The sequence below is a fragment of the Acomys minous genome (genome assembly GCF_964271855.1).
Source record: "Acomys minous genome assembly, chromosome: 2".
In the NCBI taxonomy this organism is placed as follows: domain Eukaryota; kingdom Metazoa; phylum Chordata; class Mammalia; order Rodentia; family Muridae; genus Acomys; species Acomys minous.
Window position 1 is genome coordinate 23,845,535 of NC_140484.1, and position 144,179 is coordinate 23,989,713.

Here is a 144,179-nt window from a genome sequence, read left to right on the forward strand (position 1 = left end):
CCATCCAGCTGTCAGGCCCCTGCCTCCAACTCTGCAAGACTTTCATTGCTCAGGTGCCTGCCACAACAGTCAGAACAGAGACCTCTAGATCAGAGGTCATAGCATCTACCTTTAATCCAGGCCACAAGCCAGAAGACTAAAGAGGAAACCAAATCAAGAAATACCCATCCAACAACAACAAACTCAGAAATCAGCACCTAGAGCTATAATCATCCCAAACACAGATGCCTAGACATCAGTGTAAGAACACAGTCAACAACAGCCAGGGCAATATGGCAGCACCAGGAAATCTGAGACACTGTGAAAAGACAGAATCTAAGAATAATAGGAATAGATGGAGGAGAATCCCAGCTCAAAAATCCCAGAAAATATATTTAACAAAATCAATAGAAGAAAACTGTCCTAACCTAAAGAAGGATGAGCCTATAAAGGTAAAAGAAACTTAAAGAACACCAAATAGATTGGACCATAAAGTCCCCATGCCACATAACAATCAAAACACTAGACATATAGAGTGAAGAAAGAATATTAAAAGCTACAAGGAAAAAGGCCAAGTAGCATATAAAGACAGACCCTATTAGAATTGCACCTGACTTCTCAATGGCTAAAAGCTAGAAGGGCCTAGACAGATTTCTTGCAGACTCTCAGAGACCACAGATGCCAGCCAAGCAAAACTTTCAATCACCATTGATGATGAAAACAAAATATTTCATGACAAAGTTAAATTTAAATAATTTCTAGCCACAAATCCCTCCATACAGAAAGTATTAGAAGGAAAACTCCAACCTAAGGAGGTTAACTACACCCAAAACAAAAAACAAAACACAACAAAACACAGCAAAAACCACACACAGGCAACAAATAATCTCACACCAGCGAAACACACACACAAAAGACAAACACACACAAATGCTTGCACAAGTGCTCATAGGTGCTACCACCACCACTAACCCAATGAATTAACAATCTTTGGTCATTAAAATCTCTCGGTATCAATGGACTCAATTATCCACTAAAAAGAAGAAACACAGCTCAACATCAAAGATAGAATTACCTTGGAGTAGAGGGTTGGAAAAAAAGTTTTACAAGCAGCAAGGAAGGAAGCTGGTGTAGCTTTTCTAATATCTAACAAAATGGACTTCTAACCAAAATTAATCAAAAGAGATGGAGAAGGACATTTCATACTCATCAAAGGGAAAATGAACCATGATGACGTTTTAGTTCTTAACATCTATGCCCCAAATGCAAGGGCACCCTCATTTTTTTTTTTTTGAGACAGGGTTTCCCTGTGTATTCTTGGCTGTCCTAGACTTGCTTTGTAGACCAGGCTGGCCTGGAACTCACAGTGATCTGTCTGCCTCTGCCTCCCAAGTGCTGGGATTAAAGGCGAGCGCCACCACACCCGGCTACACCCACATTTTTAAAAGAAACATTACTAAAACTTAAATCATACATCAAACCTCACATATTAATAGTGCGAGACTTCAGTAACGCGCTTGCATCAATGGACAGATCATCCAGACAAAAAAACTAAACAGAGAAATAATGGAGCTAACAGTAGTTGTAAATCAAATGGACCTATAGAACATTTCATCCAAACACAAAAGAATATGCACTCTTCTCAGCACCTCATGGAACCTTCTCAAAAACTGACCACATACTTGGTCACAAAACAAGTCTCAACAGATACAAGAAAATGGAAGTAACTCCCTGTATCCTACATGACCACTGCAAGATTAAAGCTGAATATCATCAACAACAACAGAAACAACAGACAACCAGCAAACTTATAGAAACTGAAAAACTCCCTACTGAATGACTTCAGGGCCAAGGAGGACATAAAGAAATTATAGAAATCTGAGAATTCAGTAAAAATGAATGTACAACATACTCAGACTTATAGGACACAATGAAAGTGGTGTGCTAAGAGGGGAGTTCTTAGCACCAAGAGCATAATGAAATTGGAGAGATCTCATACTCACTACTTAACAGCACACCTGAAAGCTTTAGAACAAAAAGAAACAAACACACCCAAGAGGAGTAGATGGCAGGAACTAATCAAACTGAAGGCCAAAATCAATAAAATAGATACAAATAGAAAAAAGACAGAGTAAATGAAACAAAGAGTTAGTGTTTTGAGAAAATCAGCAAGAGAGACAAACCTTTATCCAATCTAACCAAAACACACAGAGAATATCCAAATTAACAAAAATTTTCTTGTCTTTTCCAGACAAGTTGGTTTTTTGTTTTGTTTTTGAGATAGGGTTTCTTTGTGTAGCTCTGGATGTCCTAGACTTGCTTTGTAGACCAGGCTGGCCTTGAGCTCAGAGGTCTGCTTGTTTCTGCCTCCCTGAGTGCTGGGATTGCATTTTTATTAACAGTGATCGCACAAACGCTGTGGGTTAAGCTTGCTGTGATTGGTTCTATCCAACCTGAACCACTGAATTCTCATTCTATTTCTTAATTTTTATTTTAGTTTGTATTAAATTTGTATATTTATATGTGTGCACAGTGTATGTCCCGTGTGGAGGTCAGAGACAATCTGGGGAAACACATGCTGTCCTTTCACCTTGTGGGTCCTGCAATTTAAGGTGAGCAGGCTTGGAGGTAAACGGAAAATTATATTAAGGATAAAATCAAATAACATTCCAGTATCACTTACACAATCTTTTAATAAAATTGCCTTATTCTCCTACATACCAAGTATTATTAGGTAGAAACAAGAGGTCAGGCCTGAGAAAAATTAAGATTTTTAGGTTTTGTGACCATAACCAAATCTTTATTTTTTTTTGAGACAAGTTCTCTCCATATAGCTCCGGCTGTTCTGTAACTCCCTATGTAGACCAGGCTGGCCCCGAACTCCCTATGTAGACCAGGCCGGCCCTGAACTCCCTATGTAGACCAGGCAGAACTCACAGAAATCTGCCTGCCTCTGCCTCCCAAGTGCTGGGATTAAAGGCATGTACCACTACTTCCAGACATAATAAAATCTTATCATTTTTCTTTTGTAATCAGAAAGAGAACTCATTTTGCAATATTGTCAGTTTACTTTTTATTGTCAGAATATTGTAGGGTACCTTCAACATGTACTTAACCAAGAAACATGGAATCTTAGGTTATAAAACACCACTCCTGTTTAACCAGAAAGTATTATCTTTTGTATAATTTGGACCAGGAGAGTTAGCACAAGGAACATTCTTTTGGTTTCTTTCCAGGATCTTGCTGTGGAAAAACTGCACAGAATTCTGATTTTTTTTTGTTATATTTAAAGGTAAGTCTCTTATAATAATACGTGCCTCCTTTTAATATAGGTGGCTCATCTAGGTTTTTATTTAACTTTTATAGGCTGTGCAGTACTTATTTTAGGAGGAGATGATGGGGGTATTTCAAGAGGAGTGCCCTTGAGGAACTATAGAGAGTATCTTAGGCTAAAGAAGCCAAAAGTTCAGTCAGGTTTGAAAAGAATTAGTGTTGCTTGTTTATCTATTAATTCAGAGGACTGAAGATCATAGACACAACTAAATATTTGTTGTTATTCAATTCAATTCAATACCAAATTGAATATTTTCCATTAAAGTGTTTGTACAATTCTCATGTAAATAAGCAGAAATGTGGCAAGTGGGGAACAGCCCTTGCAATAGACTTCTGGTTTTTTTTTTTTTTTTTCCCTGTTGCTGGGGTCCATCACGGCTGTCCGGCAAATGAACACACCACCCACTGGGAAGACACAGACACAGCAATTGGATAAAATCTAGTCGCAGATTTTAAATTGCTTATTTAGTAAAAAAGTAAAATAAAACCCCTCTTTTCTAAGCCAGTCCTTTGGAAACATTACCAAGGACAGGTAAAAACCTTGCTTGCTTTAAGCAAGGCGTCAAGCATCAGTTGTTTCTAACGGCATTGAGTTTTGATCTGAGAAGTTTTAAAAACCTTTAATTTCAGCCAGCTTAGGTATAGCCATATCATCTCTAGCTTTTCACAAACTTTTTACAACATACGTAACCTTCAGGTTTCGACTTCATCGGTCTATTTCCAGTTTTGAAATAAACCTTTACCTTAGGACAAAATACTTTCTTATCAAAAGCCATTTCTTGTTTCTTTAGCCTTCTTTATAAAAAATAGATTTTATACCTATATAATCTTGATATCTCATTTTCTTATATGATTTTTTACGTTTTAATTTTCTTTATAAAATTTTTGAAGTGCTTCTTTTCTTCATAAAATAACTGTGTTCAAACAAGAACCCCCCCAAAATATCTGAAACACCAGAATATGTACATTGCATCTTAAATATCTGACAATTATAGATACAAGGAAAGCATGCTATCCAATTCTGGAAACATGTTTTTTTTTTCTTACCAACAAATGTAAATTACTTATTTGTAAAATATGCAGGTCTCACTGGAACAGGCACTGAGCCATAGCTCATGATAAAGTGAATATATTCATTTGGGTTTTCAAGGATACTAAGAACAGGATTAAAGCCTGTCATTTTTATTTTCTTTACACTTGAGTCACCTGTTGACATTTAAGAAGTACTTTACCAAAATGATTTTATCCTTCTTTAGACCAGAGGATGCGGAGGTAATTACTGTCCCTGATACACTGCAAAATAGAAATTATGGGTATAACACAGCAAAGCACATTAGGATCATCCCAGATGATTGTCTGGTTTTAAGATGGCTAAACAAGTTTTTAAAAGACCATCTGTGTTAATTTAAAATTTTTAGCATTATATCTTGGACTTGGCTAAGATAATAACCTTGAAAAACCAGTTTTTCAAAAGAAGAAATAGCATTAGCAATGTTTACACACACACACACACACACACACACACACACAAAGTTAGGGATATGCCAAGGATAGCATGAACTGAGGTTCTTTTAGAAAAATATATAAATGAAGGAGCCACAGATAATTTTTTAGTTAGATATTTTTAGGAATTTTAGGGGCAGATTGGGTTTTGTCCATGAAAACAAAAACAATCACACTACATAGAAGCACGAAGTATATTTCTTTGGAAAAGAAAGTAGAAACTTCATATGTGTATAATATATTTAAGGCCCAGGAAGCCTGGGTGGAAGGACGGAAGGCGAGGCCTGCTGTGAGGAATCAGGCTGTCCGATCAGCCTGCGGGAGACTCACCCAGCAGGAACGTACAGTGGGGATTCTTACACAGTGTGCGGCCTCTCTCCCCTCTGGATTTTATCCTGAAACAGCCCACAGCAACCCTTTTCTTTGGTACAGCTTAGTCCTGTCTAAACGGAGAGCAGGCTGGTGAAAGGTTAGATGAGAGTTGAGACAGCTAGATCTAGAATGTATTTTTAGTTCGTGCATAACTGCTAACATTTTAGTTTCCTATTCGGTATTTCCTTTAAACATAGATTTTAGTTTCTAGAGCTTAGATTAAATTTCCTGAGCTTTTATTAATATGTTTTTAATACATTTCTTTTCGTTACACATTTCTTGCCTTTTGTTTGTTTTTTCCTGTTTGTTTTTTTTTTTCTTTTTTTTCCCCCCGAGACAGGGTTTCTCTGTGTAGTCCTGGAACTTGCTCTGTAGACCAGGCTGGCCTCAAACTCAGAGCGATCCATCTGCCTCTGCCTCCCGAGTGCTGGGATTAAAGGTGTGAGGCACCACGCCCGGCATATTTACTAAATTCTTTATCATAGTCTGATGTGGTGATGCATGACCTCAGTCTTGGGAGGAGGATCAGGATTTCAGTGTCGTCTTTAGCTGCGTAGTGTTCATCTGCCTGTTGGCTATTCCCTCAGTCTCTAACAAAACTGCCCTTTGTGAACTTTGTAAACCATCAAGGCAGGAGAGTGGCCAGGCCCCTGCCTGAGGAGCTCCAGCAGCCAGGCGCCTCCTGAGACCTCTCTGCCGTAACAGTGTTTCCAGCCTCTGTAACTGTCATAAAGGTCATCTCCAACTCCTCAATAGGACCCACCCGTGCCAGATTATGCTAATTTTAGGTGAAAAGTCCGAACAAAAACCCACCAATCCCTGAGTTTCCCACAGAAACCCACTGTTGATGCTTGTTTTTAAACTATTTTATTTGGGGTATTGAAGACTTTACCCCTCCCTCCCACCAGACCTTTAAGCCTCGGTAAGAGAGAAAGAAGGTTAGGGGGAGAAGAGGGGCAGACCCGTTTACTTCTCCTGGGTGTTTAGAGCCATTGGGTTCTTTGGGAGGCAACACCAGTCTCTGTCAACAGCAAACACAGCAGGCAGTCTCCTCCAAGCAGCTGTGTTGAAACGTTCCTCTCCATCTGTCACATCACCAGTCTCTGGCCTCTCCAAACTGCACAGGCCCTTGTATTACCCTAGTAAATGACATGGATTTCCCGCCCCCTGGCTCCTCAACCAAATCCCAAGCTCTTAAAGCTGCAGCATGACATTGTTCAATTATGACATCATCAGATGGGATTTGTTCTTGTAGGCCAGTATAACATCCTTCACCAAGCAATTGATCTTTAACAACATTTCTCCCCCTTGCTATATTGTGTTGTTTTATTTTTGTGGCTTTGTGCCTCCACCACGAGTTGTAACTGCACGCTGACATCAATCCCTTCCAATCTTGGGGAATAAGTCTACTTTGCGCAGCCCAGTTACTTAATATTTGTTTAACGAATGAAGATTGCATTCCATAAGAACGAATAGACTCTTTAAAATGCTGTAAGGCTAACGTTTCTATTGGATGCCATGTTCTCTCAGCATGATTATCAGGCCTATGTTGCACAAAGGCTGGAAAGGCTGCTGGGGCCTGTGTAGCCCCAGGCAACTCCTCTGTAGGCACACTTGGCTCAAGATTAGCCTTTTGGTCTACACAGCTTCCTGTTCTTCCCTACTCCCTGGGGGGGGGGGCAGTGTTGGGGGGGGGGGCTGACTCCCGTTCCAGTCACTGGGTCTCAACACTTTTCCCCCGTTGTCAGCAGCGCTCTTTGCTTCCCGAGCACTTCAACCGCCATCCATAAGCTCTCTAGTTACACAGCCAACTCTGCACTCCTTTCCTAAAGGAGAGAGTTGAGTGACACTTGTAGTTTTTGTTTTTCATCCATTTTTTTTCCCTCAAACCCCTTCATTTCCACCGGTAGATTTTCTACACTTTGTAATTGTTCAGTCATTCTTCCAACCTTAAAAAAAAAAAAAAAATAGAATAGAGGAAGAAGACAAGGCAAAAACAAAATCCCATCTGGGGGCAACGAATGGGAGAAAACTTAAGTGGCAGCTGTCACTGCCATTTTGTTAACGCTGTAAAACAGTATTTTCATTCCTTTGTCATTTGCTGGCTCCTCTACACCATTAGAAACCCAGTTTCCCATTATGCCTAGTCTATTTTCATTGGTTTCTCGCCAACCACGTTGAGCGCCACCTGTAGACCCTTGTCTTTAAACTCTATTTTATTTGGGATATTGAAGCCTCTTTAAAAAACAGGCATCAAAAACCCACCAATCCCTGAGCAAGAAAACAATTCACCAATCCCCGAGCTTCCCCAAGCTCAGGACGTGAAACCCACCAATCCTCACCCTGGAAATCTTTGCCCTAGAAAGCTCCACCCACTAAGAAATCCTATATAAAGGTTGTGTCTGCACAGTTCCCTGCTGTCCTCTCCTAGGAGCAGGGGCAGCCAACCCTGGATTCGTCCCTCCACACCCTGGACCCTCTCATGGGAATTGCTGCCTCCTCTCTTTCCCTGGATGAAGACAAGAAGCATTGAAGGGAAGACTCAAAGAAGTAGAGTGGGGCTGAGGCTCCTGAGCACCTCAGTTCAGCCTCCCCTGAGAGCTGCAAGGCCTCTGCTGAGAAGGCCTCCTCTCAGAGCTGTGTGGTTCCTGGGCTCCTGAGTCTCAGAACATCCGAGCAGGAAGGCCAATATGGTTATGGGTGTTAATTGCCCCAGACTCCTCTCAGGGTACTGCAGTCTCTCTCCTCATAGCATTAGGGGAGAGAATTGAATAGCATTCTCAGTAAGGTCCATTATGACTTAGATGTCTGCTTTAATTGTGATAAAACATTTATTATCCTTGGAACGAGTTGGAAGTCTATGGTTGTACGAAACAAAAGCCCCACAGGTGTCCACAGGCTCTTGCTTTTCTGGTGAATGTAGCTATAATCAGTGTGTTTGGCAGATGCTGTTATGCTGACCCATACTCTTTCTAAGCATCTCCATCAACAGCACGCCACGTGACTCTGTTAGGCGGTCCTCTTCCCATATCCCAAGGTGTGGGTGCCTTTACCCCTTGATCTCAGGCTAAGGTTTTGACTGACTACTGTTCCTTTTGGTTGGATGAAACTGGGGGTGGGGGGTGGGGGTGTCAGAAGGAACCTCCATTTCCTCCCAGGCAGATTTGATAACTGAACTGTTCCCAAGCTGTAAAGCAGTTTAGTGGTGATTGCTGCAATGCAGTCAGCGAGGTCTTGGCAAGCATAGCCCAGCATCCAGCCTTGTGAAAACAAGGTGGGATTTAGGAAGCCTGTCTGCTGAGGGTGAAACTGGTAAGAACTCATCAGTCACTGATCACAGATCTATTTGCTTTTTTGTTCATGGAAGGCTTGCATAAGGGTTTAGTTAGGCCCCTGTGGGCATTCCTGCAAACTGCATGGTGTGTGTGTACAGCACCCAAGATGCTAATCACAGGGACCATATTTGGGGCCCTAGGAAAGGCCTGCTTTAGAATCTGATTGGTCCTTAGCTCTTTTGATTGTGTGGCGTTGGGAAATAGTCTTCATGTCTCTGTGACTCAGGAAGCAAATGCAGAGAGGGGCTAATCCTCACCTTGGAAGCCTGCTGGTGAGCATTCTGAGTTCTTAACAATTGTAATATTCATTCTATTAAATGAAGGAGTTGGTAGAATATTCCTGGGAAGCTACTGGATTTAGGGTGTGTTCATGGATGTGTTCAGTGTGTGTGTGTGTGTGTGTGTGTGTGTGTGTGTGTGTTTCTTGAGCATTTTAAAGTCAAATCCAATACAGCATATTTTTTGTACCCATAAATGCTCCAGTTTATACTTGTACCAGAAAGAAACTTAAACATTAAGATGAGAATTAAAAACCCACCTCTATCTAGGCAATACTATTATTATAAGCACATAACCAACAATTTCTAAGTGTCACTATACCATATTGCACCTCCCTCCCTTTTAAATTTAAGATCACTTTGTTGGTACTGAGCATTCCAGAAGGATGCCTGCATGTGTGCACATGTGTGCTCATACGCACAAAGACACACACACACACACACACACACACACACACACATACACACACACATACACACACACACACACACACACACACACACACACACACACACACACACACACACCTTAGACCCAATAGCTTCCCAGGAGTATTCTACCAAGCCCTCCATTTAATGGCCTCATTTTTCCTCCTGCAGGCTGGCAGAGGATGGTGGCATCACCACAGAGCTATGACTTGCACGTGAGTGAAGACTGTAGTGATTTCACAGCATCCTGTGAAATCCCCACCAGCGAGGTGGGACCTGGGGTGTTGCTCCACTGCCTGTCTTCTGCAGAGAAGGGAAAAAGACCCTTTGACACACATACACTCGCCAAGAGGTCATCACCACCAGGAAGCTCAACTACTCTTCACAGCTGCTTTTCAGATCAGAATTCAAAGTCCATGAAGTGTTTATATTTTACGTAATTCACTTTTAATCTGTGTTTGCGTTCTTAATCTCTGATCTAGTCTATGAATCATTTATCCTAGACATTTCGCTGTCTCCTCAATTTTCATGATTGCTCTCCGTGGGGTTGGCTTTTCCTCTATCCACTCTATGTCCTGGAAAATGGTCCACCAAATCCAAAATCGTGATACTATTGAACACGTTTCCAAAGCAATGCTGAGTTACTCCGAAGGCACATAGTGTCTGCTTGTTCTGTGGTTGGTGATAGATCAGTGGGATCAGGTATCGCCAACTCGATAGCACCATTTCTCAAAAACATTCAACCACCGAGGTTGCTCCCAGACCAATCACTATTAGTTAAATGGGGGGATTTCTGTGCATCTCCTTACATTTGTAAGGGTTTGCATTTTATGTACTATTTGTCTTTAGTACTGGAACTTAGTTTAGTGTGCTTGATCTGATGGTGGTGGGTAAGATGTAGGTTGACTGAAGAAAACTGCGGCTGTGTCTCCTGCTCCTCGGGCTGCCCTCTCCAGGTTTAGAATCCACGAAGGCTCAGTTGGGCTGTTCCTGCTATAGCAGAAACTCTACAATCAGGGCATCCTCCACATGTGTGCACTAAGGAAAAGTCTGCATCCTGCAAAAGACCTGATGTCATTATAATGACATGTGTGGTTGGACCTCACTTCCCTTCTTGTGGGGATCACGGGAAGGAATATTTTTAAAGGAAGAGCAAACCCACCATGATTTTGGAGTTTGAGAGAGGAAAAAAAGGTCACGTTATTCCATGAAACTGCCACCCACATCACAAATACTCATGAAAACTTGAAAATCCACATACCTAGTTGGGCCCCTATCATGGCGTTCTCTTTGGAGTGCTTGCTTTGCTTAGCTTGGTTAAATATACTTCTGCTTAAACGCTTATGTTGCTTGACTAAATTACTTTTCTTGGGAAGATAGCTGTAACACGCCTTTATGGAGTACCTTTTAATTTCCTTATATGGGTAACAGTAAAGTCAATGCCTTCTTTTTCCTTTATAAGCTCCCCATTTTCTTCCCCTGGATAATTTTAGCCAATATTATTCTCCCAACTTTTAAATCCTGTTTCTTAATGCTGGTTTTAAGTGTGTTATTATATTGTCACATGACATTAAAATTATCTTGTTTGAGCTTAGTTCATTATTTTCTTGTTTAAGTGACTTGATCTTTTCCCAAAATTGGCTTCCTAAAGAATCTTTGCTGTATCTTTAAAATCTGGTAGATTTACGAGGTTGACTGTAGTCTTCTGAGTCAGGTTTTCCTGGATGACTGTGTAGCCCCTCAATGTATATATTTAGTTTTATTATCCATGGTTTTGTCTTCCCAAAACCATGGGTAAAAATTTATTTCCTAGTCAAAGGAGACAGATAACTGTGTCCCTTCCTGCCTTCCCACATCATTCTCCACCTCCAAAACTTTCCTTTTCTTCTACCCTGATACCAGTGGCTTCCTGTAAATCTGGTTTTTCTCTATGATGGATAATTTAGTCATACTCTGCTACATCTCAAAACAAGATCAATTTCTTTTTGCTTAATTTCAGCATTTCTCTGCCTGTCCTTTTGCAGTCCTGAAGGATTTTCTGTTAACTCTCCATTACTTTTGTTACCCGAGACCCACCTTTTCATCTTTATTCCTCATCTTCCTTGACAACTTTGGATGTTTCCATTCAGAGACAAAGGGGCAGAGACTGTCTGTGACCTAAGCAATTCCCCACAGATCTGCTCACGCAGCTCTGTCCCCAGTTGTTCCCCTGGCCTGCATAGCTAACACCTGCATGTTTCCCCTGAGTGTTTACATTCGGGTGGTCGTTTCCTTTAAGGATCTTATGATGCCACAAGACAAAGTATGTAACCTAGGGACCAGCCCCTTGTCTGCTTGCTTTCAACCTTGTCTCCATCTACAGAGTCCTCAAAACCTTTCCCACAAGTGGAAAGCCCCAGTGACCTGACTCTTTCCCTGAGCTTTCTCACCTCTTATGCCAGTTCCTGACTTTTAAAAGTCTCAACCTTTGCTTCTGGAAGATAATTAACTTTTCTCCTTTTCATCTAGATTGGACCATACCCTACTTCCTTTCCTTATGCTGTATTTGCGCACGGTGCTCTAGATGTGCGCACGTGCGCGGTGGAGGGGTGCTGAGGATGAACAGAGACAGCGCAGGAGGAGAACTCATTAAACTGTCCAACATGCAGCATGAAAAGCACATCCAAGTTCCTAAGCACCCTTCCCTCTGCCTACCATCCAAAACTTCTCACTGGTCTTTGCTTTCCCAGGAATTCTAGCCCCTTCCAGTCTTGCTGGACACTGCCCCCAATCTTGCTAAGCTCCTCTCCATCTTGCTGGCCCCTCCCACGCTCCCTCCCCCTCCCTCCTTTCCCTTGCAACAATGCTGCCCATACTTGTGCTTCCTCTTTGGCCTCTTCCGGGAAGACCCACAGAAACCCCAGTGTTTCTGCCGAGTTAGGCCAAGGACCTGGTTCCTTAGCAGTGGTCTCTCTAGTGACTCTCTAGGAAGTGTGGTCACTGCCTCCCCCAATATTTCTCCACTCCTTCCTCCCATGTCTGTCTGCTTAGGGAGGACACCAGGGGCCTCTTTTCTAGCCCCTTCTATGCCTACACACTTAACTTTCGTCTGACTTCTAGCTGGAGTGTGGGGTTAGGGGGGGAGGAACACACTTGTATTGCTCACTGGTCTCCCTTCACCAGTGTCTGGCACAAAACCTTAAATAATCATGAGCTGAACTGAACAGCCACAAGACTACTACAACTGCTTGCTGGTGGCATAGGGGCAGTGCCTACAAACAACAACAACAACAACAACAACAACAACAACAACAACAAAACCCAGTAACTAAAAACTGGGATCCTCACTCTGTTGAGGAAATCAGTTATTCTGTGTAACAATCACACGCAGCTGTTGAGATTCATCCTCTAAAGGGGAGGGATGGGTGTTGTAGTCTGAGGCAGCCAGCTCTGTTTTCAGAATTATTCAGTTACATAGGAAAGCCCCCAGCTCCTGCTGATGAAGTGATTCCTGCAGAAAACTGGCTGTCTCCCGAGAGGAAGGAAGGTCTTCTTCCCAAAGATATGAAAGAATTCCCGAAATAGCAGCTTAATGTTGTACCACATATGGGATTTTCAAATTCACAGCTGGTTGGAAAACCATTACTGGCTCCAACCCATGTGAGTTACTGTCTCTGTGGCTTCAAGCACCCCTAATGTTAACTCCTGGTTGTCAAGGATTTTTTTCCTTCCTCCTCACATCTGCCCCTTCTTGTTCAATGCAGTATGTCTAGTGTGTGATTCCATGTAGGATGGAGGCTCACGGGTGCAGGGATGTAGCTCTGTCAGCAGAATGCTCACCTAGCATGCATGAAGTTTCCAGGTTTGGGCTCCAGAGATGGTAACGCATATCCATAATTCAAGCAGGGATAGAAAGGGTTTCAAGGTCATTTCCTTTTCACAGAGAATTTAAAGACAGCCTAATTTATCTTTCATTTCATTTTTAAAATTACATTTATTTAGTTTGTGCACACATGCATGTGTGCATATGTATGTGTGTGCCGTGTGTGTGTGTGTGTGTGTGTGTGTGTGTGTGTGTGTGTGTGTAGGTCAGATGACAACTTGACAGAAACTGGCTAACCTTCCACCATATGGAGTGTGTGTGTGCGTGTGTGTGTATGTGTGTGTGTGTGTGTGTGTGTGTGTAGGTCAGAAGACAACTTGACAGGAACTGGTTAACCTTCTACCATATGGAGACTTGGGATTAAACAAACTGAGGTCATCAGGCTTGGCAGCAAGTGCCTTTATCTACTGAGCCATCTGAGGAGCCCCTGGCTTTGTAAGATTTTGGCTTTAAAAATTACGGTTTTGGTATAAGTGTTTAGGCAAGATTAAAGTAACAATTTTTGCCTTGGACATTTTGTCTTGAAAAAAATCAAGACATTAATAAATATGTCTTGGGGGAAATAAGGATAAAGAGCTTGGGGAAACTTGTAGGAATAAATTTCTTCTTCGAAATTAATATGCATTATTAGCATAAAGCCTGATAATTCTTGCATCAAAGAAATCTTCCACAGGGACCATGAGAAGGGACAAAGGAAGTTTCGAGGCATGGCAGTGGGGAGATAACAGAGAGCATGTGGCCTGAAGAGAAAAGGGAGAATATGTGTGTGTGAATATGTGTGTGTGTGTGTGTGTGTGTGTGTGTGTGTGTGTGTGTGTAACAAAGTTTAAACAGGGCTGTGGGGCAGGGTGGTAAAAAAAAAATGAGGAATGTGGGTCAGCCAAAAACTAAGTTTGTATAAAAAAAAATCACAAGGAATCCTGCTACTTTGTAAGCTAGTTGAAATACAATTTAAATAGAGAGGCTTAGTCAATGAAGTGTCTGTTGCACAGATAGGAGGACCTGACTTCGGATCCCCAGCACACACACACGTAAAGCTGCATGTGGCAGTGCACAACTGTAACTCCAGTGCCGGAGGTTGGGGAAGCAGAGACACAAGGATTCCTAGAGCTCATTGGCTGGCCAGCCTTGTCAAATTGATGAGCTCTAGGTGCAGTGAGAATGGAGGTACTCTGTGTACGGGGGAAGATAAAGCTGCTTCTGGAAGCCATAAGGTAATTAAATGAAAATCCTGGTGCTAGGGGTGGGCTACCTCTCTGTGAGTCTCTGGTTAGGCCTCAGAGGCCCCTCAAACGATACAAGCTATTGCTATGTGCCATGTAGACTACTGGGAAGGGGTGTGGTCATTAAAAAAAATTCTTACTCAGTTGTGGGTCTTACATGCTATACTGCCAATCTGCCAGACAAGGCATACCCAACAGTACAGTGGTCACTAGACTGGGGGAGTTAGAAGTTTCAAGCCCTTCCCTAGAGGGGAATTCACATCTGGTGCTGCAAACCCATTCAAAAGCCTGTTGTTGGGGAAGCCATGGGAAGCCACGGTGGTTGTATTGCTAACTGGACATGCTGTGCTCATCAAAGTTGCCTTCAGGACATTTCTGTTAATGCTCAAACATTAGCTGTGCTGTCAGGTGTGCTTCGTGAAGTCACTTCTTGCAACAGGCAACTGTCAGTGTAGCTTCACAGCTCACCTAAGTGCTGAGAGTGACTGGCTAGCGCTCAGGCCTGATGAAAGCATCTATGTCATACCCCCCCCCCCCCCCCGAGGCTCAGGGAATGTCCAAGAAAGACTCTAAAGTCCAGTGAAAGAGACAGAGTGATGTGAAAGTCGGACTCATGGTTGCGTGCTTGAACTCTCAGTAAGCCATGACTAACTGCGCAAGACTGAGCCTGTCTGTGTGAGCATGGTGTCCCACGCCTTTAGCACTAGCATTCTAGAGGCACGTGCAGGCAGATCTCTGTGAGTTTGAGGCTAACCTGGTCTAGATGGTGAGTTCCAGGTCAGCTAGGGCTGCATAGCGAGACCCTGTCTCAGCCAATCAATCAAATGACTCGATGATTAGCCTGTCAGCACTCTGTCTTGGGAAGTGGAAAGAGTTCACAGGCCCACTTCTCCCTGAGGATCTATAGGCATTTGGTAATTGCTGGTGTCAGGGAGGGTGGGACCATTTTCTTCAATGGTGTGACTACTGATAAGTCTTGCCTTGCTCCTACAGATAATCCCTCATCTATGACCCTGCAAGTAACCTTGACTAAACTTACCGGGACACCAAAAACCAAACTAAACCAAGACATGAAAGTAGAAAGGGACTAGTTAAGAACGGGATCAGCAGGAGTGGGGGATGGGCAAGAGAAGGTAATGGAGAGTGAGTTCGATCAAAACACATTATACACATGGACGAACATGCCATAATGAAACTCACATTTAAGAATAAAAGAGTAACATTTTCAAATAGAAAAGAAAAAGAAATCAAGTGTTCAGGTTCTGGGGGCAGAGGTGGGGAAGTAACCAATGAAAAGAAAGAACTCTCATTTTCATTTAATTTGAGCATATACTGGATTGTTAGTGACTATTATTTCTACTGCTGCCGTCTCTTAAAAATTGCATTTATTTATTTATTCATTTACTTTGTGTGTATGTATAATATGTGTCGTGTGTGTGTGTGTGTGTGTGTGTGTGTGTGTGTGTGTGTGTGTGTAGTTCAGAGGGCATTTTAACAGAATCTGTGGGTTTTGAGTACAGAACTCAGGTGATCAGACTTTCTGGCAAAAACCTCTACCTGTTGAGCCATCTTGTCAACCCTCTGCTGTTCTTGTTAATTAACTGGGACTTTTAGGGCCTTGGTTTCTTCACCTATGAGGTGGTGACTTGGATGTGACTTTTATAATAATGCCATTCTGTAAATAGTGCCTGGAAGAAAGCAACTGCTACTAGCATCATTAAGCTATTCCCACCTTACAATGTTCTCTCCTTTAGAGATCTACAGTGAATGAAACACTGAAGTTTACACCAGCATTTCATCCTCATCCTGCTTGCCTCTGGGGCCACACTGAATGGTGGCAAGAAGCCCATCCCATAACTTCTCTGTGCCTGCACTGACGGAGGGGGAATGGGATGCTACTCCTTGAGGAACTGCATTTGTTTTGGGGTGCTCTCAAGTAGCTGGATCTGTTTTCACAAAGACAGACACCTTGGTGAAAGGAAATTGGAAGAGAAAGCTGTAAATTCCTTCTGCTTCACCCTCTCCTCACCAGTCCTGCTACCTCAGAGATAGCCTGGCATTTGGTGATTTTATTGGATTCTTTTTCCTACCTCCCTATACCAGCCCTGCTTCCCCCCCCCCCCAATAGGTGGGAGAGAAAAGTTAGAGGGAAAAGGAAGCATCAGTATTGTCAGACTACTTCCTGATGATTAGGGAGTTGAGTTCCTTGGGGGCAAATTTGATCTTCTCTGTTTGTTACCTCTAACCAGCAACCAGAAATCCAGCAAACAGCAACAAACAGCAACTAGCACCAACACCAGCAGCCTCTCCACCTCTCCTGGGTCCTTGATATTGATGATATACCTCTTGCAGAGTCCCCAGAATTCCAAATGTAAACTTGGAATTTCCTCAGCTGGCAAAATTACACCCCCTGACAGAGCACAAGACACATCATAATCAGCTGCTGTGGTCAATCTGAAGCAGCCCCATATCCTACACCTGGGATTGAACAAAAAGATAATCACGTAACATTTCTGTGTTTAAAAACACCAACCAAACAAAATTCTCACTACACCCAGGAGATGCAGGGGGCACTTTATTATATCAGGGATACAGCATTTGCAAACAAATACTCATGGCCTTATATCAAGCACGTTGGCTTAATTCTTGTATCAAAAGTTTGTCACAGACTCCAGTGGGATGGGAATAGGTCAGCGAGGGCACAAGCAAAGCTGAGCTTTGTGGTTCAGGCTAGGGCACAGGCTCTGTCTTCAGGCGTAAATGGAACTGGAGAGAATGCAAAAATCTGGCTTCAAAGGACCAAGGTGCTTGTCCATTTTTGCCCCACAATCTTTTTCTCCTCACCTGAAAATAGAGCTTGGATAGAACACCACATGCATATAGGTGTAAATTTTGTATTAGTTCCTAATGGTCAAAATAGGCATACTCTATGACTGTTAAGGACACAAACAATAGTGTTCATAGCATGTTATTTTTTTTTATAATAGCCCAGACTAGGAATTACTCGAATGTCAAATGGGTAATTGTTTGAGGTTCACAGTGAAATCAATGAGGAAGCCAAGAGGTATAGTACAAGCAAAGAATGGATTAATCTCTCAGACATAAGGCCAGGCCCTAAAAAGCACAAATACGAATCCTATATGATGCTATTTATATGAACATAGAAAATCTCAATTTAAGATTTTAGAAAGGACAGTAGCTATCTTTAATGTCTGCGTGTCTAGAAGGGCACAGGGGCACTCTAGGGGCATGCTCTGCTTCTAGATCTGAGTGTTGCTGTCTTAAACCTTATTAAAAATATATAAAGCAAGAGGTCTGGGGAGACAGCTCAGCAGTTTATAACACTGGCTGCTTTCCTATGTGGATTCAACCCACATGGCAGTTCACAGCCATGTGTATGTAACTCTGGTTCCAGGAGATCTTCCCCCTCTTCTGGCTCCCATGGGCACCAGGTACACATGTGGTACACACACACACACACACACACACACACACACACACACACACACATACATACACACACACACACACACACACACACACACACACACACACACACGCAAAACACTCATACACATACTTTTTAAAATTAAAATAATACATGCCAAATAGAGCATCCTGAGAACTTAGTGCAGGTGAAATAGTCTAATGGGACTTCGAGGACCAGAGTTCCACTCCTATCTCTTCATTGGCCATCTGTGGTGGTTTGAATGACAATAGCCCCCCATAGGTTCATGTGTCTGAAGCTTGGTCCCAAGTCAGTAAAACTGTTTGGGAAGGATCAGGAGGTGTGGCCTTATTGGAAGAGGAGGTGTTTCAACAGGGATGGGCTTTGATGTTTTAAAAGCTACTGCCCCAGCGCCGTGTCTATCTGTTTCCCATAGCGGTGATTATGGACTCACTCTCGAAAACCATAAGCCAGCTCTCACTAAAATGCATTCCCTTTTAAGAGCTGCCTTGGCCGTGGATTCTCTTCACAGTAATATAATGGTGACTAAGACACCATCCCATGCCCTGGAGCAAGTCAAGTTCCTTTTGTGTTTCACATCTAACACTCATAAAGTCCTTGAATGAGATGACAGGAAGTCTGACAGACTCTGCATCAGCCTTTACCCTGCAGCCTTTGAAAAACCCCTTGCCCTACACATCACCAGTCAAGACAGCCGCCTTCTTCGTCATTGACCCTAAACAACACAGGCCAGAAGACCCCAGCTGGACACCAAAAGCCTGTAGTCTTTACCACACTGGTAATACACTGGGACAATCTGTGAATTCAGCCTGACAGGGAAGCTGTGCAAATCTGATGGCGATTGCTCACACTGTGTCTATGACCGCTCAAAGGCAAGACCGCATGCAGTCCAGCTGGCAGAGTGATTGAACTAAAGTGTGTGGACTATTGAGGATGCCACTGACTACTCAAAGCTGAAACTGTCCATTGGGAAGGGAGCTGCAGACAAACAGATTGCAATGCCTGAAGGCCAATAGGCCAAGTGTTGACAGTGGTTATGCAAATGAATATCCACAGCATCTTAGCAAAACTGAGCAGAGGGGCCTCATGATGAAAGTCTTGTCTTCAGTTCCTGTGAGAGCCTTATCCTGCATCCCAGTGTAGACCATCTAAGTTTGGGCCGGAGAAGCCCAGGCTACCTGTGTTCCTGAGCTGGGACAGTTCCCAACCCTTGATGAGCGTCATGCCCGGTGTTAATCACGCTATCAGCTTATTCTGTTTAGTCCTCTCAATAGCCTTATTGGAGCCAGGCACGGTGGTGCATGCCAGCACTCCCAGCACTTCGGGGAGGCAGAAGCATGGATCTCTGTGAGTTCGAAGCCAGCCTGGTCTACAAAGTGAGTCCAGGACAGTCAAGGCTACACAGAGAAACCCTGCCTCCCCACAAAACGAAAACAAAATGAAACACAAAACAAAAAAGCCTTGTCGGCTATTCTGACAGCATAGGTGAGGAGAGGTGACGGTGTTTGGCCAGGTGTTCTGACAATGCCTGTCTCTTACTATAGTCACTTGTCTCAGAGTTTGCACTGTTGCTTTTCCCACGGGAGTGAAAAGAGTGTTTACTCAGCATCCCTGAAGAAGGCACTCAGCAAACTCAGAGTCCTCAGGTGTCCCACTGCCCTGAGCTGGGCACCATATCCTTACTTTGCAGGTGGGTTGATGGCCACAGGTGTTAGCATGATCCTGCCATATAGCAGGGAGCCGAAGGTTTAAACTTGGTTGAACCAATCCAAGAGCCTTTATTCTTTGCCCTTCTGTCTTCTGATCCCTTTGAGCCTTTGCTCGCAGAAATGACCACGCCCACCTCTCTACATGCTGTTGCATGCTCATGGCCACGAACTTCAAGTGAACTAGGGCATGCAGATCCCAGTTCTCCACCTGCTGGGCAGCTCTGAAAGGCTAGGACTGTGGGCATACTTCCTGTTTTCTATATCGCTAGGCCAAGGGAACAGAGTTAGCAACCCAAACACCAATTTAAAGATCAAGCATCAGTTATGCATTACATGAAAGCAGCATGGGGGGCACTGAGGGGAGCACTAGGGGGAGCACTAAAGGGAGTACCGAGGGGAATCACTTGGGGGAGAACTTGGGGGAGCATTGAGGGGAGCAAGGGGTCAGAAGCAGAGCAGGATGGGGGAGAAGAGCGAACAAGAGCACAGTACTATAAAAATGCTTTGATAAAGTCCATTACTCTGTAAGGTAACTTAAAAACAAATAAAAATATTACAGGGTGTTATTTGAGAGAACTAGAAAACTAGAGGACATTACTAAAATGATTTGGTGTGTGTGTGGGGGGGGGGGTTCCACAAGCTATGAAGTAGGTGTGGAGGTCTGTTCTCCACAAGTCCTTGCAGCAAGTGGGTGGGGGGGGTCAATGAAGGTCACTGGGTTTGGTGGCAAGTGCCTTCCCCCAATGAACCATCTTGCTGGTGCAAAAAACAAAACAAAACAAAACAAAACAAAAAAACCAACTATAGCACAAAGAGATGCTAACTTGATACACATCGAGGAATTACAGCAGAAAGTGTTCAAAGTCTTCGGTTTCTAAAACTTTGCGTTTCTATAAGAGCAGAAAACTTCCCACGTGCAGTAAAAAGACTCACAGAGGGTCCCAGGTGTTTCAGGCCTTTGTGGGCACCCTGGTGTGAGACGGCATGTGCTGTGCAAAGTTCACCTATGTGTTCAGAAGCAAGCCTGCCGTGGAATCATGGTATGCAACGTCTATGAGGGCTTCCACAAACACCTCAGACTCGGTACATATTTGATTTTGAATTTTTGGCCATTATGTCCCTCAGAAAAAAATCTTTAAATATTGTCAAAAATTTCAACCCCTCCCTCCCCTAATCAGTGACATGGTCCCCTATGGAGTAGTGACCCACAGTTTTAGAAGCTAGGTAATAGACATCTTGAATATTTTCTGTGATAAATTCAGACTACAAACATTAAAAACCCAGACTTCAAAAAAGAACAAAAGGGTCAGCCTCTAGCACTTCAAGTAGATGCTGGGTTTGATAGCCCCTCCCTCCAAGGACGGGCTCTGCCCAGCCCACTGGGATGCCCCAGGTGAACTAGCTGTGCAGGTTTCTGGGGGCTCCCTCTTCTCCTTCACATTATTCCCTTTTGTGCTCCTACCTAGAGTCCTGGTCGAGTTTAGCTCATGCTCCATTCCCTCCGTGAGGAGGTCCTCAAGCAGGTGAGAGGAAGACAGCAAGATAAGCAGGTAGTATGATGGTTTGAATTTGAATGCCTGGCACCAACTCATGCGTTGGAGGTTCAAATCCCACCCGATACAGTGTTTCGAGGTAGGGGCTCCAGGGAAGGGGTTGCCTCTTGAGGGCTCTGACTTCATCATGGATTAATTTGGTGATGGATTCATAACTTGGTTGTACCACTAAACGCTGGCACAAACTTGTAGCGGCACCCTTTGTTCCTGGTGTCTCCCTGTCTCTCTGCTTCCTGGATGCCACACGGAGAGCAGCTTTCTTCTACTATGCTCTTCTACCATGAAGTGTCTGCCTCACCACAGGCTTCAAAGCAACAGAGCCAGCTGGTTATGGACTGAAACTCTAAAACCACAAGCAATGAGAAGTGATGGACAGAGGAGGTGATGGCCTGACACCTCATGGCTGGTGACACAGAAAATCTGATGCTGCAAATGTTGTCATTCTCCTGAGAAGCCAACCAGAGAGTTTTGGACCTTAGTGGTTATGACACCACTGTTCTCCTTTGTGAGGTCCCTCATGAAGTCTCCAGTGCTCCTAGGAACTCACTAGTGACAACTTAATGACTTCTGGGCTCAGGCTTTGCTTATAAGTCTGTGCTCATCACATGGGCCCTCTGGGTGTCACCCAGAAGCATGGCTACACTGCTCACCAGAGTGGTGCTCCTCCCCCTCCTCTGATAGATGTCTTGTCCTAGTTGGTTGTATATATGATGGCCATAGCCACTCCAGTAGGGTTCAAGTAGAAAAGGCCCATCAGTGCCTACAGCCTCAGCACTGGCTGAGCTGCCGTTCTGGGCATCCTTTTGGTCTCTGGTGAGTCCCGGGGCAAGTGCTTGAATCTTCCTGTGTGGACTCCAGGCTTCTCTTCGTGTGTGTCCATGCATGGTGGGTGAGGAGACTACTCCTGGTGATTTTGGAAGATGCTCACACTTGTCTGCACTGATGCTCTCTCTCCCTGGGGTTCATAAGACATACCACCTTTTGTTGAAAGGATAGCTTGGTCGCATAAGGCTGTACTGAAGGCTAACACAGATGCTATGGCTTTGTAGTAGGAGAACCCAGTGGCCATCAATGTCCCAGGACAAAATGAAATGGGGCATGGGTGTGGCTGTTACGGTTCATCTGGCCTCTGGTGATTGCTCAGGAGCCTGGGTCAGAATCTTAGGGATGACAACCATGTTCTTTCCTTGGCCATGGGCAGCTGGGTAGAAGAAAAACACGGCTTTGGGAGTCCCACCATGGCTTCAGTGGCAGCCCTGTTGTTTACAGTTTGGTGACCCAGCTCTGGGCCTGAGGAAATGAGAGTGGGGGAGGGGCTTATTTGCCTTTCTCTTTGCAAAGGTCTGGATTCAGTCCTGAGAAATGGGAACTGTCCTATTTTCTTTTTTTAAAATGTACTGAGGGTTCCCCAAAGTAAACAAACACTGGTTACTAATTACCTGACCTACATTTCCCCTGACTGCAGTGGCAGGTGCCCTGCAAAGGAGGTTCTGAGAAACAGTGATGGGGGAGAAGCCTGATTTCTTCAGCAAAAGGCAGAGCTTAGACGAGTCCCCCAGTCTCAAACACAAACAACCACCATCCTATGTATGCAGACACCGTCTTCTCAGTATTACGTCTGCTATATCTGAGACTAGCAGAATCTCTGAAATTAATTTTTGCATACTTCAGATACCGTCTAATTAAAAGGCCACCACATGAATAATGGCTGGACTACTGTAGGAAAAGCTGTGGATAAACTGAAAAGACTCAGTATGGCGCTGTGAGCATTCCTTAGTAACTATGTCCATTGGATCTGCAGCAGGAATCAAAACACCTTTGGGTGCAACCATGACTCCCAAATATGTCCAGGTATTATTCTGTACATTCCGTGAATGTTACTTACATGGCAAGTGCAACTTTCTGAATGTAATTGAGTTTAGGATTTGAAGGAGACTCTGTCTTGGATTGTCTGGGTATTTCCAGCCTTAGTGAGAGGTTTTGAAGGTGAAGGAAGGGGCCATAAGGCAAGGAATGTGGGAAACTTTTAGGACCTAAAAAAGGAAAGGAATTCGGTTCTCTGCAGAGCTTCCAGCGGGAAGGCAGCCCTTTCGAGACCTCGATTTTAGCTCCGTAAGACACATTTTGCATTTATGATCTTCAGAGATGCCATGCCAGGAAATGGGGGCTGTTTTAAGCCCTTGTGGTAATTGATTAGGGTGGCAATAGGGCACTGATACACCTTCATTCATTGGTCTTGCATGCAGAAGATGTCCTTTGATTTGCTCTTCCCCAACCCAGATCTGTGATTCTTGATAACCAGGAACTAAGCCGGCACTCTTGGTACTGTCTTCTGGGTGAACTTGTCACCCTATAGGATCAAGAAGACAAGTGACAGGCTCACCCTCCTGACAGAGAGAGAGAGAGAGAGAGAGAGAGAGAGAGAGAGAGAGAGAGAGAGAGAGAGAGAGAACCTTAGGGTTCTTAGCAGTTGCCCCTCCATGGTTGACTAATGAAGGCTCTGGAAGTCACTTGCCTATGGCTAGGGACCGAGCATGGCTGAGATGGCCTTTGTTCCCATGCCAGAAGAAGTTTGTAAGGGGGAATGGTCTGGAACCTTCCACAGGGTCATCACCACATTCTGTGGGGAATCTTCTCTACCAGGATTCGCCTCTGGGCCTCAGTGCAGGTGGTGATGACAACAGAAGACAGGATCTCTGTTTAACATGTCTGCCCTTTACCAAATCAGACTGCAATGTGCCAAGTTCGCTGCTGAGGACCATCAGTGGGCAGGAGGGACCCTCATTCTGGTCCTCCTGCAGTTCCACATAACGAGGAGCTGGCCCAGGAAGCTCCTTGGGTGGTCAGGACTTGTGTATGTTTTGACTTTCCCAATGCTTTCCTAGGAGGGCCAACAGGGTGTGGGGGTGGGAGGATTGGCAGCTGTGTCCTAAGGCTTGACATGCAAAGAACTTCCCAAGTCATCCTTTGACCTCCAGAGTTTCAGAGATGAGGGTCAAAGCAGAAAAGTAGGTCACTTGGTACAAAGCAGGGCATTAATTTCAAAGTATCTAGAATTGTCTCTTGGGTCAAGAAAGGTCACAGGCTCTCAGCAACCATGGAGGTCTCTCCCCTTCTCAGCCTTAATCACTAGATGAGCACTAATGAGCTGGGCTTTGGCTGGAGTTATTCAGACACTAAAAAAAAAAAAATCTTAACAATAGAGCTGGAGATGAAAACTGTATTGATCTGGCAGGCCCTCACTGTCTGGGCACGCCACAGACAATATTGCCAAGTTTACGTTGACGATGCCCCTTGCTCTGCTCCATTAATCATTCTCATAAAGCAGAGGCAGTAAACACAGGTGTCTAGCTGGAGACCCAAATACCTTCTAGATCAGCAGTTCTCAGTCTTCCTGATGCTGTAACTGCTATAGTTGCTCTTGTTGTGGTGACCCTACCACCAACACACACCACAACATTATTTTGTTGTTACTTACTTCATAACCGTAATTTTGCTACTGTTATGAATTGTACTATAAATATCTGATATGCAGGATATGCGACCCCAAAAGAGGTTTCCACCCACAGATTGAGAGCTGCTGTAAAATCGTTGCATCTCCAAGTACAGTATACTTTTGTAAAATCAATTTTGGGGAGATGATTGAGATCTTGTAACCAAACTCTACTTTTCCTTTGACTTAAGTACACAGCTAGAGCACAGTTTGACTCTTTTTCACAGCCAGTGTGTTGCTCATGGGAGATGTGCATGGGTGCTTTCAAGGTGCCCTTCAAGGAAGTCTTGCTTAGATCTTGTCCTGCCCCTCCCTGGCTGCAGTACTCAGGAAAGGAGGCCCTACCCTTTGCCTGGGAAGTACAGTAGAGCTGGCACCGGTGGCATGGGTGAGCGAGAGCCAGCCCCAGGGGATGAGAGCAGGGGAGTTGGCCCCATCTCTCATCTGGCCAGTGCTAGAGAGCTGGCCCCCATGGTGTGAGTGCAGGAGAGCTGGTCCTGCCCCTTGCCCACTGATGCAGACAGGAGAGCTGTCCCTGCCCCTCACTGGGGCAGTGGTGGAGAGCTGGCCCTGGTGTTTTGCACACAGGGAAGCAGGTAGGCTGACCAACTCAGTTTCTCCACCCAGGCCCAGATCCAGGGCTTTGAGTTGGCTCACATCCAACATCTACCCCATCTATGATTTGCTGGTGCATATGAAGGTCTGGTCCTGTAACTCCAAAGCTGAAGGATCTCCATGACACAGGGCAACAACAGAATATTCAAGAGGAGTCCTGAGCCTCCAAACCAGACCAGTGACTCATTGCAATGAACATTTGCAAGTAAGTTGTTTGGGCAAAAGGTATAATGTATGACACACTGTAACACAGCAGCTTCCAGGGTGAGATTTTCGTTATTGTTGTTGTTTGCTTTATTTTTGTTTGTTTGGATTTTTTTTTCTTTTTCTTTTGGGGGCTGGGAGGCTGTAAAGGTGAAGAGTAGATATGATGAGATAGAAAGATGAGTGGGATCAGGGTGCATGATGTGAAAGTCACAAAGAATCAATTAAAAAGTTAAAAATAATAAAAAAAAGAAGTGCCCTCATAGGTGTGCAGTGTCAGCCAGCCTTGCCATGGTCTTCAGCTGTTGAGTGTCAGCTAGGAAACCTATGTCACAGCCTCCCAGGAGCTGCCTTAGTCTATTATCGCCTTCTTTGCACAACTTCATGTCTCTCCAGACCAATTGCAGCTTCTCCTTCCCGAGCACTGAGCCTGTGATCCCAAGGGACTGAGTTGGAAGTGTCATGCACTGTCTTGGGCTTGGCCTCTGAAATACCCTGGGTAGGTGCATTATACCTCCTCCTCTAGTTCCACGGATGTGGACGTCAGTGATGCTCTGAAGCATGTTAGGTCCATAGAAGGAGGAGGGAGCTGAAGATTAAGGAAGAACAGACGCTTTTCTAACCTGAGCATTTGCTAGCCTTCCAGAAGGCTAGCTCACTCTTACATGAGGTAGAAATGAGCTTGCATTATACACAGCCACTGAGTTTTGGCCGCATGTTTGCTAGTTCATCTGATCTACTCCGACTTGTCCCCTCATCTCACTCACCTCTTCAGGTACAAATGGAGGAGTTAGAGAAAGAGTGGTCATTGGCAGGTATGAGTGAACACTCAATCAAGTATTTACTATGGCTAGACTTAGGCTTACATTAGAGATTCTAGATCTGATGGTTAGGCAGAACAAAAATTTCTGGGGCAGCTTTCTTGTGTGGATATCTAAACACAATTAAAATGTAGTCCAATGCTACTAGATTATCAGTAAAAAAATAAAAAAATAAAAAAAAAAAGCAGCAGTTTCCCCCTTGCCAGGGATAACAAACTTAAAACAGATGGAAGGAAGACGCATGGTATATAGTTGTACATATTGCAAGTAGCTAAAGGGTAGGCGATCCTAGGTAGGCGAGGGATCGTAGACATATGTAGATAGGGAATGCATTGCTGTCTGACTGGGTGGCTGGTGGGAAGGACAGTTCAGTTGTCGCAGAAAGAGTTTCCTTTGCCTTAGAACAGTTTTGCTTTTCTTCAACTTTATCATGTTTAGAATTCATGTACTTAAACTCTGTCACCTAGTGGAGTGGAGGGAAGAGGGCACATTTAATGACTTTATTTCTCTAAGTTTTGGCATGCTCAAACATGGTTCTCTTACACTTTCATTGCAATGCAAGTTGGGTCAAGGTACAGTTTTTAATAGCTCTTTCTTTTGGAATTCTTTTTTTTTAAAAATCGTTTATTCGTGTATATCCTATATATCAGGTGCCCATGGGGAGGGACCAGAGGGAGTGTGATCCCTTGGAGCTGGAGTCACAGACTGTGAACTGCCCGACATGTGTGCTGGGAATGGAGCTTGTGTCCTCTGCAGGGGCAGCAGGCTGTCTGGACCACCGAGCCATCTCTCCAGCTCATCTCTTGAACCCTTAGCATGGCTTTATAAGTTGAGCATTGTTTGGGAGCATTGTAGCACATCATAAAGCAGTTCGTAGGAGCTAAGGTTGGACACGTTGGACTGAACAATGGAAAGCTTTTGATCACTGGCTGACATAGCTAGCTCTTGATTGCTGGCAACAGAGCCAGTTTTGAAGCTTTCTGAGCAACGCCGTGGTAGGTTCCACGAACAGACTTGAGATGGCTGTCACAGAGATCAGATTAGGGCTGGCACATGGGTTAGGTGGTCAAGGCCTGGACTAGGACAGCGGAGGTGCGAACAGATGCATAGTGGATGCAGAATTGCTAGGCCCTGGTAAGGTCACCAAAGGGACAGGAAAAAGGAGAAAGAACTATTAAATAGAACTAAGGTAAGTCTCTGGGGGAGACAGTGCCATTTATTTATACAGCCAGTGGAGAAGGAAAATGAGGGAGGGAGGGAGAGAGCGGGGGGTGGGGGGGTGGGGGGTGGGGGGGGGAGGGAGAGGAGTGGGGAGAGGAGAGACAGGTGTTAGTGGTGAGAGTGGTGAGGTTGGTAGGAAATTCAGATGAAGCTGCCCACTGGCTGTTGAGGCCTGGGAGTGGAGTTCAGAGACGATAGCTTTCTAGGCAGAGCAGAAGTCGGAGTCCTGAAGACGGATGGAGAAGCCCACCATGAGCTGCCTTCCAAAGGTAAATCCTTCCTCGTCTCCTGGAAGGTGTGAAAACAGCCCTTCAATCTCCCCTTTCTCCTAGTAAGTGGCGGAATTTCAGTGTCTGCAGCGTGGGAGATTGCCGGGGCCCACGTTCCCCTGCACTATGCAGATACATCTCATTTCTGCCCTGGCGCGATTTTCTTAGGTTCTCAACATTTTGTAGGTGTTCATGTGCTTCATCAACTACACTGCTTTTGTTTCTTACTTATTTATTGGTGATTTTTTGTTTCTCGGTTACCTCTTATTGAATGTTTAGCTTGCCGGTTGGATTATTTCGTTTTATCTTGTGGTTACTATGTTTCCCAGGAGGCAGGACATTGGTATCCCAAATGACAGTCCACAGCATCTCTACTGAAATAGCCTTGTAGGTAGTTATTGGCACAGACATACTTTCTCTGTGAGTCTAAAAGAATCTGTTAATCTGTTTCTCTTCATTCCAATGATGTTAATTACCACTCTTCTTTGAAGAGACGAGGAATAAAGGGAAGTAAATATGGAATTGCCTACATTGGACAGCCAGTGTCATAAAACTGACTGGAACCCACATTGACTGTTCCTGATCTGGCCTGCGGGAATATCTTAATCTACAGACAAAGTTACACAGTGATGAGGGATTGTGAAATGGACATTTGGAACCGGATGGATGTTAATTCAGGTTCCGTCTTGGCTCCTTGACAGCTTTGTGATAATGGGGCACATTTCTAGGCCTTTCTGAGTGTCAGAAAATAACGCTAATTTTGTGGTAATTTTTATTTCTAACGATCTACTGAAACATGAAGTTGCATATATACAGTGCGCTGGGGTTAGAGGGCATGAGTGGGTGGCCTGCCTCTGCCTCCTGAGTGCTGGGATTAAAGGCTTGCCCCTCCCCCCATCACCGCCCAGCTGGCCTGACTGTTTCTGACTTGGTGCTCAGGTCCCCGTGCTTGTGCAGCAAGCTCTCTCGCTCTTCTGCCACCTCTCCAGGACAAATGGCTGAAACAATTAAAACAAAAGATCTTTGGCCCAGGATGCTTCTTAGATCATCCCATTTGAAATTCAGCTGAGAAGGCACTTATGCCTTCTAAATATCTGTGAGTTGAGACAGATGCCAAGAGGCGTCAGTAAGATGGCAGAGACCAGGTTGCTGAAGTTGAATCTTTCTGGAAGATTTTGCTAAGTGTGATTTAGACCCCGGGTGCTTCTTTCATCATGAGCCACCGTCAGATGACCTTGAACTAGACAGTCTATAGTTTCTGCTGCCCAGAGAAATGAAACCTCTGGGATCTCCAGCACTCAGCTGGGCTTCTGGAGCTGAGAAATTAGTGATTAAGAAAAGACCAGTTGTTATAATGTCCTCGTTCCTGCCACAAACAGAATCTGCCTAAAAATGGGCTACTTAGATGCAGGCAGAGTCGACGGCCGCACTCTGCCAAGTCAGGGTAAGCAAGTCCTCAATAGTTCCTGCCCTGCAAACAAGTCTGGCAGAGATATTAGGCCAGAAAGCTGAAGATGAGGCTCCAACGATATAAAATGTTTTGGGTGACTGGTCAAGCAGTAAACTGTCTTAAGTCAATTTATACATTTTGGAAGCTGCTAACCCTCACTGCTGGTTCACTCAGGAATTTAAGTTTTATTCCTTCTCAAGTCTCTGAGGGGCATTGAAGACAAGATAGTGTAGTTTTATAACCAAGTTTAGCTGGTTAGGGGACAAAATCGTTTTAGATCAAGATAAAGAAGTTAAGCTATTAGAGTTGAGATAGGATAGATATTGAATCTCATTCAGAAATCTAGACCCAACAAGACAGGAAAGACACTTACTTCAAATGAAACGAATGCAGATGGCCAAGTCACTATGAATGTAACATGTATAGAACTCATTATTCTCATGATTGTCATATGGTTCTCCCTGCTGTATGTAGTTTGTCTTATACATGTGTAATAAAATTTAAAAAAGAAAAAAGAAAAAAAGAAAAGACCAGTCTCTTGCCCCTAGAGGCAGTGCAGATGTGGCTGCTGTGTCACATGTGTGTCAGTAGATGGCAGAGAGGAGAGAGGCTGTGTGTTCTGACCTATGAACATCTGAATGATTAGGAGCCTAACATTCCATGAAAAAAGTGAGCCTGAGGTGACCATCAGTGTGGCATCAGCCAGGCCCAGATGGGCTCCCAGGATGCAGAGCAACTCAGAGACTAGAAGAACCCACCTGGGACCAAGGCCCATGGGTGGGAGTGAGTCTGAGACTTACAATGCTCGCAAGGGGCCACTCAGGCAGGCTGGGAGAAGAGCAAGCCTGAGACAACCGGGTGCTAGGGGACCCAGACAGGAAGCCAGCCCGAGATGACCACCAGTTCGGAGTTGCTCAGGCCTGGGGGAGCAGACCATGCCTGGGATGACCCCTGGGATGACCTGCACAAGCAGGGAATAGCACTCCTGAGACCATTTGTGAGATGACTCCAGACACTCAGAGACTCTGGGCACCACTACAAGGAGCAGGTAAGTGGTGGAGAAATGGAAGCGAAAGAGGAACAGAAGGATGTGGGCACAGTGAAGAGAGGCAGAACTGGAGAGTTCAGTGTAGTGAGGAACAGCCTGATGTGAGTAGCTGGTGATGCCACCTGGGACCACAGTAGGGTCCTGGCCTGTGCTGACACTGGGGGCCACAGCCCTGCAGCAGCAGGGGTCTGTTACCACCAAAGGCCAGGTGGACATAAGGCTCGGCTACTGCCTGGGGACATGTTGATGTCTGAGGGCTGTGCAGAACTGGCCCCACCCCTCACCTGAGCATTATGGGAGAGCCAGTTCTGGGGGTATGAGAGCAGGCGAGCTGCCCCTCCCCCTGCCCAGTTGCCTTACTTTACTTGGGAAGGTGGGACACCACACATAGCAGGAGTTGCAGGTGAGCCACACTGAGGATATGAGGAGAGCTGGCCCTACCACTCACCTCGGAAGAGATACCCTCCTCCTCCCTTACCCCTCATCACCTGCTACAAGCGGTAGACCTAGCCTTGGGGTCTTGGGAACAGGAAAACTGTTCTTGCCCCTCTCACACCAGTTGCAGCACTCAGGAGAACAGGCCCTGTACCTCACCTGGGCAGCAGAGTAGAGCTGACTCTGGTGGCGAGGGTGTGGGTGAGCCAGCCCTGAAGGTGTGAGCATGAGAGAGCTGGCCCCACCCCACTTATCTGCTGTGTGGTGCCATGGGTGAGGGAGCTGGCCCTGTGGAGAGTGGGCCTGCATCTCACCTGAGTAGCATAATAGAGCTGGGCCCTGGATTGTGGAGGTTGCAGGTGATCTGGCCCCAGCCCTGAGGGCGTGAGTATGAGAAAGCCAGCCCTGCTTCTTGTCAGCTGTGTGGTGGCGTGGGTGAGGGTGGATCCCCTCTCCTACCTTTTGCCTTCACCAGCAGCAGTGGGTGGGAAAGCTGGCTTGGTGGGGTCCTGAGGACAGGAGAACTGTCCCTGCCTCTCACTTCTTGCATCTCTTGAGAGAACAGGCTCTGCATCTCATCTGGGCAGCACAGGAAAGCTAGCTCTGGCTATGGGCGTGGCAGGTAAGCCAGCCCCCCAGGGCGTGAATGTAGGAGAGCCTGCCCTGCCTCTTACCTGCTGGGTGATGGTGTGGATAAGGGAGACACACCCTCCTCCCCTCCTTCCTCCCTTGCCATCCATGGCAGGTGGGAGAGCTGGCCCTGAGGTCGTGAGAGAAGGAGAGCTGGCTTTGTCCCTCATCAGCTGAAACAAATGGGAGAGTGGGCAGCAGGGTTGCTGGTAAGCTGGCCCGAGGGCATGAGAGCAGGACAGCCAGCAGGCTGAACAGCTCAGATACCGATCAGGCCCAGATCCAGGGCTTTGAATTGGCCCACGCCAACATCTACCCTATGGAAGAATTACCCTATGGAGGGGCTGATCCTATAGATCCAAAACCCTAGGATCTCCATGACACAAGGCAACAACAGGATAACAGAGAGGACTTCCAGTGAGGATACGGTGTTGATAGAGTGACAGAAGCCCGAGGCTTCATATCAGTCATTGCAGTGGACATTTTGCAAGCAAGTGTGGACAAAATGGTATATTGTGGGTATACACTCTGACACACTACAGCTTCCACATGAGATTTTTTTTTCTGTTGGAGGGGAGGTTGCAAGGGTGGAGGGTAGTTACCAGGGGAGGGGAACTCAGTATATGAGAAGAGATTCCCCCTCCCCCACCCCCCAGTATGAGAGAGGGATGGCTGAGAAGCTGTGGCTTATGATGTCACCACATCGGCACCATCTTTCATCCTTTCCAGTTATATGCCGTAGGCCAGGCACTATGTGTCTCATGTGGTAACCCACTTCATCTTCCCCCAAGAGCTTCAGGGAGATTGGATAGTTCCATCTTACAAATTATTTCTCTTTCGCACTTGAGACAAAGGGGAATTAAGTCATCTGCCTCCAACTTGGAGCACTGTAGCCTTGAGGAGGGATGGCTACCTTTTTTTTTTTCTTCTAAGGTCATACAGTCACTGGCAGATCTAGGTTCAACCTGTAGCAGCATAGTAATTCAACACACGACTAGGACATCCACAGCCAGGGCTGGGGAGAAGGCTCGGTAGGCCAAGTGGTTGGTGTGCAAGCATGAAGACTGGAGATCGATTCCCAACAAACGTGTCAGAGTGCAGGTACAACTGTAACCCCTGTGCCGGGAGACAAGGGGGATCCTGTGGACTCCCTGGCCAGCCAGTCTACTGGAAGTGGTGAATTCCAGGTTCAGTAAGGGACTCACTCTGTCTCAAAAACAAGGTGGAGAGAAATAAAGGCAACCCTCATGGATGCTGTATATGTGTGCTTGTTCTGTGCCTCACTCTTCCCACAATCCCTAATAACTCCTGAAGGTTATGTACAAGGAATCAAACTCCTAATGTTAGCAGTAGATTTACTTGCATACTCCATAACATTTCTCTTAAGTTGAGGCAATGAGGGCAGGAAAGAAAAGGCCAAAGGAACGGTTCTAAGGAAGAACACAAGCATTAAGTGTCTATCTGCAGTTGGTAAAATGACCTCTGATGGCCACTTCTGGGTGAGCTCCATGGCTACTATGTATGTACTCATCTGATGAGACATCTTATCCACACGACCATTCAGATCCAGGATATACAGTTTCATACTAACAATATGTAAAGGCAGTTTCTGTACTGTGTGTCAACTACATAGCTCTTGACGCTGCATGTTTTAGTAATTTTCCTAATCACATTATCTTTTTTAAAATTTTTTTTATTAATTTATTCTTGTTACATCTCAATGGTTATCCCATCCCTTGTATCCTCCCATTCTTCCCTCCCTCCCATTTTCCCCTTATTCCCCTCCCCTATGACTGTGACTTAGGGGGATTACCTCCCCCTGTATATGCTCAGAGGGTATCAAGTCACTTCTTGGTAACCTGCTGTCCTTCCTCTGAGTGACACCAGGTTTCCCCCTCCAGGGGACATGGTCAAATATGAGGCACCAGAGTTCACTAATCACATTATCTTGTAAAGAGCAGTGTGGTTTTAAATCTATTGTTTTAATTAATTGTCCAGTGCTTAAAAAATGAACGGAAGCCTGACTGACTGTATAATTTTAATATTTGAAAATGTTTGTACACAAATTAACTCAATACAATACAGATTTATACAAAAGGACTGCTAAAAACTTATACAGAAAAAAAATAAATAATAGGTTTTTTTTAAAAAGGACAAGACATTTTATAAATACTAATAAATACTATGCAATGCTTTAATTTACTATGGTAGATAGAAAACTCAATAAATCATTAACAGGTTGTATATTTAAAAAGCTACATGAATCTTCTAGCTGATTAAATTAAAATGGTAACAGTAGTTGTTTTTACTTTTAAAATGAGGTATTATTACATTGTAAACAAAAAACAGCATAAATATATGACTTAGTAAGTAATGGTTATAAATTGCAACTTAATAAAAGACAAAAAAGTTCCCATTATTTATGGACTTTGTCACTTAAAATTTGGTTTGCTTGTGTCCTCATAGAAGTGACACAGCACTCAGTACACACACATCGCAGACATGCAGACAAGCCAGCACTACTTCCCTGGGTCTTCTCTAACAAACAAAAACTTTGTTTACATTTTACTTAAAACACTGAAGTCTGGTTTCATATATACGATTCTTTGTGCTTGTTAGTAGTACCCTACGTTAAAGATTGTACTTTCTAGTTCAAGCAGTGCAAGAGAGAAGCAGTTTTATTTGCATATGGATTAAAAACAATGTACAAACAAGACCAAATGTGCCTTCAGCTGTTTTAGGCTTTCTGAGATTTTATAGAAGAAATATCCTTTCAATATAGTCAAATGGAAAAGTAGTCATTTGCAGTCTCAAGCATCAAGGAATGGAGGTCGGGTTCTCTAACACACGTGCGCGGGCTTCAGAACTGTGCGCAAAGCTGGTGAGCTCCTGCACCCTTCAATTCTGCTGGTTGGGTGCAGGAGGCAGAGCAACAAGGAAGTGCCTAGCGCAGGGAAGATTTGGGCCACATATTATTTGCATGTGGATCATATGCTGGTACTAAATGCTGGTTTCATTCTTATTGCAAATATTAACTCCAGAGTTTTCTGAAGAAAGACTATCAAAGAATAAGAGAAGTCTTGAGATGGAAATGTTTGTAACATGCTAATAAAACTGCTTCGCTATAAATTAAAAATAAAACCCTGGGGCTTAAAAATGCAGTTTTTACATGCTACTTTATTAGAAATAGAAAACAAGGGTACTTTTGAATTTACTATATTTAGAATCCAGTGAAAAACAAACATTTTAGTCAAAATGTCGAACTTTCTTTTTTATACCAAGCTACATCATTTTGACACAAATGTTTTTTATTGTATTTCACTTTTGTCAAATATCTTATCCTACATTTTCCAAAAATTAGTGTTTCACGTAACTGGTGATCAAAAATGTAGATACAAGTTGTACATCAAAATATATAAAATGGCAGTTGTTTTGTGCTTGTGATTAAGTAACCAATGACTAGTTCTGTCTAATTTGTTCTATTGTCTTGATTTGTAAGAAGAAATGACCATTATACAAACATTACAGAATACTCAAGTAACCAATTTACTGCCAATGAGCATGCGGACTAACAATACTTAAAAGAATATAACCTCGAATCCAATTAGTCTGAAAATACTCTTGTACAATCATCTTTATTGATTTGTAAAAGCTGTATACACATCTAAAACCCTAAATTTACTTTGTAAAAATAAATCTTTAGCAATAAATGGCACTATCAAAATCCCATGATTCTTAGGCTGTTATGTGGTTATTTACATGCTTTTCAGCAACAGTTGAAAAGATCTTATAGGACCCCAAACCGATATATCAAAAGACCCTGTAAACGGCATTTGCAATTATACTGTGGTGTTTACCTCTGTATGAAAATATGGCTACATGCTTTATGGTAAAGATAATGTAGCTCTCTGCTTTGCTACAGTGTGCTGTAAGCACACATCTGCCACTGGGTTCCATCATGTCATAAATGCATTCTTTACTGAACTTGGCTTTCCCAGTGGGCACCTGTGACAAACTACATAAGGAAAACAACAAAATGCTATAAAACAACAAAATGCTATAAAAAAAAAAAGAGCGCTGGACTCAGACCTGTTTTTGCCATATGCTCTTTTCCTTACTCAATAAATTTCTGATATATTTTTAAAATCATGCCTTCATTACACAAAATTTGTATCTGAGTAAAAAAAAAAATCCTCATTATTTTAAAAGTGGTGAGCTCTGTGAAGTGTTTTGAAACAGAAACATGAAAATGTTAAAGGCACAGTAAGAGGGGAGTGAATGCTACATGTAAGATTCTGTATTTCAAGTCTTCTAGGTTACTCCAGTCCAAAGCCTTCCGCATTTGAGATCCCAATGATGAGTTTCTGTTTCAGATCTTTCTTACTCTTGTATGGGGGAAGGCAGAGTTGATTGAAGCAAGTGTGTGCCACAGGTAACCTAGGAAAAATAAGTTTTTAAGAGATACTAACTCTTAAAACAGACACAAAATTACTAAGAACTTTTAAAAACACCACATATATTCAGATCTATTTTACAGAAGTGACCCGCCACTTCGTTATTGGACAGGCATTTATTGAGTGCTTACGTACCAAGCGCATTCTAGGTAGCAGGAGAATGACTACAGACAGGACAGCTGAGAGGCCTGCCTTCCTTAAACTCTGATTTGAAAAGCATTTTGTTTAGAGTCAGACAGATCTGAATTTAAATACTGTTACCCTCACCAGGTGTGGGGCTTTGAATTGCCCAAATGTCTCTAAATCTTAGTTTCCTCATCCATATGGTAAACTATGATCACCTCCAGGAAAAGCATCAGATTGTGATCTATGCAAATACCTAGTGGATGGCATACTGTTAAAGTGCTGTCTTGACTGTCAGAAAGGTATGAAAAGCCATTTGGGGCCTGCTTTCAAAGCTGCCGTCCTCTGTGCACACGAAGCACTCAGTCTTTGGATCCTTCCGATCAGCTCTGCATCGTGCTACCTGCTGACACTGCTGTCTCTGCCCAGAGCATCTAGAGGCACTGCCGAGCCTCCTCTTGAGCATCACAATGGCTTTCAGCTAAGTCAGTGTGTAAAAGTGGAGAATTATCCAGAGAACACTTAAAAAGAGTTCTGTATGATCAGAATCTATACTGCAAGACCATATGGAAATGCTTACAAATACTAGGCCAGTTATCGTTTATGGGTCTCTGGGTTATACTAACACTAGCGCACATTCTGATATGCTTCATTTAAGTGCCAAGGCGACCTAAAAGCGGTTGTTATCCCCACTGTATGGATGAGGGAAGCCAGACATGGCAGTATTACAGACCAGTATTCAAAGCTACAGAGCTGGGAAAGAGCAAGCTTGAGTTTCAAACCCAGTCAGGTCTGACTTCAAAGCCATTTGCTGAGCTGTAAAGCACTGTTGCTCACATTCAGCAAACCCACCCATCCTCAGCAGTGTGCCTTACAGAAGGGATGAAAATTCCTAGTTCAGGTGCAATGCTGTCCTTGCGTTTTGAGGAACACTGTCACTGTACTGGACGGAAATGCAATGCATCTGTCAGAGTCAGAACTAAGCCATGCTAGCTCCTAAAATAACCTCTGAAGTAAAAATAATTGGAAACATTTATATGTTGCTTTTGTATTAAAATAGGTTACTCACATTACCGTTGAAATTGATCATACTTTTGTTGCGATAGTCAAAAAAATTCTGTTGAACAAATAAATATTCAAATGGAAAATCTTCTCTTGACATTTTCTCATTCTAGACCTTTTAATTATGACTCATATAGAAGTTTCTTAATTATATGTACATCTTCACTTATGTTTTAAAATACAATCCCTTTTTCCCTTTATTTTTGTGTGTGGTGTGTGCTCATGTGCACATGTGTGGTGGGTCACACACTCATATGCATGCACAGAGGCCAGAGGAAGATACTGGGTGTCTGTTCTATCACTGTCTGCCTTTATTTCGCTGAAACAGGGTCTCTGACTGAACCTAAAAGTTGTCTTGTCTTTGACGTGGCTAGCAAGCTCCAGTGACCCTCATGTGTCACCCCATCTTTACTCCACCTCAGGGGTTACAAGCTAATGTGGTCACATACCTGGCCTTTATAGAGGTGCTAGGGATCTGAACCCAGGTGTTTGTGATTGACCACAGAACAATATTCTGAGCCCTCAAATACAATTTCGACATCAGCTTAAATATTCATTCAAGAAACACATGTACTAACTGTCTTGAAGAGATAAACTATTTCAATAAAAGGTGGAACATAAAAAAAGAATTCATTGAAGGAATGATGACTTTTTGGTGTTACAGATGTCAACCTAAAAAAGGGCCATCATCATGAGAGGTAGGAAGCACATAAGATATGAAAAACAAATCAAAGGGATGGAGGAGGGCAGGCAAAGTGTGTTTTAAGGATGAAGTAAAATAGTGTAGTGGTGTAAACAGACACGATGGATTCCAGGGATGGACCTGATGAGGTACAATAAAGCTACCAATGCCAAACGTGGCGGCGCCAGATCAATGTCATGGAAATGGAGCTGTGTAGGAACCCAGACAGGAAAGAGGCTTTAACTCAGCTAGGAATGAGGTAAAAAGTAACAGGACCAGGGTGGTGGCAAATGGAAAAGCAAATTCCTAAACTGAAGGACTGAGCCAGGAGCTGTGATGACAGGATCCTGTGAGGCAGGATATGTGGGCAGAAGAGCAAGGGTGATCAGAAGGAAACATTAGCTGGGGAGTGGTGACAAATGCCTTTAGTCCCAGCACTCGGGAAGCAGAGTCTACTCACAGTAGGAGCCACAGAACACTGCAATAGGAATAAGGAGGACCAGCATCCATTGCACATGGACACTATTAGAAACTATTCAACACTGTGGTCTTTATCACTTCAGATACAGAGCATAAGACTTAACTGAAGGCCAGTCCTGGAAGCACTTAACAGTACTAACCCAGCAGTTACCTTGGCTCTTCCAATAGTTCATCTACTTCATTATTGAAGTCATTTACACAAAAGTGAGGGCTATACAACATGCTAGGTACTAAAAGAGACCACAAAGCAAATTCTCGACAGAGGCATGTAAGAAGCAGATGGAAAGGGATCACTGTCAGCACTGTCTCAACACTGCCAGGGGGCTTTCAGCCAGGCTCTTCCATTTGAAGGTCATGTAGACCCTGAAGAATTTACATGAAAATGATTTCAGACTGAAAGACTCTTTTGATTCTAAAGTTACTAATAAGTTATATATTAAAATAACATTAGTTGGGTAGTGGTGACACATGCCTTTAATCCCAACACTCGGGAAGCAGAGGCAAGTGGATCTCTAAGTTTGAGGTCAGCCTGGTCTACAGAGTGAGCTCCAGGACAGGCAGAGCTACACAGAGAAACCCTGTCTCAAAAAAACAAAACAAAACCAACCAACCAACCAACCAACCAACCAACCAACCAAATAAAGTTATAACCTAGAGTTTACCAGTTAGTAGAAGTTTCATTCTTCGAAATTTTAAAGTTCAAATCAGCCATCCCTCCCACAGGTACTCTGTCACTGCCTGTGGTAAAATGTAGCAACTTCTTCTGAAGTTCAAGAGGAAATCCAAGCACAACATCCCAAAAGTACCTACAGAAGGAAGTTCACACATAATGCAATCCTTAGAGATTCTAATAAAGTAAACTGAGAAAACGTCTCTGTTAATAATATAAAATAACATTTTATAAGATTATTTTTAATTATTCTAACAATGGATAACATAAAACATTTTTTTTGTCTCAATATAATCTAACAGCCTTATTTTTCAACACAGTGCCAGTAAAATGTTATTTATAAATTTAGCATCTTTGGGAAAAAAACTCTATACTTTGATAGAAAGTTATATAATTTTCTCTTAAGGGGATTGCTAAATGCATTCACATTTTAGTACTCTTATTTTTAGAAATAAATTAAGGCAGGGTAGGGCTGCAGAATATTTAACTAAGTGATGGAAGAATTCTAAGTTACACAAACAAGCAGGCTGCACCCTTCTGACTTCCTGGAGACACAGAGCCTGAACCCGACCGAGCGTACCGTATGGTTGCGTCAGTCTTCGCATAGCCGTCGTACTGAGTGCTCCTCTGCAGCGCATGCATATCCAGCTCAGGACTTCCACAAACCAGGATCTCAACCTCTTCTGGACGAAGCAGCTGTCAACAGTCATAAATGCCATAATTAAAGATGTCCCCTGGAGGGGGAGACCTGGTGGCACTCAGAGGAAGGACAGCAGGTTACCAAGAAGAGACTTGATACCCTATGAGCATATACAGGGGGAGGAAATCCCCCTCAGGAACTGTCATAGGGTAGGGGAATAAGGAGAAAATGGGAGGGAGGGAAGAATGGGAGGATACAAGGGATGGGATAACCATTGAGATGTAACAAGAATAAATTAATAAAAAATAAAAAAAGATAAAAAAAATAAAAAAATAAAAATGATGGTCCTAAGTGGAATTTGCACTGTTTTCATTGAAGAATCAAATCATAGAAATTATAACATTGTTTAGTAATTAAATGACTTTTTAGTTGAAGAAAATGCTTCCCATTTATATTTATATTGTGTAACAGTAATTCGTAGTTTGCTAGGAGACAACTGTGCATGACGCAAACTCCTCCTTCTCCAGGATGAGCAGAGAGCAGCTTGCGGCTCTGCCCGGCCTCCACTGCAGCACCTGTGGCTGCAGAGCTGGTGCGTGCCCGCTGCGCTGACCACCAGTCCCACCTGTTAGCTGAGTTACTTCTCACTTAACATTAGATCTGAGAAGCAACAATACCATGCCATTTAATTTTTATTTCCTTTTCTCCACCTTCCTACTACCAGAGAGTCATAAAACTTAGTTACAGCTCAACAGAACTTCTTTTTCAACGGTGCTTTCAGCAAACATGTTACAAAGGGCACTCGAAACTAGTGGTGCTCAACCTTCCTAATGCTGTGACCCTTTAATACAATTTCTCATGCTGAGGTGACCCACAATCATAAAAGTATTTTTGTTGCTACTTCATGGCTGTAAGTTTGCTGTTTTGAATTTTAAATATCTCATATGTAATAACCCTGTAAAAGGGTTATTCGGCTCCTAAAGGGGTCGCGACCCACAGGTTGAGAACCCCTGCTCTAAAACAAGTCAGAAAGAAAGCTATTTGTTCCTGCCCCCAAAGAAATGTTGACAGTCCATTTCTTTCTTTAAAAAAAAAAAAACCAACACAAATGAAAAGCTACTTGACTCTCTCTTGATAAATTAGAGGGGCACAGGAGAGGCATGACGGCACGTGCCTGTGTGTTAGAGGGGAAGGACTCGGACAGCAGTTACAATAGGACAGGGCAGAGCTCCTCGAGCCCCATGCTTTTGAAGATGACCTACAGACTCAGGGTTGCTGACAGACCCGTGAGCAGGCAGCAGCAGGGAACAGCGCGCTCCCACTCTCCCTGGAGCTAGGCACCAACTCTCCTGCTGAGCTCTGCTGCTGAGTCTCAGCGTCCACAGGCAGCTCAGAAAGCCCTAATTAAGGCAGAAGAGAGAAAGGTCTCAAATCTAGAGGACGGAGGCTGAAAGAGGAGCACTACTGCTATTTCTCACTCTACTTTTTAAAAGTAGAGAACATTTTTAATTTTAAAAGCTTACTCACCAAGATAGTTAAGGAATTATCTGTTATACCGTTACCGAACCTAGTTGAAAGCTTAAAATTTTAAACTCACCATTAGCGCATTTGAAGCACACACACTATGGAATCCACAGTAAAATGCAGCAAATTGCTTATAGATAGATTTGTTCAAAAGGAAGTCAGTATACAGCTGTACATACTCTGGAAAGCAATGTCACATCTGTTACATAGTCATAGTAAATAAAAAGTACTAATTCACTGCAATAAAAATGGCATCTAACTTACCTCTTCTATTCTGATTGGTAACTGGAATCTTATCACCCCCTGGTTTTAAGTTATAGGATTTAATTATTCCAAATTCTTCTTGAAAAACCTGATGGGCGATACCATGATATGTTTATTGGTATTGTTGATGTACACTGGGCTTCGGTGAATAGATTTTTAGAAGAATAGTTCTGCCCCTCCCTTAAAACACACAACTGCTAAAAGTGTAAACTTTTGTGACTTTTTTAAATTTACATTTTAAAAAATTTATTTTACATTAGTGTTTTGCCAGCATGTTTGTCTGTGTGAGGGTGTTAGGTCCCCTGGAATTGAAGTTACAGACAGTTGTGAGCTGCCATGTGGGTACTAGGTAGGAACTAAACCTGGGTCCTTTAGAAGAACAGTCAGTGCTCTTAACTACTGAGCCATCTCTCCAGCCCCAACTTTTGTGACTTTTAAGGTGTCACCCTGAGGTAAAAAGCAGGTCCATAATCCTTCCTGTTAAACACAGTTGCATACTTTAACAAAGCCCACAAAATTGTCCAGCAAGTGGGAGAGGTGGACGTGAGTGTTTGGTCTGACTGACTCCCTGTGTTGGAGCAATGCAAGAGTCTATCGGTAAAAAGCAAATCAGTCACGGAACATGCTAGTGCCTAGCGAGTGCCGTGCCCTGGATGGCTTCACTTCCGCATGCTTATCTGCGTGGGTCTGCGGCGCTGTCTCCAGTACTGCCCTGGCTTTGATTCCTTTCAGATTAGTTACCTGAGATAGGATCTTGCTGTACAGCCCAGGCCTCAAAACCACAACTGCCCTGCCTGAGCCTGGGCAATGCCAGGACCCCTGCTGCACTGCTACTCTTGGACTTACGAGCCTATATACATATTATTAATTTATTCATATACATCTCAAGTGCTATCCCATCCCTTGTATCCTCCCATTCCTCCCTCACGAGCTTTTTCTTAAGTGTTTAGCAACAAGTGTCATTTCATATGTAAGATGACAAGTAGCTGTATGCTCTCACCACTAAGTACCTGAAATGTTGAGTAGAAATCTTCTTCAACATTGCCTTCATATGATAAGAGTTCCTTTAATCCATGGGCCAATTCCTGAAAAACAAATGTGCGATCAGTCTTTTACAATCAACTAGCATTACTTCAGACAGTAAGGAGATAGACTGTAGGTCTCCTACCTGTGAGAATAAAGAGTAAACTCATGTTTTAAAACAAATATTTAAGATGTACTTTATAAGATTCATGATACTTGTTAATGATTTCTACCATCCATAACTTGGAAAACTGAAGTCCACGCTCGAGAGAATTATCCAGTTCATACTACAGAGCTCTAACTCTACGGCCCACTCTTAAGCAGGTATTATAGCTCCACTGTGACTTCCAGCGTAATTCCTGGCTCTCTGCCACATTAACATTTATGGATTTGTAGTGCTTCTAATTTTCAAATTATTTATATACACACACACACAAACACATGCATGCATATATACATATATTTATTAAATGTGGCACTATTTTCAATGCATGTTTAAGCCTTAGACATACAGTTCACCTATGTTAAGGGGCTTAAACATTTTAGTTATCATGTCTTCCTCTCCCATGAAAAGCATGAGCATGCTGGGAAAAATATTTTCTTATAATTTCAGTTACCTATGAACAAAAACTTAAAAGTATAACTGGCTTAATATTTCATTTTTTATCAAGCTTCATGAAAAATTACTCTTAACTTACTCTTAGTTTATATTACATTATTAGAAAAGATAAATAATGTCATGGGTTGGAATAATCTTATAAACTTTATATAATACATTTTCATAGTAAGTTTCCCTTTAAAAGCACAGAAACAAGGGCCTGAGAGGTGGCAGGGCGGGGGTGATTTTATCACAACTACTGTGACACGCGCAGTACCCATGACAACTATCTATCTGTAAGACAGACACGCTGCAGTGGCAGGAAACACAGACAACGTGGAAGTCTACCACCAGAAGGACGGAGAAGCAGGCCCAGAGCCTGACCAACACAACAATGGCTGCTTTCAACAAGGAACAACATCTCCAGTTCCATTTGCTGCTCCCCCTCCTGCAGGGGAAATGATTCTCTCTCCGTAGTCTCCGTGTCCTTCTCACCTGGCATGATGCCTGTACCTCACATGGGAGGGACTGCTATGATGCCAATGGTGGGCCCTTCTCCTGCGATGATGTCTGTGGAACCTGCTCTTGGAATGAGGCCACCCACAGGAGGCCACATAGCCATGGTGTTTGAACTTCCCATGATGCCTAAACTTCCCATGACGGTGCCCACTCACCCTAGTATGACTCAGCTGGACAGAGAGCAGCAAAGGGGCTCTTTATCAGTTTTGTATAATTGTTCTGTTTTGCCTGAAGATCATAGTGATGTGCCTGAGAGTTTTCTAGTGGTATGATAAGAAGACTTTTTCCTGTTCCTAGCTAAGAGAATAGTCCTGGATGGGAAAAGTGAGATGAAAAAAAAAAAAAAAAGTACTGTTTTCACTTGTACTGTGAAATGTGAAAATAAAATTGTCAGCTTTTTTTTTTTTTGAAAGCACATAATTTTATACAAATCTAGGCTGGTAGAGATTTGATATGCATATCACCATTAAAGAAATTTATTTTAAATTATGTTTATTTGTGTAAGTCTGTGTATGTGTATATGCACGTGTGTGCTGGTTTCTGTAGAGTCCAGTGGTATTGGATCCCCTGGAGCTAGAGTGACAGGTAGATGTCAGCTTCCTGAGATGGGCACCAGGAACTGAAGCTGAACTCTGTAAGTGCTCTGAACTGGCAAGCCATCTATCTAGCCCATAAAAGTTGTTTACAATTACTAGTTTAAAAACATCCTATTATCCACATAAGGACATTAGGTTTCAGAGAAGTTGAATAACTCACCCAAGTCCACAAAACCAGTAAGTGGTATGGTCTGTATTCAAATCAACACGCATCAGACTTAAACTCTGTTCTGTTCTGTAAGCGCTTAGGTACACTGCAAAATAGGTGACTATCTTAAGGGAGGGGAGCAAGAAGAGTTCTAAAAGGGAACCCCGGTTTAAAGTAAGAATAACCTTTATATGCTCCTAGGGTATCAAGTCTCTTCTTGGTAGCCTTCTATCCTTCCTCTGAGTGCCACCAGGTCTCCCCCTCCAGGGGACATGGTCAAATATGAGGCACCAGAGTACGTGTGAAAGTAGGGAAAAAGGGAGGGAGGGAAGAATGGGAGGATGCAAGGGATGGGATAACCATTGAGATGTAATAAGAATAAATTAATAAAAAAATTAAAAAAAGAATAACATTAGAAGAGTGCAAGTCGAGAGGCAATTAGCATAGCATCATAAGATGTCAGGAACATACTTACAGGCATAATCTGGCACAAGTCATCGATGGTAACGCTGCAGATGCCTACTGGTATGTTCTGATCACTAGGTACGATGGGAGGGCTCAGTAGTTTCTTGTAACAACAGGGAGGAAAACGAATATCCAAGGTGATGCTGTTATAGACAGCTAGTCCCATGAGCTATGCATACTAAATGTTAAGTATTAACGTAAAATCCAGGACCACAAATGGGTTTTGAATTATGCATTAGTCATCTTACATACTTCCTTCAGATCTAATGCTGACTTTCTAATTAGTCTAACACACCTTTCCTCTTTAATTTCCTTTTATTAACATACTATAATTCTTGATTAACAAAAATCATGGGAAAAGGTGTTCATTTGATAGGATTCGATGATTTCAGGCATTCCTATAAATTATTTAATATGTAAAAATTACTAAATTTAAGCATGTTTGTGGTTTTATAAGAAGTATCAAGAGCTTATTGACTGCAAAATACAGCACTAATTTTAGAAACTGCCATTTTTAGCTAAAGTTTAAATACGACTGTAAAGGAATTGGAATAAATAAGCATACGGATACCAAACGAGTGTTAATGAGATAAAGTCTAGGCAGACTCACATATAAAACACGAAGAGCTATAGTTCAGATGTTTTATTTATTTGTAAAATTTGTCTACTTACATAGCAGAGTGCAACTTATCCATTTGCTGAAAGAGGGGGTTTAGAGCAAATTTCCTAGTATTTAAAGGCCAGTTATTATATTAAAGTAACTTAAAAAGTTATTAATTTTATAGATTCAAAAGGAATCCAAAACACACAGGCCTAGGAGATTGCTGAAAATTGTCAACTGAATTTGCAAAGGCAAAATGAGGGCTGGAGACATGAGGAATAGCTCTACTGTTTTCTACGTGACTGTACAGGCTGACTAGTATGTGTGAGGAGACCAGTACTGCAAATATGCTCAAATATACTTACATAATCGACACAGTAGGAATAATAATGGTAATCATAATACTATAGTATTAAAATGTATAGTTATCTACTATGATGATAACTTCTAAACATTTTTCATTTAAAACATTTAAACGGTAAAATTCTAAAAGCGGGTTGTCCACTGTAAGGAAGCAGGCTAACAGGCTTGCGCTACAGAGGTCCTTTTCTGCACCGTAATCAACCTGCTCTAGTTGAACAGGGATGGAGGGGTTTGTCTCCATGCTTTGTGCTGCGGACAGTCTGAACACCTGCACTGTACTACGCTGTCTCTACTCAGTTCAGCATCCTTTCAGTACAGGCAGTCCTACTGTTGAGGCATCACTGCACTCATGCTCTTGGTGCAATCTTTACAGCATTTTATGATTATTTTTTGTGTTTTACTGCTTTGCTTCTTGTAAACACTATGACCTTACTGTATTTTTAAAATCTATATTAATATAGTAAAAATAGTATTAAAAACTGTAAAATACTAATAATCGCATGCATTTACTTTCAGACACCTTTGTTTAACCTGAAATATACGATAAGAGCATGCTGAGAACTCAGTAAAGGCCACCAATACTGGGAAAGAGAATGACTGGCAATCTGCTGCTTTCTAAATAGCACTATTTCAAGTGTAACAGCTAACTTTATAAAACATATCAGGAAACCAAAATATTAGAACTCTGAGCTATGACACAAGAACCATATGCATCAAGAAGCCCAAATAGGTCAAAATTAGTCAAAAGTACCAGAGAAGTCGGACACACTCAAGTGAGAAGTGTAAATGATGGAAAAACAGGAATCCACGGATGCTTCAGCCTTCTTGGATATTGTGGAATTTGACACCCTGGACTTTAGACATGACAATCTAAAAACCATCTCAAATTGGCCTGACTCTTTCAATATGTAGTTTTGTTTCTCACTACTTTTTCATTTACTCTTTCAACTTTCAAATACCTCCTCAGGATTTAATCAAAATGCAACACTGGCCTTGCACGGATGGATGCTCAGCATTTCCCCAAAGTCCCAGGGTGATCACTGCCTTGTAGCAAGTCAGTAACAGCGTGGCCTTGTATTCCTGTCATCCTCCTCCCAGCTAGAATTCCTACCTTCCCTGGAAAGAATACCACGTCTTTTCCGCCTTACAAATCCCACCACACTTATTTTATGCTAATCTTGATCTTAATGAAGTCACACACCCCTCAGGACTTGTATTAATGACATGCTGCACAGTATCTGAGAACACACTACCCGGCACTGATGCTCACCTATTTCTGTAAATGCAGAACTTCTCAAGATTTGCCCTCTTTTCCACACATCTCCAGCACTTGCTCATCTCTTTACTCTTACTTCACTTCCCACAGTATTTCTTATAATTTAAAAAGCTAATGTACAAGGCATCTCTTGAACCTCTCTTCGCTCTACCAACATAGGAATAAACTACACAACACACCTGAGCTAGAGGGGAGAGGATGGCAAATGGACTTATGGAATTACAAGAGTTGTAAAACAATTACGTACATTTAAAATATCTCCTTTTGCATTCACTTTTCAATTTTTTTAGGATTACCTCCTTCATGTCTCAGGACTTCAGGATACATTCAAAAGGCTAGATTTAATTCTTACAATTTCAATTTAGTGAACTGAGTAAACCGAGCACAAAATGCCAGAACAGACAATATTTTATTATAAATGGAATATACTCTACATGTTTTTTTGAGACAAGGCTTCTCTGTGTAGCCTTGGCTGTCCTAGGCTCACTTTGTAGTCCATGCTGGCCTCGAACTCACAGAGATCCATCTGCCTCTGCCTCCCAAGTGCTGGGATTAAAGGTGTGCACCACCACGCCTGGCTCTAGATTTTAAAAACTTAATTTTCTGATAGTTTTGGTATTTAAATAATCATTTTGAGATAAAAGAGAGACTTAAGACTGAGCTATTTTCTTTAATGTATTGAGACTATGGAGGTGTGATATTACATATTATACAGATTACAGACAATCTAATAAATTTAATAATTTTTACCTTTTTGAAACAACATTTTCTAAACTATAGATTAAAAAAACACACACACACACAAAACAAGAACCCTAGTGTAGTAGCACCTCCTAGTGGAAAGTTTAAAGGATACAATTCCAACCAATCGGAACTCAGAATAGTTATCACACTTAAAGCTGCTAAACCAATGGCAGTGGGAGTCCTTGTGGTATGTAAACATGCCTGCAGACAGGAAACACATTTTGTTCACTAAATGAGAAGCACAGGTAAAATACATATCACATCTATGAAAAGGAATTCACTCCAGCGAGGGCATTTTATTTTTTGGTATCCTTGAGTTGAGGATAAAAGGGATAAATTAATCAGATAACATCATAAAATATAGCTTATGAACAAAATAAATTTTGACCATTATCTGCATACTTCAATATACTTTTGCCAACCCTGTCTTTTATCACCAGAAAGGTTTTACATATGCATCTACGTTATCTATAATATGTGTGATATGTATGCCCTATAAAATATTGAAATTCTCCTTTGAAGGAAAATATTTAATCGATATGAAAAATTATGTAGGCAGTTTCTTTAAATGAAATTGAAAGCTTTTGCCCTTAAGAAATTACCTTATGAATTTCTATTTCTTTTTGTTTGTCTGTGGTTTGTGTGTGTGTATACAAGTTTGTGTGAACCTGTATGTTGACATGCCAGTCAGGTGTCTTCCTCAGTCAGAGTCCACCTTAGTTTTGAAAGAGCCTCAGCCTGAGTCTGGAGCTCACCCACTAGGCTAGACTGGCTGGCTTGGAAGCTCTCAGGATCTGCAGGTCTCTGTCTCCCCAGTGCTGCCAGTGCCTGGCTTTTTACATGGACGCTGGGAGCCTAAGTTGAGACCCTCACACTTACACAGCGAGCACTTTACTGACTGAACCATCTCCTGGGACCACAGACTTCTATTTCTTAAAATGACTCACTACTTAATGAAAGAGGCTTCACATACTAGTGTAGGGGAAAAACAACAAAAACAAAAAACCCAGAGGCTTGCTTTTAAATTCCGAATGTTCTTTATTTCAATGGCACATTTTCATGCATTTTGTTTATCCAAGAGATATTGGGTATTTCTGTACAAATTCTACAGAAATGAAAATGTCAGGGCAACTACTGAACTCTAACAAGACTAGAGACACAATGATCACAAACATAAAATACTCACCATAATCTGGATGGAAAATCTGTCGAATTAGAAGAAGGAACCATTCTTTGGTCAAGCCACCCATATCCAAACCAGCTTCCCCCACAAACGTGACTTTAAGCTTCTTCTTCAAGTCTGCTCTTTTCCGGGTTAACTATATGAAGAAGTTAAGTAGTAAGGGAGAATAAAGGGCAATAAGGGGGATTTATTTATTTTTTAATTTTAGAAACAATATTAGGCAGACTTTAGCTTATTTTTACTTCCACAAACATCCATCCATCCAATCTGCCAGACATTATAAGTGAGGTGCTATTATATTTATTTAATAGATTAGAAAAAAGAATTAAGGGATCAAATGACTTGATGAAGGTCACTACCCCCAAGAATCACAATGTATCCAAAATTTTAATTTAGAAGACTAAGTAGAAAATAACTTTTTATGGCCCTTTCTCTAAATTAAAAAAAAAAACTCACATAGATAACAAGGCCACTATCTCATCTTAACTACATGATGGTCTGACTGCAGCAGTGTACATGCAGGGAACACTGCAAACACATACATGAGTTTGTGTGCATCTGAATAGGTCCTATATACCCCTGTAGGTCAGACCTGTGAGTTTATAGATGAGCAGCCTGAGGTCTGGAGAATTAAAATAACTTGTTATGCACCTAACCAGTATGAGAGATGTGTGGGTCTACAATCCAGGTACACACTAAGAAACATGAATTACACATTGAAGTATTCCACATCAACTCTTCTGAGGAATTAACCAACTCTTAATAAATACGAGAATGATATAAAGTTCATTTATATGAAATTTATCTTTACCATATCAGAACTTATGAAAGTATACATAATGGCACATAGAAATATTAGCTTAATAAAATTTTAGTAGTAAGTCACATAGTTGAATTTATTTTAATCAATACCATTTTGCAATAAATTATACCTCATCAAGTGAGTCGCTAACCAGATGTGTCCTCCTTACTTTCATGTTTAGAAATAACATATTCATGTCAGGTCTTTGTCTTCTAGATACTTTATCCACCAGACTTTGCTAATTAAATAAGAAAGCAAACAATTTTCACTTTTACTTAAACTATAATTTCATTTAAAGGCTTAAAACACATTAGTTAAAATAACTTAATTCTTTTTATTCTATCTCTCATAAATCAATTACATACATTTTAGCTTGTGAAACATCTTATTATTACTTTATTTTTGGAACAATGACAGTCAGTGGGCACCAAATTCTTGATCAACTTTTACAGTGAGAAGGCTGCACTGCAATTTCTACAGGCCTCAGACCTTCACTAGCAAACTTTTCTGTATAATAAAAGGACATTTAAGCCAATGCATGCATTTCTAATGCTAAGCTCAAACTTAAGCTATTTTAGACACTGAATTTATTCTAAAAGAATAGTCTACTTATAGAAAGTAAAAAATTCATGTGTCTACAAGTTCAAAGACATTGGCAATGTTCAGATCTTTTATTCTAAAAGTCCTACTTTTGGGAATTTTAAAGGTTAGAAAAAAATATTCAGTAAGATGTTTATAAAACTATTATCCATAAAATCAAAGCTTAAAACTATCCTAAGTATATAGTTAATGGCATATAATGCAGCTACTAAAAATGAGTAGGAAAACCATGTAAACCATTCAAACAGGGATTAAAATTATATATATAAAACACTGTGTTGATTTTTAAGACTACCAAAAGAACATTTACCAAAATGTTAACAACAAATATGCTGGGTGATACAGATATAAAAGGCTTAAAAATACATTTTCAAATTTCTTCAAAATTCAAGCACTGAGTATATAAAAACCAACATATTAAAATGTACAAAATATATATAAATGTCATTTATAGCAACAAGTCAACATGCTTGTGTATTTACTTGTCTAGATAATGACTTTTAGACTATTTCATTGTCTTTGGTGACAATGAAAATGATTCTGTGCAAATTAGGATGAATATTTCAGACATCTATAGATGCCCCAAGTCTATAGTTGGAGATTACCTAAGATTCTGTAATTACTGTAATAAGTGCCGACTCATAGCCTCCTCCAGGCCTCCAATCTCCAATGTGAAGACCCTTAGTAGCTTTCTGCTTTTCTGGGCCGTCTTACCAAGGAAGTCTACATCCACGGACAGTGTCTATGTAACAGACCTTTCGTCTTATCCTTTCCTTCTTGTCTGCTGTTCCTGTTCTTGCCCCTAAGTAGCTGCCACATGTCAACACTAAATACACTTACCCTGGATGCTAATGGAGACAAGTTTAGTGGCCCTTTTCACTGGAAATGTGTATTTGCCATAAGACTGCTCCAAATGAAAGAGGCCAACAAAGGTAGGACTTTAGACAGTCTTATGGAACTTATTTATTTATTTACTTAATTTTGCAATTGCAGACTACAGTGTAAGCTATGTCAAAAGAGTCCCCAGCCACTAATTCATGGCAGTGAGAACAACCCTGATAGAATTAACAGTGCCGCCTGAGTCTTCAGTCTATTCCCCCACCCCACTTTCTGTAGAAGAATCATTACACAGAACGGCATCTGATGTGTTAAGCAGAGTGGTCGTGTACTGCTAGAGAAATCGAAATAAACTAGTCCCATTTACTTCATTTAAACTATAACCACACAGCCACAATGAAAAAAATACTTTAGAAAAAGGCACATGACAGAAATACAACTCAATCAAGATGTCAAGAAGATTGGCTATACAGATTAACCTTTGAGCCAGTATCTGATGCTAAATACACCATTTAATCTCATTCTTCAGCGGCAGCGTGGCCTTAGAATTCTCTTAGAAGCACAGACTATAAAATTTCTTCTAATATACTAATACTCAACGTGAGCTAATTTTTGGAGCCTATCAGGCACCAAAACCTTTGTCCTTCTCTGTGACAGAAAAAGAAAATACCCAAGAACTGAATAAACTATTCTTATTTTTATATTTTGAAATATCATAATTTATACTTTGTTTTTATACTCTTGGGAAGAATTTCTGTCTACTCTGTTTTCTTCCTATTTTAGGAAAACTACAGCCAACCTGTAGGTAGGCGCCTGAGATGCACAGGCGTGAGGGACAGCCGTGTGAGCTTCCTTCCTGTGCTTCAGTGGGAGGCAGTACTCAGGCCCAGAGGTAAACTTTACCTTGCTCTACAGTTTTCCTAAAGTCTAGTCTACCTCTGTGCATTTCCCATGTGCTGAGAAACAATTCTTTCACTTTCTCTGAGCACATTTCTTACCTATCTAAGACATATACTTAGTGTTCCATCATTCACTGTCTTGGCTGTTTCTGATTCTCATGAACTCCAGAGAAGGCTATAGTGTGAACAACCGGTTTGTGTTAAAACCCTCCTGGTCTCATCATGGTTTTCAGTGACACTTCTCTAGCTGCGTGGACTAGGAGCTTTACACAAAGTGAAGTCCAACAAGCTCCTCCAGTCTGGGTCTTTCAGAAACATTTCCGCTGCATTTATAATATACTGGGAAGCTGACTGCCTACATGAGAGGTGTTCTATTTCCTACACTATGAACAGGGCTGTCTTGTGGGGGTAATAACATGGGTTCTATTTTTAACATTTCCCGATTACACTAAAACAACTCACAAGACATTTAACTTATTTATTATTTACTATATTCATTACAGTCAGCATAAATATGTTTTGTAGCTGGCTTACCCTTGCGATGTTTATCATCTGTTGTTCTGAGTCTCTCTGAATAATGATTTTTTTTGCAGCTATAGAAATAACGAATGGATACTGACAGAAGGAAAACCTGCTCCACAAGCGAAAACAGAAAAAGCAAAATGGTGCATTTTTAGCAAAATTACACTAAGGGAATTTAAAGTCCCCTCCTTGCAATATAAAGCATTACGTTTATATGGTGTTTTGCCATTCACAAAAGATTTTATGTGCATGATTTCATTTCCACAAACCTATGAAAAATGTACCTAGAAGTGCAGTGTCTTAATTCTTTATAGGAGACCACAGCTTCCTATTTGCTGGTCACTTACACTGTTCACAGAAATCATTTCCATTTCACCTATGTGCTACCACCTGTGGAAACATGGCCAACAGCAGGACCAGGAAGCAAAAGTGCTGATGGTGGAGAAATACTACCATATTTACACGTTCAAATGAATATACAATTTATTATTCAAGGACTATTTCTGATGTATGAGCATCAGAAGTGAAGAAACACAGTGATAATTATAGCATACAAAGAGCAGTCATAAATTTAAGAGCAATATAATAAGAATTTCAAAAATGTAAAATATGAAATGTATGTACTTATAAATATATAGCATTGTTATCAAAGGGTACGGACATAACCTGTCTCCCAGAGCTAAGTTGTACACTGTATATATAAAAGCCACAAACCACACAGACAGAAATGCACGTGGAAAGGATGTATACTTTGAGAGGTTAGGCTCCCATCAGAAGTGGCTGGGTGGAAGCTACTGCAACAAATTCATCTAGGTTAGTTGTTCTCCATCTGAACACAGTACGTGGGATATCTGTGGCCACTCATTGCAAAGAGAACATACGCGAAAGAAGAGCTAGGCCTATGTACTGAACATGAGACAGCCTTTACTCTGATTCAGAACTGACAATAAACACAACTTGCTCAGTGCTGAGTTGCTAAAGCTAACTAAAAGTTTGGAAATAAAAGAAAATGCAACAAACTTAAAAGGATATATGTTGGTTTCATTATATACTTTATAACAGTGCTTCTCAACCTTTGCCATTTTGGTTTTATAAAAAATAAAATGCATAAGAAATACTATATGCATCAAGTACCCTGATAAACACCTCATGGTCAGCAGTGACTTGCCCTGGGGTTCAGATCCCATCGAGAGCCCAGCTGACTGCCAGGGCAGATGGGATCAGCGGCAACAGCTATGGAGTGCACGGCTGGGATGCTCCTGTGACAGGAAGGAGCTCCTATTGAAGTGGACACTAAAATGGTCAAACTCTTAGTTGTTTCATGGCAACACTTATACTAAAACACGAAGAATATCTTTGTAAAAGGAACTCTACCAAGAAAATATTCCTCAGGCTGACTACAGTCTGTAGAAGAAATTGTTTTTCAATTTTGATTGTTTGGGTATGTGCTGAGATTTGATCAGAGGGCTATTATACATTTTAGGCCAATTCTGGTAGAATTAACCAATCCATGTGTTTATCTGGGATCTCTGGGTTATTTATATCTGTATTTATATCTCTCTATCCCTGTAAGAAAAAAGAAATCTCCTTTGTATTTAATGTTTGGGAAACAAATTATGTTTGGGATAGGCTTGCTGTTTTAATCTAAAATAGAAATGTGGATACAAAGTATAGAGTATTCAAGAATTTTGCCAAGCATTTAGAAAATCTGTTGCATTAAATAAACTGAGACGCTCCTTTCTCTGAAATATCAATTCTTTCTGTAAGTAGTTTTTTGGTGCAGGCTAAGGGAGAGGAGCGAATGTGTGTTAAGTGGCCGTATGCGTGTGATCAATGAATAGCATCAGGGACCGGCACACTATGGCCTCCAAGACAAGATGGCTCATCATCAGTTTTTCGTAAATAAAGAAATCTGGAAATAAGGCAGTCTTTCATTTATATATTGTCTAAGGATTATTCACCCTAAAATAGCAATATGTATTGTTCACAGAACTGAAGTATTTATCTTCTAGTCCTTTAGAGAAAAAAGATACGTTGCCTCTCGTGGTGTGAGACAGCAGGGAGAAGACTAAGAAACCTCATACCGAGGGAAGACCCCTGCTGCTCTTGAAACAAAACAAAACTTTATTAACATTGCATAAGCTCAAAATGTAGCAAAAGTAAAACCTCTTGATAGACACAATGACATTTTAAAGCTACATATCTAAATGATACATGTCTATACATACAGGAACTCTCTATATATTATTTATACAAATTTAAAAATCCAGTTATTTTAAATAGCAGTTTGCTAGGTAATAATGAGATGAGCTACTGATCATACCTGTGAGAATTTCCAAAGCTCTGCCAAGTATGATACTCTTCCATGAGATCAATGTGATCCAAGGTGGAATTATAGAAATCAGTGTAAGGAATGAGGGGAGGGTGGAGCAAGTTGTTGGCAGTATCTGTGAAGATAAATTCTCACATAGTGCTTTCTCAACATGCATGTGATTCATTCCAATAATAAGCACATTCTTTTAATATCTACTGGTTAGTTAACCTTAAACTCCTGTTTTAAATAACTGCAGTTCCAATGAAAAGGCCATTTTAAACTCGGTGGTCAAAGTACAGCTATTCTTACTTTATGATGAGGATCATAAAAATTTTTAGAGAAGGGAGCAGATGGGCACCTTCTTGTCATTTCCCCTCTAGTGTCGTCTCGTTAGGAGTCCTCAGTAATCAGTGGGACTTCATGTTTTCTCAAGAATACTTAATAAATCACATGCACTTAAGACTATAATACAAAATACTGCATGCATAAACAAAGCTTTCCTCAGCTTTATAAAACATTTATAATTTAAAAAAAATTATATAGGGATTGGAGAGATGGCTCAGAGGTTAAGAGCACTGGCTGCTCTTTCAGAGGACCTGGGTTCAGTTCCCAGCACCCAGGTGGCAGCTCAACTGTCTGTAACTCCTGTTCTAATGGATTCAACTCCCCCACACAGATATTCATGTACACCAAACACCAAATGTATAAAAGTTATTATAACATTTTTATATATTGTAAAATTCATAAACAAAGCAGAACCTTTTTTCCTTCAAAATCATGGTTTACCAGTTGAGGGTGGCCATCTAGCACTGAGCCCCTTATGGTCCGGCTCTAATACCTATCAGGGAAACGCGGGAGTGAGGGGAATCAGAACCTACTGAGTAAAGCCAGAACTTTAGAGGCCGACGGGATCCACCAGGCACACTTCGTTAGAGGTGGGAATTCTTCAGGTTTTGCTGGGAACAGCCGTAAAGAAACAAACTGTAGCAATCTCTCTACCAGCTGCTTGAATTTCTTCTGGGATAATCTGGTAAGGTATTTGAAACAATTCCAATCATTTTTTATTTCTTACTTTATCAATATATTTGTTAAGAGATCAAACTACATCCTATACACATAGAATACAGACTATTCATTCTCACAAATTACATTTGTTAAGTTGACAACATTTCAAAAGGCATGAACTCCTGCCACTTACACTGCTTCTCAAATAAGAAATAAATACCAAAATTACTGTGGTGTCGCTCATAATTTTTAAGGCTTTCAGTATTTAGTCAGTTTCATTATTCACAGATCCTCTTCTTGAAGCTAACCTGTATGCTAAAGTTTATTCCTTCCTCCACATGTGTGCTTTCATGGCCATCTGAGGGCACAAAACAATGGTGGGAAACCTGAGTCATCTGGCATGCATGAAGCAAGTCAGCAAGGCAGTGCTCTCACGCTTCTCTAAGGCCTCATACTGTAACCAAGTGTCCTTTCTAAAGTCTAGTAACATGTCTTTCGTATTTTATGCTTTTTGATGATTCTGTTACTTCAAAATGGCCCTTCAGCCAGGCATGGCAGTGGACACCTCTCATCCCTGTAATTGAGAGGCTGAGACGGGAGGATTCTGAGTTAGAGGTCCATTAGGATACATGGTGAGTTTTACGCCAGCCTCAGGCACAGAATCCAGACTTTCTCAAAATCCAAAAGCAAAACCAAAAATTATACAACATAAAAATTAATTCCAATGAGCAAGAAGGATGTGGTCGGTGTTTTGTACAAAGAAACTGTGTCATAGCCATACTGGCATGGCTTATAGGACGGCCATCATGGTCTCAATTTAACCAATCAACTTATAAGGAATAAAGCATCAAGTATAAGCAGTCATAAAATGGTTGCTTGCTGAGATGGCTGTAAGCAGAGGCTCGTGGTGAGGCCCTGTGCATGGGCTCAGTGAGCTCTGCTAGTTCATCGGGACTGATGGGGACTCTGTAAACACAGTTAGTGTGAATAATGAGGGCTGACAGTACCTAAATTTTATTCTGGAAATATTTTTGTCTTTTTAGCTTTTTTCCATCATGGGAAAATGCCTCTTAATGTAAATATAGTCTTGAGGGGAAGAAGTAATGTGCTTTTGTAATCTGGTATTTTTAGTAAGGCAAGGAGAAAGTATCACATATATAGTAAGACATGTTAATAACAGAGGGAATTAAAAAATACACAATAAAATAATAGCCGATCAAATCCAGTAGAGATGTATAAAAGCAGAAATATGCTATATAAAAACTGCAAGTGGTGAGTATTTTCAATAAATTTCATAAAACTATGGTTACTTAGATTAAAAATAGATTTTAAAATCTTTTATATATTACTAAAGTATACATTTTATAACTGGCTTTTGAAACATTTCAAAGTATAAACATCAATCCTAAAAACCTTCAAAATAGTCAAATAGTTTATAATAGTTTATCATAAAATTAATAATATTACACTTGAAACTGAGAGACTGTGAAGGCGCTTGTTTACTTTTTAAGCCAGTGGACCAGGAAATGGTGGTCAGCTTCCACTAAGGTGGCTATCTGTCGCAGCAAGTGAGCATAGATGACATATGTAGACGTGATATTAAACTGAGGATTCTGAAAAAGATATTAAAGATAATTGTTAAAATCGTGTTAACAAGTAAAATCCCAAAGCTTACTGAGATTTAAGTGGCAGATTCAGGAAGCTACATTTGAGTTTGTGCAGTTCTTTAAAAATAATCGACTAGTTATTTATTTAAGCAAGCCTGGTTTCTGTTGCAGTACAAACAAATGTACGAAGCACAGGTCTTGAAGTCGCGTAAGATCTGGGTCTGAGGGTTGGCTCTACCGCAAATTAGCTCTGTGCCATTAGACATGCTTTTAAAACTTTACTTCTCAAGTTCCTCAGCTGTAAGATGGAAATAATATGTATCTTATGAGTTGTTTTGAGTTTTAAAAGAGAAAACATATATAAATCACCTAGTTCCATCTTTCATAAATCAGTTATCCAATTAAATAGCAACAAAATAATGTGATTTTTCTTGATTAAAAAAAAAAACAAAAGGAAAATAATGTAAATGCTAGTTGTAAAACTTTTGCACTGGGAAATGAGTAAACTTCATATGTCACAAAGAACAAGGATGCACTGACAACTTTTAAATGTTGAAGGACTGAAAGACTGCTCACAAACTAAGCAAAGCCCGTGTTTATTTATTTTTAAAGCTGAAGCTCTATTACAGTGTACATTTCAGAAATTTCCATGACTGTTAAAATCAGGCGCCAGCTGGTGAGATGGCCGGGTGGTTCGGAGCACCTGCTGCCCTTCCAGAGGACCTGGATTTGGCTCCAGCACCCACAGCTGTGTGCAGTGTCAGTTCCAGGGCATGTGACTAATTGTCATGGGTACTCCACATGCATAGCTCGCACACAGACACACGGATAAAAACTAAAAATAAATAAAAAATTAATCCAATTGTGATTTAAAAGAGAGAGAGGAAGAGAGAGAGAGAGAGAGAGAGAGAGAGAGAGAGAGAGAGAGAGAGAGAAGAGAAGAGAACAGAAGAGAAGAGAAGAGAAGGGAGAGGAGAGACAGGGAGGCAGAGGAGACACTGATTTTTAAAACTGACTGGCAGGCAAGAGTGAACTGAGGGTGCTGAGCCCTTCCTCCAGTGGCAGCTCAGGAAAGGGTGGTGTGTAAGCAGACCTTACAGCTGACTAACACTGTCCTCTACCGTAGCTGAGCTTCACGGGGTCATTTTGTAGCCTTTCTCTCTCTGCATGTTGCCTTTTTCCTTCCAGTTCTGATGCCTTGCTCATTTGTTTCCTTTATCTTTCTTGGTCATTTTCCCCCTTCTCTTCCCATATGTTCGTTTCCTATGTTTCTTTTATTTGAACATGATACTGACAATACCATAATACTAAAGTAAACACTGTAGCTTAATATTTTTACCTTCAGATGAGTTAATATACCTGAACAACTTATAAATTACAAGGAATGACACAGGTGTAGTGTGTTAACTAATATATTTTTCAAAAAATAATTAAAATTAAAATTAGCTTTTACTTAACACCTTAATATATTTTTATACTTTTGAATCCACATCTCCCTCATGGAAAGGCAAGTGTCATTTTCCTTTATAACAAATAGAAATAGCTTTTATGTTTCTATCAGAATTCTAATGAACATTACTGAGAAGTAGAGAGAAGTTAGAAACCCAGTAGACGGGGAAATTCCTCATAGCCTTTCCCAATTAGTTCAAAGGAAAGAGTGAATGGAGAGGGAAAACATCTGCTGTGCTTCTTCCCAAACACTGTGGAAGAGGGTAAGAACACATTTATAATTTAATCCCTCAGATAATTTAGCATCTGAGCATTTGTTACAATGCTAGTCTTTAGATTACAAGTAACTATTATTCTAAAGAATATTAGTCCTATTGCCGAGTAACAGTTATCTGATAAATTTGCACGTGCAAACTGACATATGAATTCACTAGTTCTCACTTACCTGTAACAGGATAAAATACGCTCTGAGATCATCTTTTGTTCGTGGGCTGAAAAAGGAACCATGCATGATTGATTACAGATGAGTAGTTTGATTTCATACTATCTAACAAAATATGACCACTATATGTGTTTATAAGAACCAAGAAGACAAAATGAATTTAAATTTATATGCATTATTTTTATAGACTAACAAACATGTCTCGAGTATGCTGGAAAAATAGTGTTCTGGTTGTGAGTACCACTTAAAGAGCAAATTACTGAGCAAAGCTGTAGCATTTTAAGGTAAAAGCCATGCTAACTATGAAAATGGTTAAATGTCTATAACTGTCGGGCGGTGGTGGCACACACTTTTAATCTCAGCACTTGGGAGGCAGAGGCAGGTGGATTGCTGTGAATTCATTCGAGGCCAGCCTGGTCTACAAAGTGAGCCTCGGACAGCCAAGGCTACACAGAGAAACCCTGTCTCAAAAAACAAAAAACAAACAAACAAAAAAAGTTTATAACCAGCAGCTTAAAAATACTTATAATTTTGTTTTAACATGGATTATTTTTACTTAATATTTATTTATTCATTAGAGAAAGAAAATGTGCTTCTGCTTATAGTCCACTCCTGAAGTGGCAGAAATGTCCAGGCCACAGAAGAGGACACTGTCTGTCCTGATACAACTTGATGAGCTGGGGTAAATGGGAAGGGGTTCCCCTTATCTGAGAAATAGGGGATGGGGGTTGGAGGGAGGCTGTGACTGGGAGGAGAGGAGGGAATGAGGCTATGGCCAGGATGTAAAATGAATAAATAAGAAAAGATACCTCCTAAGAGTAAAACATACTCACATATATTAAAGATACATGAGATACGTATCTAAGCCATCTACATAGATTAAAATCCAGTTACAATTACCCTTTCCATTCTCGTAACAGGCTGTTAATGATTCCCTTCAGTACTGACTTCTGAATATCTTGAGGCTGGAGGCAAAAGAAAATAAGATGATATAATAATTACTAGGGTATTTTGTGATTTTTATATTAATTTGATTTATAGACGTCTGAATAATTACAAGCAGATGTAATGACTGTAGAATGACACTAAGCGCAGTATCCACTTCATACTCAAGAAGCCCAGGGAGCACTGATGGTGTAGATTATTATGAAGTTGCCCTCTGGGATAAGCAGTGTATAATTTGCAGAAATATACATGGTGATCCTTTGATGACCAACAACAATTTTATGTAACTGAAAACCAACTTCATTTTCCTCTCCTTGAGAAGACAAAACCATGAGTACAAGCCCAACTGTACTGTATTTACTGATTTAAAATGTTTGGCATATGTTTTGCATATGTACACATAGATCCAAGTTATGTTTTCTGTGCCAAACATCTCACTATATAACCCAGGCTGGCCTTGAACTTTTGATCTCCCTCAGCTTCTTCACTGCTCGGATTACAAGTCTGAACAATTATACCTGGCTGTTTGGGACTCATCTAATCCTAACAAGTTACTCTTGGTAATTTAACAAGAGCAACCAAGTTATGTTCTATTAAAATTACATTTTTTGTTTTGAGATTATGATGTAATTATATCCTTCCCCTTCCCTTTCCTTCCTCCACGCCTTCCACATAGCCTGCTTTGCTCTCTTTCAGAGTCATGGCTTCTTTTTTGCATTAATTAATATGTAATGATATACATATAGTATTTTTAGTGTTACATGTATGTATGTATGTTTTCAGGGGTTATTTGTTAGTGAATAACCAACTAAAAGAAAAAAAATTTTACCCTAATGTCCCAAACAAACAAAATCATAAGAAAGGAAAGTAGAGACCATTTTTTTCAACATGTTGGATGTGACTCCTTTGGCAAACCTCTATATCCAAAAAATATTTGCATTATGATTCATTACAGTAGCAATTACAGTTATGAAGTAGCAATGAAAATAATTTTATGGTTACCACACCATGAGGAACTGTGTTAAAGGGTTACATAAAGGCTGAGGACCACTGGGATAGACCAGTATTCCTCTTAAACATAGATGTAAAACACACACACAAAATCAACAAATTGAGCTCAAAACATACAAAAAGCATTATACACTATGGCCATGTAGGATTTATTCCAACCTTTCAAGGCTGATTTGACCTTTGGAGGTAGATGTATATAATTAATCACATTAACAAACTAAAGAAAATTCTTGACTTCTTTTTTCTTTATAATTTATTCACATTACCGTTACCCCCTGGCTCGTATCCTTCTGTACCCACCCTCCTACTCCCTTACCCTTCCGCCCTATTGCCCTCACCTAGTCCTCTGACAGGGGGGGAGGGGACTCCTCCCCCTCCATCTGACCACAGCCTATCAGTCCACTGTGGGCCCACAAGGCCGCCTCTCCAAGGGGAAATGATCAAATCACGGGCTTCAGAGTTCATGTCAGAGGCAGTTCCCCCCCCCCCCCCAGATCCCACCCTCCATGCGGAGAATGAGCTGTCCATCGGCTACATCTGTGATTCCACATCTAGGTTCTCTGCATGCACTGTCTTTGCCTGGTGCATCAGTTTGTCAGGCCCCACTGGGTCCAGATCCACCAGCCTTGATGGTCTCCCTGTGGAGCTCCTGACCCCTCTGGGTCCTTCCATTCCACTTTTCCATATGACTCTCAGCACTTGGGCCAGAGTCCAGCTGCCAGTTGCAGCATCTGTCCCAATCCCTCGCTGGGTGGAGGCTCTCAGAAGACATCTATGTTGGGCTAATATCCACTTATGAGTATACACCACGTGTGTCTTTCTGGGTCTGGGTTACTTCACTCAGGACGATCTTTTCTAGTTCCATCCATTTGCCTGCAAATTTTAAGATTTCTTTGTTTTTGATAGCTGAGTGGTATTCCATTGTGTAAATGCACCACAGTTTCTTTATCCATTCTTCGGTTGAGGGACATCTAGGTTGTTTCCAGATTCTGGCTGTTACAATAAAGCTGCTATGAACTCTTGATTTCTACTGAAGACCTCCTCACTCCAAGAACTGTGTTAATGAGCACTTCCTATAAGTGATTCAGAATTAAATCTGAGAATCCTTCAAGTCACTCTTCCTGAGTAAATGAAGCAGGATTTAAGGAATTCTTTCTAAATGTAGATTAGATAGAGAAGTAATTTCTATTTAAGTCTCAGATAATTAGAAAAAGAATGACCTAACTTTCTGAAAATTCCAATTCTATTTATCATAAAATTATATCAGATATTCTAGTGCAATTATGTTACAAAATGGCTGCATTTGAAATAGAGGAACTGGAGAGATGGTCAAGTGCATAAAGTGATCAGGGGCACTTGCTGTTCTTCCAGAAGACTGAATTCAGTTCCCAGCTCCATACAGGAAGCTCACAATCACCATCCAGGGGATTAGGTGCCCTCTTCTGGCCTCTGTGGGCACCCTTATACATACAGCACACATCCACACAAACATACACATAAATGAAAAACTTTTTAATTAAAATAAAAGCATGAAATAAAGAAGAGACAAAGAATTATACTACTGAAATATGTTCACAAACAATACTTACCGTATTAAGTAAGGCATCAAATACAGCATTCACCAAAGGAGCATTAACCCCAGAGTCCTCAATAGTATTAAATGAGGCTGTTGCATCTTTCTGAAAATTCAATTAAAGAATTAAATATGTTTAACATTTCATGGAGTAGTCCTAATAATATCTGAATTATACATTTTTTATAATTTCCACTAATCTTATTGTCCAATTACCAAAAAAGAAGTATTAAGGCAATTATTGAAAATAAAAATGAATGTTAAGAATGGCTTTAATAACTTTTTTAAAGTAGAAAGAAATCAAACATTAGTAATAGTGAAATAAATACAATATTTACTAAATCAAAAACAATATTTTGATAATTTTACAATGCATATACTGTTTAAGTCAATACTGGCTATAAAATGGAATCTCATTTATTCAAAATAATGAATGAAAAGTATCTATTATATATTACTTATTACCTTAAATGCAGCATTTAATTCTGGGAAGGAATCAAATGTTGTTATATAAAAAGCATGTATTGTTTTCCAATTTCCTGTTGACTCAGCCTTTTCTAAATCTTCCCTAAGAAACAAGCAAAATCATATTAACCATTAAATGGAGAGAAAATTCATTCAGATAAACAGTATTTCTTTTAAAAAATGAATGTCATGCTGAATATATCATTTTAACACTGAAAACATCGTAAATCTGTTATAGTTGATACAAAAACAGCATATAAATGTGTAGTTCTTAATTACATTAAAATATTGATTCAGCTACAACTTTTCCATTTACCCTTGTTTTTAAGTTTTTTTTTCCCCCTAAGAGAGTATTGTTCTGTAGCCCACAATGGCTTCAAACGTGGGTGTTGCCCCTGCCTCAGTCTCCTAAGGGCTGGGACGACTGGTGTGCTCTACCATGTCCAGTTAAAAACCTTCACCCAACATGAGCCACTCTCACCCTTTCCTTTTCCTTCACAGGCCAGCGCCTCTACTTTCTCACTCCCACTTTAGTGCTTCAAGTTATGCATTTTAATTTTCTGAGTGGTGACACAGCTTTATAGTATGGCTACAAAGCAGATGAATTCCTGTGTGTGTGTGTGTGTTTTAATGGTAGAGTTGATGATTTAATTGCGACCTTTTGGGGCCAGCTTTGACTCAGCTTCTCTTGGTGCTTACTCTCTTCTGCTACAACATACCCACTGTGCATTACTCACACTGTTTGCATCTTCAACTTGAGATATCTTTCTTTTTTGTCTTCAATTTTGTCTAATATCTTACTAAGAATCTGCCAGACGGTGGTGGCACATGCCTTTAATCCCAGCACTTGGGAGGCAGAGGTAGGCAGATCGCTGCGAGTTCGAGGCTAGCCTGGTCTACAAAGTGAGTCCAGGATAGCCAAGGCTACACAGAGAGACCCTGTCTCAAAAACACCAACCCACTAAACAAACAAAAGTTCAGCTAACTTTTCAGGCACAGCACTGTAAAGCACTGGCCTGCAGATGGTATCAGTCTACACAGAAGAGTGAGTTGGAACTTACTCAAAGTCTCTCACAGTTTTGGGCTGGCTGGGAAGGGTAGGTTCTGGAAGAGCTGGGACCTTCACTTCCGATGGTAATGAATCCATAGACGTGCGCTGTTTTTGTCTAACATCAAGACAAATTGGTGGTAGGTCTCTCACTGTGACGTGCAAGAGAACATTTCATGGAATGAATCAAAGCTTTTCCAACTTAGTAAATATCAGGGGAATTCAACATGAACAGAAAACAAAGTATTGTATAGCGTGTTCACTTTGGGAGTATGCATCACAGCCAGTGAAGGGCACTCCCCCGGCTCTTCATTTCTAACAGCCATTTGGCCATGTCTTCCATAAATTCAGACCTTTAACAGCTATTTGACGACAACTTATATGGATTTAGAGCTGACTGCCTATCCCCACTTCTCCCCAAACCCAAAGATCAGTGAATTATATGAATAGTTTTTTCTCTCTCCTTCCTTTTTAAAATGTCTTTCAAGATATATTTCAGTGAAACTACTATTAATGCTTTTTAAAATATGCAAATCACTTATATATGCCCTTATAATTTGTAAGTATTAGCATTTTCTTATCACTGTCCACAATAAGTAAGATCTTAATTCCCTCTGTCCCCTTATTTTTGAGTTTTGTTCTAACCTGTATTCTTTCATTTTCTTTAAGTAGTTACATGAATTTAAGATCTTATTTTCTTATTGAGGACATGCATTTTTTGTGTTTTCATGGTCTTCATGGCTGTTCCTTAGTTCCTTATAATAAAAAGTTGTAATTGAAATGTACAGAATTTAGCACTGATCCTTTCCTGTGTTAAATTTTACTTGAAAATGTTATTTTTGAGCTCTCAGAACCAAGTACACTTCAGTCCTTTGCTGTTTTTGTGTAAGTCCAAACAAATGGAAGCTTGTCTTCTGAGATCTCCAGGACCCATATCTTCCCTGCTACTTGCACTCAGGTATTATTTTTCTTCATTTGCTATGATGTTCAGTATGGGGTGTCCTGTGATAGGCAGGGCTATCGTTATCTGAGAATTCTCAGGGATCTTATTGCTTCCTTAAGATCTCAGCATGAGGCCTCTACCTTCATCTGCTCTTGACAAAAATCCTTCTACCTTCGACTTTTGTTCTAGAGCCTTCTGAGCTTATTTTGAAACTCTTTTATTCCAGGGTCTAGCAAACAACTTTGCTCCCTTCTCCTGATACTGCCTGCCCAGCAGCTAATACCAGAGAGAACTTATATTTTTGGTTATTTGTTTTGATTATTTTTAGGGGTTTAAGTGGCCATTTTATCAGTTAATTTTATTGTAAATTATGTTCATGACTTTAATTAAACACTGATACATAGTTAACCTATGTTTTACATAGTGAATTGAAGGAGACTGAAAACTGTGCTGTTTCTGCTGCTCACAGAATATGGCGCCTGCCCCTTAGTTTTTAGTCTAGCAAACAGAAATTTCTTTCACCACTGTATTAGATAATTTTATCTACTTTTCCCTTGAGTAATTTACATTTTTATAATTAGGAAACTTGCGATCTAAATCTCTTCTACTGTGTTTTTCTTTACTGAAGTATGTGTAAACACTTCAGTAAACAGTAAGTCATCATCAGGGTGCTGATGTCATCACCGGCAAGCTAAGAGTTAAATGGGCTACTAGGAGGTGGGGCCAGAGGTTTACTGTTTTAGTCAGTGTTCTAATGCTGTGAAGAGACACCATGACCACAGAAACTCTTATAAAAAGCAAGTATTTAACTGGGGCTTAGTGTTAGAGGCTGTGTCCATTATCATGGTGGGAGCACGGCAGTGTGCAGGCAGACGAGGTGCTGGAGACGGAGCTTCTACATTCCGCTCTGTGGGCAGCAGGAAGAGACAGTCACTGGCCCACCTCCACTGATGCACTTCCTCCAACAATGCCACAGCTCCTAATCCTTTCAAACAGTGCCACTGCCTGGTGACCAAGCATTCAACTCTATCATTCAAGCCACCAGTTGTTACTTCCTGGAAGTGTGCCTTCGGAGGATGCATCTTATCCTCAGACTCGCTCTGTTTCCACCTGCCATGAGGTGAACCACTCTACTGTTCTGAGTTTGTCCCATGTATAATGGGGCTACCAGAGAATCAACTGAGTCGGTGACTTGAAAAAAATCTTCCCTCCCTTTGTCCCAGGTACAAAACGCTAGGTAACGTGGTATTTTATAATAAACTTTCCTATTGGAAGATAGTAGAATTTTCAATTTTTCATAGTCCAGAGAGTGTGGCTTTTGAGCTTTACTAAGTGTGGAGCTCTGACGACCGAGCCCTCCTTAGAGTCTGCGGTGATCTGTGGTAAAGCAGGTGGGGTGGGGGATTAGAGACTGACTCTAGCTGCTCGCAGGTGACGCTGACACTGTTGTCTAGGGCTCCCACTGTGATAGACTATCCAGAGACGTGAGGCGAGAAGACAGTGATGATGAAAACATACAATAGAGATTATTACATTTCTTTGTTTCCATCATTATTTTATTCCTCGTACTAAGTATCTAAATATTAAGGATCTAAAAGTTTGTACTGTAAACAAAGATTTGATAAAGCCTTGATTTATTAGCAATAAAAATTAAATATTTCCAGAAATAATTTCTTATGTTTAGAAATTTTTCTCAATGGGGGGGGGCATTGCAGCAGAAAAGAAATAAACTCCAGTCTTGTTACGATGATCTTCAGTGGCTTTTCCCATTTTTCTCAATCTTCACTACCCTTTCCTATCCCTTCCCACACACTTTTCCCAACCTGGCTATAAACACCCACTATTAAACACAAACAGACACATTCAAATATAAATCAACTTATTCACAAACTAAGCCTATATGAGTGCACATTTTTATACCCACTCACTCTTATTGATACCATGCTGAGGTGGAAGAACAGTGAAATTCGAGTTAGTAAGAGAACTCGATGCTGGCAGAGCCTGAGAGTGGGGAGGGTCTTATATAAGAGAGACAGTCACACCAAGACCAGGAGGACCGTCCAGGGAAGCATCATCATCCAGAGGCCAACAGCAGGCTCTATTTTTAGTTCCAAAGCTAACTTGACTGGAGAAAACTGCAGATGTTAACATGCATGTTAATGAACTCCACGTCTGAAAGAAGAGCTGAATCCCTTGCTCATATCAGTGAATGGAAGCCAAATTACAGGATGTGACATTCAGCTATTAAGGGAAGAAAAATAACAGCTCACAGCTGCTCTCATGTCCCTAAATATCAAGGCATTGTTTCTAGAGATAGGTCTTCTGCCTTTTCTCACAGATGGTTTCCATTAACATTTAATTCAAAAGAAAAAAACCAATAACCATGGTGATTAATTAAACTTCATTTTGATATCATAAACAGGAGAAAAATTTTCATTCTGACATATGAAACTCTAAAATATATGAGGATATTGTAGTATAGTAAAGAAATCAAAATACATCTGTGAAAACCTGCCATTTAGGTTTCATTCAGCCAATACTTGAGAACACTCAGTGCTAAATTGATAAGCAGTAATCATTTTTCCTTCCTTTTAATAAACTGCCAGATTTACTTGGTTGCCTAGAAACATTAAGTAAAACACTTGAAGCCAATGGAAGAATACAACCATGATGAGGGTTGGTAGTATATTAAAATGTGTGTGGATTGTAATATAGTTATGTATAAGGGTGTAAGATTATTTGCAAAATTTTGCCATCTCACTATTTATGGGTTGAAAACTGACATTTTGGTTGGTTATCTAAAGACTGCTCCTGCACAGCCATCACACATAGCAACAGTAGCTCAGAGATAAAAAAAGTTTATGTATATTGTGTGTTCAAGAGAAGGGACCTAGGTCTATGTGCTGCTGACAATGAAGTACTGACATACAAAGAGGTTCTGCTTTTAATACACAACTGCAAAATATTATACTCTAAGTTTCATTAGTACTGGGAAAGCACCAGCCTTGAAAATAAGAGGCTGAACCTATTGCTTGCTGGATTACTGTTCACCTTAGATAGTCAGCTCTAATGCAGAATGAATGAAATGGTCGGCTATTTGTAAGGTTGCAGAGGACTTGAAAGGCCACCTTGGGGTGTAACTGCATGGACTGCTTGGCTGTGAGTAGCTCATCCTTTCTGTGTTTAAGATACCAGCACTTTGGGATTCTTTATATTCTAGCTGTTTGCTGCTCTAGTTGGCAGTGTGACTCTGGGAGAATGGGGCCTAAAAATGAGGGGATCTAAAGTCTCATGCAATAGCCAACTTTTTTCAGAGCATCAATTTATACTTTAAGGATTAAGAAAAAAAATGCCTGAGTAAAATATACAATCATAAAGACAAGCCACACATCATAGAGTCTGTGGTGGTCTGAATGAAAACGGCCCCCGTAGGCCCATGGGGAATGGCACGATTAGCGGTGTGGCCTTGTTGGAGGAAGTGTGTCTGTGGGGTGGGCTCTGGGGTCTCAGACACTCAAGCCAAGCTCAGTGTCTCACTTTTCCTGCTGTCTGCCAATCCAAATGATCCCGATAGATACAGAACTCTCAGCTACCTCTCCAGCAGCACCGTGTCTTCCTCTGTGCCACCATGCTTCCCGCCACAGTGATAATGGACTCAATCTCTGAACTGTAAGCCAGCCCCTATTAAATGCTCTTCTTCATAAGAGCTGCCGTGGCCATGGTGTCTCTGCACAGCAGTAGAAACCCGAACTAAGATAGAGGCATATGAATAACAGCTGGAGTAAACATACTCTTGCCTCCTACACCTGGGAGAAAATGAAAACACATCGCAAGAACAGTTCTGTGTTTTGAAGAAACTGAGGTCACAAGACTCTAGACTCGTTTTTTTGGGGGGGGGCAGTTTTTTTCCACAAGCACTCAGAATTCTCCCATGATTTCATTCTTGAACTGTGTTCCAACAACTATTCAAAAACAAAATGGACAGGACTTACAAAACAATCGAATGAAAAAGTGTCTCATGAGTGTGATTAGTATCATGATCTGTTATAGAGAAGCCTAAGTACAAAGGAAAGTAAAATGTACATGTCACCTAAAAGCCTCATTTCAGGTATAGAGTCCTGCTCTGCAGAATGCTTTAAGGACAGTTTTGGAAGAATCAAAAACCCTTCCTCTTTTTCTGGGTCTATATATTATATCCACAGATGCAGTAGTTTTGAAATATGCCCATAGGTTTTTTTGATATTCCTTCAATCAAAAGATGGAGTCTAGTTAGTTGCCATCCTTTTGATTATGGGCCAGCCTGCTAATATCTGTTAATAAAATGTAGTGTAATCATGAGTTGGTTATAAAAGGCCATGCAAGTTTTGTTTGGCTTTCTCATTGGGATTATTCAGTCACTACCCTGTACAGAAGGCTAGGAAGCCACAAGGCACCTAGTCCCAGGCCCATCTACAGACCAAGACTCCTACCTCATAAACGTTCAGCAAATCTTCAGGTCCCTCATTTTTCAAGACACCTCAGATGATGCTCATTAGAAGAAAGACCCCCTTCCAAACTATATATTTATGTATTAAATAAATACTGTTATTGTTTTAATTACTAATTTTTGTTGGTTGCTATAATGCAAGTAGATGACAGAAAATGTGACCTTGGGACAATCAAGTCATCTCTCAGAATTTCATGTCTCATCTTTGAAACAAATAAGGGAGGCTGAAGGGATGGTGCAGTAGTTAAAGAGACCCTGTTGCTCTTGTAGAATACCTGGGTTTGGCACCCAACACCCACATCTGGCAATCATTACTTCCTGAAATGGTTCGGGGGATCTGATACTCTCCTTTTGCCTCTGTGGGAACTTCCATGTATATGGTACATGCATGCATGCATGTACATATGTATGTATACATACACCCACACACACTTGGGTATACATACATATATAATAAATAAATATTTTTAAAGAATTGAAGGAACAAATGGAGGCTTTTCAAGATAAATGGCCAACTGAGCAGGGTTTTTTGTTGTTGTTGTTGTTGTTTTTTTGCAACACAACAAATTGCCTTTATTTTGGTATGCATCTGCATTTTAACATTTAGTGGTCTTGAGAGTGGGGAACATAGCAATGAGCCAGGAGATCAGGCGCACCAGTCTACAAACACAGTGACACAGAGTTCCTCCGGGTCCCTGCTGAGGGTCTGAGGAGCAACACTGAAACCTGAGTCCACAGGGTCAGGGCCTTGTGGTCCAGCTGTCAGGCTCCACATCAGACCTGATTGGTGGCCAGGGTAATACACAGCCCTGTTCAAACCTCTTCAATGTATAAAAGCAAAGCGGTTACAGGACAAGGAACCAGCTCAGAACAGTGTGCACTCAGGACTCTCTGCATGGCCTTTCTCTATAGGCAGAACCACCAAGGAGGACCTGGCACTCCCTTCCCTGGCTGGTGGTCCGGAGCTAAGAGAGGGAGGCCAAGTTCTTCCAATCTCATCTGAGGCTTTAGGCCACAGCAAGTGTTGGGTGGGCAACAAGGGAGTTGAGGATGGGGAAAGCTGATAAAAGTGGGGAGACAGGAAGCCCTGAATTCCTCACCCACGGCCAATTTCAGAGGGAGGGGAGGGTTACAATCTAAGCTTTGGCCGAGGATGGGAGTAGAGAAGTAGGGCTGATGGCTTGGATGGGCATCACAGAAGACTTAAGAAAGCAGGGTGCAGCCAAAGCACTCCAAGCCCAGCACAGTCCCACGGCTGCCACCTGAAGCCTTCCCATCTATTCTAAGGGCCACCACACAGCTGTGGTGGGAGGGTGGGGCGGGCAAAGGCAGACCCAGGCCACATGCCAACAGCCACACAGCATACTGTGTGATGTATCTGTTCACAGTTGTGTTAGCTGTGCTCACCGCTCCCAGAAGAATCTGATTTCAACACATCTTCTTGATCCCAGAGGTTCAAGCAGGCAGACAACAGTTACTCTCGACAGAAGATGTCACACAACACAACTTGGGGATCTCCAACGGACAAGAAATTCTTGTCAGAACAGGGTGGAGCTTCCTCTCCAGTAATTTGAAGTCTACAGATATATCTAGAAAATTCAGTACTGTGGAAAATTAAGATGTAGGTAGATGGGGAGGGGAGGCCAGGGCCCTGGTGACTAGTTGCTGTAACAATGTCCTTCTGGCAGCTGTGGCAGCTCCATGTTCTCTTCTGGCATCATCAAGTTCCTTTAGGATGACTTTGATGCTGTGGGAATTCTGCCACTTTGCTAGCACTGCCGTGGCTCTTGGGCCCACCATTTCACTTGAACTACTCACAGTGCTGATACTGACCTTTGTTACAAATTTTACAGATGGGGGTGCTTCTGGGTATTTAGGCCCAACACTCTATTTTAAGGCTGTATATTCTGTTTTGATAAATTGTTCTTAGAGGCCCAATTATCATCCCTGTCCATCTTGTAAGCATTTTATCTTCATCATCCTCTAGACTCCAGCTAAGTGTGACATCGCCTACTCCTTTCTGGCTTTCTTCCAGCTCTTCGAACAGTCGGAAATTTCAAGGGACTTTTATTCCCGAGCCTGTGGTGGCTGCCATCTTGTGTCTCTATTGCACCCTGAGCAGATTTTTAATTTCTCTCAAAATTCTATTAAAACTACAATAAAAGGTTCTCTGTTATTTTCATAACATACATGTGCAGATTCAAAAAGAATAAGCCAAATGGCTACATTGCCTTAAAGGGTTAAAAAAAAACAAAAACAAAAACAATGTATGAAAAATGACTTAGAAAATTCAAGGCAGCTACACACCAAGGCTTAGTGAAGCAAGATGAGATAGAATTTGACTTACTCTACTGAATTTCTGATGGATTAAAATAATACGAACTAAAGTGAAAACTGAAGACAAGCTTAGATCCCCAACTGGTCTCTCTGCCATCCCTCCTCCAATCCAGCAGACATCTGGAGATTTACATTCTTTGGAGAGAATACAACAGACACTTTGGACTGGGGAAATGTCACAGGTGGGGTGATAAGAACAGAAAGAATAAGGAAAGTAATTACTAATTACTAAATGCTAAAAATGATCAAGAAAACACTTTCATCCCCAGCCTCCCAACAAACCATTCAATTCAGCTTCACTCTACAATGACAGCCCCTCTCCTCACACCCCAAGAGGAGATTACAGATTTCTTGTAGAATCTGACATGCCTCAAAAGAAATAATGACGTTACAGACATCCCTAAACAGAAGCCCACCGATATTACCTTATGATAAAGCTTAAAATCAATAACCCTTACCTGTGCTTTGGATTCCAATTATTTGGCTCCCTATTGCAAATGACAAGCAGAAAACTAAATAGAAGCTTCCGATCGAATGCCTTCAGTGTGGAAGGTAAGACACAGAAAGAAAGACAGAACTTGAGTTAATCAAAATCCGTGAATGGAGGTAGGGTAGAAACCTATCTTAGAAACCTATCAAAGTTTCTTCTGATGGATTAAAAAAAAATCATGTCATAAGAAAGTTCTTTAAAAGAAATATTCACAGTGTGACAAGGAAATCTTAATAGCTAAAGACAGAAATTAAATACTCGATAGAAAGGACCTTTATGCTGCTGAGCATGGGGGTGCATGCCTATAATCCCAGCTAGGCAGGAGGCTGAAGAAGAATCATACATTTGGGGTTAGTCTAGACAACTTTGCTAGACTCTGTGCAATGCTTGCCTGGTATACACAAGTGTACTGGAAGTTTTGGTTTCTTTGTAAACTTAGTTATGTTATGTAAATATTTTTTGTTTTAATACCAAGTGTAGGATTTTAGTTTGCCCATAGCTTGTACTTGACTCATGCGGGCATAGTCTTTGCCAGCTGGGAACATCCTGCCTTGTACAGCACAGAGAGTGGCGGCATGGCACAGGACTCTGAGGTAGATAAACTGTAGAGCATGGAGAGATGGCTTGGCATGTGGTGGTGGCCTGAGGTGTGTAGCAGTTTGGGGAGACCCAAGATGGACGGTGTGGCTAACATAGAGAAATGTTTCAATGCAGCGGCTCAGAGGAGAGCGCTTGCTACATTTGCTGTTGACAGAGACTGGTACTGCCCCCAAAAGAATCCAATTGACCCTAAAGAGCTGGGAGAAGTAAAAGGGTCTGCACCCCACTAACATTCTTTTTCATATGCAGAGAGCTAAGGGGCTGGTGCAAGGGAGGCAGAGGCATCAATACTCCAAATAAGATAGTTTATAAAAAATAAGCATCAATACTCAAAATCCTACAGTCAATCTACAGCAGTGCAGAGAGAGAAAGGGAGATAGGGACAGAGGAGAAAGAATTTAAAGAATGTAAAGAAATCTCCCCAAATACGGAATAGTAAAAGCTAAGAAGGGGGAGAAGGGGAGAGAAAAGAGGACAGTAAAGACAGGAGCTCAGAACCGGAGATATAGAGAGGAAGGAGAGAAAAAGCAGAGGGAGGAGACACTCCAAGGGTCTTCTCTTTCTGGAATTTAAACATAGGAACTGATAGACAGAAAGTGTCTACCAAGTATGTATCGTAAGAGATTTTAAAAGGCACATTACCCTGCAGTTTCAAACCATGAGAAACAAAGAAATGGTGCTGTGAGTATCTGTGTCTGTATTTCTGGTGACATTGCTGTATTCCTTCCTGGCTCCACCATCTGAATGAGTTAACGATAGCCACCTCACGGCTTCTGTGTACAGTATTCTAGGGAGCTAGAAAGCCAGGTATCTGGTCGGCATCACAGGATTGATCCGACAATCGCCCATCAGATGTCTGAGAAGCTGCCTGTTTCACAGGGTTCTTATGGAGGTAACTGTAGAGAGGGGACAGCAGTGACCCCTGAGAAGGACCGTGCAGCTAGAGTGGGCTCGCTGAGACCTGCTGGTACTGCTCTTTTCTTGACTTCAGTGCTGTGTTCATGGTCTTCAATTTAACCACTATAATATTCAACATTTATGACATTAAAAAATTGTGCTCTGAGTTGCTCATGAGGTATCCTGGGGTAACAGAAGTCTGCTCTCATAATCTCTTCTACAGTTCTGCACCATACAATATATACAGACGAACCATGTAACAATTTACTCACCACTAACATTTGCTGAACTTTCTAAGGCATGGGACTGAATATGTTTTAAACATTTTCTTCTCCTGAATTCTTGTGCATTTGAAGGACAGCTTTTCATTACCTCATTTTACATATGGTAAAATAAATAGAACGAAACTAACTTTTCTAGAATGGTCGTTTATATATTACAGAGCCAGGATTCAAACCTGGCCTGAAAAGCTATCAAACCTGTATTATTTCTACTATTGACCAATCTTCTACCATGAATAAAGTCAGCAGCAGAAGGGAAACCTACTTGAAAACACAAGTTAATAAAGTGTGAATGTATCAAAAATATCACCTCAACAAAACCAAAACATCCTCAAAGATAAATCAAAATCAATAAACTGGCAGATTCCATCTTACATAGTACTGATATTATAAAACTAAGTACAGGTGACATTCTATAGGTCATTGCCCCCAACTGCCACATTCTTTGGCTGTTAAGCAACAGGCTATTGGGGTTGGATGGTTGAGAGTGTGCTGCATTTGCAGGAAGTCAGCTGGCAGCGTGAGCCCCAGGCGCGGCTCCCTCTCTCAGGTCGGTTCTTGTGCCGCTTTGACTACTTCAGTTTTGGCGTGAAGCAGACACAGGGACAGACCAGAGTAGATTAGTCATAACAGGTGGTGTTTACATCACTGTCTGTAAGAGTACTTTTTGAACACTTAGCAAAAAATAAAGCTTGAAGGTGGGAGAAAGGAAGAAGAGGGGGGAAAACCCTATGATTCATAGAACTTTAGCCATCGGAGCCAAATAAAGCAACACATTCACTGGTTTTGGGAGATGGACTTTTTACCAAGTTCAGTGAAGTGTATGCAAAACTGTGAGCATGACTGAAATGTTCTTTTATGGTCTTCGCCATAAAAATATGAGTTATTTCTGTAGAAGCTCATCTTTAATGAGCTAGATGCTTTATACGAGATTGTCTTATAAAAGTAAAGACCAGAGTAGGGCAAACAGGCCAGTATAGAAGAAGTGTTTCCTATTCCTTTCTTTATTCAGTAAATTATTTACCAAGTGCAGACTAAATGGGCCATGGATTCAAAACTCAAGAAAACTAGAAACACGCACATGCCCAGATCTGACAGTCACTCTTTCAGGAATATCTTACACATATAGAGGAACAAATGGAACATATACAAAGCCACTTGTGGTACTGTTTCTGCTAAAACAAGCAAAACGGGGTGGACACAACTCATTCATTTTAATGTGGTCTAAATAAATATGTAGATCTAATATAATGGAATATAGTTTTAAAAATAAAACCAAGAAAGATACCTCAAATATAACAACTGAAAATAACAACCCAAGGTGCTGGTTGACGTACACGTAGGGATCATTGTCTTTTAAGTAGAGAAATAAGAATAAGCATATATACATATATATATATATATATGTTTATGGAATACAGGAGATAGAACAAAACAATGCGACAGTGACACATATGAAGCTACTTATTTTTATAGCTTTTTTTTTTTTTAACTCTAGAAAAGTCTCAGGCAGACAAACTACAAAGCTCAGCCGCTGCCCCGAGGAGGAGAAGGGAGAAGAAAGCCTGGCTGCTTGAGTTCAGCTGGCAGCAGGGTCAGCTGCAAGGTGGTAGGCAGCCACCATGCGGAGAAAAGGTATAGAGGAGTGAGGTCAAAGCCCCGGGGAAGCCCAATGTGTTCAGAAAGGTAGTAGAGAAGCAGGCACACCTCCGAAGCTGGTGTCTGCGTCTCTGTATGAGACTGCCTGCTGTGGGGGCAGCAATTCTGGGAAGAACATTAAGCGCTAAGTATTCTCCCACTTCTTTAGGACGGCTTAAGGTTAAGCCCACCTTTGAATCACACAAATGTGCTATTCGTAAGTTAACTCTGATCGAAGACAACAGCCCTTCCCCCTCTCCAACATAAACACGTAAGGAGCAGAGTAGTAAAAAAGAGAAGTAAACTAATGCAGCACAATATTTTTTTTCAGATACACTTTCTCCAGGAATAGCTAAGAAAAGAAAGGAACTAAGGCACTTAGGGGAAGATCTTAGAGATTCAGTCCAAGTGTGGTTCATTTTCAAAGGAAACCTAGAGTTCAGGGTCATCTGAGGCCTTGGAGATACTCCCAAGGTAGGTATCCTTAAGTGGCATGTCCTTTGCTCTCCCCAGACAGCAAGCCCTGCCTCGGGTCTCCTAGAACTGCTTATTTCTGTCTGCCCTTCAAATTGCTCTGAAACGGGACCTCTACCACCTTACTGCACATCCATCATAGGACCCTCATACAGACCTACCCACTGAGCTAAGAGCACCTGTCCTCCTTTGGCTATTTTAGAGTGACAAAGATGCTTTCCTCAAGTAAGAACTGCAGAGCTCATGTCACGCCAAGGCTCTGCTAAGAATAAACTCATTACATCAGCTCAGCTGGAAATGAAACCATGGTCTCCAGGTGAACGGGAGTTCATATCCACTCTTCCCTGAATTACCAACAAAACAAATATTTCAAAAGGCTTGAGGAAGAACGGCTTGTCTTCATTTAAAAGTGTTTTGTGCTGTTTTAAACATGTTTTAAGAAAGTCTAAAAGGGGGAAAGAAAAATACAAAAAGTAAGAAAGAATGTAGTGTTACCCACACAACTCTACTCCTACTTTACTTATCTTCTAGGTCGTTTTTTTTAAAGATGCATCATCCCTAGCAGCTGTTATAGTAGGTAAAAACCTCCTACCCTTCTCAGCTTTCTCAAAGGACAGCCAACTTGACAGCCCACAGGGAGGAAAGGCTCCATCAGCTGTTAGGCACCCAGGTGGGCCTTCTACGACTTCTCTATCACCACCTGGAGATCAGATGGGGGAGAAGCTGTTAAGAGAACACCTGGCTGTAGGCCCTGCTCTCAGGAAAGGAAGAAAATTATAACTGCTAAGAAATTTTAACTTCTGAAGAAAAAAATCTTACTGACAAGTGAGAGAGGCTTCTCAAAAAAAAAAAAAAAAAAAAAAAGCCAAGGAATTATAAGCACGCCTCCATAAAGACTTAGTCTAATTTCCATTCAATAAAATGTTCCTTCTGTAGCACCTGTGACATGTGATCACACCAAAGCTAAGGTGGTATCCAGACAGAAGAGCCACGTGTCTAGATAGGAGTTCTATTAAGGTAAAGAGGTCTGCTGAAAGACCTACTCAGCTAGGGTGATGTGTGCAAAAACCCCAAGTTGAGTGAGTTTGGGGCTAAGTCCAGAGTCTACAAGACTGGCTCCAGTGAGAGAAAAACAGGCTGTAGGTAGGAGTTCGGCTAGGTGGTATATAGTTAGAGTCAACAAATTTACTCAAAAACCTATAGACATGTGAGCTGACAAGCCAAGTTCACAAATCAAGGTATCTATACAGACAAGAAAGCAGCCTACAGGTATGCACACGGTACACAGACATACATGTAGGCAAAACACCAATACATAAAATGAACACCTATTAAAGAAGATAAAAAAGAAAACATTAAGTAGAAATTGGAAATGGAAGCAAAGACCACTTAAACAAAAAATCTTGACAAAGGTTACTGTTATCTACCACATTGTGATTTCCTGTCATACGTACTCCATACTCCACACATCCCAGTGTTCTTAAAGTTTCAGCTTTCTGTTGTGCTTAACCATGTCCCTGTATCTTTTAAATGACATGTTAAAGTCCTAAACCTGGAACCTGTAGGTGTGACCTTAAAAGGAGTAGACTATCCAGGTAGGCAGAGCCCAATCACACAAATTCCTTACAAGTGGATCTTCCACTGGTTGCAAAAAGTTGAACATACTGGATGCATTAAAAAAAAAATTCAATAAAAGGACCCTGTTGCTGGCCTTGAAAGAACAAGCCGTGATATCACTGAGACCCAGTCAGAAGGTGTGTGGCAAGGACCTCATGTCTACAGTCAGGAAGGTGATGGCACGTCGCTCTTACATGTGCCAATTTTGCCAGCAATTTGAACGAGGTTAGAAAAGAATATTTGTGCAGAGTCCAGCTCAACCAATGCCTGGATTTCAGCCTTTTAGGATTCTTAGAACCTAGCGACATCCATATAGGCTTCTTACCTAAAGAGCTGTGAGCAAATAACTGGGTGCTATTTTAAAGCACTAGGTTGTGACAATTCATCATGCAGCAATGGAAAACACATATGATGAGATTTTGCTTGACTATTCTGAGGGTCCAATAAAATTCTTTCTAAATTATATAAATAAATGTTATTATCCAGTTGATATGTCTAAATAGAAGTCATTTTCTATATCTTTTCTCCTAATTAGGCTAATTTTGTTTGTTTCTCTATTTCTATAAAGCTACTACAATTATAGCTTTGCTTTACTGTTATCGAACTGTATAAAGCACGTATCTTCTGGGATAGGACATAACTGATATAATGTGTCTGTGAGGTAAATAAATCAAAGGAAGGAAGATGTTACCAAGGGAGCGGTCCAGAAATAAAGTGCTATGGCGCTAACCTCTAAGACTCCACAGTAGGTCTAATGTTAGCATGTACTGCCGAACAGCAAACTTTGTAAAAATAATTTATCACATATGTAGTTATTTTATTTGGCTAGAGTATAAGGAGCATCCAAGTTTCAAAGATTTGTTTTGTGTTTTCACTGGGTAAGCAATACTGAGGAAAATGTAAACAATTTATGTTCTATGACAAAATAAGCTACCTAAAGAAACACTAGTAACATACACCTAATCCCCCTCCCGAAGGCAACCATTAACAGAACTGTGAGGAGCCCTAGAGAAGAGTCAAAATATATACTCAAAGTACGAAAGGTTTCATGTCACTTAAAAACACTGGAGTTACAACCTGCCTTTAGTTGTATAATAGCTTCTTTAATTTTACAACGCACTATGGACTTTCCCCTGGTTATTTTATATCCTCATCACATTCTTTTTAATAGAAACACAGTATTCACAATACAAACTGGCATAATTTAGTTAACCAAACTACTTAGACTATGTCAAATACCACTATAAACAATGTATATATCCTTTCTGTCTATCTCCGCGCATATGTTATTTCCTTAGACTAAACTATAAGTAGAATTATTGGGTTGATTTTTGCATATTTGAAAATATTCTGCATATTATTTCAGTATTTTGTAATTTAAAACTGTTATTTTGATAAGTCTGTCAGTTGTTCTAATTATGCTTTTTGAATAATTTAATACCATGTTTGGCACTCTAAGGGCATGGGTCTTCCCACATCTTCCTGGACATTTATTGTTATAAATCAAGAATGGAACAATTTTTGCCAAGTTTTCTCAAAGAACTGTTGAAATTATTAAATATGTAAAATAAACTAGATGAAGTTTCTATGTTTTTTCCATTCAGACCTTTTGCCTTTCATATTTTCTTTATATAAGTTTTATCTATTTCCTTTTGAGTTTATTTCTAGATTTCATACATTGTCCATCATGTTTTCTAATAACTTTCAGTTTAAATATTGGCAGTATACTAAATATTTAGATCATGTTTATATGCTGTCAAGAAGCTCAGAATATAAAGTGTCCCCCACAAGAGGCTGACATGTTGTGGCTTAATCCTTAGCTAGTGGCAGAATTGAGTTGTGAATGGATTGTGAAGGTGTGAATCTCATCAGTCTATTAAATACATCCATGAGCTCATACTAAAGGGACTATAAGAAGGTAAGGCAGAAAGTAGGTCACTGGGGGAATGACTTAAAAGGGACTATCTTGTGCCTGGTCCCTCTGGCCTCTTTTTCTCGACTTCCCAACTGCTGTAAAGCAGCCAACTCTTGCCTCACATACTTCCCCTCCCCACTGTAAGTAGTGCCCCACCATAGGCACTGAAACATAGAGCCAAGTAACCCTAAAGTAAAATCTCTAAAACCATGAGCCAAAACAGAAGCTCTTGTTCATTTAGGTTGTTTTTCTCAGGCATTTTGTTCCAATGATACAATTTGTATCATAGCCGGGCATGGTGGCGCATGCCTTTAATCCCAGCACTCTGGAGGCAGAGGCTGGTGGATCGCTGTGAGTTCAAGGCCAGCCTAGTCTACAAAGTGAGTCTAGGACAGCCAAGGCTACACAGAGAGCCCCTGTCTCAAAAAAACAAACAAAAACAAAAAAAAACAAAAAACAAAAAAAACAAAAAAAAGAAAGAAAGAAACAATTTGTGTCATATAAAGATACAGATGGTATATTTGACATACCTACCATATTCTACACATATTATTCAAACTTTACTATTCACTACTTTTTATTTTATTCTTACTCTAGATTACACCTAAAACTTTCCAGCTAAAAGAAATAATGTAAGATCTTATTTTAAATATTTACATAGCTTATTTCTCTTTTTGTAATAACTAAACTTACCAAAGAAGTGCTAAATAATTAAAATATACATTTTAAGTAGTGTACTACTATAATATACTTTCAGCCAAGATACACAGGCCATTACCATTCCTGATGTTAGGGAGAGCAAGGTGGGCTGGGGAGCTTCTGTTTTCAGTGGCTTCTTTCTTCTGGGTAACAGTCGAGACAAAGCTGCTGAAAGTGGAAATCTGGCCCTTGGATCCTCTGTCCAAGCCCTAGAAACAAAAGATTTAAATTTGTAACATAATTATCCCTGGCTGCGGTTTATTATATTATAGAAATTAAAGTGTTAAAGAGATTTAGATTTTATGACAGAGAGATGATGAAATTGTTATTTATGCAAATGACCAAATTATCTTAGGCATAGAAGAGCCATATCAGTCATCTGACTACTTGCAAACTGGTAAGGTTTGGAAAGGGGATGGCGACAGTATACCTATTTCATAGATATTATGAGGTTTAACAAAGTCTGTTCATAGAATAGTTAACACCACTTCTTATACACAGTATATATTCCGCCAATGTTAACTATTTTAATCATGCATTTAGATAATACTGTTACAAGTTTTAATAACTTATGAGTTATATTACAGGATGATATACTAAAGTATTTTATAATCATTTGATCCATCTTTAAAAATTCATATAAAATGGTAAATCCTTTACTGTTGATTTTTTCCAATGCATTGCAATTAAATTGTGGGTATCCTAGGATAAAAAAAAAGTTCTAACCATTTGGGATCCCTAGGTATAGATCACAGAGCATGCAAGTTAAAGAAGAAACTATCCATTAGCACATTTTCTACCCCAACAACTCAAAAACTCCTAAAACATTTAATCAATCTGTATTTTTGTAAAAAAAAAAAAAAAATGAGCAGTGCACAATTAAGCTACAGTGCTGCCTTTAGGCCTTTTCTTAGTTCTTAGATCTTTATGAACTTGTGTTCCAGATCTTAGGTTCTGTTTTGTTTTAAGCCAAGGCTTCTATATATCCCTGCTGGCCTAAAATTTGTTCTACAGCTTACACTGGCCTTGAACTCCTCTCTCAGCCTCACCAATACTGAGATCACAGATACACACCACCACATCATTTTTCATCTCCCAGAATCTTGATAATAGTAGTTAACTTCTTAACATACTTTTTGTTCACACTATATGTGTGTGAAGACACGCACAAGGTTCACGTGCCTATGTAAATATGTGTCGTGCTGTGCAAGTGCAAGTCAGAGAGAGAGAGAGAGAGAGAGAGAGAGAGGGAGAGAGAGAGAGACCCTGCCTTAAAACCACAAAGGTGAAAAGTACCTGTAGAAAATGCCTCAAAACTTGTCCACTGGTTTCCATAGCATGTGTACATGTACACATCTGTCTATACTGGAACTTGGACATACATGTGCACTTGAACACATAAAAATATGCACACATATGCATATACTTCACCCAAAATGTGATGAGACATTGAGAATCTAAAAGATATACCTCCCCAAGTACATAGGTGCAATTTTTAAAAATTGTATTAATTTATTCAAATTACAATTAAATTGTTATCCCATCACTTGTATCCTCCCATTCCTCCCTTCCTCCCACTTTCACCCTATTCCCTTCCCCTATGTTGGTGACTGAGGGGGACCTCCTTCCCCACTATATGGCCATAGGCTATCAAGTCTCATCTTGGTAGCCTGCTTAGTCTTTCTTTGAGTGCCATCAGGCCTCCCCATCAAGGGGAGGTGGTCAAATATGGAGCACCAGAGTTCATGTCAAAGTCAGTCCCCGCTCTACACACAACTGTGGAGAATGTCATGTCCATTGGGTAGATCAGAGTAGGGGTTCAATGTTTACTATTGTATTGTCCTTGGTTAGTGCAATAGTTTGAGCAGACCCCCTGGGCTCTGATCCACCCATCACGATGTTTTTCTTGTAGGTTTCTAGGACTCTCTGGGTCCTTCTATTTCCCCATATCCTATATTTCTCTTACCTAGAGTCTCAGTAGGATGTCTTCACATCTATCCCAATCTTCTGGTAAGTGAAGACTTTAGGTGCAATTTTTTTTATGTGCAACATCTTTGGCTGCCATTTGCTTTGCTACTGCTATTTGTTTTTGCAGCTCAGTGAATCCCAAGTTGATATTTCTGTGTTAGAATTGGTGGACACAATACTATCTATAAAAAATGTTCAGCATATCTGGGCTGAGAAGATGCCTCAGCTTGGTAAAGTGTCTGTTATACAAGCCTGAGGACCTGAGTTTATATCCAAAAACCCAGGTATTTGGCCAGTCTAGCTAAGTGGTGAAGGAGATCTTTTATTTTTTTTAAAATGTGGAAAATAACTGAGGAAGCTTGGCTTCCACACACATGTACACAGTCATACAGACGTCTACACACACACATGGAAATTGAATATATTGTGTAACTGAAGATACAGTCTTTTAATAGTATAGGAAAGGTACCAGAAGTCTCAGAATCATAGAGACACATATCAAAGGTTAGAGCTACAAAATAATGAGTACTCAAAAAATGACGATTTGTTACAACACACTAGCACAAATCGTGTGTTGGCTGTTTGCTGTGCCCCTACTACTATATTTGATGCTTTACTACATTAAAACATTTGTAGGATAGAGGTACCTGTGGTGTCTAGTCTTGGTTGTCGACTTGACACACATGGGGAAGAGAGAACTTCAACTGAAGAACGGCCTCTCTCAGAGTGGCCTGTGAGCACTCCTGGGATGCATGCTCTTGATGGCTAATTGATGCAGGAGGGCTCAGCCTACTATGAGGAGTACTATCCCCGAGCAGGCGGGCCTGGGTATGAGGAAAGAAGCTGAACACGAGCCCGGAAACAAGCCAGTGTGCCACGTCCCTCCATTGTTTCTGCACCAGGTTTCTGCCTTGTCTTCCTACTTTGGTTTCCCTTGATGATGGGCTATCAGATAAAACAAACCCTTCCTCCCCCAACTTGCTTATGGAATTTATCACAGCAACAGAAAAGCAGACTAGCATAATGCACTGCACTGTACAGCTGAGGAACCTGAAATGCCATTCATGCTCAAGTTCACAAACCACAGGGAACAGAGTTCAAATTCCAAGTATACTTGTAAATTACCATATCACATGGTCTTTAGCTATAGTACCCATCACTAGTAGAGACTTGACATGTGGGAATAAATATGTTAACCATACTGCCAATTTTAATATGCACTCTTTGTGGTTATACTTTTATTACTGTTGAATGATACTTAATAACTTTAGGAGCAATCCAACTAACTAGAGGAAAGTAATATGGAGGCCAGCAAAGCCATGCAACCAGGGTAGCCAAGAGTGAAGTCAAGATGTGTCCAAGCCCCAAAAATCTCATCCTGAAACCAGCAGGTGTAGGGCTGCTTCCTCCCCACTCTGGGCCTGCAAGTCCCGGAGCACATCCCCACCTCTCCCTCCCCCTCCCCCCCAGGGAGCCATATAGCCTGGAGGCCAGGTTTCAGGGTAAACTTCCTCTCTACCTATAAGGACATGTCCAGCAAGCACCTGGATTCCCTCTTCATGCAAATGAAGCATTCCCAGAAAAGCCCCAACCCACTCCCCAATATATATAGCCGTTGTTTATATAGCCCTCATTCCCCCCTATAAAGAGAGCTGTGTCACTAGGAACTGTCTCTAGTCCTCCACACTCTCATGCTGACCGAGATCCTGCCTAACCTGCCTGCCCTGGCCAAGCTTCATTCCCTCCAGTCCAGCCCAGTGCACAACAATGCCTGGAGGACCCGAGAGGAAAAGCTGACTCAGGACAGCATTAATATATGTACAAAACCAAAAAGACTTTAGGGACTCTTCTAGTATCCTAATGATTTAGGAAAGACTTCCAGGTTTTCACACCCTTTCCTTTGTTGACTTTGTCTTAATAAAAAACAAAGCCTCTGGGAACATTGTTTAGTTCACTTGTAAAACTTTGAAATGGTAAAATAATTAATTTAATTAACTGCTATACAAGCACTATAATCCTAGTCTTTCTTAGATTTGTAACATAGATTCCCAAAGGTAAGAGAGAAAAATGAAGAGAGAGATACACAGTATTGGGAGCTAAACCAACCCAATTTCAACAGCTGAAACGGTGGCTGAGTCTTTTCGCCAGCCAACAACTACACAGCAAGCGCCATTTCCAGCCTAAGTTTGAAGCACAGTGAGAATGAGAAATGTCCAATAAGTTCTATGAGAAATGAACAATGTACAATGCTTCAAATTTCAAAATTAAACATATGTTTGCACCTCACTGTAAGAGGGCTTATTGGAAGAACATCTTAGCGTGATTTACACACACACACACACACACACACACACACACGTAGTTTGTGAGTAACTAGACAAGAAGCCAGGGCTCAGTAGCAAACACGTTTTCCATGACAAACTAAATGACATTTTTAATAGGGCTTTGTATACAGCAATGAACAATACAGGGGTAAAAATATATGATGTGAGATACTATAGGAAGTAAAGAATAGGTGATGAAAAAGAAGAAATCCAGAAGGAAAACAATGTGTTAAAACTAATGGAGGGGGCTGGAGAGATGGCTCAGTGGTTAGGAGCACTGGCGGCTCTTCCAAAGGTCCAGTATTTGATTCCCAGCAGCCAGATGGGCATTTATAACCATCTGTAACTCCAGTTACAGGGGATCCGACACCCTCTTCTGGCATCCATGGGCAGCAGGCAAACACATGGTGCACAGCCTTTCATGCAGGCGTAAAACTCATAATTTAAAAGGAAAAAACCTAAGGGAATTATAAAGATTCAAGAATGTCAAACATAAAGGATGTGTCTATCCCAGTGAGTAACTACAAAATCTTAAGACATGACACAGACAGATTCAGTGGAATGGAATGGCAGAAAACACATGAATGAACTGACGAATGCGATGACAAGGACTGCCAAGCAGCGTGGCTAAGGTGGTGGGGGAGGGGACCGAAAGGTTAAAGAATATTACACCTTCCTAAACTTCAACTTAGTAACTGACTTGCAGGGTTCTCGGGCTTGTCTGGGTTCTACACAAGAATACTAGAGACGGAGTCCTGGAGCGTGGCCAGCCTGCAGACAGCGGCTGTGTGTTGAAGACTAGACAGTAGGAGGGTACGCAACCAGCTGTGACAGACTGAAGCACAAAGCATCGGGGGTGGGAGGGGCAGGGAGCTGAACTTTACATATTCATTGAGAGAAAAATATGCTCTAAATACTTCAAACCTAGTACAGTAAGTAAGTAATAGAATCCATTCTCCGGGCAGAGATTGCCCAGGAATTTATTAGACAAGTTCAATATTTCAAGCAGCAGAAACGTTTTATGTAGTAATTACAATACATTTTATCTTGCTAGTATCTAACATGAGTCTCCACAGTTTTCTCATCATATAAACATGCAGGTTATATGTAATATTATCATATTAAATCATCTCAAAAAGTTAAATTCACAAATACTTAGAATACCTGCTCTGTACATATTAACATATAATAATGTGTTTTCAACCTACTTTTCTTTGAATATTTGAGCTTCTACTTTCAAAATTCACTGAGTAACAATATCTGACTCAAAATTCTAATTTCTTAAGTCATACTTTTTCTAGTAGATACCCAAAGGGGGGGATTCAGTTTTCATTCCTCCATTTTAAGTGCTAATTTCTGTTGCATACAGAATTTTAGTGAGCTTTACTTTGATTATCCTCTATAAACTGCTGTAGAAGATAAAACATTTCTGTTTACATTCTAACACAATTGCCTCTGAGCCATCACACAATGCTATAATTTGGTAACACCTCCCCCTGTCTTACAGTCTCTGAAATAAAATATTTTAAATTGAATTTCTATGTCTACAAAATCCAACCTGCAGCCTCAAGGAATCAGGGGTAGACTACCTGTGGTGGATATACCGACTACTTCTACAGCAGAGTAAGGTTTCTTGGTGTACTCAGTAAAGGCTACAACGTCAAAGAGCAGCAGGCAAACACATATGTATGCTTTAAATTAAAATAAGCAACGCTTAAGATCTCTTACATTAAACCTGCCTTTAATTCTAGCACTCAGAGAGGCAGAGGTAGGCAGATCTGTGAGTTCGAGGCCAGGCTGGCCTTCAAAGTGAGTCCAGGACAGCCAAGGCTACACAGAGAAACCTTGTCTTGAAAAATCAATAGACAAACAGACAAACAGGTAGGTAGGTAGTTGGTAGGTAGATAAATAGATCTTTTGCTTTGTTGATTTCTAAAATAAACTCTCCTAGCTACCAATCAGGATCATATCAGACATAATGCCTCAAGTGTACTTAGAGTTCATACGAGAACTTTTGATACCCAGTAAAGATATGTTCGTTCTCCACGGCTAAGATGCTGGATCCGAAGTACTAATTTTACACTCTTTCTTTAAGATAGGGAGTCAGCTACTCTTAAATTATGAATGTTCTTCCTAAACTAAATAACACCAGCCCCAAGTAGAATTTTAGTATGAACCACATCTTTTAAAGGATAGTAAGAAATAAAGATGTAGATTTTGAAATAATTTTTATTACTGTTTAATTGGCACACAGCTCACTGAAGATAGTTTACTTTTTTTTTTTTTAACACGACTGACTCTAAGCTCAAACTGTCATTATTTTCCACTATAAAAGTGACAACACCAGCCGGGCATGGTGTCACATGCCTTTAATCCCAGCACTTGGGAGGCAGAGGCAGGCAGATCTCTGAGTTCAAGGCCAGCCTGGTCTATATAGAGAGTTCAGGACAGCCAGGGCTGTTAACACCGAGAAACCCTGTTTCAAAAAACCAAAAACCAAAACGAGACAAAAAACAAAAGTGACAATGCCATTAATCTCAGAGCCCTCTGACAACTGACCCCATAGGCATGAACAATGAAGCCATGAGCTTAAGTGTTCACTGACCATCAGGAGGCAAGGTAGCCTCTGAGATTTACTCACTTGCTTCAACACACACACACACACACACACACACACACACACACACACACACACAAGCTGCATAAAGATATTATTCTTATGCAGCAAAATACTGTTAGGCTCTGTTTTTGTGCTTATGTCTGTGTGTAGGTGTGTGCGCATGTGTGCAGGTATACAGAGGCCAGAAGAGAGCATCGGATCCTGTGGAGCTGGAGTCACAGGCAGCTGGGAGCCAAAAGACAAGGATGCTGGGAAGTGAATTTCAGCCCTCAGGAGCAGTAAGAGCTTAACCACTGAGCCATCTTTCTAAACCCAAATACTACTTTTAAGGTCACAATTCTACAACTAATTAATAAGAATCTTGCTGTTCTTTAATAAAAAAAAAACATGTGAATTAACACCAAGTTAAATTTATTGCACCTCTGATAACCAGACTTCAGAATAACTTTTCAATTCAGCCCAGTTAGTAAAATTTCAATAAATTTTCTATCTAAAGCACACGTTCAGCTATATTCATTTCAGTCTTTGATTCCTACCCCTAAGCTCCTGCTGCTGGGGCCAGAACATGACCTGATGCATGCTGGGAAAGTGTTCTACCACTGGGCTGCACACCAACTCTATTCATTCTAAACAATATCTTAACCGCTTTCTAAAATGTCACACAGATCTCTCTTAATGTAGGACTATCAACTTAAGAACAACTAATTATTCATAGAAGGCTCACCAAAAACATTTTATCCAGGGCTGGAGAGCTGGACCAATAGTTAAGGGCACTTGTTGCCCTTGTGACAGACCCAGGTTTGACTTCTAGCACCACATGGAGGCTCACAACCTCCTCGGGCACCAAGCACAAAATGGTGTAGAGATGCACACACATGAAATAATAAAAATAAAAATCTAAAAATATATTTTAAAACATTTTATCCATACATTCAACTCTAATGCTAGAAAATGTATGTGAAAAACAGAAACTAAAGCTTCTCAGAGCCTTCTCAGCTCCAGCCATTTGCTCACTGTTGATCTTTTTCTTCTCAACTCTAAAATAAGCAAGTTTATTTTAAAATACAACACCAAAAGGAATTGCTAATTATGATAATACTAAGCTATACCCCTTTGAAACTACTTTTTCTGCTTCAAAAAGAAATGTATATGAATTCTTACGTATACCAGTCTTGAGGAGTTCAGAGAGCAGGGCATTCCTTAATTCCGTGAGGACTAGAAAGATCTTAAGACTTGACACAGAGGGCTGATGAGAAAAGAGCCAAAATAATAGGAATAGCCAGGGGTGACTTACCATTTCTCACTATGGATGCAGCTTTTTATGTGCATTATTTTAGATTTTATATCCACTACAAGGCGTAGGTAGTACTACTGTTTTTCTCATTTTATAGACAAAGAGTTATAAATAGCAAAGTGGTCTCACATTTGGCATTTTGGGGGCATTCTCTGGTTCAGAATATAGAAGCCCATTTTCTCCAGTTATTAAATATAGGCAAATGATTTGTTTTCTAAGTCCTGAATTAAACAAGAATGAGAGAATGAGCAGATGTGCATCCTGGCTTTGCAGCCGGGGGAAAAAAAGTTGAGAGACTTTACAATCTACTCAAAATTAGATACCCAGGATATGTATGTATGTAGCTAGCAGCCCTCTTTTCTTAACTGAAAATTCTTGAGAACTATTTTAGTCTCTGTTTGAGAGGTTATTTTTACTTTATCAGATTGTTTTTTATATAGAATTTAATTACATATTCATAACATTAAAACCAAATGATCATTTATTCTAGAATAGATTTGCTTTCCCATAATATTTCTTCTACCTTTGGAAACAAATTTGAACAAATATGTTGCCAGACCACATCCTCTTTTCCAAATTGGAATAACTGTTTTGGTGGAGGCTCTTTGTGCCACCAGAGAGGGGCATAGAGAATTCAGAATGAGGGGAAACCCTAAGATTTTTTTAAACACATTTTTATTGAAAAATAAAATAATTCATATTACATCTCATTTGCTATCCCATCCCATGCATCCTCCCATTCCTCCCTCCCTCCCGCTTTCACCCCATTCCCCTTCCCTATGACTGTGACTGATGGGGCTCTCCTCCCCCTGAATATGATGCCAGGGTATCAAGTCTCTTCTTGGTAGTCTGCTATCCTTCCTCCGAGTGCCATTGGGCCTAACCCAAAGATTTTTAAAACAATCTTTGTACCTTAGTATGATTTTACCCTCTGGTAATGTACAAGAAATCTGACTCAAACATCTGTGCTGGAAAATGGGATAAGCTACACAGTGAGTTGTTGTGTGATTGTTGCCGGTTATATGAACTGACTAAATGACACACGACACATGAAAAACACATAGTGCAGAGTATGCACTCAACAGTTGTTGTTATATACATATGCATCTTTGAGAGACAGACAGACTGACTGACTATGTAGTTCCAACTGTCCTGGAACTCTAGATAACTGGTCTACCTCCACCTCCTTAACGTGCTGGGAGGAACCATGGACCACCAGGCCAGGCCATGTTTGTTTTTAATCTTTAGCTTATTTAATATGTAAGATATATTAACCACCATTTTATTCTCCCCTACATTACCTCATTTAGAATATAATACACAAAAGGCACAAGAGTTTCCATATATGAAACTGTCCCAAATGCTAAGCTGTACAGAGTTTAGGTAAGTGTGTGTACACACACACACACACACACACACACACACACACACTTGAAATGTTACTGGCTGAACTGCCTTTTTTTTCTTACACAAGATGATAATTTATTAAAATTTTACATGAAATTATTCCATATGCTTAATTTCATGAGTCTATCCTCTTTTCAAACTAAAATTATTATCCATCAGTAAAAACCTTCTCTCTTGTGGCTGTGGCTAACCCAGTTCATTTCCTTGACTTTCTGGAAAATACATTCCTTCAGATGGCTTATTTTTTTTTTCTGTTCACCATGTTACTCTTGATTTCTCTAAGTGTCTCAACTTTACTTGCCCTCCTATGTCTGTAATGTAGGGAATAGAGATTTTTTTTCTTTCTTTTCTTTCATATCCTTCCTGGTGGATTTCCGCTGCTTCTTTGATGTCATAGTGATTCTGCTTGTTTTAAGAGCGAGAACAAGCCAGAATTCTAGCACTAAGGCAATCAGAGCCTCATCCACTTACTTTTCCTAAGATTTCAGAGAAAGGACACTAATGCATTGAGGAATCTAAGTAGACATGCTTAAATCAGATGACCTCACTATGTGAGTAGAGACACTTTCTTATGTTATATTTCTTCTGTGTAACGTAACTAGTGTGTATTTGTAGAGCTAGAACATTTTATATTTGATTTCTACAGATATTTAAGGTATAGGGAGGATGCTATCTATCATTGAACTGCCTTTTTTATATGCCTTTTTCTTCTTCTTCTCCTCTTCCTCCTCCTCCTCTTCTTCCTCCTCCTCCTCCTTCTTCTTCTTTGAAACTTTCTCTGGAAAGTATTAATCTTTCTTATCTTTCATTTCTGTTTCCTATGTTCCACACTGTGTGGATCTTCTACCCGGTACAGTTTATTCTGTGGTCACCACTCCAGTGGATGTGCTCAGCATCTCACGCATGAACCACAGCCCTCCTTCCTTCACTTTCTTCCTCTCACTTCCTCCAGTTTAACTACACACTACCAGGATTTCATTACATTGTTCCTCTATTCAAGGAATTCCAAAAGCTCCCCACCGAGCACAGGGGAAAGTCCCCACCTCCCCCGGGGCCCAGCATGCTCCCACGGGGCTTGCTTCCCTGTTCTCTAACTCCCCCTGTAGGCTTCTCACGTTAGTTTTCCCCACTGTCTGCGTTGCATGTTTTCTCTTGCTCATCCAGATCCTGTCACTCCTTCAGTGGCCCAGCCAGCTTAAACAATTATCTTTACTTTAAGGCCTTTCTTCACAGTTCTGTGTATGCTGGTCTCCAAATCGCAAACTGGTTTTGTAGCTTAGTGTGGCTTTAACATGCAGGTTTTGTCTTTATCCATTAGCCCTGAGGTCCCTGAGGCAGGACATTCTGGCTAAGCCTTGTCTGTGTTTTCTGCAGCAGTTGGTGCAAAGCTAAGCATAACACATGGTCAGTGACTGGTGCGTCCATCTTGGTCCAGAGGCTCCAGCAACCCCATTTATACACAACACTAACTTGTCCCTCTCGTCCTCTGCATATGCCTTGTGTTTGCCCTCAAACTTTTCTCCTACCTTCCTCTGTGTGCCGGCTAGGCTGTCTTGCCAAGGGGTAGTGACCAAATCATGGGCACCAGAGTACCTGTCAGAGGCTCAGCAGCAATACTCGTGCCCACCCCCTGCCCCCCATCGGCATTCCATTGGTTACATCTGAACAGGGGGGGCTTGGTTCTCTGCATGCATTGTTCTTGGCTGGTGCATCAGTTTATGTAGACCCCCTGTGTCCATATCTGCAGGCCTTGATGGTCTCCCTGTGGACCTCCTGCTCCCTCCTGGATCTTCTATCCCCCGTTCTTCCCTACACCTCTCAGGGCTCTGTCCAGAGTCCAGTGTTGAGTGTCCCAGTATCTGTCCTGATCCCCGCCCCCCTCTGGGTGGAGTCTCTCAGAGGACATCTATGTTGGGCTAAAATCCACTTATAAGTGAGTATATACCATGAGGGTTTTTCTGGGTCTGGGTTATCTCACTCAGGATGATCTTTTCTAGTTCCATCCATTTGCCTGCAAATTTCAAGATTTTTCTTGTTTTTAATAGCTGAGTAGTATTCCACTGTGTAAAGGTACCACAGTTCTGGGGCTTCTTGAGCATCTCTCAGTGAGTCACTTTAACAGCCATTCCTTTCAGTGCCCTTCCCTCATCGTCTCTCACAGAACCACTTCAACAGGGATTCCTAATAGACTTGTGATGAGGGTGTAGTTTAAAAACAGATTGCTGAGCTGTGCTCAAAGAGCTTTTAATTCAGTGTAAACAGCATCAGTTTTTTGCTTTTAGTTATACCAAGGAATGTGTGTGTGTGTGTGTGTGTGTGTGTGTGTGTGTGTGTGTGTGTTACAGTCTCCATTCAGAAGTTCTGATTTAAAGAGCTTGCATTTGGGCCTTCCTAATGTTTCTCAGGTGCATCAAAGGTTGAGAGCTTGTGTCTTAGCATGGGATGTGAGTCAGGACTGCACCATCCTACTGAAGAAACCCTATGGTCAATCTAGCTTGAGATCTGTGTCAGAAGCTCTCTGAACGGGACTTGAGGCAGAGGCAGGGTCAGGACTTATCAGTCCCTAGCATTCTCTCCCCCACCCTTAAACTTTTTAGCCTTATTTATGATCAACATAATCTGGCCTCTCTTTATTTTAGTGAGTTGCCAGTCTTACTTGTTTCCACACTGACATAACCGTGGCACACTAATTTTCTGAAAAAGCCATGATTACAGGGCCACTTAAATTGAAACATGAACTCAACTTGGAAAGATGGAGCTAGTAATCTGGGCAGAACGGAAGAATCAATAAAAGGTCCCTCAAAGTTACTGATGTCAATTGGGTTTCTAAACAAACCTTGAGTTCTGCTCAACCCATACGGAGTCTAACAACAACCTGAGAGGCAACAGACTGCCTTTCCCTGTCCATCAAGCCTTCCCCACTCCACTGAGAGAATTCCATCATCCCAGTTGCCCTGGCTTTCCTGATCTTCAGAAGTCAGCATATTGTTTTCTCAGCCTTTTATTGTGGTATATCGAAATTTCAGCTCTGAAAATCCTCTTGACAAATACGCATACATACTTACATTGTTCTGTTAAAGTGACACTTAAAACTCTAACAGCAGTACCAATGTTGAAATACATTTTAAGGCACCACCAGAAACTGCCGTAGAATCCCAAGTTTTCTATTCCAAACTGTTGTTTTCCCCAATGTTTACTTAAAGATTTAAAAAAATTCTTAAATTATAGTCTTTTTGACTAGTCCACAACCCTGAAACAAATGTCTTTGCAACTCATTTGGTGTCAAAAATGTGACTCTGACTAGAAATGATATGAGGCAGGTAACAGCTTTTAAAGCTTATTCCATTTAGTGTAACCAGGCAATACGTTTTCTACAGTTTTAAAAATGATTGATGCTGGGAAATTGGCCAAGGCTTTTCTGTAAGTATTACATGTGGTGTATGTACTTAGTTGCTTTCTTAAAAATCTGAAAAACTTGACATTACAAAGACCTATGGGCTTCAGATACCAGATGTCAGACCTATAACCACACTGTTTTCAAATTCTCTCATTCTAAACCTTTTTCTGTTACGGTGATGAAAGGGGGGGGGGGAGAGGGAGGGAGGGATAGATATTTTGATTGATTTGGGGAAAGGTGCTTGTCATTAAAAACTAAACTCGTTCATATAACTGCTTCTAAAAGCAGATACATTTCCCCCTAATAACCACCTTAGGCAAAACTACTAGGAGGATGGTGAGATGGCTCAGCAGATAAACGCACTGGGCCGCTGTGTGTGGCTCTGAGTTCACATCCTCAGAACCCTTGTAAAGATGGGTTCAGCAATGTGCATCTGTAATCTCAGTACTCCCATAGATCTATAAGAAGTAGCCAGAAGAGAATCCTGGAAACCTGGTTTATGAAGATTCAGAAACAAGACACCTTGTCTCAAATAAGTTCAAAGGTGAGGACTGACATCAGAGGTTTCCCCCTGACCTCCACACATGTACACCACGCTCACATATATACATGCACATTACCAGACATAGACACACAGACTTGAAAAACAAACAAAACACATTGGTGTTGAGAAGTCCTACACAGTAAGCTCTGAAAACCCAGGGCACCGGCAGACTACAATTTGATTGACAAATTGCTTCAAAGCATTTCCCAGGGCAATCCCTAAGCGCAGCTGCAATTTCCCAGCCAGTGGTAGCTAGGCTTCTAAAATGTGTCATTGCTATCCACGATTTGCTGCGCTGACTTAGGAAAAAAGAGTTGTCTTTAACACTTTCCAGTTATTACAAGCGTTAGACATTTTGGAAAAACCTATCAAATCATAACATTATTCTGACACTAATACTTTATAAAGGAGGGTGAGCTATTTCAGTAAGTTCTTAGTCATTTAAGAGGGTGGCTTCAAGAAATTAATTGCAAGTAGAAATCTTAAAAAATGTATAATATCCCTTAAACTTTTACTATTTTGTCACGCACAGATGTGTGACAAGTCATAACCTTTAAATATATGAAAGCAAACTTACCAGAAGTATTTAAATAGTATGTCAAATAAAAATGTCAAAATCAGAGGTTAATTATAAGCAGCCAGACTCACAACCACCAGTACAAACAGGGGCAAGGGAGAGAGGGGATGATGTCCCATCACATCATTTGGCTGTATGGAGTTTGAAGGCTGAGAGCGCCTTCCAAATAACCCTTGCAAAATCCAGCTGGGAAACGACCCCTGTTAAGCTTAGGTAACTGAGTTTTAAAAAGAAGAAAAAAGCCTCTCTCCTTTAAGTCACATGTCTGTACCATATGAAAAATAAAAGCATCAGGTATACATCTACCTCCCACGACCCTGATAGCAACGGAAAGGTCAGAATTAGGTGGAAACTCGCCTCGGAGTCTGTTCCACCTGAAGGAAGAAAGGACAGAAAAGGCGAAGAAGAGAGAAGCGCTGCCCCAGCTTCCCCCAAGGCGGGTTTTCCATCTCTGTTAAAAAAAAAAAAAAAAAAAAAAAAAAAAAAAAAAAACCACTGCCGCCCGCCTGACATCTAAGCTTATCCAACAGAGAAAGTAGGGAGCCAGATCCCAGACGACAAGCAAACGCCCAGCGTCGGGCAGCGGACTACACTGCCCAGAGCATGGAAAGCGCGGCTGCCCCGGAGGCGCGACTTCCCGGGTGTCCCCTCTCCCAGGTCGTTTTCACCAGCCGCCAGGGCGACCCCCCGGCCCCCGCCCCACCTACCGCGGCTGCGCCGGCCGTCACGATGGGTGGCAGCTTCTCGCGCTCCGGCTCTTTTCCCTTTTTCTCCTCGGAGGCGGCCGCGGCCACCGCCGGCGGCGCTCCGGGTGAGGGATCCCGAGCCGCCTCACTCATGTCGGGCTGGGCGGCTGGGGCGCGAGGCGGCGGCGGCGGCGGCGGCCGGACTGCAGCCGGGGCTGGCGCTGCTGCAGCCGCGGCCGCGAGAGGGCTCCTTCCAACCGCCGCCGCCGCTCCGCCCCCGCGCGCGCACCCGGATGTCGGAGCGCGCGTCCGTCCGCAGCTCCGCGCGCGCGCCCTAGGCCCTCCTCCGCGGGGCTCCGCCGCCCCTGCCTGCGCGCTCCCGGCTCGGCCGCTGGGCCGCGCGCCGCTCCCGCGGGTCGCCCAGGGCTCAGGCCGCCCGCGGCCTCACGTCACGCGCGAGGACCCGCAGAGGAGACAGCGCTGGGGGCGCCCGGCAGCCATGTTATTTGCGGGGCTGTCGCGTGAGCCGAGGGAGCGGGGGACCGCGCGGTGGGGCTTCGTGGGAGGGCCTGGACTCGCAAGGGCGACGCGGACCGTGTCCCCCCCTCCCCCCCAACCCCGACTTTCCCTTCACCTAGAGGGGTGGGCGAGCCGGGGACCTCTGACCCAGCTGGTGGCCTTTGGCCTTTAAACCCTCTCATCACGCAGGGGTCAGGGCTTCCCCTTGATCTTCCCTTCTCTGCGGGGCCTCTAGTGCCCGGGAGGATGCTTGCCTGAGCACCCCTCAGACTAAAGCTTTCCCTGAGCATCCTGTAATGGCCTCACCCTACAGGAGAAGAGCCTAGGGTCGGGAGAGGACAATGCGACACCGTGCTCCCCTCCCACCCGCGCGCGCGCGCGCGCGCGCGCGAACACACACACACACACACACACACACACACACACACACACACACACACACACACACACACCAGGGCAGTAAGGACACACACCCACGCACACACACACACACACACACACCCAGGGCAGTAAGGCCAGGCCACATTTTCCATTTCTGAGCCGCGGTCCCTCATGACTGCCAAATCCGCCTCTGCCTTCCCGTGCCCACGCGCTTACTTTTCACTCTCTTCCCCCAGCCTTCATTCCCCCTTATCCCTTGTCCCCTTCCGTTTATAAGGTACAGATGGACATACCCAAACCGCTGCGTAATCCTTAATAAACCTCGTAATAAAATTATGGGTAAGAACATTAAAAATGAATTGCTTTAAATCATGATGTTAAAATATCCCCACCTCCACCACTGAAAGACGTAGACAATTTCCTTTCTCCTCGCCCCCTCCTTTTTCCTTTTATCAGTCTGCTGGAATGGCAGACACCTGCTGATGGAGGGGAAGGGAGGGAGGAAGTGTTCACTGTACCACTTACTAAAAATAGACAATTTCTCGACATTGAGGGCTTTGGATTTTTAGTTGAGACTTCATTATTTTATTCATGGTGAAGTGAATTTTCTAATCCAAGAATACTCAGATTCAAATACAAGAAGCAAGAATATCTCTGCAACAAATTCAAAGGGGATTTGGAGAACGTCATTTTATATAATTCAGAGTCGAAAGAGCTAAATACTAGTTACTGTTCTTCATGGCATGAGGCAGTTTTTCAAGCCCAGAATCTGTAGCAAGCAATAAAGTGAGTGGGATAGTCCCTACTGTATTGCTTTGGGAATGATACATTTTGCTCTTGCTTATGGGAAGTTTTGGAGTTTTAATATAGTTGCTGTCCCCAAATATTTCCCTATTAATTAACAAAAGGTTTGGAATGAGTATCATAAAGTAGCCAAGTATTTCAGTACTAATGATGAGCCAGATGACATAAGCATTACTTTGTAGCATCTTTTTTTCCGTTCCTCTTTTCTTGACTTTTTTGTTTTCAGCCCTCTCTTCTTAAATCGTTGGAAGCATCATTAGTTTCTCTAAGTGGGTCAGCATGCTGAAAACTGGTAACAAATATTGTCAAGTTAACCCTTCATTTTAAATACAATTCAGGATGTACAGTGCTAGTCTGTCTAGACTGGTAGAATACTGAAATGGTGGTGGATTGTCCCTCCTATTGTCTTTAGCTAAATTTAGTAATTGCCTATTAAAATACTTGGATCAGAAACAAGTTGGATTACATGCCGTATGCTTTCACTTTTCATGTGTGAGACAAAATAAAAGTGTGTCTGTACATCTAGTCACATTCAATAGAACAAAAATATTTATATATTGGCAAAAAAAAAACTTGGCAAGTCAGAAATGTTCATATTCTACTTCATCAGAAGAGGAAAGCCAACTGAAAAAAGTCCATAGGTTTATTGACCCAGGAATTCCTATAGAAAAGATAAGCAATATGAGGAATTTGTTTCCACTGCTTACTAAATATAATAAAATCTCTTTCATACGCAAGTGGGGACTGGGAAGTAGATGTGGGTACTGTTGATATGCTAGAGTGATGTCTGGGGGGGAACTTAGAGGCTTGTAAGGCAACTTCCACTGAACACTTTCTGTGTGTGTGTGATGTGGGTTTGGGGGCTAGGGTGGGAGTCAGACAGAGTTCTGGCTGGTCTGTATAGAGGCATTGCAGAAGATGCTGTCAGCTACACCAAGTGTGATGGCCAAGTACAAACTCATCAGCCTTAAAAGAAGTGCGGATGGGGGGGCTTCCTAAGTACGGATGTAATTGGACTTGATTAATCAGGGTTTCCAGACTGGGTTGGTGGGAGCAATAAATGGGATTTAGAGATATTATTATTTCCAAAGAAGAATGTCAAAAATGGAGTTAGAAGGTAATGGAAAGTCTAACTTATGGTAAACCACTTTAATTACACACAGTACTAATAATGTACTGAAAACAGCAAAATTGATTCCGAAAGAACATTTAAGAAATGGTTCATAACCAATCATTCATGATAATCATGCAGTTGGTTTTACATTTTTGTCTCAGTCTTATTTTTAAGCTTTGTCACATTACTTTATTGTGTGGTTTGCCACATTGCACATGTGGAGGTCAGAGGACAGTGTGTGTGAGTCAATCCTCTCATTCTGTTGTGTGGGTCCCTGAGGATCAAGCTCAGGGTGTCAGGCTGGACAGCGAGTACCTTAAGCTGCTGGGCCTTGCAATACATTTTTAAGGAAAGCATCTTTTTTACGTTCCAATTGAGTACTGGTCCTGAAGTAGTCAAGCTGGTAAATACACTCCTTTTAACCATGTTGATATACTTCATTTGGTACAATGATTGTGACTTATTGGAGGAAAAAAAAAATCCAATCTATTTCATTACAGAAAAAAGTAGAGCAGACAGGCTACCGAAATGAAGCAAATAAGCAGCAAAAGTCTTGTTCAACTATAGATGCTCACTAAGACCCTGTTTGGTATCTTTAGACCACCTCCCATAGCTATTTCTGTTTACACACACACAGACAAAGCCAACTGTACACAGATACTAGTAAACCCATGCAAGCCATTCCTTAGGCAGCTTTCAAATGGTGAGATGTGTGGGCTATTTGGCATTCAGTAGTCCTGGTTGGTGGGCAACAACTGAGCCAGAATCTGCTTGCTCTTCGTCAGATTGCCCAGAGGACCATCAGCATCACTTCGTGAAGGCGTTTTGAAAATAAAGTCCCAGAGAAACAAATGCTGTTTCAGGAGGATAATGGGACCCCCGGGCATCTGAAGGGCGGGGCATCTGATGCCCTCCTCTACAGACTCACAGTGGCCCTGACAGTTGGTGGAACAGCCTATACCATCTATCAGTTAGTTATGGCTTCGTTTCCCAAGAAGCAGAACTGACTTCATCCCAGTCTTCACATGGCTCAGTTCCATTCAGCACACGATGGACCAGGCATCCTCCTGAGCTCTTCTTTGGGGAATCAATATTTATTGATGTGTAACTGCCACCAATAAAGCAGTCTTTACCATGAAAAAAAAAAAAGACTGAAGTTGAGGGAGGCTAAGGAGATGGGGAGGAGTAGGAGGAAGGGAAAGAATATGATCAAAATATGTTATATGAAATTATAATTAAAATGTACAAAACAAACATCTATGGTAGTAGAAAGTGGATTAGTGATGACTTAGGTCAGAGGATGCGGGGATGGAGAAGACAAAGCTGAAGCGTAACCAAGGCCTCTTTTGTAGGAGCAGAAGATGGACTGACTTACAATGGCTATATCCACCTGTGGAGAAAATAAAACTATGGATGGGTGAGCTGCATAATATGGGAATATGTTTCTCATGTGTAAACCTGTTAGATTATAGTGAAACAAATCAGAACAAAGAGGATGGAAATTTTAAAGGCATAGTGTTGCCCGGATCAAGACTGAAGAATGGGAGCAGTGATCATCAAGCCTAGCACCTCTAAACTGGATGCCCCGTGTCACTGGCTCATCAATGCCCTCAACATCTTACATCTTCTCCTTTGTCTGCCTTGGGTCTTACCTTAAGTTTCTTACCTACTCTAGTTGCCACCAGAATGACCTCTTAAAAATATGTATAATTCTTTGCTGGTCCTTTGTTTAAAAATACCTCCGTAGCCTTTTGAAGCCTTTACAATAAAGACCCAAACCCCCTGCTCTGGCATTTACCTGAATTCTTTGCAAAGAAGGATTTTCAGAATGCCCTAATTAGAGCCAATTTTTCTTTCTGCTTCCAGAACATATTGTGCCTATTTACTTTGCATTCACAGACTATATTGAGTCTTTGTTATTTGTTCTACAATAAATTCATGGAGAAGCGGGAAAAGCGCCACGTGTAATTACTCCTTGAGTTCCCCACCCCAGGAAGCACACTATCTGGAGTGTGCTGTTGAGGTAATGCAATAAGCTCAGATTAATAAAGCAAGGCTTTCTTTAATGAGGCTTGTAAAGGAGCTCTTAGACTGTTACCAAAGAGGAATTAGAAAAAAATACTCTTCATTATAGGATACACGTCAGAAGCACCCTGTGCAGAATGTGCCATTTACATTTTTTTTTTTTTTTTTTTTTTTTTTTTTTTTTTTTTAGTTTAAGAAAATATTATTGGGTAGCTGAAGACATCAAAACAAATCAAGATGGCAGCCACTGCTATTCCTCCTTCCTCTTGTCTTTTTAGAGATGCCCAATTAAAAGTGGCCTCTTCTCTGGCCTTCCTTTTAGCTAGTGATGAGCATGTGATTTAATTCTGCTCAACGAAGTATGTCTCAGGGGAAGTCTCTGCCACTGTTTTCTGCCTGAAATGAGAGAATGGCACTACACTCTTTAGCAAGAGTCTGGAATGTTGCGGAGACTGCTCTAGTAGCTTTGACTGCTTGTGTTTGCATTTCTTGTTTTGCTATGCGATTGTCCTTACTTTGTCTAAATCCCTGCTGAATGCCCTTCTCATAATTTGCTGTTGAATATATGCCTGCTATTTTCAACATGTGTATGCATGTGTATGAGCACACAACAGACACATACCTCACAAACATAAACACCACCACACACACTCCACAAATACACATATACCACATACACACATACCACACACACATACTCCATAAATACATAGAACACACACAAGCCTACACACGCTCCACACACATACATATTTATACACTCCACAAACACATAGATTTCTAAATTTCATCTTAATTCATCCCAAACAATTCAGTTAGCTGAATTTTAACTGATAGAACTTGTTTCGAGTCATGACTCTAATTAATTAAAATATTTCAATCCTATCTGTGTTATAGTTCAGGAAATCTAACCACCTTTATAAATCACTGAACTTCTTTCTTTGGAGTTAGAAAAGATGCCTATGGGTTTTAACTCCATGCATTGGAAATAATGAGCTGTGAAAATTGACTTTTTTTATCTCTTGCATTTTATAACCAGTCTATATGGCTGTGGCAAAAATTACTCTGTGAGTTCATTTCCTTACACTTGAATGGGTGTTGTGAAGAAAAATAGAAAAGACACAAAAGGGCTTTGTGAGCTATAGTGCATTCTAATAACTACAGCTTAATGGGCACTGCTGGGTACTGGAGAATGTTCTAAGAACTTTTAGTTGATTGGCATCTTTATTCTTTTCAGAAATCCATTTTAACAGGTATTGTAGAAAAGTCTTACTTCCATCTTATGGATGAGAGAAAGAAGGAATCACATCTGGTAGACTGTTCAGAGTCATCTTGTTACTCTCTGGTTCTACTGAAAGTAATGTACTGAGGCAAGGTTGACAGATAACTGTATGTTTAAGGTATATAATGTAGTGTTTTGATACACACATGCATACATATACACCTTGTGAAACAATTACCAGAAAATCCCCAAATTAGAGTAAGAGATGCCCAGGTACAGAAAGCATTTAGATTGTTAAATAGACAAGACTAAAAAAAAATCTCTTCATGTCACATTTCATGTTAAAATAAAATGCACAGAGCAAAGAAGATGTACTGGAAGTTGTAAAAGGGAAGCGCCGAGTCACATGTAAAGGCAGGCACAACTGGAATAACAGTTGGCTTTTCAACTAACCAGCCAGGAGGGCTTGGAGGGATGTGTTTTAAGCCCTAAAAGCCCAGAAAAATGATACCATAATTGGAGGAAGAAAATCTCTCTGTGACAAAAGCAGGCTCCTGGAACTCATAACCACTCGCAGCTGCTACACCAGAGACTTGATGGAATCTTTTGGACTGAAGAGAAATATAAACATGCCCATGATGTCATTATAAAAGAGAAGAAGTTATGCAAGGACAATGATTAAGCAATTGAGGATGAGGAAAACACAAAACACTACAAAAAATCAACAAAACAATGGTAGTTAATATAGATCTTTTAAGAATAATTCTAAATATTGATGATCTTATCTCCTCACTTAACAGACACAGGCAATTGGATTACAATCAGAACCTTTGAAAGACTTCTTCATGTCCTGCTAAACAATTTAATTTAGAGAAAGTTCCAAAGGCTTCTGAGAACAATGTATTCCGCGGTGTTTGAATCTACTTGTTATTGCCAAGAAACACACCTCAACACCTTTGGGTTCAAAGGAGGGGAAAAGGCATTCCAAGCAAATAGAACTAGGAAACAAGATGTCACTGTTCTAATATCTGACAAATAGACTTCAAACCACTTTTAGTCAAAAAATGTGAAGAAAGTCACTTCCTGTTCCTTAAGGGAATCCATCAAGGGGATATTACAATTTTAAACATATACACACCAAATATAGGCACCACAGATTTAACCCAACACAATAATGGTAGTTAACATCAGTACCCTACTCTTACCAAAAGCAGGTCATTCCGACAAGTATTAACAGACAAATATGGAGTCAACAATATTGTTTCTCTTATGGACCCAGTTAGCATCTCAAGAACAGTCTATCCAAACACCACAGACTGCACGTGTTTTTAAAACACATCCTATAATCAGATATAAAGCATCTATCAACAAATACACAAAAATTGACTTATATTCCTTCTGACTAGAATGGAATTAAACTAGAAATCGATATCAAGAGAAACTACAGAGCACACAGAAGCTCATGGTGATTAAACAACACATAACTGAATGATAGATGAATGGGTCATCAAATAAAGCAGGAAGGAAATTTTAAATTTTTCTTGAAATCAAGTGATAATGGAAACACAACACACAAAGTCTATGCGTTTGATAAAATCTTAAGCTCTCCTTAAGAGGGAAGCTTATACTAAAAAAAATTAAAAATAAAAAAAAATTAAAAATCGATCTCAAATAAATAATAATGCATTTTAGGGCCTTGGAAAATAAAAACAAACCAGTAGGTGGAAAGAAGTAATTAAAATCAAGGAAAATTTTAATTAAATGGAAATTGATAATACAAAAAAAAATCAGTGATATGAAGAGTTGGTTTATTGCACATATAAAGAAGATAAACAACCTCTTACCCAAACTAAGCAAAAGGAGAGAGAGGAAAATCCCTCAAATTAATGAAATTAAAGGCAAGAGACATTAAAACAGACACAAAGGAAATTCAGAAAACCATGGGACATACTTTTAAAACTTATATTCCACTAAATCTAGAAATTCTTGATTTTTCTACCAAAATTAAACAAAAGTAAAAGGAATTAATTAAGCAAGTATGTAGCAAGCAATGTGATTGAAGTAATAATTAAAACATCTCCAAACTAAAAAACGTCCAAGCTCAGATAGAGTCACTGGTGTACTCTACTAGACATTTAAAGAACTAAGAGCTACAACTCGTACAAAAGTCTTGAGTTCCATCCCCTGTGTGCCCAGGCAGGTATTTTACAATTTCTTCTTCTTCTTCTTCTTCTTCTTCTTCTTCTTCTTCTTCTTCTTCTTCTTCTTCTTCTTCTTCTTCTTCTTCTTCTTCCTTCTTCTTCTTCCTCCTTCTCCTCTTCCTCCTCCTCCTCCTCCTCTTCTTCTTCCTCCTTGGTTTTTCGAGACAAGGTTTCTCTGTGTAGCCTTGGCTGTCCTAGACTCACTTTGTAGACCAGGCTGGCCTCGAACTCACAGCGACCTGCCTGCCTCTGCCTCCCAAGTGCTGGGATTAAAGGCGTGCACCACCCACCCAGCTTACAATTACTTCTAACCCCACCTCCAGGGTACCTGATATTTTCTTTAGGACCTGTATACACACACACACACACACACACACACACACACACACACACACGTGTTTTAAAATGAAGAACTAACAGCAATGCTTCTCAAATGATGATTCCATGAAACAGAAAAATAGAGTTTTTAAAAATAGAACCAGCATTACCTTGAAAACTAAGCCAGATAAAGACACTGCTACCAGAAGGTACCGTGCATCCATCTACCTGATGAACATAGATGTAAAAGTTCTCATTAAAATATTTTCAAACCAAATACAGGAACACATCAATCACCATGATCAAGTTGTCATCATTTCAGAGAGCCAGGAATGGGTTAACACATGCAAATCAATAAATATAGTGCATTGCACAGGAAGTAAGGACAACAATCCCATGTTATCTCAAAAGATGCAGTAAAGTCTTTTTTTGACAAAATTTAACATTTATTTTTTTAGGATAAAAGCTCTGAAGAGACCAGGAATAGAAGCATCATATGTCAACATTACACACACACACACACACACACACACACACAAACCTATAACCAAGATTATACTAATTGGGGGTGGGGGAACTCAGCATTTCCACTAAAATCTGGAACAAGATATGATTTTCTACTCTATCCTCTCTTACTCAACATAGTTTTTGAAATCTTTCCCCCCACCCCCAGAGACAGGGTTACTCTGTGTAGCCTTCACTGTCCTGGACTACTTTGTAAACCAAGCTGGCCTTCAACTTACAGAGATCCGTCTGCTCTGCCTCCCTGAGTGCTGGGATTACAGGCGTGAGCCACTACTCCCAGCTAGTTTTTGAAGGCTTAGCTGGAGCAATAAAACTAAGAAACAAAAGGGATAGTCAAACAAAAGGAAAGAAGCCAAAGTATACTTATTAGCAGATAATATGATTCTGTAAATAAGACATCCTAAACACTCTTCCAGAGAACGACACACATTTTAAGCAAAGTGGCAAAGTGGCAGGATGCAAAATCCATATCTAAAAAGTGGTAACCTTCCAAATACTAATAACAAGCATGCTAAGAAAGGACTAGAAAAATAGTCCCATTCACAACAATAGAAAGAGAAAGAGGGAAAAAAAAAGAAGGAATAAAGATTCTGGAATTAACCTAACAAGGAAGTAAAAAGCCTCTACAGTGAAAATGTTGAAATACTGAAGGAGAAGCTGGAGAAAACACTAGAAGATGGAAGCCCCTTGCAGACTCATGGATTAGTTCACTTAACATGATGATGTTCAGTTCCTGCCGTTTCCCTGCAAGTGACAAACTTTTACTCTCCATAGATAAACAAAATCTACTTTTTATTCAGTTATCTTTTGATGGACGTCTAGGTTGAATCCATCCCTTGATATTGTGAATGGTGCCAAAATAAACATGGATGCATGACATCGTGTTCCTTGAGAATGGGAGTGCACTCCGCCAGAGGCTGAAGAGTCAGAGGGACAGCAGGTGTTGGGGAGTCTTGTCATCCGCAGTTCCTCCTTATCTTCCGTACTCTCCTGTCTGCTTCTCCCTGCATCTTAGGAAGAGATGTCTCTACGTCTCGTGTTAGATGTGGGCATGCTACTCACGGCCAGTCAATCAAAGTTCAGCCTTTGTCCACGATGAGTAATTTGGAGATGGGGGGGCTGGACCCAAATCAGCTTAGCAAGAGGTAAGAAAGAATTTTCAGAGCTTTTACAGCAGAACGTTTCTTTGCAAAGAGAAGTTGCAAAGAAAAGCAACCTCTCTCTCTCTCTCTCTCTCTCTCTCTCTCTCTCTCCTTGTGTCACTCTCTCTCCCTTCCTCCCCCCACCCCCACTCCCACCATGGAGGTTCTGAGGGAATAAGATCTGTGGAATAAAGCTGATGCCATAGATGGCAGCAAGGGAGAAAATAAAGAAACTGGGTTTTCTTGTGGGATTCATGATCTACAGACATTAACTCATTATGTCTCCTTCCTCATAGGAAATGGTGTATATTTCTGTTATTATTACACAGAGCCAAATAAGTCCTAATTGGTCTGATAACTTTGAGGGTGGACCCAGGAGTCCTTGTATGAAAAAAGCTGTTACGAGTGATTCTGGTTTAGATGGCAGTGGAGCCTAGGGCCATGTATTCAGAGAGATTACACTTTCAGAGAACAAAGGTGCATGCTTCATTAACTTAGTTCTCCAAACTTTTAAGTAAAATATGTAGGTTAACAAGAGTTTGACTAAATCACATTTAATGAATTGTATTTTGACAGCGTAAGTCATTTGTCTATAATACATCTGCCAAAGATAAATGCTCTTAAAACTTAAAATCATACATTTTCTGCCTTGCCGTCATAAATGATTTCATTGCAGCAACAATGACACCAATTTTATGCCTTTTATGTAGCAAAGTAGAGAAAATGGGCCTTAAGTAGTCATTACCCAGTAAAAATGGAGCTGTCACCCCAAATAGTCAACAGTCAGAACTGAGAATTTAAACAAAACCAGCAGCTTCTATATTCTTCCCTGTGCATGAATAAAAAGGGCTGCATAAAATTGGTAGGCATTATTGGGAGTTTTCAGGTATCAATCCTCTATCTCTATCATATATATATATATATATATATAAATATATTCTGTTGATGTATATATATTATCTGCATATATATGTATATATACATATACACACACATACACTGCTGATGAATTCATGAAATGCCAGTTAAACAAGGACAGAAGGGCCCCAGTGGGTAAACGTGCCTGCTATCAAGCCCGAAGAGTTGAGTTCATCCTCTAGAAACTCATAGGGTGGAAGAAGAGAACCTCCCCATTTTGTTTGTATGTGTGTCTCTGTATGTGACTGTATGTCATGTTCACACTTGGTTTTGTGGGGTGCGTGCACCTCTGAGTGCATGTGGAAGCCAGCAGAGGGCATCAGGTGTTCCCTCTCACTCTCTCACTATTCTTCTGAGGCAGGATCTCTCCCTGAACTTGGTGCTCACGTTTTTTGTTTTGTTTTGTTTTGTTTTGTTTTCTTGTCTAGATGGATCCTCCTGTCAGTGTCTCCAACACAGCTCAGATACAGGCATGCATTGGATGCCTGGCTTGTTCCCTGAGTACTAGAGTCCGAGCCCCAGCTTCATGATTGCCCAGCAGGTGTTGCTGACTGCTGACTCATCTGTCTAGTCCTAGCAATAACTTTTCCTAAGGACTAAAGGACCTCCTTATACCTGAGCTACTGAGGAAAGGCACTTCTCACTCTGGGGATTGGGGTGGTGGGCTCAGTTAATCCTTTTAGGAGATACCCTTTTTTAAATATTTTATTAATTTATTCATATTACATCTCAATTGTTAGCCCATCCCATGCATCCTCCCATTCCTCCCTCCCTCCCTCCTGCTTTCCTCCTACTCCCCTCCCCTATGACTGTGACTGAGGGGGACCTCCACCCTCTGTATATGCTCATAGGGTATCAAGTCTCTTCTTGATAGCCTGCTACCCTTCCCCTGAGTGCCACCAGACCTCCCCATCCAGGGGATGTGGTCAAATATGGGGCACCAGAGTTCCTGTGAAAGTCAGTCCCCACTCTACACTCAACTGTGGGGAATATCCTGTCCATTGGCTGGCTAGATCTGGGTAGGGGTTTGACGTTTACTTCCTGTATTGTCCTTGGCTGGTGCCATAGTTTGAGCAGGACCCCTGGGCCCAGATATGTCCATCATAATGTTCTTCTTGTATGTTTCTAGGACCCTCTGGATCATTCTATTTCCCCATTCTCCCATGCTTCTCTCACCTAAAGTCCCAATAGGGTGTCCTTTAGGAGATACTCTTACTAGTCTACCTAGGGGGTGTGCCTTTTAGTTTATTTTAGATCTAATTAGGCTGGCAACCAAAATTGACATTACAAAGATAGTTGATGTATCTGTTACTAATATTTTCCTTACCTAAGAAGGTGGAATTTGGGGTTGGAGAGATGGCGCAGTTGAAACATTGACAGCTCTTTCATAGGACCCAAGTTCAATTTCCAGAACCCACATGGTAGCTCACAACCGTTTCTCAGTCCAGTCTCAGGGCATCACACACCCTCTTCTGGCTTCTTTGGGCACCAGGCATGACCACATGCGGGCAAAGCACAATATACATAAGAATAAAAATAAATAAATCTTTTAAAAAGATGATATTTTATAAGGCTAAGATATGAAGGAAATGGATAAAACAATCTTAGAATGGTTTCTGTGTCATTTCAACTGGAACTTTTAAGAGGACCATTAGTCCACTAAATAAATTAACCTAATGATTCTGAAACCTTTTTCAATGGTAAGGGTCTGGAATGTTCCTGTGAGGGCACAAAGTTCTGTCTGTAAATGACTAATTCCTTGCAGCAGAAATTTAACTGGTTATCAAGATAGGCACACTTTTTAAACAGTCCCCAAACATGTCACACCTTCTTACCAGACCCTATAATGTGATAAGATCTCCTGTGACTGTTACAGTCTGGGGTACACTTGACTTAGGGTGGAGAGATTGCCCAGGCAACCCTGATCTAAACACATGGGCATAGAAACTTGAAACTGACTGTCAGAAGCCAGAGCCCCCCAGCATGAGAAGGGGCCCACGTGCCATCACTGCCTTGATGATGGGAGCGAAGGGGGCCACATAAGGAACATGTAAGCAGCCTTTTCAAGAGCTGAGGAAGGCTCCTGGACCAGGCCAGAAAGCAGGGACATGCGCCTTCCAACTGTAAAGAATTGCATTCTGCCAACAGAGCCCAGACAGCTGACTCCTTGACCTCAGCCTTCGGAATCTCTCAGCAGAGAATTCAGCCATATCTGCCTCAATGTCTAGCCAATAGAGTCATGAACTCATATGCAACTGCTGTTTTAAGCTGTTAGATTTTCCTATTTTATATGTGTCTGTGTATCTGTGAAGTGTGTGTGTGTGCGTGTGCGTGTGTGTGTGTGTGTGTATGAGAGAGAGAGAGAGAGAGAGAGAGAGAGAGAGAGAGAGAGAGAGAGAGGTGGGAAGTGAGAGACAGAGAGGGGAAAAGAGAGAGAGAGACAGAGAGAGTGCCAACCGGGTGGGGGAAGTGGGGGGAGGCAGTGTGCACAGTCCTGCACACGCAGAAGTCAGAAAAGGATGTTGGCTGTCCTGCTCTATACTTTTCCATCTGAACTACTTGATACATAGTTCATCATTGAACCTGGAGCTAGCCTAGCAGGCAACAAGCCTCAGTAATCTTCCAGGCCCTGCTACCCACATCACTGGGGTTTACAGGCATGTGCGGTTATGCCTAGATTTGTATGTGGGTGTTGGGGATTTGAATGCATGCTCGTGCACCAAGTACTCTTACCCACACAGTCTCGCCCTAATTTTGACACAACAATAGAAAACTAATATAGTCAAGAAAACTGTGAACAGAATATTCGAAGTAGGGGTGCCTGAGAGGCCCCATCCACAGAATCCCTAACAAAGTAGTGGGGGAACAGATACTGGAAATTGTGTTAAACACAGCTATTTCAAAACGTGTGTGTGTGTGTGTGTGTGTGATATGTTTTGCCTGCATGTATGTCTGTGCTCACTTCCTTTCCTGGTGGTACCCATGGAGACCAAAAAAGGGTGTCAGATCCCCTGGAACCAGATTACTAATGGTTGTGAGCTGCCTTGTGGGTGCTGAGACTCAAACTTAGTCCTCTGGAAGAGCAGCCAACGTTCTTAACCACTGAGCAATCTCTCCAGGTTTATTTCAGAACTTTCAAAATCCTCCATTAAGTCACACAAATGTTGCCAAGTGCTGTTGCCCAGGCTTCTGAATTCTGACACATTGTATGCCTCTTTGTTTTCACCTTTGCTGGAATGTCAACATCACTTGGGTAGCACTCCTTTTTCTCACCCTATGCCAATGCCAAGAGCAGAGCTTGAGTCCCAGTGGGCACTTAATGAACATTTATAGAATAAACAAATAAATTATTAGGACTAGAATTATATCAGCTAGCACTACAACAACACTCAGCTGCTGGCAATTATTTATGCTTGAATTCATTAGAAAGATTATAATAAGCTTCTTTGAACGTGCAAATGGAGTTAAATTGGCCAAATCATTCAAACATAAAGCCCGGATGTTGTGGTGCATGCCTTTAGTTCTAACACCGGGGAGACAGAGGCTGGTGAATCTCTGTGGGTTCCAGGCCATCCTGGTCTACAGAGCAAGTTCCAGAACAGCCAGGGCCACTTAGATGGACCATGTTTCCAACAAACAAACAAACAAACAAACAGGCTTCATGAACAATATAAAATAATAAAGGACACTAGCAATTTAAAAAATATACTATTTTTGTTTATCTTCTCTAAGATGAAGGAATTGGAGGGTTTTAAGGTTGAATAATAAGTATATAACTGAGTTAAATTATGTAAATTCTAAATGTTTATCAAATTCTTTCATCAGATACAAATCCATGTTTAGAAATGATGAATATAGCTGATAAATCATAGGATGTAAAAAACAGACTACAAATAAATGAAACCCAAACAGGCTTCAAATTCAACTGCTGGGAAATAAATTCAATTCCAAGAAAGAGACTGCTAAGTTCTACCAGGAATCTATTCTATGCGAGACACCAATAGGTTCTCTTTGGGTTATAAATATGAGCAAGCATGCCTGGCCATCCAGGAGTTCCAACCGTGGGGGGCCCTAGGGCAGCTAAGTCCAATGTGAGGCCAAGTGTGAAAGGTCTTGTTAGAAAGGTCAAAGCAGTAAGTCATGGGAGTAAAACTGATGGAGAGTGAAGTTTACGGTTTTCTGTTTTTGTTTTTTTCTTGGAAGGTTGAGCAAAGGTTTCTGGGTGAAACCTTCATATAGAAGTATAATCTTGCGTGGTGGCAACGGGAGTAGACACGGCCCACCAGAAACCAACCCCTTGTCTCATTAGTGGCTCCAAATCCATGCCTCAGAAATAAACACTCCCTCCCTTTCTTCCTCCCTTCTTCCTTCCCTCTCTCCATCCCCAGTCCCCCCTTTGTGTACGTGTTCTCTTGGGAATGAACTCATGTCCTATGTGTGCTAAACACATGGCAAGTAGTCTTCGACTGAGTTATATACCTCGCTCGAGACACGCCCCAGAGATAAATACATAGAACCTTCCTAGACTGGACGTTGCGCTTCATGACTTTGCTAAGACTCACGGATGCCTTGTGTATGTGAGTTTTTCATAAACACAGTGAACCCCGTGGAACCCCGGACATTTTGAAAGTGTTAAAGATATGCTACTGGTGTTCCCATGTGAGGAGGGCTGCAGAGGCCCCCACTCCACTGGTAATTTCTTCTTCCAGGCCAGGGAATTAATTCACAGGCTTTCTGATGCTCTGACAAGCCTCTATTTGAAGTGTTCTTTTTATACTGTAAAATGTCTTTCTGAACTTAAATATAGAACTGATTAAAACGTATGGTGAAATACATAAAGGATAAGAAATAAGGGTTTTTTTAAAAGCTGCTTTTGTGATCCACCTAGAACCCTATTAGAGGTGTACAGTACTTGTGACTACAGTGCCCTCTAGTGGCAGTTTGAGGTTGTTAAGCGCAAGACTCCCTTCAGGTAGGTAGTTCCACGTTTTCATGCAAAAGTTCATTGAGTGTTCGTTCATTTATTATTTCGCTCTGAGGTGGCGCTGAGGACTCTCAGAGGATGAAGGCTCTTTTTGATTTTGTGGGCTAACAAACTCTTCCTGTCGTAGGACAGTGTGAGAAGGAAACTAGAGCAGAAGGTACGAAGACGGAGAAGTGCTTTGATGGAGGAATCAATTCTACTTTTTAAATTAGCTTACATTAAAAAAAAAAAACTGCTTTAAAGTTTTAAAAATTTAGTTTTGTAGCCCGACTTGGTGGCGAACGCCTTTAATCCCAGCATTCGGGAGGCAGAGGCAGGCGGATCACTGTGAGTTCAAAGCCAGCTTATTCTACAAATTGAGTCTAGGACAGCCAAGGCACGCAGAGAAACCCTGTCTCAAAATAAATAAATAAATAAAATTTAGTTTCGTTTTTGTTTGTTTATTTGTGTGTGTGTGTGTGCGTGCGTGCGTGCGTGTGTGCGTGCGCACATGCCAGATCTCTTAGAGCTAGAGTTGCTGGCAGTGTCAGCTGCCCAGCCTGCATGCAGGCACTTAACAAAAGAGCAAGTGCATTTGTCTACTGAGCGAAACATTTCTCCAGCCCTTCAAACATGTTATATTTGAAAACCACCACAAAAACACTCAGAAGTTTTTTGTTTTTTTTTTGAGGGTGGATGTGAGTGGATGCATACACATTGTGTGTGTTGTTCTAAGACGAAGGGGCATCCTGAGTGAGGAACTCTGATCAGCAAAGTGGACAGCACATTTTACAGTCAGTCAGGTGTCTTTCATGTGACTTTGACAATATGCCTCAGCCCAGTGTTGGCATCCTGGCTCCCCAGAATGCCCACAAAGTAGAAACCATGTGCAGGTCACATATTAGAGACAGACAGAGTGGGCATCCCCGCCAGTCACTTGCTGTGTGATACTGGTAAGAGTTTTGGTTTCTCTGAGCTCCATTTTTCTCATATGTGAAAAAGATATGAATGCTCATCTCTGGGATAGCTGGATGGATTAATAAAATATGGGGGGGGAGCAGCTGGGACAGATAAGTAATCAGAGAAGATTAATCCCCTTCCTTGATCCCCTCACTCTTTGAGACAAAAATTAGTGGCCCCCACCACCGCTTAAGTAGAAGGGCAACAAAACAACCATTATGTGCATTTCAGTTTGCCAAAACAAGCTCACATCTAGATAGGGTTTAGCATCGGAGACGTCACAGCCTATGTATGCCTCATGTTATTGGCTTGTCAGGCAACCTATATGTCAGAGCATCTTTCTTTCTTTTTTTTTAAATGTATGTGATTTATTTAAAACAAAGATAAACAGAAGAGTAAATATAAACATTATACAAACCTACCTAATCCATTCAAATTATAATACTGTATTGACTTTAAAATCACAATAAAATGAAAGCAGAAAGTGTAGGCTAAGATTAAACGGTCCTTATCATATTTTTAAAATATATGTTATACAAAAATCTAATGGTTGCAGATTGTATTTTAAAATTTATAATTTTTTTCTTTTTTATTAATTTAGTCAGATCTTAACATTGTCTGCCATTTGCTGAGGATCTGCCTGTGTTGAGCAGGGCAGGATGGAGCATTCAGCCGCTGCTCCTCCAAAACCCCTTCTCAGGCAGTAAGAGTCAGATGCCAGCTATAGATCAAATAACCAGTGCTCCCACCCCTGGTGAGAGGAGGGCACTAATAGTGCTCCCACCCCGGTGAGAGGAGGGCACTAAGTGGGCAGGGTAGGTGGGGAGGCTGGAGGGAGTGCACTTAGCGATGTGGTGAAAAGACTAAGTGTTCATTTGTGAACAAATGGGTCTTCAAGGTCATCACATCCCGCCCGTGCTCTTTCCTTTGTACACTTAGTAAGAAGCAAATGTGTTCTGTAGCCCAGGCAACAGGGGCATCTTTAAGACAATGCCTCTCTCTAAGGTAACTTAGCCATGTTGCCACTGAAGGCAAAGCAAAACCATTAGTTAAACCAGCAGAGTGAATTAGAGAAGGAATAACCATTGGTGTAGGTGATGTAGCCACTTGCTTCACACGGACGAGTATTTCCTGTCATACAGTTTTCCTTGGAGAAAATGAAAAGCAATGAGTAGATTGTCAAGATCACAGAACCTCCTTTTAAGTTTTATTTTTTAATTATTACCGTTGTTGTTGTTGTTGAGTGTGTATTTACACAGCCACAGCACGCATGTGGAGGTAACAGGACAACTTTAGGCAGTTTCTTCTCTCTTTATACCTTTATATCAATTCAGGGAATCAATCTTGGGTTGCTGGATTTGCACAGCAAATGCCATTGCCTGCTGGGCCGTCTCATTGCCCCCACACAGCTACTTGCTTGCTTGCTTGCTTGCTTGTTTTGTGTAGCCCCAACTGGCCTGGAACTTGCTATATGTTCCAGGTTGGCCTCAAAGCCACAGAGATCTGCCTGTCCCTGCCTCCAGGGGCTTAAAGGTAAGAACCCATAACCAGCCAAAACCCTGCTTTTTAAAGTGGGAAATTTAACATCTTGTTTGCTCGTTTGTTGTTAAACAGCTTTAGGTGCACTATGATGGCTCATCCTTTCTTCCCCTTCCAGGTTCCCTCTCCATGCAAGGCAGATCTGCACCAGACGTAGAGGGCTTCGTTTTTCTTAGATGAAAGGGAGGGTCCAAGTCGCAGTTTGCAAACCGAAGGGAAAGACATGCAAGACATGCACAGCAGCACTGGTGGAGGCAGGACAGCGATGGGATGTGTTGAGAGGTGCACATAGATTTCTCCTCCCTACTTGGGCAGGGATGAATTATCCAGCCTTGGTTAGTGGCACGAACAATGAAACAACTGCATTTCTAGAGTCTTCTCTGGGGTATGTATGAATACTTGGTGTGTAGGACTTTTCCTCCGAGGATAATTTTAGCCCTGAAAAGTCATCAAATTATTTCAAATTCTGGCAAGTTTCAAAATATGAGTGGGTGACTTAGGAAAGGTCTGTTCTCGAGAAGTAACAATGATGTCAGCACAAGCCACACACACACACACACACACACACACACACACACACACACACAGAATCACTTTTCTCTCCTTCTCTCCCATGCCTCCACTCTCCCCCTTCCCTCCCTCCACTCTTCTGCTTCCCAGAAATTAAAATGGATTGAAAACACTGAGAGGTATTTGGATATATCTTTCCAAAGCCAAGGAATAAGTTTACATTGGCATTAGAGGCATAGCATTCTAACCCACGGAAAAGAGGACAGAGTTTAGGCTTTAAACAATAGCACAGTGAGCATGGTTGTTGCCGACAGCGAAACCACTGTTTCCATTCTCCAGTCCTTTCTTTCCTTTCTCCTGTGTCTCCCTCTCACAAACACAGTCACTGGGGCTAGTGGTGCATATACGCCAGCCATCCTGTGTGGTTTCAGATTGTACATTTGCAAGGATGAAAAAGAAGTACTCTAAAGAAACAAGTAACTACACATTTGTGCACAGAGTTCCTCACACTTGCCTTTCTTCCTATTCTCCTTATTTAAATTCTCCTTCTTGCCTTTTAGGTTTGAGAAAGAGCTGATATATATATATATATATATATATATATATATATATATATATATATATATATATATTACAAAAAGCATCTTTCTAGGTGGCCTGCTGGTGGCCTGAAGTGATTGCTCTAGTTCTGTGCCTTTTACAGAGTCCAGTTTTTAGATCTGGCCATTTTTTTTCTTTTCTTTTCTTTCTTTCTTTCTTTTTTTTTTTTTTTACAATATTTATTTATTATTATATATACAGTGCTCTGACTGCATGTACACCTGCAGGCCAGAAAAGGGCATCAGAGCACATTATAGATAGTCGTGAGCCACCATGTGGTTGCTGGGGATTGAACTCAGGACCTCTGGAAGAGCAGTCCGTGGTCTTGACCACTGAGCCATCTCTCCAGCCCATCTGGCCATTTTCATGATGAAGATTAATTCAGTCATGTGTGGGCTTGATTTACAAGCCTTTCAAAATCCAAACCTTTTCTACAAGACATGGTAGCAATCAGCTAGCATTTGGGGACGCCGGTGGAAGGTCTTCTTTTCCTTGTTGGGTTGCCAAAGGCAGCTTTCCAGTGAGTGAAGGCTGTGAAGAGCCACTGGGCACCATTTGCCTCCTGGCTCCTCATTCACCATCGTGGCTCTTCTGGTTTTCCTACTTCTGCAGTTCACTGGGCTCCTCTCAGTGGCCCCAGGCTTGCTAGGAGACAGGCTGTCTATTTTATCAATATCTCAGGTCACTTGATTTGAATTCCTTGGGCTTCTTTTCCCTCAGCCTCAATATTCTGTTTCTTGTGTCTCTGAGGAAGAGATACCCTTCCCAGTGCCAAGAGCACAGTAGGCAGGCTCTGTCTGCCCTCTCACCACCGTTGAGTACATCTGACTCAAGTCCAGAGCCGCGGCAAGGCCAGACAGCCCACCTCTGCGTTGGAAACAGTGAACAAGCACAGAGGTTGTGGCTGATGTCTGCATACAGCTTTCATGCTCAAACTGCTGCAGAATCGAGAGTGGGGTCCACAGTCTAGGTCATGTGCTGGGGGAGCGTAGAGTAGAAGAGGATGAGGGGGTAAGCAGAGAGAAAGGAATGGACATCTTAGACCCCGGAGTGGCCAAGAGGTAGGGAGTGGCTTGCAGAGCACTGGTCAGTTCCTTTGACATCCCTTCCCAGAGGACTGCCAGCCCTCCTGGAAGAGCAAAACGTGCTTGTGTGACAATAGGAAAGCCTCACACCAAGTATAAGAAACTCTAAAGTGAATACAATTAGGGATCAGATCGGAGGAGAGTCAGAGAGTAAAATAAATAAATATTTATTTAAGCAATTGTGGCTGACCCACTTCATATAGGGAATATTTTCAGGTATGGGTTTTTTTTTCTCTTAACTAAAAACTCAAAATATGCCAGGCATGGTGGCACACATCTGTAATCCCAACACTCTGGAGGCAGAGGTGGACAGATCTCTGTGAGTTCAAGGCCAGGCTGGTCTACAAAAGAGTCCAGGACAGCCAAGGTTACACAAAGAAACCCTGTCTCAAAAAAGAAACAAAACAAAGCAAAACCCCCACAACAACAAAAAAATCCCAAGTTATATACACCTGAAAGAGAGACTGAGTAGGTTAGTACACAGTAGACCTGACGGCAGGTTATAGGTAACAAATACAGAAGCTAAGAGAGCCCCACCATCAAATTACTTTAAATGCACAATCAACTTTTGTACACAGAGCATCTGCATCTGTAAATTCAACTAACTCTAGGCCTAAATGCTTCATAGAATACTGCCAGTAATGACTATTTTCAGACTCTTTTTTTTCTTTCTTGTCACTCTTCCTGAAACCTAACAGTACAGGCAGGTGAAAAAGAAAACAAGAAAGATTATAGGTTGGAGATCTGCAAATGGTCTTGGGACATTGGACCAATAAAGGCCTTAGTGTGGACGGAGTCTGCTACGAAGTTGGTTAAGCTATAGAACTCGAAGAGATTGTTCTAGTACAGGTGAGGGAAGACTCACCACAGAAATCATCCCCTGCCAGTAGCTGGGATGTGAGAGATAATGAAGGCGACAGCAATGACAGTGGCAGCAAAAACTGGCAGGACATGTCAGCGGTGGGAACGAAGGAGAAGCTCAAGTGGCCGGTTACTAAAGAAAAGAAGCTGTTTGGAGCTGCTCCTAATCTAATGAGGTAAATAGCCGAAAGGGCAGCTGCCAGTCATGGCTGCTGTTCAGAGCTCCAATGCTCCGGGAAGAAGATTGGTCTAATCTAGTTTAGCTTTTCTTCCGTTCTTTTCCTTGAATGCTGTGAATGGAGTCCAGGCAATTCATAGGGGTATCGCCCTGGAAAGCCAGTTGTCTGCCAAGACACCGCACAGGGTGACATTCACTGCCGTGACTTGAACAGAGAAGGATCTGGCATCGGTCCTGTTGGCAGGGTGAGGCTTTTTATTCCCCCCTCTCCTTTCCCCGGGGCATGGCGCACACCCAAGTCCCCTCTGGGGTCGTGCATGCACTAAGCATGGGTAAGAGAAAGGGGTCTTTTGTCAAGCCAGACCTTCATCCACCAGCAGGGACTGGAAACTCTTGGAAATTCTTCTATTCCAGGCTAGGAAAGAAATAAAGAAAAGCAGATGGAATGGGGTGATTGACAACCTAGACCGGAAAGTAAGGAGGGGAAGGGCTGAGATCAGAGATCTCAGAGCAGAGCGATTTAAAACACCAAGAGGTGGAAAGGAACAAAAAGCCTTCCATACAGGGGAGGGGCACCCAGGACCCTGGGAAAGAGGTGTGGGTGTGGGTGGCCTTGGGAGATGAGAACAAAGGGCAGGCCAGGCGGGGGTGGGGCCCTGGGTAGGAGAGCTGCTGTTGGGATTAGAGCAGATGGTTTGAGCAGGAAGTTACTGTTCCGAACATTCTTCCGGACGTGTCGTTGCATGAGATTGAGCAGCACTGCTTTGTCTGCAGCCAGAGAGAAGCTCTGCCTTTCACAGGACGAGCACAGTAACCAAAGGATACTGTGGCCAAGGTACCAATCTCTGGAGCAGTGTTCAGAGCTACCTCCTTGCTGGCCAGCCAGGAGGGAAGGCAAAGGATGGCCCAAGAATGCCCATGAGGCCACAATCAGACCAGCTAGCCAGCTGCATAATTCACAGCATAGAGGTGGCCTACACAAAAACACTTCCTCTATGTTCCTCTACGTTCCTCTACATACAGCGTTTTAATGATTTCAGCAGCCTTTACAGCTTAAATTTTCTGCCTTTTCTTTGCTTAGGCCACTGAAACTACCTGCATCCAAATTCCCTGGGGATCTGAAGTGTCCAGATATTATCCAGGCTTTGCGGAATCAGTGACTCAAAAGATGTCCTGGAATCAGCCATTTTAATGAACTCTGTGCAGAACTGATGGGCCCTAAATACAGTGGCATGGTAATCATTGAGTTTCTTCTCAGTCTTTGAGTGGGAACATTCATTTCATTGGGTTTGCCCAACTGTATTTATGATCTAAGATCTGAAAAGCCAAGCATTTGTCTCTTTCCCTTTTGGGGAACTTGTGCCTAGTGAATAGTCTCTATAAAGATGGAGAACAGGGATCTAAGTGATGGCTTTATTTGTGCTCTCTGGTCAGTCTTTGACTGATAGTTGGGCCTCCCAGGTCTCCATTAGAACTCAGGCCTAGAGCTTGCACTGGCCTGGAGTTAGCGAATAGGAGGGAGGCCCAGCCAACGGGCTTTCTGCAGGGAAATGGAGGTAGAGTGAGGTGCCAATGAGCAGGTCTAGAGGAAATAAGAGGTAAGAACTTGGGTAATTCTTGAACATGGTCTGTTAGATACTTTTCTGTTACTGTGATAAAACACCCAAACTGAACCAACTTAAAGAAAACATAGTTGATTTCGGCTTATGGGTCAGGAGGGGTTAAGAGTCCATCGTGGCAGAAGGAAGGCATGGGAGCAAGCAGCAGGCGTGGCCGCAGGACCAGGGAGCAGAAAGAGTGGACTGCAAGTGAGGTGAGACCTTAAACTCTCAAATCTCACCCTTAGCAGTGCACTTCTGGCTGTATCACCTCCAGGAACAGCACCACCAACTGGGGACCAGCTATTCAAACATCTGAGCCTATGAGGGACATTTCTCACTTAAACGCCCACACATGATAACCCCGTCTGAGACAGGCTTACCTCCTGAGTCCGTCTCCTCTCCCTGTGTCTCCAAAAGGGTGGAGTTTGCTGCGTTCCTTTCTAGGATCACACTGAAGCACTATTTCTGCCGGTTTACATCTGACTCCTCCAGGAAGTTTGACCTCACCTGCCCGGCCCTATTTTTGACTTAGCTTTTTTTTTTTTTTTCGTCATAGTTTCTGCCATTGTACCCCATAAGAACCTCTGCTGCTTCTGTCTTCCCACAGAGCCACCAGCCTAGGCTCTGATGCTCTGACAAGTGTCAGGAAGATGACTAATTATGGGATGAGGAGAGTCAGGCACAGGCACAGGCACTTCTTCCTCTGCCTCGTCCTGAAGCTTCCTTCTTAGTGCAGAGAACTTCAGGAAGACCTTCAGTTAAAGGGTGAGGCCCAGATGTGCTTGCTTCCCAGACTCCCCAGACATCTCTGTTGGTGCCTTTTAGTACTGCCCTTCAGTCCTTAGAAGGAGACAAAGTGGACGCCAGTCTAAGAAAATCAGGGTGGCCACACAGAGGAAAGGTCTCTTTCAGGTAACACAGGAGCAGATGTTGGTACAGGGCATGCAGCAGTCTGTTGCTCAAGAGATGAAATAGAAGCTCGTGAACAGCAGGATCAGCTGTTGTTCATGACACGAGATGAGGCTGGAATGTGGACAGAGGCACGTCCTGATGGATCCTCCTTTATGCCATGCTAAAACCGAGAGAGCCTTATCCTGTTGACGATGGTTACCAAAGTGGATTCTGTATATCTCTCATTGTGGGTATGCAAGGTAAGCTATGAGGGTATTTTAAAAGATTATTAACTATATTCATTAACAAAACAATTATTGATATACTTGTGTTATCCTTTGATTCTAAAAAAATTGGAAATAAATGAAACAATTTGCAGTAGTTGGGAACATGAAATGTCCTCCTAAATCTGATGTGTTTGGACACTTGATCTCCAGCTGCTGGTACTGAGATTGTGGGGCCTATGGTTTGCTATGCCAGTAAGACAGAAAGAGCTCCGTGCTGCCTCCTCACCAGTCTAAGAAGTTCCTCTAAGATATTACGGACCTCAGTGTAGGCTGAGCTAGGATTTCTTTTGTGTTTGATGATGAAAACATTTCAGGACTTGTGGACATAGTGAAGCAAAGTTGGAAATTATTAAAGATATTTTAATATGGGCTGAAACATGAGGGTTAAGAGAAAGAGATGCACTCAGAAGAAAATAAGACATACCCAAAGGGTGGGATATGTGTCCCAAGGGAGGAAGACATATCCACGTGGTGAGTAAGACACAGGCTCCTCAAGAGAGAGTAAGCAATTGTCTTAGCCTTGACCATATATACTATTCTGATGGCTCTCAAGTTGCATTTCCAAAGGTTGCTAAGAAATCTTTTTCCCTCCTTTTCTTTTCTATCTCTTTTGATAAGTGAGATAAGTGAAGTGGCTCTGAAGATGCCTTGGATGAAATTATAATCTGAGAAAAAATAAAGCCAAGAGCCAGAAGAGTTGGCCAAGTTGGTTTAGTACATGTCTTTCTCCTGTAAATGGGGTCTCTGGTGAAATTTCTAGAAAACTGCTGGTTTGTGGCTGAGAAAGAGAAGCCTTAAGCACTATCAAAGCTGCTGCCACCACCACGTTTTCTCTGCCATGGTGGACTATATCTTAGTAAAGGTTACTTTGCTGTGGGAAGACACCTTGACCAAAGCAACTTGGAGAGGAAAGGATTTATTTGGTTTACACTTCCACATTGTAGTCTGCCATTGAAGGAGGACAGGACAGGAACTCAAGCAGAGCAGGAACCTGGAGGCAGGAGCTGATGCAAAGGCCATGGAGGGGTGCGGCTTACTGGCTTGCTCCTAAAGGCTTGCTCAGCCTGCTTTCTTATAGAACCCAGGACCACCAGCCCAGGGATGGCACCACCCACAATGGTCTGGGTTCTTTCCCATTACTCACTAATTAAGAAAATGTCCTACAGCTGGATCTTATGGAGGCATTTTCTCAATGGAAAACTTTTGGATAACTCTAGCTTGCTTCCAGTTGACATAAGACCAGCCAGCCCAGACTTTATCTCCTTAAACAGTGAGCCCAAACAAACATCTCCTTCCTTAGGTTGCATCTGTTGAGTATTTTGTCACAATGATGACAAAAAATAACTAATACAGACTTTAAAACTACACGTACAGGTTGACCTTGGATTTTCCCTTTACCCTATGTATCCTATATGTCACATATAGAGCATTAGGTATTCTGAGAGTCAGAGTGAGATGGGGCTCTGTAACTCACACAGTGTCTTGAACCAGTGTTCATTCTTATCATGTGGCACCCTTCCTGGATAAATTTATGTTGCCGGGATAAATGAACTTAAAATCATTTTGTGTTTTAATTAACTTTGGAAAGTGGGCATATGGCTTAGGATAGTCTTCCAAAGAAATTACAGTTTGCTTTAAAACCTTTTGCAAAATGGTCTGGGGTACAGACCGCTCACAGCAAATGACTTTTAACCATATGTAGAAATGTTCAGCCTAACAGGGATAAATTCAAATTAGCACTACAAAGATACAATTCCTCATCTATCAACTCTGCAAAAACCCAGAAGTTTAACTCAATATTCTGCCCTAGTTATTTTCTATTGCTGGGATAGAGGCATCATGACCAAAAGCAACATGGACAATAAAGGCTTTTTTTTTTAAAGAATAAAGGCTTTATTTAGCTTGTATGTCCCTATCAGAGTTCATTGTTGAGAGAAGCCCTGGCAAGAATCCAAACAGGGTAGGAACCTAGAGGTAAGAACCGAAGCAGAGACTATGGAGGAATGTCGCTTACTGGCTTGCTGCTCAACATGGCATACTACTCAGGCTCACGTATCCCGGGGTGGCACTGTCCCCAGTGAGCTGGCTCCTCCCACCTCAATCATTAACTGAGAAAATGCCCTACAGACTTGCTCATAGGTAATTTGATGGATACATTGAGAGTCTTCTTCCCAGATGGCTCTAGCTTGGGTCAAGTTAACAAAAAAGTTAACTAACCAGGACAAGGTTATAGGGAAAGCATCACTTGTATATTCCAGAGGGAATGGAAAAATGGTACCACCCCTACAGAGAAGACCTACTATTATCCAGCATAGTCACGCAAGCCTTATTTTGTCAAAGCAGATAGGAAGGAAGACACTAAAGACAACCAGGGCCATGTCATAAGAATGCAGAAGTCAACATGAATAGGTTACTGCTATTCATGACCAGGTAGGGGACAAGTTGAGTATCAGTAGGAATCACAAATTCAGAAACTGAAGCATATCAAATAATTTCATGAGTTTATAATGATACAAAAAAAACCTTTGATAAAATAGAGGCATTAGCAAAGAAAGAAAAATATCAAATCTCACATGTGGACTCTATTAGAACCTTTTTCAGTCATTTACCAAGATGAAAACGATGACAACGATTAGAGATGAGGTAGGTCAGGGGAAATACATAAAGTACCAAGACTATATTTAAGGATGAATATACATGTGTATGTATAAATATGTTCATGATTAAAAAATACTTAAAATGATAAAACTAGCTATCCAGAAATTTCTGGTCATGATGGAGTAATACTAACTGGACTCTAGGTCTCGGATTGAAGTGATTAAAAGGCACACAAAATATATGGGCTAATGGTCCTCAGACATTTGACAGGAAGCAGTACAGGAGCCTTTACAGTTGCGATTTCAGAAGGACCACAGTGGCTACAATTCACAAGGTAAATTAGCATGAATTTCACCTTCAGTTCTTTCCTTAAATGTTTCTGATTTTATGTTCATTTATTGATATCAGTTTCTTGGTATAATTGCCAATGCCTGTTATTTATAAGCAGAAAAATACAGACATTTCACTAGTTTTTTCTGACAAGGATGAATAATTAAAATCTTGGACATGGTCATTTTGGCTGATAAAGACTAATTAGAATGTTTTGAATAGAGACAGATATTTGAGTCTCTGTTTTGGCTGTTGGACGGTCACTTGAAGCAGTGGGGAACTTGCGATGAGATGAAGCTACTGAACATGCGCTCTCAAAATTTGATGTGATTCAAAAACTTGTCTATCCATACATTGCTTGGCTCTGGAGAATAGGCTTAAGTGAAAAGTACACATCATATCTGGGTAACTGTCTCTAAACCTTTGAACTAATCACAGTTTCTTAGACATAACCACATTTTATGGCTTTGGAAACTGAGTCCCACTGAAATGAGCTTGTTATTTGTCTAAAATGACTCAGTTAATTGGATTGTAGTTGTCAGGCCACTGTGTTACTTGAGAGTCTGTGGAAACACTAACATGCATTTCCAGTAGCAAGAGCACCCTTAGTTGTGACATCCTCAAGGCTCCCTGTCCACTGTGCAGAATCTTTGTCACTGTATGACAGCACAGACAATAGCACCAGCCAATCCTGTAGCTTCTCCAGTTTTGAATGTACTTAAAACAAGCTAATGCTTTGTCCTTCCGTTTCTTAGACAAGGACATTTACTCAGCCTTAAATAATTAAATAATCATGATATTTGAATAGGAAAGATAAAACTCTGCTAACACTTCTAAGAAGGGTTGTTGGCATCTCTCCCCAGATAAACATTTAAAAATCCCCATGTAATCAACAGAAGAGACAAGGAACCTTCGCATTTCTCCATGAGTACAGCTGAGTTGACCTGTTACCACAAGAAGGGTCATTCAGTTCTTCTACTTTATAAACTTGATGAGCCTGTTTATTCCCCAAATTCTTCATGGATGCTTGCCAGGGACCAAACGGCCTGAGGCCGACCCCCACCCATTCAGCATTTGCAGCAAACATACTGCTGGGCCACTCATTAGGCATGCAAGGCATCCGGCTTAGTCCTGTGAAGAGAGCGATCCGATCCTGAGATAACCACAGAGACATCCTGCTTTGTCTCACCTGGAAGACCCCTCCCCTTGCAAATGTTCCCGGGGCTCAACCCCAGAAGATTTTGTACTTTTCCACTACTCTCCTTGCGTACCCCCGCCCTCCCTAAAGCAGGTTTTAAAAAGCCTGCCATTACCTTCAATAAACGGCTCTTGACAAGCAACTGTTCGCTTGAGCTCTGCGTCTCTCTCGCCCATATCTTTAAATACAGGTTGCGACCCCCCTCGGCCCCCCAATAACTGACCAGCTGGACTGGTTGGTGGACTAGTTACATGGACTAGTTATCCTAGTTACGTGGACTAGTTAGATGCTTTCTGGTCATGGTCCTGCCACATGTTGCTCATCCACTTTGAACTTATTTTCTACAAAGTAATACTATTCTCCTATTTAAAATAGGAATGTCTGAGTCAGTCAGCCATCACCAGAAAAGTACAAAAAGTGATTTTGAAATGTTCATTAACTGTTATTATTTGGAATGAAACCTTGAGGCAGAAGCACAGGCCATTGTCCATTATCACACTCCTAAGATAGAAACTAAGAGCTTATAAAGATGTACATCATAGTAGGTTAGGGATGGGGATGGAAGGTGAGGAAGGGAAAGAAGGAGGGAGGGAGGGAGGGAGGGAGGGAGAGAGCGAGAGAGCGAGAGAGAGAGAGAGCGAGAGAGAGAGAGAGAGAGAGAGAGAGCGAGAGAGAGAGAGAGAGAGAGAGAGAGAGAGACAGACAGACAGACAGACAGACAGACAGACAGACAGGCAGACAGACAGACAGACAGACAGACAGAGACAGAAAGAACCCTATCATCTGTGGATTATAGTCTGTTTCCAGTGCTGCCACTAGGGTATACTCTCTCTTCTCCCACCACGGAATTCCCATTTCTGACAACATAAGAGGTTGGCGGGGAGCATCTGTATTTGAGATATGAACTTAGCTGTTTCAAGGGACTAAATCTGCAATAATGATTTATAAAAGAAAAAGATAGAGAGTTTCAAAGAATTCTGGAAGAAAGTCCAGTCCTCATGGGAGTGTAATCAAGCAAACGACACTGGAAGATGCGTAAGGACCATAACTTTATGCCAAATAAAAGATTTAGAAGTCATCAACACGGGAAAGTGGACTGCCTTAAAAATGAGAGAGAAAGCCGGGCGTGGTGGTGCACGCCTTTAACCTCAGCACTGGAGAGGCAGAGGCATGCAGATCTCTGCGAGTTTGAGGCCAGCCTGGTCTACAAAGTGAGTCCAGGAGAGCCAAGGCTATCATCATAGAGAAACCCTGTCTCGAAAAACCAAAACCAAAAAATGATGGGAGGTGGAGGAAAACCAAAGATGAGAAGATAAAACACCTCATCAGATAACTTCTTTTTTTTTTTTTTTTTTTGCAGTGGTCCATGATTAATATGAAGTCACAACTGTTGAACGGGCAAAGAATAGGTGACTGAAGAGTTGTCAGCCACAAAGGAAGATCTGTATTACTTCATTCCCCCAGGCTCAGGGCACATCAAGGAAGAGGTGATGAACAGTTGAGTCAGAGGTAGAAGTAGGGGTGTTGCAGGATATTTGACCCCATTGTGAACCCTGAGATTGAGAACTGTAAAAATATGCCTTTTGTTTGGCGTGGTTGAGCCATAACACACACTTTTAAACCAAGAACTTCCTGTTTATTGTAAACAGGTAATTATGGTGTGGGTCAGCCAGCTGTAACACACATCCTTAACCCAAAAGTTTTCTGTACATGAGATTTAATAAAGTTAACCATAGGTCAAGAGGCAGAGCAAAAAAGCAGCTGACAGGGGTTAAACAGTAGGAGGGATTTGAGTTAAGGGTATTTAAGACAGCATGGATAAGAAGGGGCCTTTTGAGCTAACAAGTCTTTGGCCTTTTCCTCTTAGGCAGCCAACTGAGCTTGTGAGCTTTTTAGGCTTTTTCCTCTGAGATGTGAGGTGAGTAGGAAGTCCAGCTGGGTGCTTTCTCTGCCTCCCAGAGCTAGCAAGCTTTCACCCCAGCATCTGACTTCCGAGTCTTTATTGGTAAAATCGAAAGTTTAGGGTTCACTTTTCATTTAAAACAACCTAGGGGTGGACTGCTGAGACTCTGTGGCTTCTGGGCATTACAGAACTGATGCACTCAGAAAGTCACAGCAGCTGTGGTTTCCTGTACAAAACCTAAATCACCTTTATTTTATTTAATAGCAACCCCACCATGCACAAGGGTGGTAATGTTATCGGTTCAGATACATTGAAGAAGAGTCACAAAGTGGTGTTTTCAAGTATCAGTTCACATCCTCACCAGAACTGGTGTGAGCAGTAAAGTAAGATGCTGCAAGGGAGACATCACGTCTACACAACTGTAGTCCGGTAGCTTAGATTTCTCATGTCCTTATGAGTTGCTGGTATTAAGCGTTCTGTGCTGTTACTGTCTGAATTGGGGCTGCCCCGACAGGCTCATGTTTTGAGCACTCAGCCTCCAGCTTGCAGCTCCACTTGGAGGGCTTTGAAGCCCATAGAATGTGCAGCAGGTTAGTCTCTAGGCAACAGAACTTGTCCTCCATGGTGCTGGTTTGGAGGCCTGAGAACGTTAAGTCCTGGAGTCAGGAGGGCTTACACCAGGACACAGGGAAAAGCTTGTGAGGACAGGCGGTGTATCGTAAAGTGCAGTTCTCTCCAGGGAACCTTTGTACAGGCTGTTCATGAAGCTGTGATGCTGATGTTTATGTTGTAAAGGAGATCCCCAGGGTATCCGAGATGCCAGGGACATCGTGCACCTGCCAAGGACTGTCTCAGGTGCTGAACAGAGGAAAGTCATATATGTGCGACAAATGGCAAGAGGGCTGGGTCTGCCAAAAGCCAGAGCTTGTACAATGCCACCGTGTTCTCCAGAGGCTGGACGTAGAAGCACAGGAAGTTGATGCTGCTTTGGCTAAATCATTCCTTGCTATCTTTTTGTTGCTCCCTTTTTTAGATGGCAGGAAGTGCTCTGTGTGCGTACGCATGCACATGTGTGGACGTGCTCATACTGCACGCACACGGCTGGCTATCTTCAACCATGACGCTGCCATGCAAAACTCTGGCCAGTGTATATTAGATGTACATACATTTCTTTTCTACCTCACAAGGGATTAACAGTTAAGAGTTTGCCTGAGTCTTAAAGAGACTTTGGACTTTTGAACAGTGCTAGGACAGTTAAGACTACGAAGACTCGTGACATGGTTTAAGTGTACTTGCATTGTGAGATAACCAAGAGCCTTTGGGAGACATGTTGTGGCTGAAAATGTTCTGGTTTGAATCCTTGCTAGCCATAGGCTCCTGTTTTGTGTGCACAGTAAGCAGCTCGTGGTACTATCTGAAGCCCTGTGGAGGCTTTTAGGAGCTGGGGCCTGACTGACAAAAGTAGATTACAAGGGGTTAGCCAGCGGGGGGTTACGCCTGTGTTTGTGCAAGCATTCTCTGGTTCCTGGCACCTGACCTGTGAGAAGCCACCACACCAAGCTCCCATTGCCATGACTCTGCCACTATGAGGGACCCGAAAGTTTGAAATCATGAGGCAAAACAAACCTTCCTCCTCACACTGTTTCTGTCAGGTAACCGAGGGTCATGCGAATGAACCACCAGGGAAACCGGCAGGGAAATCTCAGTCTTCAGAGTGGCGGGAGTAAGGATTGCTCCTTTCCAGGTCTGTGCCTGTAGTCTCTTCCTCCTACCTCTGCAGTTCTCCGAGCAGTTACAAAGCCTGGTACCTGGAATTTCTCTCCACGTAAATAAGGCACCCCCAGCCTCCCTGCCCCAGCTGATGAGATACACTCGCCCTGGCCATCCCTTCCCACTCCCCAAGGTCCATATAACCCTTGTTCACCTTGAGTAAAGCGCACAAGCTGTTTCACTGGGAGGGCTCCAAGCTAAAAAGCTGTTTTGGAGAAGGCTTTCTCTCTCCAGGCATTCACCATTGGATTGAGACCCTTGGACCCGCCTGCCCTGTTAGGCTTCTTTCCTTTGTTCCTTTCTCTGGTGTCTGGATGCTCCAAAGAAAAGAAACTGGCCCTGGGCTGCTATCACCCAAAAGATCTGTGATACTGGAAACTTCAGAGAAGGACCTTACTGCCGGCCCCCTCCCCTCCCCGTCCCCTACCCCTTGCCCCTCCCCCACCCCTCCCCTAACCGTCCCCTACACCCTCCCCCTTCCCCACCTCCCTGCACTGACTGCCCTATGGATTCACCCTGTCTGGCTCACTTTATCCTTCCCAGTCCAGTGTGCAGAACCACAGGTAACCACGATGGGCAAATACTAACACGTGGATATATAACTGCAAAAACAGTGTAAATGATTCCGTTCCTTCCATGATTTTATTGAGGATCATGAAATGCGTACTTCAAACATGAAGACAGACAACTCTATTAATGAAGTTTGGTAGACTCCCCCTCCTCGGTGCTCCCCCCCCCCCACCCACATGAAAGGAGACTTAGGTCTTGCTCTCCAGAAAATTAGGCTACAGGGGTTGCTGGTTTACTGAAGGACAAAGAAGGAGACAGAGAGAGAAAGAGTGAAGAAACCTCCCCTAGGGAGGCCTCCTTCTTGAATCCTGAGAATTCAAAGTACAAATTCGTTTTGGTTCTTTCAGGCTCACGCAGAGTGGGGATTGAAAACTGTACATAGTGGTGTGCCATTGCTGGGGTTAAAGAGGAATATGCAACAGAGGAATGCCACTGAGCTTGGCACCTGGTGCCAGGAAGACACATGTGCATCTTACGAAGGCTCATTTGTGACCACTGTCGCATCCATCAAGCCTGTAGATAGTGAGCTGATTCAGCTAGGATGACAGACAGTGGTCTGCTACCTCGTCCCCACTGACTAGTAAAGACCCATAAAAGATTAGAAGTCACCCACTTCCCGTGTACAGTCACCTAAGAGACTCCTTCCCTCATCTCCCAGCTGAGGGTCAGGCACAAGGACCAGGCAGAGGGCAAGAGAGCATACTGAGCACTTAGGGACCACACTCATGAGTTCTTATCCCAGACCACTGTAAATGAAGCTCCAGCCTGAACTGTGAGGAGGTGGAGAGGGATTGGTTTTTCTCAACAACCTAGTAGGGACTGTGAGAAGTGAGAGGTCAAAGCAAGACACTGTGGGGACTGTTCTGCTGAGCTGACAACAGTTGTTTGTGTAATAAAGTGGTTCTCTGTTTATACCTGCAGTGAGTCAATACACCTCAATAAAAATGCTTTAGAAAAGAAAAGAACCATTGTAAAATCAGTATTACTATTCAAGGGAAAATGCAATCCCAGGCCAAAAAAACAAAAAACAAAAAACTTGTTTTGTTTTGTGTTTTCAAGACAGGGTTTCTCTACATAGCCTTGGCTCTCCTGGACTCACTTTGTAGGCCAGGTTGGCCTTGAACTCACATGGATCTGCCTGCCTCTACCTCCCAGAGTTCTGGGTTTACAGGTATGCACCACCACACCCATCTGTGAATGCCTTTTATTTTGATCAAATGTAATTTTCTCAATGAAGAGATCCTCATGAGCTTTAGGCACCAAATGACATACAATTAAGACTTGTAAAAGATATTTTGAAGGCTTACAAGAAGAAAAATTGTAACACTGTAAGTGTAAGAGCCTTTAATACCCACTCAAGCAAGCACTTAAAGCTTGATAAAGAATTGCCTACTCAGGCGTGCAGCAGAGCCTAGCCTAGAATTTGGCGCTGCTGACCGCTGGTAATGAAATCACTGTACACTGGTTACCTGCCTGAGTCCTTGAGAGAACATACAGCCTCTAAGTTAGACAAAGTGAGTTTATTAAGCTGTCATGAGATCCCCACTATGGGGAACTCAAATGTACGAAATCATGAGACAAAGCAAGCCCTTCCTCCCTTACAGCATTTCTATCAGGTAACTGTGATAAAAGGACAATTAACACATGTATATATATATATATATATACACACACAAAGAAGTTTGGTTCTATCCACTAGCAGATGGTATAAAAGGGAAAAAAGAAATCCAAGATCTACTGTGAGCAAGGCCTAAGGCACAGGTCAGGCTTCAGCTATACCTGTTTCCTTGACTCTACTTCTTGTGACGACGAAGAATTTACTGGGTAACCTCTGGCAAGGTAGCTCGGCCTGGTTAAGTACATACCTCTTGCTGTGTGACTAGTGGGTAACGCTTTGAAGGGTGTTCTTCTTTTAGTGGACAGAGAAACAAGACCTTAGCTGTTTTGAGCAGTTTCTCCCTACCTCAGGCGGCTACATCACCTGAAAGGAACAGGATCATGGACCAGGAGGTATAGGGCAGTTCCCCTTTCAGGACAGTGCATTATCAGCACATTCAGCCGTTCTCGGGGAGTGCAGACCCTCTGGAGAACTGACCTTCAGGGGTCCGTAGTCTTTGTATCCTAAAAGCTGACTTGCCTGTGCGTGCCCCAGTGTAGATGGAACATCTATGTCCTCCTTGCCAAAGACTTGGGGACCACCTCAGAAGAGAGAGTAGAAAGCATGATGAGAGCTAGCTGGAGGATGGAGAGGGCAGATGTCCTGTGCTCACGTCGCGGCTGCGGCTGTGACACTCTTAAACTCACAATGGTGTGGCTACCTGCATGCAAGGCGTGCGTGCGTGCGCAAGATCAAGCCGGGAATGAATTCTAACGCGAAGGGGGTGGGGCTCCCCGGGCCCTGCGTGCAGCTGAGGATTGATGGGTGTTAGAGCGAGATATTTCTCTAGGGATGTGGCCGCTGGTAGGTTGCTCAGGCCCCAGTGCATATGGGAAACACTAATTGGACTGACTCAGTGGGTCATTTAAAAAAAAATAAAAATAAAAGAAAGGGTGACAACATGAGTCGGGGGCGAGAAGGATGGGAGATGCAGGAGGAGTTGAAGGAGATCAGAGTGCTTCTGATCAAGATACTACATTGTAGACAAGTATGAAAATTTCAAAGACCAAACAAACAAAAACATCGAGGAGCTCATTCTCCTCTTTGGCCTGCGCACGCTTGTATACATAGCTGAAAAATGAAATGTGTCCACGTAACTAAAGTCAGATGCTTTGGGGATATTTTGTTGTTGTTGTTGATTTCCTGTAATCAACATGATAAAGATGGGTCTCATGATCAAACATAGAGGATATTATTGCCTAAAAGGGCAACATGCCTTTGAAAGGCAGAAGCAGGTTAATTCTTGGATTTCAGAAATAAGTCTCCATCCTTAAAACAAAAGCAAAGAAATAGCCAAGTACCCAACAAAGGCAGCACCACCTCACTGAGTGCGAAAGTAACCGGATTACAGAATTGCATCCCAGCCCCCTTGCTTCCCTTGCTTCTCTGAAGGGGAGATAAGCAAAACCAAAAGGGGAAAAATGCTTTTCTCTGGTCTCCAGACCCTTCTAATACCACAGGAGTCTGGCAATCAGTCACAGACCAGACGCTGACAAACACGCTGTCTCCTCAGCTGTTTTTAGAAAGTAGAAAAGAACAAACTGGTCTCCATGTAACAACAAAAGTACTGGTGTGAGCAAAGCAATTCTCTTTCTACAGTCTTTCTGCATATAAAGTCAGCACTTGGAAACCATGCGAATTCCAGTAAGGGTGGAAGGAAGGAAGGAAGGAAGGAAGGAAGGAAGGAAGGAATACATAAAGCATTGGGAAAAGATCATTGAAAACCTCTGAGTGGCATGAAATGAAATAAGAACCAGGTGATCCAATTGTACTAACACTGTAAGCTGTACTTGAACTTGTGGGTCTTTGGCATTTCTGAAAAGGAAAAACAGAGAGGACACGGCGGCTCTGTGCTTTAAAGAAAAGTGAGAATTCTGGACCTATGCACTGCTTGCTATCTGCTGTTCACCCATATAACTGGGAGCCAGCCCTCCCATTTACTAGTGGGATGGGTTTTGTGTGGTGGTCTGGATTTGCCTCAAGCTGTAAGGTCTTAGTGTCCTATCTATAAAAGATGACAACACTTGGTCCCCGCAGGCGTTTGTGACTAAGGCTTACTGGGGCTAATAGTATGACAGGCCAATAGGATATGGTTTGTGCTCTTGTTCTGAGAACTTCCTGTCTACAGATGGATGTGTTTACACTTGCTTCCCCCGACCAGCCGATTTTCCTGAGACAACACTGCCACATCTTAGTCTGTTTTCTTTTGTTGTAATGTTGTTATTTTGTAATGATGTAGCTTACTTTCATGGTTTTAGAGGCTGGAAAGTCTGTGATCAAGGCACTTCTTGCTGTATCAACATGTGGCAGAAGGTGGAAATGCAGGAAATGGCAGACAGGCATTGTAAAGGTCTGTTCAAGACTTGGACACCTAAACACCACCCCAAAGGTCCTGCTCCCAACCCAGATGAGTCTGGGATTAAGATTTAACCTGTGGATTTTGGACAAAAATATTCAAGCCATAACATACTTCATACATTGGTGTATACCAAGTATCAAGTAATTATACTGCTCAGTTTCTACCGTGTAGCCACATGGCTGGGTGATGGACTATTTATTGGGTAACCTATGGAATAATACTGACAAATAAAAATATATAAGGTTTACTCTCTTTTAAACACAGATAGAAACTAAATCAAATACTTAAGTAACTGAGTAAAAATCAATACATAGAAACCAAATCATCAATCAATCTTTTTTCTTTCTTTCTTTCTTTCTTTCTTCCTTCCTTCCTTCCTTCCTTCCTTCCTTCCTTCCTCTCTCCTTTCCTTCTTTCTTCCTTCCCATCTGTCTGTATGTTTGTCTCTATCTAGAAATGACCTCAATATATTTATGATTTATCTAGAAAACTTCATTTAAAAGCCTCATAATTCTAGCTAAGTTCCAACATCCATGGACCAAGGTGCAGAGATTACACACTGCCTTATTATCAAACGAGAAGTTTTGTCTGGAAATGTCATCTGGTGGTATGAGTTCCATCAAGAAGGCCAGCTTCCCACGGCAGCTTGTTCTTAAAATTCCCTGTACTTTGGTTCTATAAATCTGTCTCTGTTGTCTTTTAGGGAGCATGGGGGGAGGGGTGCGGGGTGACTCAGGCATGCAGGAATAGGAAAGAACAGTATTTCTTAGAAGTGAAAAGTTGAAACCCAATTCTTTGAGCCAACGAGGAAGTTGCTACAATTGTGGGCATGTGCAGGCATGCAGTTCTATGTTTAGAGCTGTGATTCATAGCCAGGAAGAACCAAGATTTTATAATCATACCTGTAAGATACCTCTTCTCCCAGCTCCCGTGGATCAGGATGAGAGGAAGGGCATTTTTGGGTTTTTTTGTGTGACACTCACACTATATTTTCCTCACATTCTTTCTCACATTCCTTAGTAACTAGCAGAATCCTAAGGATTTGTCCAACATATGCTCCAAAAGTAACCTGCAGTCTTGTTCACTTGTCACTTCTTTTATAGTGACATTCTTGTCTACACTGGAAATCTGATCTTGTGGGGTTTTTTTCTTCTCTCTCTAAGATAATTGATCTTCATCTTCAAGGTGATAACATCACAAAAGCCTTTTCAGCTTGCTCTTGTTTCAGGCCAGCAAAAAAAAAAAAAATCTTTGAGGATTGAATTCAATTTGAGGAAGGCCAAAGAGAGGCCAGACTCAAGATGTTGGAGTTCAACAGGCTACAACCAGAAAGTAGAGTGGACTTAGAGTCAGTTAAGGAGCTCAGCTCTCAATGCAGTGCTGACTAAGGCAAAACATTGGATCTAATCCAAGCCTGAGGCTAGTGATGCTCCAGATTCTGTATTTTAGCCCTGTTATCACTCAGTTTTCTAGGCTTTTTAACCTAAGAACCAATGCACCAATGACTTGCTTGGGCATCTATGGAACCACTCAGAGAAGGAAACTCCCCCACCTTCCCTATTTATATTTGCTCTATCACTGAGAAAATGTGCACAGAATAAAGGCATCCACATCTGTGTAAGCAGCCCAGGGACCCACAGACCTCTTGCTCGCTTATAGTTGTGTAGGACAGGGTTAGTTCATCGGGAAAATGAGACCCTCCCAGCCTGGTTATTGCAGATTGAAATCCCCAGATAGCAGGCTCGGAGATGAAAGCTGGCAAGCAAGCCATTTTTAAGAAATTACTTGGAGAAATATCTGTGGGAAGGAAGAAAAGAAGGAAGGATGGGTAGAGGAAGAGAATGAGCTCCAGGCAGTGTTAGCAGGTGTGGTGCCAGCCATATGAGGGACTTCAGAGGTGGAATGAAAAAGCAGAAGTGTTCCCGGATGGGACTCCTTGTACTGTGTGGACCAGTCATCAGAAACAGAAATCCTTTCAGAAGCACATGTGATCTTGGCAAAGGCAGTTTCCTTTGTGTGTGGTATGGAGGGGGAGTGAGACAAGGTTTCTCTATGTAGCCTTGGCTGTCTTGGACTTGCTTTGTACACCTGGCTGGTCTCGAACTCACAGAGATCTGCCTGCCTCTGCCTCCCGGAGTGCTGGGATTAAAAGCAAGCCCCACCATGCCCAGCTCAAAGGCAGTTTCTTCAAACTGGGTGACTTACAAAGGAAGAGGGTGACAGGCAAGAGTGGGGTGTTTGAGGTCGTCTTAGGTGCTGTGGGCAATCGCCCCTTCATTCCTGAAGAGATCTTGGCAGGTCAGGCAGGGATCTCCCACACTCCCCTCCCACTTGACCTGCAGTTCCTTTGCCGGCAGCTAGTAGGTAAATACCCAGGCTCTGATTAGTGGAAGCCTGTGACTTAGTTGCCAAGTTCAAGACCAGCCCTAGGGAAATGGCAGAGATGACAGATTTATTACCAGTGGTCCTGCTTTCTCTTTCTGAGCTCTTTCATTCCTTCAACACCCTTTCCTTTCTGTATTACTTCCTTCCTTGGCTCGTCTGCTTACATTTCCACTTCCTCAGAAATGATCTGATTAATTAATGCCCCCAAACCTTCAATGATAGAGGTTGGATCTGTTTGTTCACTGTAAACCTTAACTGTAGACCAACAGAGTGGCGTCCTCTGGAATCCCAGGTCATCTTGGGTGAAGTGAACAGCATCTTACATCTAGGGAGAAAGTGGTTTTGTGACTCATCTGTCCCTAGAGAAACCTGGAAATATTCGTGTGGTTTTGGGCAGCACACGATGAGGGAAAAACTAGGCATCCTTGCAGTTCTTGCCTTCTGGCTATGACTGACAAGTGCTGATAGCAGCAAGATCTTGAGACCCCACCCACCCACCCACCCACCCCCGCCACCCCAGTGGGAACTGCTGTACCCAGCCACTCAGCTAAAGATCAGAGTGGAACCGTTTCTACGCTGCATTGAGCAAAAATCCATCTCTTGTCGCATTTGTGGAGTTTGTTAAAGTAAATCTAAGTGGAAACCTGGAGGAGCTAGACCTTGTTAAAATTACGATGGTGAAGGAAGTTTATAGAAAGGACTATTGTCAGCTCCCCTTTGTGTCCTGATGGGGACCCCATCTGTTCTGTCAGTCTACTTTCCAGTAGCAAGAACTGTTGAGACCCTAAAAGGAGATGCTGAGTAAAGAGGCTCAAAATATTTTCTTTATGTATCATAACTTTTCATTGTTCAAGGCCAAGGCAGTATTCTCAAAGGTCTTATTAACACAAGCATGTGATCAAATTTAGTTGATAATGACAAGATGTGATAGAGATTGATTTATATTCAGAATTTTAGATGCACCAAGATAGGAAAGATGTTTTCTTCAAGTCTGTCAAATACAAATAGAAGACTCAATAAATTATAAATTAAGACTTAGATTCAAGTGGCTGGTATGGGCTGTGGAAATAGAGAAGGACATCGTGACAACTGGTCTGCCTAAATGGCCGATACGGAGAGCATAGTGTTTTTGAAAGGTCATGCCAGTCTAATTAGCTTAGGTTTGAGGTTCACTGTATTAACTTCTTAATGAACCAAACATTTGTATTCTTGTAATAGTCCATAAATATGAATATTACAGTGTTGAAAAATTGGTGGAGAATAATGAATAAGATTATCCTGTCCATTTTTTTCAATTTTGCCCTTCAGTTGCAACTTTGGCTCGATTCTGCTCACATCTAAAACGGAATAGGTGCTGCTAGAACATTATTCTGCTAATAAGAGGTCATAACCCTGAACAGAACAAACAACTACTGTGAAGCACCGGAAAAGGTCAGTACATCCCATGATGGTTGAGAGAAGCACAGAAACCTCACTTTGCTGAATATGTCACATTGGGGGACATGTTCCTGGTGCAGGTGTAGGGAGTATGATCCAAGCAGAGTAATGTCACTCCCCTGAGCTGAGGAAATGCAGGTCATGATCTGGCATTGGATGTAGCTAGTAGTGTAAAGCAGAATGCCAGAGAGAAAGAGGTGCAGAGCTGGGCTGAGACCTTGGGAGAAAGTCAGCCAGAGTTCTTGGCTGCGGCTGTCAAATGCAGGGAGAGACTACACGGGCTTCTCAGAGAGCAACTACTGCATGACTATGGACTGGAGATAATAAAGATCGGGAACTGGGGATCTCCCCCAGCTGGAGGAGAGAGTCAAGGTTTACTTAACAACATAGCACATCCACCTTTGTGATCAAGGGCTCACCTTTGCAATAGGGACCAGTCCTTAAAGAGACTCTCCCAATTTGCTCTGTGGACACCTAATACAAATCTTTCACAAGAAGCCAAACAGAGAGTGTTTCCCATACACCTACTCTATGAAGCATGAGGCTAGACTTACACAAGTTACTGGTCAGCCAATAGCTGGTTTGCATGCCATGACAAAATGTAACATTCTTCTAAGGCAGATAACAATACAAAGTGTTCTGTACTATATTCCATGGATAATACAGAATATCCAAACATTTACCGGGTTCTTAAGGGAACAAGAAAATGTGTCTCTTAGCTGTTGTAATAATCAAGACAGGAAGAAATAAACGAGAAAGAGCCTCAGGATGGTGTAGCTATAAGATTTACCAAGTGTTGATGATTACTGTCTAGAATTACAGGAGCTTCTCAAGGGATCGTATAGATTTTGTTGGCCTATAAGCGAGTCTGTGGGGAATTTTCTTGATTACACTAATTAAGGTGGAAAGATTTGCCCCTTGTGGGTAACACCATTCCCTGAGCAAGGGATCCTGGGCTTCTGTGTAAGAGTAGAGAGAGCCCCCGAGAGCTAACCTGCATGCTTCATTGCTTCTTTTTTTTTTTTTCTGACCACTGACATTCCTGCTGCCTAGACTTCCATGTCATGGTAGTTTTGCCAAAATATTTTGTCACAACAACAGAAACTAAGACACCATGTATGAATTTTAGAAAAGCTATTATAAACAGAAAAATAAGGGCAATAGAAAATATGCCTTAATAATTAAAGAATTTTGGAAGAAAAATGGAATAAATACATATATTTTATAAATAGAAATTCTAAAATTGAAAACACAATAAAATTTTTAAATATTAAGCATCTAAAGGAACGTTAGCACAAAATAGATACAACCTTTGGTACCTGTGGAACAAATGGTTTCAATATACACGTAATAAAAATGGCAAATAAGGCAACATGTTTAAAATATGACTTTTTCACTTTGTAATTTCCCATTAAAGCAAAATTAATTATTATGTATGTAAAGGGGCTTTATATTATCAGTATAAAGATGTTACAATAGTAGTACAATGAACAAGGAAGGAATTATCCTTTCCTAAGCTTATAGCATCTGTGCAGTGATACATGGGAGACACAAGTGGGATGTGACAGCATCAGGTAAAGAAGGAAGGATGAAGAAGGAAGATTGAAGGTCAGATGTGAAGTGTGAAATTTGAAGAAATGAAGTAAGGGCTCCAAGTAGACTTTGTCAAGGATGCATGTTATTGGCCTTTGAACAGTCACCAGAAGGCTAGTACAAAAGAGACACAATTGAGGAGTCAATTGTTGCCAGGAGCAATTACATACTGAGTTGGCAAAAGTAAGCAAGTGAGCTTTCTGGAGGCAGCCCACTTGGTTTCTTTTTTTCCAGGGCTGACGCATGTATTCCTGGGGCTTGGTCTGAAACGAGTGCCTCCAGGAAGCTCACTTGCTTGCGTTTGCCAATCCAGCATGCAATTGCTCCTGACACCTCATCCTTCCAAGTTAACCAAATGAAGTGGGACTCTCTCTCTAGGCAGATCCTACAGAAGACCATTAGATGTTTGAATGTGACTGAAACTGCAGCATTTCCATGTTAATAGCGAGCTCTGACCTATGCCAAATACCTCTCAGGTGTGCCTGTGCTAGATCCCAAGACATCCCTGACCCACACAGGGGAGAGGAGTAACATAAATCCGTTTATAGTTAGCCCAACTCGAGGTAGTTAGTTGCATCTGATATTTGAATCTGAGTCCCTATATAAAGGATAACTTTATCTAAAGCATTAATTCTCTTTGTTAAACCTTGATCATTTCTACCCTGAGTAATCAGAGCTAAGGAAATATTTGAGTCAAGGAATGTGCATGGTTAATGGTGTACCTGTTGAATTACAGACATAGCTGAAGCTGACAAATTGTGAAAGTGAGACAAAATAGGTTTAAAAAAAAAAAAAAGAATTCCACTTTAACCCCAAAGAATGCTAAAAGCAAGCAAGAGGGGGAGAAAGCAAATAGAAAGGATAAAATAAAAATAAATATCAAGAAAGTTAATTTAAATCCCACTCTATGGCTGACTTCATTAAATGTAAATGACCTCAGTAATATTCTAACTAAAAGGGAGAGATATTCTGATAACATTAGTAAAAGAGTAATATATGATATCTACAAGAGATATACTCTAAATATAAAGATACCAATAGAAGAAAACTATGTCATACAAAAATCCAGGATTAAAATAATCTGGTATTACTATGTTAACATCAGATTAGTTGGATCACAAGATAAATATATTAGAAGAGATGAACAGTAATTCATAACAATCCTAAACATGTAGCACCTCATGAGGGAACTTTAAAATTGACAAGCAAAACCAAGTACGTACATTCCACAATCAGAGATGGCATTTTTTGACATCACTCTGTCAGTAATTAGAAGAATGAGTAGATAAAGAAATATTAGCAAGGGTATATAAGATCTTAATGAAGTTACCAATCAATGTATTCAGTTGAGTTGTCTGTGCTGCCTGGTGCCTATAATCCTGGCATTTATGAGGCTTGAGGCAGAAGGATTATCACAAGTTTGAAGCCAGCTTATGGTAGAGAGTGAGATGCTGTCTGCAAACAATAACAACAATAAAATTAGTCAGTTGACACAGAAAACTGTATTCAACAATGAAGAATGTAGGTTCACCTTAAGAACGCATGGGGTATTTCCAAAATTAGATAGATAATGATCCATAAACTAAATCTCAGAGGAATGGAGAGATGGTTAAGTGAATAAAAAGCACTAGTTGCTCTTTAAGAGGACCTGAGTTCTGTTTGCAGCACCCACAGCAGATGGCTCACAACCTCTGTAATTCCAGAAGATCTAACAACCTCTTTGGGCCTCTGCAGGTACCTGCACTCATGTGTGCACATACCCACATCCAGACACACAGGCAATAGTTGTTTTCCTAGCATTTACTTGCATAATTTAAAGTTTAATGATTTATGTCTGCATATTACTGGGTCAATAGGATATATTGTATACACACAATACAGGTTTTAGTATTTAGATTCAGGTTATAACTCTTGCTTATGACTCTTGCTTCCCCTTATTCTTCCAACATAGATTTATCATAATATAAAACATTAGTCTTCAGGTTTTATACTGTTAGAACTGAAGTACAATTTACTGCCGAAGTATAATCATGCGATTTGTAATTATCAGTGCTGTTTCTCTCATAACTTTATGTTAATCCTGGCTTTGATGATTGCCCGATTCTTATCAAATGCAGATTTTCAGTTTATCTTTTGCTAATATTTTCTACTTGCTCAAACTGCTTCTACATACAAATTTCCCACCATAAGACTCATGGGACAGTTTTATATCCTTTTCATCTGAAGAGAAAGAAAGAAAGAAAGGGAGGGAGGGAGGGAGGAGAAAGAAAAGAAGGAAGAGACAGGAAAAGGTCTCTCCTGGAGTGTCTCTCTTTTCCTGACTCGCTGTTGGTCACACTGCCATGCTGGGGCTTTCCTCAACACCCCTCAGAGAGTTCTTCTCACTTCTCTCCTTGTTGGATCTCAGAAAATTTCAGATCTTTCATCATCTTCTTCCTTCATGTGCTTTTTGTGGTAACCTCGTAGAAACCATAGCAACCTCTGAGAAAGAGTGAGTCAGAAGTAATTACTTTTGCTTAGACCATATATATGTAACAATTTAACTTTCTCTTCCTGCTTCATTGCTTAGTAGGATATGGAATGGAAGTTTAGAGATAACTTTACTTAGGCTTTTGAAGGCATCTTTGTATTACGGTCCCCACTGTTGACCATTACGAAGTCCTGAAACATCCTGGCGCTTCGTCGCTGCTGCCTTGACATTTTCTTAAACTCTTATGTTTTTATATGTATATGTAAATGAGGCAAATCAACTCTCCCTATTTTTAAACCAAATAGCAAAGTTGGAGAACTTGTCATTTTACTGGAAAATAAGATTCAGGTGAGAAAGAGGCCAGGTAGGACTGGGGTGACTGGGCCAGAACAGTGTCTCCTGGACAAGATAGGCCACTCAGGAACTTACACAGTTGAGCAAGACCTGCACAGGGCAAGTCAGTCAGCATTCTAGCCTTGGACTGGCACTGTTTGATTTCAAGACTTATTCATAAAGTCATGGTAATCAAGAAAGTTTGTTGCTAGGTGTGGTTGGCACACACATGAAATCCCAACACTCAGGGCAGAGGCAGAGGCAGAGGCAGAGGCATGTGGATCTCTGTGAGTTGGAGGCCAGTCTGGTCTACAAAGCAAGTCCAGGACAGTCAGAGCTACACAGAGAAATCCTGTCTCAAAAAACCAAAAAATAAAAAAAATTCCTTAATGGTATACAGACAGACATTATTCAGTGAAATTGCATAGAGATTTTAAACCAGATCCACACATAATCTTCAGGCATATAAACAAAGAATACATTTTCCTACAAATGCTGCTTAAACAATGTGGATAGTCTTATGGACAAAAACGAGGCTGGTTTCCCAGGCCCCAGGTCTGCTTGCAGTCTCACAGGCAGCATCCATCAGGAACTGACAGAGGCCTACTCCCATCAGGGACCTCCAAGCCTTCTAACATCTTGGACAGCCAGATGGCTAAAAGCCAGCATAAGAACACACTCAACAAAACCCAGGGCAATATAGCATAACCAGAACCAAGTTATCCTGTTATAAAAAGCCCTGGGTATCCTAACACACTGAAGCACAAGAAAACAACTTTAAATAGCTTATGAAAATGATAGAGGCCTTTACAGAGGAAATTAATAAATCTCTCAAAGAAATACAGGAAAATAGAACCAAACAGGTGGGGGAAAAAAAAAACAGAATAAATCCCTTAAAAACACAGGACAATACAAGCAAATGGGAGAAGAAAATAAATAAAACTGTTCAATACCTGAATTGGAAATAGAAGAAATAAGGAAAACACAATCTGAGGCAATCCTGGAGATGGAAAACCTAGGGAAGAGAACAGAAACTACAGATACAAGCATGAGCAACAGACTACAAGAGATGGAAGAGAGAATCTCAGGCATAAAAGATACAATAGATGAAATTGATACACTGGTTAAACAAAAATGCTGAATCTAAAAAGTTCCTAACACAAAACAATCTCAGGTATAAAAGATACAATAGATGAAATCGATACATTGGTTAGAAACAAAAATGCTGAATCTAAAAAGTTCCTAACACAAAACATCCAGAAAATCTGGGACACCATGAAAAGACCAAACCTAAGAATAATAGGAATAAAAGAAGGAGAAACTCCCCAGCTCAAAGGCCCAGAAAATATCTTCAACAAAAATCATAGACGAGAATTTCCCTAACCTAAAGGAAGAGATGCCTATAAACATACAAGAAGCCTACAGAACACCAAAAAATATCAGTCCAGAAAAGAAAACCTTCCTGCCACATATCAAAACACTAAATGTACAGAGCAAAGAAAGAATATTAAAAGGCACAAGGGATAAGGGCCAAGTAATAAAGGCAGACCTATTAGAATGACACCAGAATTCTCGAAACAGGCTTCAAAAGCCAGAAGGGCCTGGGCGGATGTCTTGCAGACCCTAAGAGACCACAGATGCCAGCCCATACTACTGTACCCAAGAAAACTTTCAATAACAATAGATGGGGAAAATAAGATAGTCCATGACAAAACCTAATTTAAACAATATCTTTCCACTAACCTAGCCCTATAGAGGATACTAGAAGAAAAGCTCCAACGCAAGAAGGGTGACTACACCCAAGAAAACATAGGAAATAATTTCACACCAGCAAAAAACAAAAGAAGGGAAGCACACACACTCGGACTACCACCACCAACATCAAAATGACATGAATTAACAGTCATTTGTCACTAATGCCTCTCAACATCAGTGGACTCAATTCCCCTATAAGAAGGCACAGGCTGACAGAATGCATGGGAAAACAGGACCCCTCATTCTGCTGCGTACAAAAAACACACTTCAGCAACAAAAATAGATATTACCTCCGAGTAAAGGGCTGGAAAAATGTTTTCTAAGCAAAAAGACCCAAGAAACAAGCAGGAGTAGCTGTTCTAATATCTAATAAAATAGACTTTCAGGCAAAAGTAATCAAGAGAGATGGGGAAAAGTACTTCATGCTCATCAAAGGAAAATCCACCAAAAAATGAGGCTATTTCCTTATTCCATGGACATTTTTTTTTACTTCAATTGGACCACATATCTAGACATAAAAGCTAAAAATATAAAGTTTTACCAGAAAACCTGGAGTAAAGAAAGATTTCTTAGCCAGTGTGTACAAAGATCAAAATGTGAAAAACATATGATAAACTGGAATTTTAAAAAACCTAGGCATTTTATTTTTGAAAGAATTCATTTAGAAAGCAGAGAGGCAAGCCACGGAGTAGAACAAAGAAATTAATTATATATACATTTGACAAAGAATTATATCCAGAATGTATAAAGAGCTAGTAAGACCCCTACGTTGATCTACCCAAGGGACAGCACATTCTCCACAGTGGAGAGCGGGGACTGACTCCGACATGAACTCTGGTGCTCCATATTTGTCCACCTCCCTTTGGTGGGGAGGCCTGGTGGCACTCAAAGAAAGAATAAGCAGGCTACCAAGATGAGACTTGATAGCCTATGGCCATATAGTGGGGGAGGAGGTCGCCCTCGGTCTTAGACCCAGGAGAAGGGAATAAGGTGAAAGCAAGAGGAAGGAAGAGAGGAATGGGAGGATACAAGTGATGGAATAGCAATTGAGTTGTAATCTGAATAAATTAATAAAAATTTAAAAAAAGAGCTAGTAAGAAATCAGACAGCTTAACATAAAAAGAATAGAAGAGTTGGAAGCTTCACGAAAGATAATACACAAACAAGCTGGCAAATGCACGGCACATCTTTCAAATGTGGTGTAAAACTCCAGGTAGAAGTGGAAACATCCACTGAAATGACTCTAATGAAAAGACAGAAGCAGTCAGTATCATGAGCACCCAGAACAACTGGAGCGCTCACATCTTCACCAGGCAAAAACTCCTCTGCACCTTCCTATTGGAACTTCCGGCTTCCACATGCTTTTTAGCTTGAATACGCAATGACAGGCTTTGAGAGCTTTGGGAGGTAGACAAGGATGCCGGGTGGTAATAGTTTGGTATGCAAATGAATGCAGAAAAACCCACCCTATAGAGAAACTGGTAGCCTATCCTGGCATGTACCATTATACAATTCATGCCCTTAGCAGAAGCTCCTGTCTTAAGGTTTTACCCATGAGAACTGAAAGCATATGTCCGTACAGACTTGTATGCATTTGTTTAAACAGCATCATTCACAATAACCAAGAGCTGGAAGAAATCTAGATGCTCAACAAAAGACAAATGTGTGAATGGATTATGATATATTGAAATCATGTAACACTTTTCAGGAATAAAAAAGGAACACATTAAATACACACAGACTGACTGAATGAAAGAAGTGAAGCACAAGAGAGTGTATCTCATGATTCCTTTCATTAATTACACACCAGCTATAGCT

The 144,179-nt window shown here is 41.6% G+C and overlaps 1 protein-coding gene, 1 long non-coding RNA gene and 2 pseudogenes across 7 annotated transcripts; 2 read left to right on the forward strand and 2 right to left on the reverse strand.

Moving 5' to 3' along the window:
• Nucleotides 1-34,785: 34,785 nt before the first annotated feature.
• Nucleotides 34,786-95,626, reverse strand: HECTD2 (HECT domain E3 ubiquitin protein ligase 2). Of its 4 annotated transcripts, none has more exons than XM_084763846.1 (21): nucleotides 95,381-95,625; nucleotides 80,622-80,751; nucleotides 64,179-64,317; nucleotides 63,118-63,220; nucleotides 62,669-62,758; nucleotides 60,024-60,088; nucleotides 59,127-59,172; nucleotides 57,129-57,238; nucleotides 55,499-55,647; nucleotides 54,630-54,753; nucleotides 52,319-52,415; nucleotides 49,579-49,686; nucleotides 48,650-48,782; nucleotides 47,576-47,664; nucleotides 44,490-44,648; nucleotides 42,141-42,215; nucleotides 41,131-41,218; nucleotides 40,940-41,046; nucleotides 39,283-39,398; nucleotides 38,695-38,838; nucleotides 34,786-35,668 (listed from the first exon to the last, which is right to left on the reverse strand). In XM_084763846.1, the coding sequence occupies exons 1-21, from the start codon at nucleotides 95,510-95,512 to the stop codon at nucleotides 35,548-35,550; spliced, it is 2,325 nt and encodes a 774-aa protein (XP_084619972.1). In that variant the 5' UTR covers nucleotides 95,513-95,625; the 3' UTR covers nucleotides 34,786-35,547. The 4 variants fall into 4 exon arrangements, 3 of the variants coding, with proteins under 3 accessions (XP_084619972.1, XP_084619973.1, XP_084619974.1); XM_084763847.1 differs by lacking the exon at nucleotides 95,381-95,625 and adding an exon at nucleotides 88,616-88,678; XR_014775806.1 differs by lacking the exons at nucleotides 34,786-35,668; nucleotides 38,695-38,838; nucleotides 41,131-41,218 and having other exon boundaries at nucleotides 95,381-95,626.
• Nucleotides 71,190-71,709, reverse strand: LOC311587373 (ubiquitin-conjugating enzyme E2 variant 1-like; annotated as a pseudogene). Its single transcript has one exon. The product of its transcript is annotated as a ubiquitin-conjugating enzyme E2 variant 1-like (transcript).
• A 2,541-nt stretch (nucleotides 95,627-98,167) lies between the features above and the next one.
• On the forward strand, nucleotides 98,168-99,297 carry LOC311590382 (cytochrome c oxidase subunit 7A2, mitochondrial-like; annotated as a pseudogene). Its single transcript has 2 exons — nucleotides 98,168-98,180; nucleotides 98,910-99,297. The product of its transcript is annotated as a cytochrome c oxidase subunit 7A2, mitochondrial-like (transcript).
• A 28,965-nt stretch (nucleotides 99,298-128,262) lies between these two features.
• LOC311587410 lies at nucleotides 128,263-136,198 on the forward strand. Its single transcript, XR_014775856.1, has 3 exons — nucleotides 128,263-128,365; nucleotides 132,288-132,379; nucleotides 136,125-136,198. It is a non-coding gene; the product is annotated as an uncharacterized lncRNA (long non-coding RNA).
• The last annotated feature ends 7,981 nt before the right edge of the window (nucleotides 136,199-144,179 follow it).

Coding starts and splice junctions, on each gene's coding strand:
- HECTD2 (XM_084763846.1), bottom strand. CDS start 95,512: ATGAGTGAGGCGGCTCGGGATCCCTCACCCGGAGCGCCGCCGGCGGTG. Junction 80,752..95,380: donor TGACGGCCGGCGCAGCCGCG/GTAGGTGGGGCG, acceptor TTTTGTTTCTAG/GGCTTGGACAGAGGATCCAA. Junction 47,665..48,649: donor GATTTTCCATCCAGATTATG/GTGAGTATTTTA, acceptor TCCTGTCTGCAG/GCATGTTTACATACCACAAG.